This window comes from Canis lupus, chromosome 10 (assembly GCF_048164855.1).
Source record: "Canis lupus baileyi chromosome 10, mCanLup2.hap1, whole genome shotgun sequence".
NCBI classification, from domain to species: domain Eukaryota; kingdom Metazoa; phylum Chordata; class Mammalia; order Carnivora; family Canidae; genus Canis; species Canis lupus.
The window spans coordinates 28,642,787-28,778,249 of NC_132847.1; the positions used below are offsets into that span (position 1 = coordinate 28,642,787).

A 135,463-nucleotide genomic window follows, 5' to 3' on the forward strand; every position below is an offset into this window, starting at 1 on the left:
TGCACAGCAAAGGATACAGTCAACAAAACTAAAAGACAACCTACAGAATGGGAGAAGATATTTGCAAATGACCTATCAGATAAAGGGCTAGTTTCCAAGATCTATAAAGAACTTCTTAAACTCAACACCAAAGAAACAAACAATCCAATCATGAAATGGGCAAAAGACATGAAGAGAAATCTCACAGAGGAAGACATAGACATGGCCAACATGCACATGAGAAAATGCTCTGCATCACTTGCCATCAGGGAAATACAAATCAAAACAACCATGAGATACCACCTCACACCAGTGAGAATGGGGAAAATTAACAACAGAGGAAACAACAAATGTTGGAGAGGATGCGGAGAAAAGGGAACCCTCTTACACTGTTGGTGGGAATGTGAACTGGTGCAGCCACTCTGGAAAACTGTGTGGAGGTTCCTCAAAGAGTTAAAAATAGATCTGCCCTACAACCCAGCAATTGCACTACTGGGGATTTACCCCAAAGATACAAATGCAATGAATCGCCGGGACACCTGCACCCCGATGTTTATAGCAGCAATGGCCACGATAGCCAAATTGTGGAAGGAGCCTCGGTGTCCATTGAAAGATGAATGGATAAAGAAGATGTGGTTTATGTATACAATGGAATATTACTCAGCTATTAGAAATGACAAATACCCACCATTTGCTTCAACGTGGATGGAACTGGAGGGTATTATGCTGAGTGAAGTAAGTCAGTCGGAGAAGGACAAACATTATATGTTCTCATTCATTTGGGGAATATAAATAATAGTGAAAGGGAATATAAGGGAAGGGAGAAGAAATGTGTGGGAAATATCAGAAAGGGAGACAGAACGTAAAGACTGCTAACTCTGGGAAACGAACTAGGGGTGGTAGAAGGGGAGGAGGGCGGGGGGTGGGAGTGAATGGGTGACGGGCACTGGGGGTTATTCTTTATGTTGGTAAATTGAACACCAATAAAAAATAAATTAACAAAAAACTATCTTTCAGGAACAAGGGTAAAATAAAGGCATTCTCAGACAAATAAAAAAAAATTGAGCATCTCAAGAAGAGAAGTGGATTCTTCTGGAAATTGAAGGTTTTGATCACCTCTACCTCAGTCCTGGCTACCAGCCTCAGACCCATGGCATCAAAAGCAATGCATCCAACATAGTGCCAGCTCTCCAAGAAGACTCTCCTCTTCCCTCTCTCCTACTCCCAGTAACTTGAAGCCAATGGACAAGAAATGGTTACCTACCTCAGAGGAACAATTCATAGACTTGGCTGAGCTCAACTTTCTTTTTAGAACATTAGAACTAAGAGATAAAAAGATTCAATCAGATAGGAACTGGTCTGTTCAGTCATATAAATGTAAACTCTGTTCCTGCTTTTGTTTTTGGAACATATCCAAGCACAGAAGGTAATCTACTGAAAAATGAGAGCAGATGTGCTGAGAACTGCCACATGACTACCTAGATTCACCCCTTAGCTAAGGCTGATGGCAATCCACAATCTCAAAGAAGTGAGTATGAGCTGGGCTGTGAGGCCAAAACAACCAACACAGAAATCTTCTCTAATACTCCTCAAGTGTGTATCCGTGCCAGAAAAGAGTCACCTGGGTTTTTAAGGTAACAGAAATCAGTTATTATTACCACTTGGAGAGTTATGGGTCAGATGGGCAGTCTTTGGAACCACTGGGAAAACTAGGAAGATACTGGTACCTGGTCACCTTCCTGGAAGAGGAGGAATCTTTGCTCCTAACATGTTTCTTTAATTATGAGTTTATTGGCTTATTCAATAAATATTGAGCACCTACTGTGTGCCAGACACAGTTTAAGTGCTAAGGATTCAGCAGTGAACAAAACAGACAAAAAAATGCCTTCATGGAGCTTACATTCATATGGGAGAAAATTAAATTATAACATGACAAACACCCATGCATTCACCACACAACGTAAGATCAAGCATAGCTATTTACCAGAGACTATGACTACTTTATGAAAAGCGCTGGTGAAACTGATTCCTTCCTAATTAGCCTGGTTTCACATCATTCTTAGCCTCTCTTTCTCATTTTGTTATGTTTTAACTTGAAAAAATGGCTTCAAATATTCTAATATTGACCTAGAAACTTGTATTATAACCCAGGGCACACATACTTCTGACCAACTGGCTACAACCCTTCAGGGGTTCTTGCTACCCTTTCAAATTCTATAATTCACTGAAATGAGTCACAGAACTCAAGAAAGCGCCATACTTAAAATTATAGTTTTATTATAAAGGGCACGAATTAGGACTGGCCAAATGAAAAGACACATAGAATTAGATCTGGCAGGAAACCTGAAGCTTCCTCATACTCAGAACGTATCACCATCCCGGCACATTAAGTATGATTACTGACCTAGGAAATTCACTTGAGCTTCAGGTATCCGGAGTTTTTACTGACGTTTCATTACATAGGTGTATGATTGATTGAATCACTGGCCACATGACTGAATTCAATCTCTTGCCTCCTTTCCATCTCCAGAGGGTCAGGGATTAGGCTGATATTGTGTGGCTCAAGTCCACAAACCTCGAGACACAGAAGTAGATCTTTCCAACATGGCCAGTCCCCACTCTAAAATTATCCAGGGACCAACAAGACAGGGATGTCCACTCTCACCACTGCTATTCAACATAGTATTGGAAGTCCTGGCCTCAGCAATCAGACAACAAAAAGACATTAAAGGCATTCAAATTGGCAAAGAAGAAGTCAAACTCTCCCTCTTCGCCGATGACATGATACTCTACATAGAAAACCCAAAAGCCTCCACCCCAAGATTGCTAGAACTCATACAGCAATTTGGTAGCATTGCAGGATACAAAATCAATGCCCAGAAATCAATGGCATTTCTATACACTAACAATGAGACTGAAGAAAGAGAAATGAAGGAGTCAATCCCATTTACAATTGCACCCAAAAGCATAAGATACCTAGGAATAAACCTAACCAAAGAGGTAAAGGATCTATACCCTAAAAACTATAGAACACTTCTGAAAGAAATTGAGGAACACACAAAGAGATGGAAAAATATTCCATGCTCATGGATTGGCAGAATTAATATTGTGAAAATGTCAATGTTACCCAGGGCAATTTACACGTTTAATGCAATCCCTATCAAAATACCATGGACTTTCTTCAGAGAGTTAGAACAAATTATTTTAAGATTTGTGTGGAATCAGAAAAGACCCCGAATAGCCAGGGGAATTTTAAAAGAGAAAACCATATCTGGGGGCATCACAATGCCAGATTTCAGGTTGTACTACAAAGCTGTGGTCATCAAGACAGTGTGGTACTGGCACAAAAACAGACACATAGATCAATGGAACAGAATAGAGAACCCAGAAGTGGACCCTGAACTTTATGGTCAACTAATATTCAATAAAGGAGGAAAGACTATCCATTGGAAGAAAGACAGTCTCTTCAATAAATGGTGCTGGGAAAATTGGACATCCACATGCAGAAGAATGAAACTAGACCACTCTCTTGCACCATACACAAAGATAAACTCAAAATGGATGAAAGATCTAAATGTGAGACAAGATTCCATCAAAATCCTAGAGGAGAACACAGGCAACACCCTTTTTGAACTCGGCCACAGTAACTTCTTGCAAGATACATCCACGAAGGCAAAAGAAACAAAAGCAAAAATGAACTATTGGGACTTCATCAAGATAAGAAGCTTTTGCACAGCAAAGGATACAGTCAACAAAACTAAAAGACAACCTACAGAATGGGAAAAGATTTTTGCAAATGACCTATCAGATAAAGGGCTAGTTTCCAAGATCTATAAAGAACTTCTTAAACTCAACACCAAAGAAACAAACAATCCAATCATGAAATGGGCAAAAGACATGAAGAGAAATCTCACAGAGGAAGACATAGACATGGCCAACATGCACATGAGAAAATGCTCTGCATCACTTGCCATCAGGGAAATACAAATAAAAACCACCATGAGATACCACCTCACACCAGTGAGAATGGGGAAAATTAACAACAGAGGAAACAACAAATGTTGGAGAGGATGCGGAGAAAAGGGAACACTCTCTTACACTGTTGGTGGGAATGTGAACTGGTGCAGCCACTCTGGAAAACTATGTGGAGGTTCCTCAAAGAGTTAAAAATAGACCTGCCCTACGACCCAGCAATTGCACTGTTGGGGATTTACCCCAAAGATACAGATGCAATGAAACACCCAATGTTTCTAGCAGCAATGTCCACAATAGCCAAACTGTGGAAGGAGCCTCGGTGTCCATTGAAAGATGAATGGATAAAGAAGATGTGGTTTATGTATACAATGGAATATTACTCAACCATTAGAAACGACAAATACCCACCATTTGCTTCAACGTGGATGGAACTGGAGGGTATTATGCTGAGTGAAGTAAGTCAGTCGGAGAAGGACAAACAGTGTATGTTCTCATTCATTTGGGGAATATAAATAATAGTGAAAGGGAATATAAGGGAAGGGAGAAGAAATGTGTGGGAAATATCAGAAAGGGAGACAGAACATAAAGACTCCTAACTCTGGGAAATGAACTAGGGGTGGTGGAAGGGGAGGAAGGCCGGCGGTGGGAGTGAGTGGGTGACGGGCACTGAGGGGGACACTTGACGGGATGAGCACTGGGTGTTATTCTGTATGTTGGTAAATTGAACACCAATAAAAAATTAATTTATTAAAAATAAATAAATAAATAAATAAATAAATAAATAATAAATAAATAAAATTATCTAGGGACCTACCATAAACAACAAAGATACTTCTATCACTCAGGAAACTCCAAGGGTATAGAGACCTTCTCAAAGGAGTCTGGGATAAGGACCAACCAAATTCTTTATTATACAACAAAACCAGGCAATACAAAGCTGCCCTACAAAATGGTCCCCCAAAGCTCCACAAACACAAGCAAAGGGCACTGTGCCTCCATGCCAGCCTGTAAATATTTCTTACAAAAAACTTGGCTGGTCAACATCCCTTACTACCACAAAAATCTCATATAATAATTTATTGCATTGCTCCACCATCCAACATATACCATTCCATAGTTGTTCGAGTTTCCAGACCATTATTTACCCCATATTTCCAAATTACTGATCATTGGTAACATAGTAGTGGTTGGCACCTAGAAAAGCCACAGACTACCAATGGAGAAGTATAAAATACCTTTAAATACACCATTAGGTTAAGGCAGCACTGGAGATAGAACATCTGTTCCACTCAACCCTGAACAAAACTGGAAGGTACCTTTCTTAGCATATTCAAAATTGTTATATCCTATGAAATCTCATATCTCATTATTCCCCTTTCTGCATGTTTATCTTGTCTTCCATTGATCCTTGCTGGACCTGGTGGTGCATCTGGACCTTTATCCATCTTCATATTTAATCTCCCAGCCCCAAAAACCTGGCTGGGAAGCCGGAGCACATAGAAGTATTAGCCACATGCTGGTTGTTACTTTGGCTCCCTCTATACTTAAAACCATAGAAAAGATATAGAGCCAGAAAAAATGGTAGTGGAAATCAACCATCCATTGCGAGCATACCCTAGACCCTGGTCAAGGTCTTTCATGGAGCTCTCCTGATGCGATTGGGTGGAGAGTTAAGGGGAGTGGAGCAAACATTTGCATCAAACATTCTGGACATCCTTTCCCTTATTGCTGGCTTGCTGACACTCTGAACTCTCTTCCTCTGAACTCTGCCCCACCATGTCTGACCCCAAACCTTTGGCATTCCAAACTTTGAGCTATCTCTAACCCAGTGGATTTGGTATTCAAACCAAGTGTTTCCATCAAATGGCTCTTGTCTTTTCCCAATGGACTCTTTTTTATTTAGTTTTTCCTTTGATCTCTGATTCTGTGTTGTCTCTGAAAGCCTAATAAGCCTATCTGAATGTTACGGGACAGGTGATGGGCAACTCATACACTTGAAGTCACTAAAGACTGTCTAGTTTGCAGTGTGTATAGTTGCCAAGAAGACAAACATTATTTTTTTAATTTAAATTTTAGTCAGTGAACATACAGTTCAATATTGGTTTCAGGAGTAGAATTCAGTGATTCCTCACTTACATACAACATTCAGTGCTCCTCACAGCAAGTGCCCTCTTTAATATTCATCACCCATCTAACTCACCTCCCACCTCCCTCCCTCCATAAACCCTCAGTTTGTTCTCTATTTTTAAGAGTCTCTTATGTTTTGTTTCCCTCTCTCCTTTTTTCTCTTTTTCCTCTTCCTATCTGATCATCTGTTCTTTTCCTTAAATTCCACATATGAGTGAGATCATATGGTATTTGTCATTCTCTGACTGGCATAATACAGTCTAGCACCATCCATGCCATTGAAATGGTAATATTTCATTTTTTGATTGTGTGTGTATATATATAATCTGTTCATCTTCTTCATCTACTCCTCAGTTGATGGACATTTAGGCTAGCTCCATCGTTTGGCTATTTTTGGTAATGCTGCTGTAAACATCAGAGTGCATGTATCCTTTCAAATCTGTATTTTTGTATCCTTTGGGTAAATACCTAGTAGTGCAAATGCTGGATTGTAGGGTAGTTCTATATTTAACTTTTTAAGGAACCCCCATACTCTTCTCCAAAGTAGCTGCAACAGGTTGCATTCCCACCAACAGCGCAAGAGGGTTCGCCTTTCTCCACATCCTCATCAACATCTGTTGTTTCTTGTGTTGTTAATTTTAGCCATTCTGACAGTTGTGAAGTGGTATCTCATTGTGGTTTTGATTTGCATTTCCCTGATGATGAGTGATGTGGAGCATCTTTTCATGTGTCTGTTAGCCACGTCTTCTTTGGAAAAGTGTCTATTCATGTCTTCTGCCCATTTCTTAACTGGATTATTTGTTTTTAGGGTGTTGAGTTTGATAAGTTCTTTATAGATTTTGGATACTAGCCCTTTATCATATATGTCATTTACAAATATCAAAAAGTCAAACATTTATAATAATAAGAGCTAACATCTCTATGCAACTTATTATGCACCAGAAACTATTCTAATGTATTTCATGCTTTAATTGATTTAATCCTCACTGTAGTCCCTTGATGTAGGATTTTTATTGTCCCAATTTTACAGATAAGGAAACCACAACTTAAAGAGGTAAAGTAATTTTCTCTAAAATCTACAGTTAGTAAGAGGCAAAGCCATCTGCAAGCCAGGTAAAGAGGTCTCACCAGAAACCAACTCAACCAGCATCTTGCTCTTGGATTTCCAACCTCCAGAACTGTGAGAAAATAAGTATCTGCTATTTGAGCAGCCCAGTCTGTGGTATATTTTTATGATAGGCCGACCAGATTAGTACAGTCTCCTTCATTTTTATTCAAAAGTCATCCCTTTTGGCCACCCTATGCACGGTTTTAACCACCATATCTCCATCTCTGGCTTTAGAATATATAAATCATATATTTTTGCTATTTATGTTGTTTATTGTCTACATTTTCTACTAGAATATAAATTCCATAAGGAAAGAGATTCTTGTTCATTCTGTTCGTTATTATACCCCCAGCATCAAATGTAGTGTCTGGGACACAGTAAGTGCTCAATAAATAAATGATAGCAGGGAAGAAAGTCCAGGAGCTGACTGGGTCCTCCTCATATCTCATCAAATTCCATAGGACAGGAAGGAGACAGGGCTTGAGCAGTAAGTGAAACCTGGTCTATACATAGAACAGAGTCAGATGATGACAAGTATCAACCTCAACAAAAGATCAAAGTAGCCAGATTCAGAAAAACAAACTAAGTCCAAACCAAGGAGTCATCTGAAGCCACTAAAAGCTTAAGGGCATGTAGACAGTCAGTAACAAACTCTGCCATATACCTGGCTGTTAAGCCTTGTGTCTTTTACTTCTGCTTGCTTCACTTGCTCAGATGTTGGCCTCCAGAATTCTTTAAAGGCTTCTCCTTTCTATGTCATCATTCTTGCCCTTAGCCCAAGCAAGATTGGTGGTGATCTGTAGAATGATATACAAGTTCACTTTGTGCCTTCAGAAGTTTCCTTCCCTCCTAGAGCTTGAGAGGCCTAGAAAGGCAAGTGCTTATATCACTCCCCACTGGGAGTCTCCCCAGGTCCCATCAGGAATCTCTTGCTTTGGCCTAATTTCTCCCACTGTCCTATCTCATTGCCTGCCACTTGGGTTTCACCTCACTCTCTGGTCCCTTTTGATGGTGTCTTAGCTGTGACTTAATTTCTGGATGTTGTCTCTTGAAATGCCTTTAAGAAGTCTCTCAGCAGCCAAATCAAGCATAGAGGGCTCCTGCAGAAGTGGATTTGGACCAACAGAATAGAAACTGTAATATGCCTGTTCTTCCAGCCATCTCCCTACTTCACAGCTTCTCTTTGACGCTAGGGGGCACTACTACTACTACTGCTATTTTATTCTATTTTGCACCATACAAATCCCACTGTCATGCTCTTCATCTTAAACCTCCATCAGCCACGTGTTGATGAAATGTTTATCATTAAAGCCTATCTATGATTCCCCCTGATATATGGCTAAACCTCACTTCAACAGTTCCTTAAGTGGAAAAAGACTTATAATTAACTAGGGTTTTACTCTTAACTTGTAGAACCTATCTGCAATACTGAAAAGGGTCCAGGGGGAATTTGTTGTTGTTGTTGTTAACTCTATAGAGTATTTGAAAAGTTTATGTATTTGGTTCAGGACCAGGGAAGTAGAGGGAGCTCCTTATTCTGATCCAAAATAAGCAGGAAGAAATCTTTCTCTGAAGGAAGAGATTATTTGTGCAATGGAGGGAAAATAGGAGGATCAATTATTAGGGTCAGTGGTTGAAAAGAAAGGGAAAAAAAAGAAACTGCTCTGAAGCTGAGCAAGGGAAAATTCTCAGCTTCTTACAGCACATTGTTCCCCTGTCCCCAAACTTTGAAAGCCTCCAGCTCTATACCTCATTACTCACCTTCTACTCATCTCCTAGGAAGATTCCCTGCCCTACGTGACAGAGACTCAGAAGTGGGGAATAATGAGAGAGGGAAGAGTCTCCCATTCCTGGCATCCTTTGTTGGACCACTGAACACATTTCCCTATAAAAATATCATTCATCATATGGCCAAGTCCTATTATTTCCATTGGCTCTCTACTTCAGAGCATTATGGGTTAAACATAGCTAACCATACCATGGTTTCTATAGAAAATGCATCCTGAATTCCACGTAACTTACTTCAAATGGGCCACTGGAATTCTGTCATTCTGACATGACGATTGCCTGTTCAACATTCAAATGAGGGAGGAAGATAGATTCAGAGGACAAGGAAAGATTGTAGGTTCTTTTTGCTTGAAAACTTTCTTGTATTGCCTTTGATCATTATAAAGATCAAGAAATATATTTCAAAAAAAGAAAGAAAGAAATATGTTTCCTTTTTTCTAGCTAGGTCTTGAAGGACTCTGAGGCTACTGACCAACACATCCATTGATTCCTGTAGAGTCAAAAGCAAAGGTGTTAGCATCTCACTTGCTTAGAAATGTAAGGGAACAAGCAAAAATTTGAAGGTAATTTAATTTTAGTTTCCGGGCATTTGGGTTTTTTTTTTTTAGTTAGATAGGTTTATTAATTTGTTTTCAGATGCTTTCACTGTGATTTAATATTAAGTCGGCCAACAAGAAGTATAATTAACATATGTGAGAGAGAAACAAGTAAAGGAATGGTTTCAGACTTCTGGTGCCTCCCAGTTCTTCCTGAGGACATACCTATTAAAGAAAGGGATCTTCCATGTTAGAGGAACCTAGAGCTATGGGCTCACTGATTTTTAGACTATTAGACTGATGGAAGGGACTTAACATTTAAGGCCTACTATCTACTACTCTAAAAGGTAATTCTTGCTAGACCATAGTAATGTACTTTCTTGTACTATTTTCTACATGGCAACCAGACCTCTAGACCATTTATTCCTTATACCTTGTACATACATGTGAGCTATATGAGATAATTTTTTCTGGCTTTTTGTCTAAGCTACTTGTCAGAAGTAATGGTTATAGGGAATGATGTCAGTGACATATTGCCCTTTTGTTTCTCAAAGTCTGGATTTCTCAACCTCAGCACAGTTGGTAGTTTGGAGCAGACAATTCTTTCTTGCAGGAGACTGTCCTGTGCATTGCAGGATGTCATCATTGTCCTCTACCCACAAGAAGCCAGTAGAATTTCCTGTCCCCCAATTTGTGACAAACAAAAGTGTCTCCGGATATTTTTAAATGTATTTTGGGGGCAAAATTAATCCCAGTTAAGAAACACTGCTATAGAGTCTCTAAATTTTACTTTTGGATTAAGCTAGAATTATCAGAAAGCTACATAATGAAGCCATATGAGAGTCTTTAAAAAAAAAAAAGAGTTATATTAAGATATAATTCACCTACAATATAATTTTGTGTTTTTTTGTTTTTTTAGATTTCATTTATTTATTCATGAGCAAGGCAGAGACATAGGCAGAGGAGAAGCAGGCTCCCTGCGGGGATCTCAATGTGGGACTCCATCTTGGGACTCTGAGATCACAACCTGAGCCAAAGGCAGATGCTCAACCACTGAGCCACAAGCATCCCTTCTTGGGCCGTTTGATGCTGAAAACTACTAAAGTATATCTGATTAAAGTGCATTGCTTTACTGAAGCTCAGAAAATTAAGTTATCTAAATTCAGGTTATTAAAGTGTATTTTATTTTAGCTGCTTTAGTTTAACTGAGTGTGTATACATACATACATGTGTGGATGTGTGTGTGTGTGTGTGTGTATAAGGGAAGGAGGGCAGGGAGAAAACAACTCAAGCAATCTTCTTAGTGAAATTAAAAGTTTAATCAGCTCTGTAAAGATCCCATTACTATGTGAGCTATATATAGCTCATTGTTTATATGCAAGCTAGCCACCAAATCATATTTATCCTTTGGGGGGGTGCTTAGCAAAACAATGCAATCAACTTCTAGTACATGGAAATATTCCTGTTTGCAAATTGTTTTTCTAAGGGAAAAGAAACACCATAATTTGAAATAGCAACAGATGAAACAGGCTTTTTCATATGATAATTTTGTAATTAACATTTTTACATATAAGAAATGTCCTGCAGTGTCATGCTTGTGGATCCAGGAGACTCAGCTGAGCTAACCCAAGAAAAGCTGTGACAGGACCTTCAGCATCATGCAGGAGCTGGTGACACATGTCACCATGGAGCATGTGGGGGGCCTGGAGCAGAACAACCATGTCTGCTACTGGGAAGAGTGCCCTCACAAGGACAAGGCAAAGTACAAACTGGGCAACCACATTCAACTGTATAGGGGCCAGAAGCACTTCCCATGCCCCTTCTCCAGGCTGGAGGAAGATCTTTGCCCACTCTAAGAACCTCAAGATCCACAAGAGCACTCACACAAGTAAGAAATCTTTCAAATGTGAATGTGAAGGCTGTGACAGACACTTTGCCAACCGCAGTGACGGCAAGAAGTACATGCATTTGCACGCCTCAGACAAGCCTTATATCCGCAAACTGTGCCACAAGTCCTATATACAGACTGAGCCTTTTGTACAAGCACACGAAGGTTCATGAATTTCAAGGGTCAGATTCCTCCCCAGCTGCCAATTTGAGCTATGAATTCTCCACTCCACAAGCTATAGCTTCTGCAAACAGCAAAGATATTACTATAACTTCTTCTGCAATTCAGATTAACACCAGCCACAAACCTGGACTTCCTCCCAATTTTAATGGCATCTATGAGGACAAAACACAAATACAAATCCTGTTAACCATGGAATGGATCAAATGCATTTTTTTTCAAATGCATTTTAAAAAGAAAACTAACACCAATCAGATGGAAATGCAGTTTTAAGGCAAGAGGTCATACATATGATTACATTTTGTGAATTGCAATTGTCCAGGAAGATTTGGAGGCAAGATCCAAAAGTAGCCACACCCTTTTCCCAGGATTAGAAAATATGTTTTGGGATTAGAAGGATTTTTTTTTCAGAAAAATTTTTTCACTGCTTTTCCTCCCATTTTTTCTTACTCTCTGTACACCCCATTCCTAAATTCCTTCAGTTCATTTTCAAATCTGTCCTGTTTCTTGAGAGGAAGTTTTAGAAGGCTTGGCAGTGGTGGTGATGTTAAACTGATGGAAATTCTTCACCTTAGTGGTGATTGTTTAAACTTTCACAGTCTTAAACCATGCCAAAGTCCTGTTATGTTTTCTTGAACTTTTCCTGAAAGCATTTTGCTTGTGAATTTATTTCTGTCAAATGAGATTGAAACTGTCATTCAGTATTTTTTTCAGGCTGAGGATGTGGTGTTATCTCTACACAGATTGTGACATTTAGTATATAGTTGCCTTTTGTAACAATTTTTTTTGTAAATACATATCCACTGATGCCATTTTTATCATTTGTAATTTAATTATTGCTATAAGTGCCAGAACTAAACGATATTAGTGGAAAAATGTTTTCCAACAAATGCTATACAGCTTTTGATTATAACTACTTTAGCATTAAATTTTGTTGTTTTGAAAGAGAACACAATTTACTGTTTGAACCACTGATTCCTTTCTCTTGCTTTGTAACAGCCTCCTTCTATAAAGAGATATAAGCAAATGAAATATTCCTTGTTGTCATTTTTAACTCAGATCCCTTTTTAATTGCTAAATTAAATTATTTTTTATTGCAATATAGATTCCTTACAGTGTCAGTTTACATCTGGGGAGACCCTCCTTTCTTTATCTCTAGCTCAGATGGTTGTTAACTTGGGAGTTTGAAGGTGTTTGTCCTGGATTTTCGGCATGCAAATCAAATATTACTGATCAAGTTAGTTAGTGGCCATGACATCTCAATCTTGTATTTCAAAGCCTGAGGAGCTGGATTTAATCATCTCTTCCCTACATATGTAGGTAGGCATAAGGCAACCTAACAAGTTTTATGTCCCTTAGTTCTTTATTACTTTACATAAAAATGAACATTTCAGCAGGATGCATGTCTGTATATTCTACCAAGAGATCACCCATATGCATATATATGTTTGCATCTGTGACCTATCTAATCTGCCTGTCAAATCTAGCTATATATTTTTTTTTCAAAAGTAACTATGTGTCTGAAACAGTGGTGATGAGTAAGGCTAGTTGACCTGTGCTTGGGGTTAAAGTGCTTCCTAAAAGAACCACAGCCTACTTACAGTTTTAGAAGGCAAAGGCTGACTTGTTTTGCATATATAGCTCAATTCATAATTATCAGAATTATTCAAAAGATTTTTATAGCAGTGTAATAACTGTAGCGGTTCTAAAATGATATTATGGAAAGAAAAAAACATTTGCAAAATATGTATTTTTAAAGTTTGTGGTTTGTAGGCACAGATGTTAAGAGTATTGTTTTCATTATAATCAATAACAATGAAAACTGGTTGTTTGCTTTGTGATAAAATAGTAACAATCCATTTAGTCTTCAGTAAAGCAAATCATTTGGACAAACAGTTCTTTTACAGTTGTTACATGAAAAAAAAAAAACACCTGATTTCTATATCGAGGTGTTGGAGTGGGTAGAGTATCAAGAAACTTTTTAAAACTAATTCAGGATATTGTCTAATATTGATAGCCCAGACTCTACATAAATAACCAGCTTGCAAATCAGCAAATAGAATGGTGGAGACAAGGAACTGTAAAGAATGTAGAAATATAATGAATAGACTTAAGTACCTCCTTCTCCTGAAGGGGCATTGCTCTAGGTTTTTCCTAGCAGTCATTTTGGTATTATACATAATCATTTTGAATTATAGAATTTTACGTATTGTTCTTTTTAAAGAAATAATATCTTGGCACATCTCTTTTTAAAAAGGAAGAAAAAAGAAGAAATGCCCTGCAAATATTTAAAGAGCATTCATAAGCATGAGCACAGTGATAAAGTCCTGTAAACTTTCATGTCATGCATTTATCTGAATGCTGTGCTAAGGACTTTACATCTATTATCTTCTTTAATCTTCATCAAAGTCCCTTACAGGAAGAAATTTCATAAGTGAAAAAAATTAAGGCAGATAAGAAACTTGCCCAAGTCTCTGCAGCTTGTAAAAGGCAGAGTGAACATTTGAATCCAGGTGCATCTGACTCAGATTCAGACTCTCAGCTATCTGCTGCCTCCCAAAGGGCAGAAGTCCTGCCACCACTGTTAAACATTAGTCATTGTTACCAAGGATTGTCCAGGAACATCTTCATAGTGCAAGTATCATATACAAAACATTCCCCAAAATTTCCTCTTTTGATTTTGATTTTCCTCTGTATGAGGGGGAGCACTTGCTGGAGGAGGTGTTCCTGAATATTAATTGCCAATAACATTTTAATTGCCTTAAAATTAATCTATACTTTTTGTGCAATAGATGATCTTTAAGCAAGTATCTTTTAGAAGTAGAATAGGAATAATGCAATCTGCATAAAAATAGGCATGATGTATGACAGGGATATAGGTGCCCTGCTTGGGGGAGCTGGCAAACAGATGGGGACAAGTACGCACATGTACACACATGTGCATACACACAGGCACACATCTTGGGAAAGTAGCCCTGCTACTACTCAGAGAGGAGAGAGAGAAAGAGAAAGAGAGGCATAGTGTGTGCTAGTCCCATTTCCAGCCTTGTCCAGAGGCTTGTTAATATTGAAAGGCTCAAAAAAATAAAAAATTAAAATTAAAATTAAATATATATATATAAAGGCTCAAGCCTGGTGTCCTGAGCGAGCTTATTACATAATCCTTTCTTGAGGCTGTGGCTAAATTATGGTGGAAGTTTGGATCACCCCACCTCATTTCCTCCAGGATGGCCCGTAAAACTCTAGAGGTGTCAATTCTTCCTCCTAGCAGATAAGCAATATCTATCAGTTCTTATGCGTGGACCTTCCTTATTCCCCTTCTGGACATGTTCTGGACATGGTTTTTGGGCTTCAGGAGCAGAACTATCACCGTCCACATCTTTTTAGGATATTAGAAATGAAATCAGTTTGCACCCACCAGCACCACCCCCTTCCTCTAATTCCCAACCAAAGCTCTGGATATTCAATGAATCATTATGACTACTTAATTTCTGAGATTTCTGCTAAACTGTCTCTACATTTCCTCTGGATGGGTAAACAGAGACAGGCCTAGCTGCCTACAGCAACTGCTAGCCCCAGTCTGTGAAAGCAGTCTGTATCTGCATCCCTACCTCTACCTGGGTAGACCCAACAGGAACCTGTCCTTGGGGCTCTGAATTTTCCTTCTGTAGTGTCATATCCTCCAAGCCCGGGGACTAAAGAAAAGCGGAGCCACTGCCTTGTTGCCAGGGCAACTGAGCAGGTGCTCTGAATTCAGTGGTTCATAACAAAATGCTTAATTTCTCCTTGCTGGAGGCAGAGGTTATTCTAGCTAGGGCAGAAGTTAGATTGCAAGTGGTCAGAACTGGAACAGTGGTTGCCATGTGGCACCAGGAGGTCAGACAGGCCAGCTAAGTCAGGCTCTGTTAGGGAAAGCTTACTTTGGAAAGCTGGCAAGACAAAGAGCTAATACTTAATCTAAGGCCAAAGGCTGGAATTGCAGAACCAGGATTTGAGATTCAGGCAAACAGGGGTTCAGTTTACAGGAAGACAGAAAGAAAAGAAAGGTCCAAGGGCACTGCTGTAAAGAACCTCAGGATGTTTGTAAAGTGAAACCAAGACAACATGAAACAAACATTTGTCAGCTTCATAGCAAATTTTAACTTTCTATCTCCTACCCAGCTCTTAGGTGAGTTAAAATTGGCCTTGCTTCTAGTTATAGGCCCTGAGATATACATAGTGAATAATATTATGAATAAGTTCTTTTCTCAGAGCTATGATATTATCTTAGCTGCATCTGAATACTCTGGTCTACTTTGACTTCTGCTTCACCACAGACTATCTGAAATCTCAAGCTTTCGTTCAGAAGGTCTCCCGTCCCAAAGTTTTGCAGATAAGCCTCAGACAATGTCCTAATCAGTTCTTACTGAAGGCTCTGCAGACCTAATGCAGTCTGACTGGCAAAGAAGCATATAAAATTCTAAATGCCTTATGATCTTCAAGGTTTATCTCATCAATCTCATCCTGTTACCACAGCCTCTCATTTTTACCTCCTTCCAGCTTCACCAGTCCTTTTGTTCCTTAAACATGCCAACTTCCCATATTACCCATAGACCCAGGCTCTGCCCCAAATCCTGTCATTTATAGTGGCCCGTTTAGCCTTCCTTCATCCATGCTCCACCCTATGGAATGAGGTCCACAGGTCAAGGGATGTACCTATGAAGACCCAGTATCTCCCACCCTTCTAAATTACATATGGAATTGCTGGGACCACAGAAAGCTTTGTCCAAACAGCATCAAGCCTGCAAGAGTCTGCAAGGACCTCTTCCCCAGGTGTACCCTCCTGAGGCAGCCACTCCCACTGGTGTGTACATCTGTAGAACCTGTGGTACACAGCATATCGTAGAGTACAATGACATCGAAAAAAAATTATTAAATAACATGTTTGGTTAGATCTTCCCACAAAAAAAAAAAGGATTAAATTAAAAGCAGTGCCTTTGAAATTATTCCCTGAAGATCAACTCATTAAGGCTTTATTAAACCAGAAAGGCAGGGAAACTCAGAACTCAAGTTCCCCTCAAGACACCTTTATTCTTATCTCTTTTGATAAAACTTCAGGAATTTGCTCCTAGTCTTCCAATAAACTCAATGCCTAAGTCTGAGGATTAAGTTCAGCACTTCATAAGTTCACTGGAAACTAATGCTACAACACAACTTTTATTATCGATGGTCAAAACTGTCTCCTTAAAATATTTTCCAAATCAGAATGTCAATCATACTTGGATTCTGGTGCAGAGATTAGAACATTCAGTACTTACAATCTAAAACAGTTGTTTATAGATACTGGCTTGCTGACATGAACTAAATGATAAATGTGAGTAAAAATGATCAGATGCTATACAGCTATTCAGAAGGTTTATAGCTCCAAGCAATATTAATGAATAGTAAGTTAATTTATAGTCTAGTCTGGCCAGTTATTACAGAGGTAAATAGAATTTATATTTCCATTGTGCAAATATTTTTTTAAGATTTATTTATTTATTTTAGAGAGAGAGCAGGGCTGGGGCAGAAGGAGAGGGAGAGAGAGAATCCCAAGCTGTCTTCCCTTTGAATTCAGAGCCTGACACAGGGCTCCATCTCAGGACTTTGAGATCATGACCTGAGCCAAAATCAAGAGTCAGTCGCTTAGCCCACTGAGCCACCCAGGCGCCCCCTTATTGTGTAAATATCTTTAAATACGATCTGTAGTTAATTTTTAAGCAATCTATTGGAATTTTATTTCATCTTCTCCACTGATTTTCATAGAAATAATGGAGAGCAGCTGTCTTTCAAAACTAACATGTGCTTACCTACACATTTATATTTCCTTTTCTACGTTCATCTAGTTGGTGTTGGGTAAGTAGAGTGTGGAGAGCCATTTTCTTAGCTCAGATTCTTAGAAAAAAACATGAAGCAAAATTCTGCTATTTCTTCCTTGGAGATTCAGTCCCAGAGAGGCAAGTAACAAAGGGAAAATGTAAATGAGGCAAGGAAGGACAAAAAGATAATATAATCTTTTGTGTATTTACTGAGCTGGTCATACTTATAAAAGAGACTTAAATTCTTTGGTAATGTGGGATATCTTTGAAAAGGCATTTTGGAATTGCTGCATCTTGGAATCTTTGGAAGACAGGCAATTTATCTTTCAGGGTTTGTTTGTTTGTTTTTTAGATTTTATTTATTTATTCTTGAGAGACACACACACAGAGAGAGAGAGAGAGAGGCAGAGACATAGGCAGAGGAAGAAGCAGGCTCCACATGCAGGGAGCCTGATGTGGGATTTGATCCCAGGGAGCATGATGTGGGACTTGATCCCGGGACTCCAGGATCACGCCTTGAGCCAAAGGCAGACACTCAAACGCCGAGCCACCCAGGCATCCCTCTTTCAGTTTTTTTTCATCTCCCCTTTCCCATAAGTAAAAGTTTGCCCCAGGGACAATTAACTCCATGCTGTTCCTACACTATAAAGGCAAACAGATTTTTTTTTTTTTTTTTTTAGGCAAACAGATTTTGATACTCCCTATGGATGAGGATTGGAAGACACACATTCATTAAACCAATACCCACATGGCAAACACCAGAGAATAAATTAATGTGCTTCTGTTAAGATAACCATATCCTGCCTATGAGCTATGACTGCAGTCACTACACTGGATGTATGGTGGTCCACCATCATCCACCAATATCCCACAGTTTTAAGAGAGTGAAGAGGTGAATTGAAAGGAAATACAATGGGGACCACAGTCCCACATACTTCAAGTCTGGTAGTGGTGCTAATCATTGCAATCCCTTCTGTAATAAGGCATTATTTATAATTTACATTTTTTACTGAGTGAGCAGTCAGTTTCTGGCACTCTCACTTGGTCTTTCTGAAAATAATGGCCCCTAACCCACACAGTTACAAGAAACCCATGTAAGAGTCCTGATACCTATTCCAGCTGATAGCTATTCCATTTATATATTCAAGGAATAACTAGAATATATGTAGAGAATAACTCAGAGCAGGTCTGCGGACTCATTGATACTATTGTGCATTGGACTTGTGCTAATACTCCATTTATCATCTGGCTACCATAACTCCCATTCTAACTGGAAAAGTGGATGGTATTTTGGGACTCTTAATGTTAATGCCAGTGCCAGTTCAGATCTCATATATAACAGATTTGAAAAGCCTGGTTATTTCCCTTTCCCCTGGCATACTCACAAATGACCAAAGATCTCCTTCAGGAAGGATCAGAAGAATATTTGTCAAATGTACTCTAGAGGCATTGCTAGGTTCTTCCTCAAGGAAACCTGATCTCCCCTTGAGTCAATGGACTCTGCGTCTATTTAGTTCTAGAAACTGGGTGATTTTTACTTGTACCGCTGATGTCAGCTTTCCAGCTCTCAATTTTCTATTATCCAAATCAGACAATGCCTGATTAGTTCTCCATGCATCTTGCCCCTAAAATCACTATATTCATGTAGATCAAGGCACTCAAACTGCTACTCTAATTTTGATGCCCATTGCATTAATTATGTCCATCTTGCCTCTGAGAATTAAGTCCTGACAAAGGTCTCTGTCATTCTGGAATCTCATTGTCCTCATTTATATTAGACAGCCTAATTTCCACGCCACATTTTCAGTCATCGTCTGAGAGAGCAGGATCACTAAGCTTCCTAAAGAAACTGGTATACCCAGTACTAGCATATTTCCTATCGCCTTCAAGATAGGAGGGAGCTCTGAGTCCTTCCTGGGAACTTAGAATCAGTGAGAGGTCCTCAGGTTGTACGTAGTAAATCCATTCTAACATTCCTGCTTCCCTAATCCCTATGGTCTTCATTGCTCAAAATAACTCCAAGACAACTAGTAAATTCATCTCACATACTCTAGTCCATTATCATGGCCAAGTTTCAAGGAGCCAACCTGACAGTGTGTTTAGAGCAACTCTAGGTCCTGGAACACTGAATCCTGAGTCATACAAGATACTCCCATACCTGTGAATTCTCCCCTATCCAGGATTATGGCCCCCCAATCAGATATCCTCAAAAATCTACTTCTATACATACTCCCTTATTCCCTTATTCATGGGAATTCCATTATTCCCGTGATACATAATAGCCAGATTATGTCATTTGTTTAATAGGTAGTCTATTTCTTCCCTAAGCAGGGACTGTAGCTTTCTTCTCAGGCTGTGCTGAAACATGATCCTGGCTGTTGGCCTGGAGGCAATGAGTTGTGGCAGATGCAGCTTTTATTTTTATATTTTTTAAGATTTTATTTATTTATTCATGAGATACACAGAGAGAGAGGCAGCGACATAGGCAGAGAGAGAAGTAGACTCCCTGCAAGTATCCCCATGCAGGACTCGATCCCGGAACTCCAGGATCATGCCCTGAGCCGAAGGCAGATGCTCAACCCCTGAGCCACCTAGGTGTCCCAAGATCAGCTTTTAAAGAGAACAAGCATCATCTTGTTAGGTGCCTGCTTTGGGTGAGGCCACTGTATGGACTCTAGGAAAGGGGAAGGTATTCTCCTTTGGCAAGGGAAACAAGTAGATTCCACTGGCCCAGGAATATTTCAGGGAATTTTTTTAGTTCAGTGTTCTTAGATTTATCCATTGAAATATCCTTATCACAGATCTTTTGTGCCCTCTTCCCCATCTGGGTCCTGGTTTTAATATAGTATGTATACATGGAAGCTACAAATTTAATTTCCTTTACCTCTCTACTGTCCTTATAATTAGAATCTGGATCTGATTTTCAACCCAGTCTACCCTGAGGCCAGACTGCCATTGAAACTTCTGGTTTTCAGAGGATCCCTTCTTTTCTTTTCTTTCTAGAGAGGGAAGTGGAGGGAAGGACCAGAGAGGGAGAGGGAAAGAGAAAGAAAATCTTAAGCAGGCTTCATGCCCAGCATGGAGCCCAACTTGGAGCTCAAACCCGTGACCTGAGCCAAAATCAAGAGTTAGTCACTCAACTGACTGAGCCCCGAGGTGCCCCCATTTTTTTAAGAGTTCTGTTCTTTTTTTTTTTAAGATTTTATTTATTTATTTAAGAGATAGAGAACGAGAGAGTGCGTGCACAAGCGTGGGGGAGGGGCACAAAGAGAAGAGGATTCCCTGCTGAGCAGGGACCCAGATGCAGGGCTTGATCCCAGGCTTACCGGACTAAGCCACCTAGAGTTCAGCTATTTATTCAACAGTTTACCTAAGAGGTTTAGTAAAAAACGAACAAAACAAAACAAAACAAAACAAAACAACAAATCCCATGTCATCATCAGTCTCCTCTGATTCTTCTTTTTTGGCTTCTACTTTCTTCTCCTCACCTAGGGCAGCAGTGGGGGAGGGAGCAGGACCAACCTCCTGCTGGTACAGAACCGGTTGCTGGGTCAAGTCCACCAGCCCCTTCATTGTAGATAAGGCTCTTGATGTTGACATTGGCCAGGGCCTTTGCAAACAAGCCTGGCCAGAAAGATTCAACATTTACACCTGCTGCTTTAATGAGGGCATTGATCTTATCTTCCATGACTGACACCTCATCCTCATGCACAATGAGGGCTGAAAAGTTGCAGGCAAGCTCCTAGACAGAGGCCATGTACAAGTGAATGCTGAAGGGCACTGCCAGGCTCAGTGCTAGCTGCCAGATAAAGTAAGGACCTCAATGCAGACTTAGCTGCTTCAGAAGGACTGAGCACCTTAGTGGCAGCTGAGGGAAGTATCATTTTCTTTTTAAAATACTTCCACTGCGGTCAAAAACAGTCACACCATGTAACAATTCTTACAATTATTATTTTCCACATAATGATCTCCGAATGTCTTGCCCTCTACCTTGCATCTCTTCCCAACTAACCACAGGCAAAAATTCATAAATTGTGATTTCACTGCCAGGAGTCATTATCGTCCCACTTACCATCAGCAGTGAGGTCTCTATTGCCTTTATTCAAGTAGGTAACCCAATTCCAAAATTCCATCCTGAGAGTTTTCTTTTTAGGGATAATCCCGGAATCCATTTTCTTAGCCTTGATTTCCTAAGAAAATAATAAATAAAATAAAATAAAATAAAATAAAGAGCCTGTGCTAACGTCTTAACTAAGAGTATAAATCTCAGGAAAGCAAGAGTGGAAAAAAAAAAAAAAGAATTCATTCAGGTAAGGAGAGAAAGCAAACACAATAGTGCATTACTAAACTGGCCATAGCTTCATAAGCCCACAATGGACTGCTCAGTTTCACAGGACCTCTCTAAAAGAAGCCATATGAAGCCTCTCCATCTTGAAATCTTCTGTTAGAAAGGGAGGGCAATTCATCTGCTGATTTCTTCCTGTTTCCTATCTCCCTTTAGTCATGATCACCTATATAACACTAATGCCCCTACACTTCCACGTTCCCTCTGGACATCCACTGGTTCCAGCTGGATCAGACAAGGCCCTAGAGTTACTGTGATAAGCAGCCAAGAACCATGGAAATTGTGGGGTTGAATGGATCAGTGGAGCCCTGGACTTTCAGCCTGATGCTCACCTATGTTTACGCCCCAACTTCTCTAAGAAAGCTGAGGCCTTTAACACTTCCTGCCTGACTCATAGATGAAAGCCTCAAGCACCTTAAAATAAGACTCTTGCTTCAGCTTCCTAGAGCCACTATTCAACTATTCCCTGACCTCTGGGCATTCTCCTCCTGATATCCATTGACTCCATCACACTAGCCCTGGCTCTCCAGGCTAACTCAGTGTTCTAGGGCCCTAGGTTGGCAAGAAAAATTCAGAAATATTCATTCCAGTATGAAAATCATCTTCTTGTGCAGCTGAATATCACTTCAACCCTGAAAAAATAGCAAAAAAAAAAAAAGATAAAAATCCCCTCACTCCCTCTTCTCTGCAAGACACTAAGTAGCTACACTGTAATTTAGTCAAGATTAATGAAGTCCTTAAACCTTTAAAAGTGTTAATAAAAGGGTGCCTGGGTGGCTCAATCAGTTAAGCATCTGCCTTCCGCTCAGACCATGATCCTGGGGTACTGAGAGCAAGCCCAGCTTCAGGCTCCTTGCTCAGCTGGGAGTCTGTTTCTCCCTCTCTCTCTCTGCCCTTCCCCTTGCCATCCCCCTTCTGCCCTCATGCTCTCTTTTCCACTCGCTCTCTTTCTCAAATAAATAACATCTTTTTTAAAAAATGTTAATAAATTAACTGTGGTTTTCTATTCCCCCCAAAATGAATATTTTGTTGTTGTTGTTTTAGAAGATGATGGGCATTACTTACTTATTATAAATTCAGGTTTTAACATCATTGGCTTACGAGAGACATGGTTTTTAGAGAACAAATTATTTCACTACCTGGCTGGAAGCTTATTTAAATTCCATTTAATGTCAAAGTGACCTGGGTAAAAACTAAGGTAGAGGTTGCCCCTATGAAATTGTTTAATGTATATATTAAATATATATAGGCAAGAATCTGAGTTACCACATCTGTCATAATGGCTAAAATCAAAAAGAAATATTAAGTGTTGGTGAGGATGTGGAGAAAAAAAATGCTCATGCACTATTGGTGGGAATGTATATTGGTACAGCCACTGTGGAAAATAGTACAGAGGTTCCTCAAAAAATTAAAATAGAAATACCATATGATCCAATAATTCCATTACTGGGTATTTGCCTTAAAAAAAACCAAAAACAACAAAAAAAAAAAGCAGAAACAGAGGACACCTGGGTGGTTCAGTCGGTTAAGTATCTGCCTTCAGCTCAGGTCATGATCCCAGGGTCACATGGGGCTCCCTACTCAGAGAGGAGCCTGCTTCTCCTTCTCCCTCTGCCCTTTCCCCTGCTTGTACTCTCTTTCTCTCTGTCAAATAAATAAATAAAATCTTTAGAAAAAAAAGAAAACAAAAATATTAATTTGAAAAGATATATGCACCTTTATGTTTATTGAGCATTATTTACAATAGACAAGATGTGGAAACAACCTAAGTATCCATCAATCGACGAATAGATAAAGAAGATGTGAGATAGATATAAATATAGATATATAGATATAGATATAAAACACAGTAATACACAGTCCTGAAAAAGGATGAGATCATGCTATTTGTTATAATATGGATGGCTCTAGAGGGTATTATGCTAAGTGAGGTAAGTCAGACTGAGAAAGACAAATGCCATATGAATTCATTCATATGTGGAATCTAAAAAACAAAACAGGGACACCTGGGTAGTTCAGTGGTTGAGTGTCTGCCTTTGGGTCAGGTCTTGATTCCGGGATCCTGGGATTGAGTCCCACATTGGGCTTCCTACGGGGAGCCTGCTTCTCCCTCTGCCTCTGTCTCTGTCTCTTCCTCTCTCTGTGTCTCTCATGAATAAATACATAAGATTTTAAAATAATAAATAAATAAATAAATAAATAAATAAATAAATAAATAACAAAACAAATGAATAAACAAACAAAAAGCAGAATCAGACCTATAAATATAGAGAACAAACTGACGCTTGCTAGAGAGAGTGGGGATAGGGGTGATGAGCAAATTGGGGAAGGGGTGGAAGATACAGGCTTCCAGTTATGGAATGAATAAATCACAGCATAAGGAATATAGTCAATGATATTGTAATAGCATTGTATGGTGACAGGTACACTTGTGATAAGCATAGCATAACATATAGAGAAGTTGAATCACTATGTTGTACACTTGAAACTAATATAATATTGTACGTCAACTATACTCAAATTTAAAAATTAAAAAAAAAAAGAATCTGAGTCATCTCTGAATCCTAATCCAACTTTGAAAAATCTTATCTGGTGTGTGTTAGAGGATCTATTCCCTACTGCTAAGAGGCATTTAGATTTTTCAAATATCTAGTTTAAATTTTTCAGAAATAACTCTGAATGTTTAGATTGTCAAAATCTCTATAATAGAAAAGCTGAACCAAAAGAATTCTTTTCCTACATGTTGTCTTTCTAGACCAAGAGAATTCTTTTCCTAAAAGTTATCTCTCTAAAAGTTTCAAAGACTTCGTAAAAGTTACAGAAAAGCTGGACCAAGAGAATTATTTCCCTAAAAGTTATCTCTCCAAAATTACCTAAGTGGGTAATTTTGTTACTTTAATCAAATTTTGTTAGAAGACTGTGGGTTAATGAAAATCATAGAATCTCATATTTGGGTTAAATATTTTGACCTGATCACCTAGGTTGATATTTTGCAGATTTCTTCAACTTGCCCCAAGTCAGAATCTATTAGAATGGTGTGTCATGAATCTGCATTTTTATTTATTTATTTTTATATTTTTAGGAATCTGCATTTTTAACAAACTGAATGATTCCTATGGGCACTGAATTTTGAGAACTAGAGTGGAAGCAGATAAGCACTTTCATATCTTGCTGAAGTCAGTGGTACTTTACTGGAAAGCAGTTTAGTAGTAACTCTCTCAACCAACTCTGAGTTAACTTAATTATCAGATAAACTGACACTTTATTGTTTCTATAAAACACACTGCTGGCCAGGACCCATTGAGTCCTTTATATAAGTAGACTACTCTTTGATCTGCTCTTCACATTTTGAATTTTCTGCTTATCAAGAGTCAGTAGTTTGGTTTTTAAAAAATACTTTTATGTTGATTGTACTTGGTTTGTAATTATATTATTTAATCAGGATTATGTAAAAGAAAAGAAAAAGAAATGTTTCAGGAAAAACTAATTTGAATGCTTTGGATAGATTCTAAATGCACATCACACACATACAAATGTCAAATTGAGCAAAAGATTGGAGAAGGAGCATACATTTTTTCAGGTCTTACTCTACCTTAAAAAAAAGGAAACTAAAAAGCCTAAGCAATTCATTGCAGATGTCATTCATTCAAGAAAGATTACATACAACTTTAATCATGGGTCCCATTGTCAACAACAATAAATTCCTTAATCCTAAAAAGAAGTTCTAAGTTCATCTAAATTAGTGGATGCATATGCATGTATATTTTTTAAGTAAAAATAAAATGCTTACGATATGTGTATGTGTATATACATTTTATATGTATATGTGTGTATGTCTCTGTGTGTGTATATATATATATATAATATTTTTATGATTCTTCTCTTTAGCCACTTATTTTGATTAATAGGGCATTTACCAGTTTTTATTTCTTTGATTAAGAGGGCTTCTATCTATCAAAATATGCAGGCTCTTTAATCCTGAAAAATATATCTAGGAACTTATTCTAAAGAAATATCATTTATCACTTATCATAAAAATGGATAGGAATAGATAAATATATAGATATAGCTATAGACATGTTTGCGTGTGTCTGTGTGTATGTTCATGTAGGCTTTGATTACACTAGCAAAACTTAGAGGCTTCTCAAATATCCATCAATGGGAGTTTGTTAAACATGTTATCCATTCAGTGGAATATTATGCAGAACCATCAAAAATACCAAAATCTACTTGTAGTAACAAGGAAACATCGTTCAGGTTATTCTGTTAAGTGTTAAGCAAAAGTTACATACACATGGAAAAATGTCTAGAGTGTTTATATTAAAAAATTCACAATGCTTTGCTCTAAAAGATGGTAGAAATTCAAGTAAGTTTCCCTAATTTCTACAATGTATATATATTGCCTAGGTATTAAAGATAACAAAAGACAAATGAAAAGGTTTGGGGCTCAGAAAGATAATAATTGATGTTTTAAAATTGACCAATTCTGATTCTTTGACTACTTAACACCACATTTATCTTTCTGGACCTCAACAGAAATTACAAAAATGTTCTCTAAATTTTCTCCTAAAAAGCAAGTTACTACAATGTTTAGAAAGCAACTTACCATAATGGAGTTTCTGTGGGTATTGCAATAGATTTTTATCACTACTTTATATCATTGAAGGGTATTTATTTACCAATGCCAGAGGGGAAGAAAGTCTTTTTCCATTTTTATTTTCATAAGCCATTCTAGAAACTACTAAAATTAGGCATACAGGTATATAAACATTTCTTTCAGAAAACATCATTAAGCAGGAAATACAAAAAAATCTTACCTGGAATTTCAAGGAAAAATTAAAATATTTGCAGTGGATAAAACCTGTGGCTATAGGTGCTTGGGAAAGAAACAGATTATAAATTTTTCTAACTTTAATTTTAAAAGTAAATTAAAAATGTCTTTCATATCTATAACTTTATGTGACCATAATATCATGTTTTAAACTCTAATTAAGGGTTTGGACTTTGAAAATAGGAAGAATTTCTCTGAGAACGAGCCATCAAAACTTGCCAACACACAAGAGCTTCTCCAGATTTGCAGAAAAACCACAGGCTTCTTTTCTTGTATCCACACCATGTTTATTTTAAAAGTAAGAAAGCCAAATCAGAACAACAATCATTTTTCAAAATGATTTATCTCAGTACTCTTTCCTCTTTTTCTAGAAGGAGTAGCTATTCTTAACACAAAACATACATATCACTTCTATCTCTTTAAGTTATAGATACAAAGCGCGCTCTTTTCTCACTACGTATCTTTAGAACATATTAATTTACATTTTGGGGTTCTTTGCTTTTTTAAGGATAATGTTGCATCTTAACTATTTAGTTTTAGGAAGCAAAACTCTTTACTTTGGCTATTTTAGGATGTAATATGATTCGTTAAAAGGAAAAAGCTTTGGGGGTGCCTGGTTGGCTCAGTTGGTAAAATGGCCAACTCTTGATTTTGGATGAGGTTGTGACCATCAAGTACTGGGACAGGCTGCGCACTTAGGCACTTAGCGGAGAGTATGCTTGAGGATTTTCTTTCTCCCTCTGCCCCTTGCCCCCACCCCTGCTCGCTCACTCTGTCTCTGTCTCTCTCAAATAAATAAATTTTTTTCTTTAGTTTCACTGATTTTTTTTATTTAAATTCAATTAATTAATAAGGTATTGTCAGTTTCAGAAGTAGAGGTCAGTGATTCATTAGTCTTATATGATACCCAGAGTTCATTACAACACGTCTCCTTATACCCATCACCCACTATTCTGTCTCCCCACCTTCCTCCCCTCCAGCGAGCCTAGTTTGTTTCCTATGATTAAGAGTCTCCTATGGTTTCTCTCCCTTTCTGAGTTTGTCTTATTTTATTTTTTCCTCTCTTCCCCTATGATCCTCTGTTCCTTTAATTTCACATATAATGAGATCATATGATAATTGTCTTTCTCTGATTGATAATATCCTCTAGTTCCATCCACATTGTTGCAAATGGTAAAATTTCACTTTTTGATGGCTGAGTAGTATTCCATTGTTTAAATAAATATTTTTTTAAAAAGGAAAAAACTCTGAAAAAAATCTAGATTCTCTTAAATTTGCAAAGTAAAAAAGATCAGATCCATGTATTCTTTCTCACAGTTGCTATTTATTTGTCAGTGATTTTATTAACAGATAACTGAATTTTCTAAGAATATCCAACATGTGGTTATAATTCATTCAGCTCTTAGCAATCTGAGGTTCTACCTGGCTGAAATAAATTTTAAAATCCCTAAATTAGTTCCAAGGGTTTCTCCACTAATAATTAATGATTAATTAAATAATTAATCCTTTACTTAAGGTATTTTGTTGCTTATAATGAGCAGTAAGTTGTCATCTTAAAAGGAAAATGGATAATGATAGAATTTCAAGATCGCGAGTGTGGCAATATCCCACAAACCGAATAGTGTCCCCTTCCCCCCAAATTCAAATGTTAAAGTCTTAACCCCCAATATAATTGTATTTGGAGATGGAGCCTTTAAATAAATAATTAAGGTAAAATAGGTGATATGAGTGGGACCCTAATTCAATATGACTGACATTCTTATAAGAGGGAAAGACACCAGGAATGCACATGCACAGAGAAAAGACCACGTGAAGACAGAACAACTAGGTGACCATCTACAAGCCACAAACAGAGGCCTCAGGATATATCACACCTGCTGATACCTTGAACTTGGACTTCCATCCTACAAACTCTAAGAAAACAAATTTCTGTTGTTTAAGCCACCCATTTTGTGGTATCTTATTATGGCAGCCCTAGCAAACTAATCCAACATCTGAAGCATTCACCAAGTATTTGTAAGCCACAAACAAATGTCTACCAATGAGAATAGAAAAAAAATATTTCAGGAATCTTGCAGATAATTTAACAGAAAAAAAATAAACTGGTTCTATATACAATAGCAAATAGCAAATACAATGACTATGTGGGTCTAGATGCTTTAATGACTGACTACACACCATGGTAGAATTGACTGCTCCAAAACTGAGCAACATTCAGAGTTACCATCTTAATCACTATGTATAGATTGGGACTGAGCCCAGAAACGACACAGGAAAATCATACTAGTCCTAGTATTGGTCTGATTGGACTTTCACATTCAAAGAAGATATTCAGGGGCATATATTCTGTTTCTACTTACATTCCAAGACTATGGAAAATATAATATTTTCTGGGGATGCCTGGGTGGCTCAGTGGTTGAGCATCAGCCTTTGGTCCAGGTCATGATCCCAGGGCCCTGGGATGGAGTCCTGCATCGGGCTCCCTGCATGGAGCCTGCTTCTCCCTCTGCCTATGTCTCTGCCTCTCTCTCTGTGTCTCTCATGAATAAATACATAAAATCTTAAAACAAATTTTTTTCAAGTAATATTTAAAGAGTTGCTTTGAAGTTACTGAATACAAAAAATGACAAGGGCATGCCTCTGCCTCAATTGCACTTACTTTCCTTGAGTTTCTTTTGACATTTTTGACAATTAAAAGTAGGTAGCCTTTTTGCTGACTTTAGATAAAGTTGCTGAAAGTATCCACAATGTCACCACATTCATTTCTAATCCATGACTTTCCCCCCATTGATCTATGAATAATTCAGAAAAATTTAAATCCTCAAGTAATATATTTTAAGTCTACTTCAAAAATTTGTTCTTAGTTTCTATCTGTTCCCATAATTTCATGAATCAGAAAGCTAAATGCAAAAGCATTTTTGCTTATTATTTTTGCTTTTTTTCTTAAAGATTATACTTATTTATGCATTTATTTATTAGTGAGAAAGAGAGAGCAAGAGTGGGGGAAGGGCAGAAGAAACAAAAGGACTAAGAAGGGACAGGGAGAGGGAGAGGGGCTGAGGGAGAGGGGCTGAGGCAGAGGGAGAGGGGCTAGGAGGGTGCTGAGGGAGGAGAGGAGCTAAGGGAGAGAAGAGGTGCTGAGGGAGAAGGAGAGGGGTTGAGGGAGAGGGAGAGGGGCTGAGGGAGAGGAGAGGGGCTGAGGGAGAGGAGAGGGGCTGAGGGAGAGGAGAGTGGCTGAAGGAGAGGGAGAGGGGCTGAGGGAGGGGGGAGGGGCTGAGGGAGAGGGACTGAGAGAGAGGGAGAAGGGCTGAGAGAGGGAGAGGGGCTGAGGGAGGGGGTGAGGGCCTGAGGGAGAGGCAGAGGGGCTGAGGGAGAGGATGTGAGAGAGGGAGATAGAGAAAGGTGCTGAGGGAGAGGGAGAGGTGCTGAGGGAGAGCAGAGTGGCTGAAGGAGAGGGAGAGAGGCTGAGGGAGAGGGAGAAGGACTGAAGGAGGAGAGGCACTGAGGGAGAGGAGAGGGACTGAGAGAGAGGCAGAAGGGCTGAGAGAGGGGGAGTAGGGCTGAGGGAGGAGAGGGGCTGAGGGAGAGGGAAGAGGGCTAAGATTGGTTCATGTTGTGGCATATATTAGTAGCCCATTTTTTATTGCTGTGTAGTATTTCATGATGTAAATATAGTACAATTTGTTCTTTCTCGTATTTATAGATATTTAGGTGGTTTCCAACTTGGAGCTATTATAACTAAAAGCAGGGGCGCCTGGGTGGCTCAGCTGTTGAGCATCTGCCTTTGGTTCAGGTCGAGATCCCGGGGGCCCTAGGATTGAGTTCCACATCAGGCTCCCCATGGGGAGCTCGTCTCTCCCTCTGCCTATGTCTCTGCCTCTCTGCCTCTCTGTGTCTCTCATGAATAAATAAATAAAATCTTTTAAAATATATATAACTGGGGGATCCCTGGGTGGCTCAGCGGTTCAGCGCCTGCCTTTGGCCCACGGCGTGGTCCTGGAGTCCCGGGATCGAATCCCACGTCGGACTCCCTGCATGGAGCCTGCTTCTCCCTCTGCCTGTGTCTCTGCCTCTCTCTCTCTCTCTATCATGAATAAATAAATAAAATCTTAAAAAAAATAAAATATATATAACTAAAAGCACTAAAAGTAAAAGTATATTGTTTTACATATATTACTGGACATATGCATTAATTTCTATAGCATATATGCTTATGAGTAGAATTGTTCCTAGGGTAGGTATGTAGAAACTGCCCAGGTTTCAAATTTGGTTCACTTCCCATTCCCATTTTGTAAGGTATGAAAGTCCCAATTGCTCTTTATTCTTGCTAAAGCTCAGCTTTGTCAGCCTTTATTTTTAGTCCATTTTCCTGGTATTTGTAGTAAGTTTTAAGAAACTAAACATTGTTGTGGTATTCACAAAAACATTTTTTATTGCTATGGCTATAAAACAAAACAATGATTCCTCAGGTCTTTCAGATTGCATCATAATATGTTCTGAGGGGTCACTCAAGAAAGAATATAATTTTGCCCTCGCTGTGACTAGATAAAATAATACTGGGTCACAAATTTGAGGTAGATCAAAGTTTACCAGCATCAACTGGCCATATGACAAAAAATTCGGTTGAACCAGCAAATACATGAAGCACATTTATACTAGCAATGTAGGGTTAGACTGAGAGATTGAGGATTATGAGAAATAGAGTAACAAGTTTACTAATGCCATATAAGATTACCAATGGATAATCTATTACCTCTAGGATTAGTAGGAGATGGTGCTTTATTTTTTTTTTTAAGATTTATTTATTTATTCACAAGAGACAGAGAGAGGCAGAGACATAGGCAGAGGCAGAAGCAGGCTCCATGCAGGGAGCCCGATGTGGGACTCGATTCTGGACCCCGAGATCATGACCTGAGCGGAAGGCAGACGCTCAACCGCTGAGCCACCCAGGTTTCCTGGAGATGGTGTTTTAGATTAATTACAAAAATGCCCATGATTATTCTCCTCCCTACCCTTTTGCAATTAGTCTTTGCAGTTCCTCCTCTTAAGAAGGGGAGTCAATTTTCCCTCTCCTTGAATTTGTGCTGGCCTTGTTACTTGCTTTGGTCAATAAAATCTGAGATAAATTGACACTGTGCCAATTCTAGGCCTAGGCCTCAAGAGGTCTTATAGGCTTCCATTGATTTTCTTAGAACCCTGCACATCCACCATGTGAACAAGCCCATGCTAGACTCATATGGTGCAGCAACAGATCACTTCAGGTGAGGACATTCTAGACCAGCTTTAGCTATCATGAACCTAGGCCAAATTGTTAAAACATAGAATAATTAAATAAATGGCTATTTCTTTAAGCCTCTGAGTTTTGAGGTGGCTTGCTATGCAGCAAAATCTAACAAATACAGGAAGTATAGTACAAGCACTTGATTAAAAAAAATTCTTAATTATCTTTATGAAAAACTCAAACATAAATTGCTTCTGAGTCCTGCCAATTGGTGTTGCTGCTGATAATGGTACTCAGCATTTACTGAATTGTAGGTTAAGTACTTACATATGATATCTCATTTATTCTTACCATAAGTTTCTAAGTTGAGAAAACTGAGGATTGCCTCACAGAGTTGACTCTGGAGCTATCAGCCACCTCACTACCAGCTAATTACTAGTAGTTTATTCTAACCCAATACTACTTTTCTTGCTCATTACAATTTAGAGATAGGAAATTGGTAGCCAAGAAAAACTGATTTGCTCAAACTAGTCCCTGCTACCTCCTAGTCTAATGTAGTCTTTCCTAAAATTCTTTGTAGTTTATAAGTTATATCAATGTTCATAATAAAAAAATCTCCATGGTAGTTTGTAAAAGAAAATGTGTAGGCTAAATATCCTTTAAAAATTATCTTTTGGGATGCCTGGGTGGCTTAACAGTCCTGCCTTTGACCCAGGGTGTGATCTTGGAATCCCAGGATCTAGTCCCACATCGGGCTCCCTGTGTGGAGCCTGCTTCTCTCTCTGCCTATGTCTCTGCCTCTCTCTCTGTGTCTCTCATGAATATATAAACAAAATTTTTTAAAAATTCTCTTTCAAAGACTATACTTTTAGGGATCATTTCTATAGTTTGTTAAAAATTCTCTTTCAACAACCTAAAGGGATAACAAAATTTCCTCACTGTATGGAAACTTTATAAAATGAAATGTTAACAGTACAATTTTATAGAGAGTACATAGATGTATTTGGCTTATTTGCACAGTGTAAATATCATTTTAGGTACCAGAAAGAAAATGAAACTATTATATCACTGTAAATATTTTTGCAATTGTATTGTGATTTTTTTCTTTTGGCTTTACAAAGTTATGTTTTATTTTATTTTTTAAATATTGTATTTATTTATTCATGAGAAGCAAAGAGAGAAAGAGGTAGAGACACAGGCAGAGGAAGAAGCAGGCTCCATGCAGGGAGCCTGACGTGGGACTCAATCCCGGGTCTCCAGGATCACACCCTGGGCTGAAGGCAGCACTAAACCGCTGAGCCACCCAGGCTGCCCCAAAGTTATGGTTTAGATTTTAAACTTGGAATCTGAGAGTGAGCAGAGAGAAGGCAAACAGTGGATCTTTCTGAGTTTTGGAAATCCTCTGGGACTTCATAAGAGGATAGAAAGTGAGGGGGGCACTTGACAGGATGAGCCCTGGGTGTTATGCTATATGTTGGCAAATTGAACTCCAATAAAAAAAAAGGATAGAAAGCTTCTTAAAGTGCCTCATAAATATTATCATTTGCTTGATGAACTAATGAAACACAAAAATAATTTAGATATACATAAATCTGCTAAGCAGAAGTTAGCACTTCATAATTCATCTCCATCTTATGCTGACTTGAACCCTATTAGAGTTTCTTCAAACTCATAAAACCAAATCCATAAAATGGACTATAAATGACAACGCTGCTTCCCAATCCAAATTCTTTATTGTCTCAAATCACCAACAGAATCATTTGAATAACAGAATAAATTCTATTGACAAAATGCATTTAAATAATGTGACAAAACAGAGGAAAGTAACCATTATCAAGTGCGTATACAGGGACACCTGAGTGGCTCAGCGGTTGAGCATCTGTCTTCAGCTCAGAGCATGATCCTGGAGTCCTGGGATCAAGTCCCATGTCAGGCTCCCTGCGAGGAGCCTGCTTCTCCCTCTGCCTGTGTGTCTGCCTCTGTGTCTCTCATGAACAAATAAGATCTTAAAAAAAAAAAAAAGTGCCTATACAAAGAGATTTTGTCTCATTTCGTTCTTGTGGCACTCTATTTCCAGATACAGAAATCAAGGCTTGGAGAAATTAAGTAGATTGCCCAATGCTATGACTCTGGCAATTAGCAGATTGCAGAGTCAAATTCAGGTCTCTGATTCTAGAGCCCATATTCTTTCCATCATGCTACACACTTTCATTAAACCTGCATTAAACAAACTAATTGCTAAATAGATATGGATCAGTTATAAAGGATTTCTTGCTCATGCAAATCAGCAAAATAATGTCAACATGTGTTTTCAACTGGAAAATGGAGGAAAGCACCTTTCTTTGGAAAGTATTTACATTAATAACTTTTCCCCTTCATAGGCAGTAATCCTAATAGCAAACCAAATACTATATTAGCGAAATTGAAACACTTTATTTTTTCCTCTGTAGTAGTCTAGACAAAAACCTATTTTTTATTACCCCAATTTTCTTATCCTTCTTCATAAATGATAGTTTTAAAGGTGTTCAACCTCTTAGAATTTGGGATTTTAGAATATAAGAAAAGGTACAGCAAAGTTTTTTCTACACAAAAATTATAATTATCTATATAAAAGAATACATGATTTATCTATCTGCCTGAAAAGATGAGGCAGGAGGGCATGAAGAAATGCTGTAAGGTGAGGTGGGATAGAATGATGAAGAAAGATGTATTGCCACCTTTAGAGGCTTGCAGATTATGCAAATTTGTTTCTTGTTCCAATTAGACACCTAAATAGACTCCAGTTCTTCCCTCCCACCCATCCATCCTTCAACAACTCCTTATTGAGTATACAGGTACTAAGCTCTGACTTTTGTATTGGAAACAAAGGTAGACTAAGTCCCTGCCCTCTAGGAAATAAAAAATTTAATGGGGAAAGATAGCCATGCAAACAAATAATTACAGCTTTGAGTTAAGTGTTAGTAGAGACATGAACTAAGTATGAAAATACAGGAGAAGCATCTCCTTCAGCTGGGGAATATCAAGAAAGGCAGCCTGGAGGAAGTGGCATTTGAGGGAAACCATGACATATGAGTTGAAATTTTTTTTGTTTTGTTTTGTTTTGTTTTACAATCCTGAGGTCTTTTATTTTCTTTACAGTTATGCCATGAATTCATAGGGAATGGGTTCCAGCAGTTCAGGCTCCTTTCCATTGGTTCTCACAAAGTGTGCTTCTCTGGGTGGGGCAGGCTGGCGCTTCAGTAGGACCCAAGTACCTTTCTCTTTGGCTTCCTTCTTTTTCTGATCATTTTCCTTCACACGCTTCAGGAAGCTACCTCGGCTCTTTGAGTGTTTAATATGCTCAATGCGGACATTAATTCTCTTGGCAAGAATCTTGCCCTTAACTTGTTTGTTTACAACAATGCCAACAGCATGCTGAGTAACATTGTAGACTCTTCCAGTTTTGCCATGGTAACATTTGTGGGGCATTCCTTTTTGAACAGTGCCCATTCCCTTGATGTCCACAATATCACCTTTCTTATAGATTCGCATGTATGTGGCCAAAGGAACAACTCCATGTTTTCTAAAAGGCCTAGAGAACATATAGCGGGTACCTCTCCTCTTTCCCTTTGTGTTGGTCATTTTGGCAAATTACTGGAAGATGGCGGTTCCCAAGTTGAAATTTTCTAGGCAGAAAAGACATGGTAAGAAAGAGCCTGGCCACATTTAAAAGTAGGTGGCTAGAGGGGCTTAAAGACAGTAGTTTACTGACCTTTACCCTTAAGAATAAAAGGTGAAAACTATCATCCAATAGGCTTTCCACAAATCAAAATTTAGCAGATCTGCCAATTTCATTGCTAAGCTGGTGTTGCTCAAAATTTCTTAAGGAAAGGATTACGATAAGGATGGAATTGGAGATGGGTTATAACCTAAAGTAACTTTTAGGGAACTCAAGATATCTGTAGTGTTATAATTTTTATATTAACTATGGGGTCAGCAATTCTGCACTCTGCCACCTATTTTCATAAATAAAGTCTTATCAGAACACAGGCACACTATTACATATGCTTTGGTATTACAACTGCAGGATGAAAAGTTGCAAAGCATCATCTATCCACAAAACTTAACATATTCCCCATCTGAACCTTTAATAGAGTTTGCACTAGAGCTATAGATTAATAAATCTCAGAAAAATAATGAGTTAAAACATGTTTCAATATTATAAAGAATCATGTCATATAAACCTTAAAAGGGCCTCAAATTTACCATTTTTTAGAGATACATGCATTAAAAGTATAAAGATGGGCATGACAATAATAAATATCCAGTTCAAGACGATGTTTCTTTGGAAAAGGGAGAAAATGTAAGCAGAGTTTTAACTACTTGAAATGCTTTATTTCTAAAGCAAGGTGGTAAATACAAAAGTGTTTATTATATTATTCTCTATACCTTTTTTGTATGACTGATGTATGTCATAATTTAAAAACTCTTTGGTTACACACAAAAAAATAGATGAAAAAAATTAAATGAAGAAGTTATAGAAGTTTCTATTTCCCCAAAATGGCTGCAACAATATCTTCCATCCCATATGCTTTTCTTATAATATGATTTTTGACACCTCTCCCATCAAGAGGTGGGGTATCCATCCCCTCCCCCAGACACTGGATGAACTTTTATAATGTTTTGGTCAAAAGAGTGTGGTAGAGGTGCTACTATATGACTTTCAAACAAAGCCATAAAAAGTGATGCAGCTTATACTTTGCTCACTTGAAGTCTTCAGCTACCATGTAAGAACCCTGACTATTCTAGGGCAGCCACACTGTAAGAAAGCCCAAACTACCCACAGAGAGAAGTCCACAGAGAAGTCCTAAGACTTCCCAGGGAGAGATGCCTGGTTAGTTCCCAATTGCTCTAATCTCCATTCTTCCAGTTTTAGCTGTATCTGATTACAATAGCATAATAAATTCTGAGCCAGAACTCCAGCTTTCCAACTGAGCCAATTCAGAACTCCTGTGCTACAGAAACTGCAGGAGACAGTAAAGTCGCTGTTGTGATTTTAAACCTCTAAAATTTGTTTCATAGAGCAAGTTGTAACTAGAACTGACCCCATCGTCAGAAAGTAGAGCCTTACCTACCTTCAGTGGGGAAATCTAAGCTGAACTGATCCAAAGAAAGAGATGAGGACCAATTCTAGAAGGCAGGAGGGGTGCCTGGCTGTCTGTCTCAGTTGGTAGAGCATGCAATTCTTAATCTCAGCATTTTGAGTTTGAGTCCTATGTTGGGTGTAGAGATAACTTAAAAATCTTTTTAAAACATTTTTTTAGAAGGCAAGAGAAAGCATGTGACTGAAAGCATGGATAAATTGTAAATCTTGGGATGCCTGGGTGGCTCAGGGGTTGAGTGTCTGCCTTGAGCTCAGAGCACGATCCTGGAGTTCCAGAATCGAATCCCACATCCGTCTCCCTGCATGGAGCCTGCTTCACCCTCTGCCTGTGTCTCTGCCTCTCTCTGTGTGTGTGTCTCTCATGAATTAATAAATAAAATATTTTTTAAAAATGTAAATCTTTAGTGAGAATCTCAGACCCCTGCTTCTATCTGAAGGACAATGATTATTCTCTGGACAAAGTGAACGGAGAAGCCTTGAGATAAACAAAAGAGGGAAAGCTGAAGGGTAAAGAACATTGGCTAAAGAGGAAGGACACGAGGTGGGGGGGGGCGTTCTAAGCTCGAACACTGTCATTCATTGATTACATATCCTTGTTCACATCATTTTCCTATTTGTTAAAAAGGAGGTGAACCAGAATGATCTCTAAAACAGATGTCCACAGTAAAAATCTGTGATTCTATTAAAAAGGAGAATACCCTTTAAAATATAGCTAATTTAAGTAATGAGCCACAATATGAAGTGTTTTTTAGTCAATGGAAATTTTCATTACATATAGTTTTTTTAGAAATAGCACTAGAGATTGGAACAAAACCTTCAGTTAAGGTACTTTAATGGCACGCGCACATGCGCACACACACACACACACACACACACACATAGACACACACAGCAAGGGACCAACTGGCAGGGTGTGGGCCATACTACAGGGAATGGAAGGAATATGCATGAATCTAGGACTGTAAAACTATTATGATCTGTAGACCCAAAGCAACAAGAGAAAGATTATCAAAACAGGGAAGAGCGAGTCACGTAGACTAGGCTACTTTAAGAGTAGTAGTGACTTCTCAGGAAGGCAACAGACAGCTAAAGATGAACTTTCAGGGAGAAAACCAGTGGAATAAATATACTGACCTAACTCTTTTAGTTTCCTATTTGTGCTTCCTCCCCACTGGCCAGATTCAACTGGAAACCTGAGAGCACTGATTCCATTGATATATTCCTTAACCCAGGACAGCAAACAGGTAGAGTGGCTCTGATGGAACAAAAGGAAGACCACCAACATAGAGGTGCTGGTGAAAAGGTGAGACTCAGCTTCAGGGAGCAAATTAAAAATCCCCTCTTTATAATACACAAAAGTTCTGGATTTTAGGACATTAGGTGAGAAAACTGGAGATATTCTGTGGTGTGAGGAGTCTAACTAGAATAATCAGTTCAAAAATCAAACTTTCTGTTTTGCCTGTTTTGACTTGAACAAATATTGAGTCATGACTGATGTCATAAATTTTAGTATTTGCTTTGTATCCATGTAAAAAGTTCCTCTTTGTTCACATCCAAGTTGTTTCAGTTACTTGTGTGATAATAAGGCATGGTATGTCAGAACTGTCTGATATTTTGTTTTTTGTCATAGAACTTTTGTCTTGCTTTTTCAACTGCGCCACTTCCTAAGCAGATAAGAGCTTGTAGGCAAAGAGGGGAAACCTTAGTTACAATATGTACTGTGCAGAGAAACTCAGAAGAGTGTGTTTTGCTACATATAGAATCACATTTGCAATTACTTATTTATATCCTAAGTAACTTACTACACACATAAGCTTATGTTTCAAGAAGTAATTAATTGGGTCTCCACAGAACAATATATCTTTCCTGAATCTCACACCTCTAAGTCCTGTCCTGTGGATCCTTTGGGATCTATATTGACTAGATTAACACAAATCCTGTACAGTCCAAGTAGATACCAATTTTGAGTGTTTCCCCCCTAGTTTACCACCTTAACGAGGATAAATCCCCTCATGAGAATGAATACAAAAGGTTTTAACTAGTTCCTCTTTCAGAACTTTTCTACTTCCCTTCAAAACTTTGGACTTATATTTCCAATGGTCCGTTATACATCCCCATCTAGTTTAAGAGAATCACCATCTATCCAAGACATCCATTTTTCTCCCAAACTAGAAACTCAGAAATTAATCTCAGCATTTCACATTTCCACATCTCTCATATTCACACATCTTACAAGTCTGGTAGGCTTGATTTTCTGGAATATTCTGGAATCTGCTCTTTCTTCTCTTATCCACTGCCACAAAATTTCACTGAAACTGACACAGTTGCCTCTTCACTAAACTTTCTTACCAGTCCTTTAGTTTTTCCCTAAAGTATCCTTCAACATTCCGTCATCTTTCCAAATGCATATTTAATCACATCAGTGGACTCCTTACAAATTTTAGTTTCTCCCTGGGGCCTGCAAAATCTACTGCTTTGAATACTAATCTTTACACTATCTAGTCAACCTTTCTCTGACATGCAATCTCTTCTGACCTGTAAAAATGCATACCTTCCGTCTGTGTGTAAGCACGCTCTTCTCTTTGAGCATTCTCTGCTTAAGTAAATCCCCTCCATAACAATAGCATGAAAATAATTTTTTGTATCCTACCAACACATGAGCACTATGCTATGCTAAGCACTATACACTCACTAAATGTTATAGACACCATTTACACCAAGGAAATTAAAACAGATAACGAGTCCAAGATCATATTTTAAATAAACATCAAAACTGAGATTATAACTCAGATCTATCTCAGTCTATGAGCTGAACATTTAAACGCTGCCCCCATTACAATATACCATGGAACTCAGGTCAAGTTGTCCCCCTATCCTTACACTTCCAGATCATTCTAGTCTCCCTTCTTTCATTACTAATTACTGTTTAAACTGACAACAACTACTTAGTGCTAAAGGATTCTTTAGTATTTCATCTTTTCTACATCTTAACTAAAGTAGGTTGTAAATTCTCTATATGCAGGGAATTAAACTCTTAACATGTCTGCACAAGGGTATAGCACATTCTTATAATAGCAAATAGCTCTTCCTTATTGGGGCAGGTTAGAAGTGTGCTTTACATATCTCCATCACCTCATTTACACATGTAATGAATATTCAATATTTGCTGTACTTAAATGAGGAGCAGGCAAGATGAATTATATTTAGAGGATATAAGTGAATGTAAAATTTTCATCAAGGGCAGAGACCCAAAATATGTGTATGTATTCCATTTTTTGTCTCTTGCATGTTGGGCCATTCTTTTTTTATGTTACCTCTGGACGTTGCCAGACTTCTTTGAATCGGTTATTACAAAAAATTGCTGCGCTACCTTTAGGGTAATAATTAGCACCAGCCAATATTTAAGTTATGGATTTTGACAAGTATAAAATCCAAATTTTATTATATACATTACTTTGTATCTATATCTTCCTCTATATCTCTACTTTCATATGTTCTCTTCCTTCTTAGGAAGGCATTTTCATTTTTCTTTAAAGATTTTATTTGGGACAGAGTGTGTGAGAGCACAAGCGGTGGAGAGGGAAGAGCAGGCTGCCCACATCCAGCAGGGAGCCCGGTGGAGGCTCCCTCCCAGGACTCTGGAGTCATGACCTCAGCAGAGCAGCCCCAAACCCACAGAGTCAGCCTGGCGCCCCGGGACATTTTCATTTTAAATAAATCTACTGTTAGGTAATGCTACTTTGGGCTTATTTCTGAGGATCTATTCCTGGGAAGATCTCTGGAGCCTTTTCTTCTGAGGTGTGGAGCTGCATCCTTTACGAGTGTTTTCCACGACCCTTGGATCCCTCGGGTCCAAGGCGCACTAGCCAGGAAGGCCCGCAAACAGAGACGCCCGGTTCTGGCGAGCGGCCCTGCGGCGGCAACCCCGACACCCCTGCGGCCTAAGGTCCCGGTGCGAGCGCGCCGGGTCGGAGAGGGCGCTGCCGGCGGCCCGAAGCCCCCACCCGGGCCCAGCCGGCCCAGCGGGCCCCGCCGCGGGAGACCCAGGAAGCAGGTTTCGGCGCGAACGCGGCGCTCGGGCCGGCGGGAAGGTCCTGGGTCCCCCCCCCACCGCGGGCGGCCGTCTCCGGCCGAGCGCCTGGAGCAGCTCCCTAACCCCGGTGCTCTCTCGGAAACGCAGGCCGCGCCGCCGCACCCCACTGTAAGGACCGCACAGGCGCACGCCAGACCGGCTTATTTGGGGCGTGTTTGGGACCAAAGAAACCGTCCCCGCTAGGGCTCGGGCGCCGCTCGCCCCCTGGGTCCCCAAGCCAGGACTCCGACGGGAACTCGCGGGTGGGCTTTGTAACTGCGCGGCAGCGGGAGAGAGAAGGCGTATCCGGGCCCGGGCGCCGGCCGAGCGGCGAGGAACAGCTCTGCGCAGCCCCGCTCCCCCCGTGCCCGCCCCCCAACTCCCGCCGCTCGGGTCCCGAGCCTTCCCTCCCCCGCACACCCCGCCCCCGCCCCCCGCCGCTTCCTCTTTAAGGCGGAGCCTGGCGCCCATCTCGCGAGATCCGGGTTGGCGCCGTGACCTCCATGTGGGTGCTGGAGCTCTATAAGTAAACAGTCGGCGCTGCACAGACAAGGCTTCTTCCTGTGAGGCGGGGGCTGCGGTAGTAGCGGTCCCTGCGACTGGTTCCGGTTTCCTTTCCTTCTCAGCCCCGCCGGGCGGGCGCGCGGTTGAGGGTCGCCGCTGCCTGTAGGGCCCGGCGTCCGGTCGGTTTCCCTCACGGGTGCGCGCTCGCGCCCGCCGCCCGCCGCCCGCCGCCCGCGGAGAGCCGGAGCCGCCGGGGAAGCGGGCCGGGCGGGGCGCGGCGTCCGGAGCGCCGGGGGAGACAAAGCCGGGCCAGCCCCGCTCCCGGCGCCAAGATGTGGATTCAGGTGCGCACCATCGACGGTTCCCAGACGCGCACCATTGAGGACGTGTCTCGCAAAGCCACGATTGAAGAGCTGCGCGAGCGGGTGTGGGCGCTGTTCGACGTGAGGCCCGAGTGCCAGCGCCTCTTCTACCGGGGCAAGCAGGTGAGGCGCCCCCCGCGCCCCCGGGAAGCGCGGGGCGAGGGCTGGGCGGGCCCGAGGGCTTGGTGCGCCGCGCGCCTCGAGAGCACCCGGCTCGGCTCGGCTCGGCTCGGGGTGGGTAGCCCACGAGGTTCAGAGCGCAGGCCCGGGGCCCGCCGAGGGGGCGCAGCGGGGTCCCAGCAGCCCCACGGTGCAGGTGCGACCCGTGGGGTCAGGCGGGGGCGCCAGGGCAGGAGACCTTCCCGTCGTCGGCACAGCCCGCCGGACGCCTGGGTTCCTTCGCTTCCCGCGCTTCGCGGGGTCGGGGCTCCCGGAGGCGGCGGGCTCTGGCGGCCATGCCTCGGTGCCGGCGGGGAGGGCCGACGGCTGCAGCGCCCGGCGGGGCTGACCCCGCCAACGGCTCGCACTGCTGCCGTGGCTCCGCCGCGCTCCCGGCTCCCAAGTAGGGCGGAAGCGTGCAGATCGCTTCCTCTTAGGCACGAGAACCCTAGTTCTGCTTCTTCACGTGAAGGTATTTGAACGCACTGAAGATTCGAAGGGTGCCTAAAACTTTTGGCTCCCCTCCCTCCCTCACCTCCTCTCCTAGAATTGGAATCCGTCTTGAAGATTAGAGACTTGGGCTGGAGGAGGGAGCTACTGATGTGACTCCGGATAGGGTTTAAACTCCCAGGTACAGGCGCGGGGGGGGGGGGGGGGGGCTATTCCGAGTGGAGAGGAGTATGAAAGACTGTTTTGCTCTTTTTGCTTCTCACCTTCTGACGTCCCCTTCAGACCAGCTTTTAAAACAGCAACTGGAGCATAGCCAGCAGTACATACTTGAAGGCTGAAAGTGGTTTTGGCACTGAGGGTGTCTGTGGCTGTCTCTGGTACTTGTATGGTATGGCCATACTCTGGCCCATTGAAGATTTTTCTTATCCCACAAGTCTATACCTAGAGACCCAAGCCCACCCGATTTTTATCTCTCCACCCCACCCCCGCCCCCCAAAAGGTGGCATTCTCCAGTTGGATAGTTTGGCTTCAGTTCTGTGGTTTGGAATAGACGTAGCTCTTTGATTTGGTGGAAGTAGTGTTTTCCTATAGCTACAAAGGATTTGAAAGGAATATTTTTCTTCCCTTCATGGGCTTGGCTTCAAAAACTGCCCAGAAATGTCAGAGTAACAAGATTACACTGAGAGAGAAAGAGCCAGAGTTTAATTTTTTAAATAAGTGATAGCATCTCTGATAGGTGTTTGGAGCTGTTTTATATTGAACCTTTACTGTTTGACTTGTAAAAACAGGTGTTCAGTTTAGTTGTAGACTTTGCTTTTGAAATGATCACGTGTTAAACACTACCTAGCTTTGTTACTACACCTCCAGTGACTGATACCTTTTTTTCTTTTGGTCAAAGATAAAGATTATGTAATTGGATCTTCTGAATTTTATTTTCTAGCCAAAGATAATACTACATAAATTGCTAGGATACTTTGGTGACTTCAGCACCAGAGAATGAAATGAAGCATGAGTCTAATTATTAAGTATATTGGGGGGAAAAACAAACAAAAAAGACCTGCACCTGGCTGTCTTGAGGAAAAAGTACAAATTGAGTTAAATTCAGATCAACAAAGTAGACTTCCAGTAAACCAGGAAACTCATTCCGGGAGAAACTGTTGAGGATAATTACCCTTTTGTACTTCTTCCCCCAGAACAGTTGATAATTCACTACTTTGATTTCTTCAGCTCGGTAAACCAGTAGGGGGAGGAGGAGTGGGCCTTTGGTGCCCCCATTGAGGTGAAGACGAAAGGAGGACACTGCTTCAGCTGTGTCTACTTTGTGAGCTGAGGAGTAGCCATGGCAATGATTATTACCTCCATTCTCTTATTCTTTGGAGTTCACAGTCCATGAACAGAGTAGTAGATAACTACTGGGGATTGGTATCACAGGGCTGCCCCTAGCCTCTAAAATGCCTTTGTGCTTATTTGAATAAGGTACTCCTTTACTGCCACATAGTGAAAAATATCATAAAAACGAATTTACAGTGTGATGTAAATGGTACCCTTTCCCCCTTATTCCGCACCCGTTTTATGTTAGGTCTACTGCTTTTAGTCTTTGGTATATATCGGAATCACTTGAGGATATTCTAGGTGCACAGCCCATCTCAGAATTGCAAGTGGTTGCATCTAACAAGGCCCCCATGGGAGATTCTGATGACCACCAGAGTTTGAAAATGGATGTTGAAGAATAGTTGATCACTTAATTTCTTAATATGCAAGGTATGGTCCCTGAATCAACAGGACCTGAAGCATTAGCTTCACCTAGGAGCCTCACACCTTTTGAAGTAGAATCCATATTTTTTAACAAGGTCCCTAGGTGATCTCTATGCAAATTAAATTTGAGAAGCAGAGGAATTCTGTAATTGACTCCTTTTGAAGGTAGGAATAGAGGGCAGCAATTCAGGGCTCTAAGTTCTGGTTAGAGTAGGGTAACCTCACTTGCTATATTACTCTGGGAGGTTGAGAATGCTTCCTGGGATCAGGTCTTTAAGGAAGAGTTACATTGATAGATCTTTAAGTATTTTGAGAATCCAGAGCTTTTCCTACTTTGAAAGGATTTTATCACCTCCTCTCATTCTTTTGTTTATACCACTGTAGGTGGGACATGAACTAGAGCTGAAGGAAAACTGAATAGTACTCTTGCCCCTGGACTCTTTGTTTTTACATGGAATACAAAGTAAAAGTGTTGGCCTATTTAAAGGGGAGAGAGTGTGTCATATCAATGTTTTATATATGTATATACATACCTATATATGTGTATATATATATGTATGATGTGAAAGATAAATGAAAGTTGTTAAGGGATACAGGTAGAGGGCATCATTAGTAACCCCTTGGGAAATGACTTCTCCCACTGCCTTCTCAGCTATTGCCAGTACTAGTATTTGTTCCTAGTTTTACTTTGCATAACTGTTGCAGTTCTTCCTGTTACCTGGAATTTCTTACTTAAAACCAGTACAGATTCAGGACAGCAGTCTGGCAAAACAAAAACAAAAACTCTAGGGCCTTTCTTGCCTCTCTAGTATTTTAAATACTGCGCTCCCATCTTCTGGGATGGCAGTTCCTAAACATTTTCAGCTGTGAGACATTGATGGACTATAGTTACGTGCCTGAAACTCACTGGTGTTTGTAATTCCTAAATGACTCCACCCTTCTCCGCTTGGTGTATAAGTGATAATAACTTCCAGTCTACATTTTCATTAAGTTTGGGAGAACTTTACTACTTTTCATGTAACAACTGATTCCAAAGTTCTTCACAAAAGCCTAGCTGTATGGAAATTGCTATGCAATGGATAGTAGTCACTGTTTTAGGAAAACAAAAGAATACCTATGAATTAGGGAAGGAGTAGATAATCTGGGTAAAAGTGGCTCTCCTAGCAAGCAGGAATAATGGAAGGAAAAGTTACACATTAATGTGGGCCTAACTTCTGTGATAGGGCCTCATGCCTTGATATGCTTAGTGTTTTACTGACTTAAGACATTGCTGCTCTTCCTTTCAAACCAAATACCATTTAAGCAGTTTGTTATTTTGACCAGTCACTTAATAGAAACTTGTCAGAGGGCTTGATTATAAAAATGTCCCTTCCCATTGTCCTTTTGACTCTTGTGCCTTAGATTTCAATGGAAAATTGTTTGTGGAAGCACTTTGAATTTCCAATTATTTTACCACCTTAACCGCTTTTCGTCATTTTGGGGAATGTCCTTCCAGTTAATTTGCATGTTGTATACTGGGTTTTTTGTTTTACATGCTCTGTACTGCAAATTTTTTTTCTACTTTGAACACTCATAATATACAACAGTTGTATGTTTAATTAAGCTGTACTTTTTCAACTGTTTCAGCATGAGTTCTTATCTTTTTGGGGGAAAGGGGTATTGGAGAATGTCAAAATGGAAATGTGAATGTATAGTTGTTTTTTTTGCTTCTTGAGTTTTTCTCCAGGAGTTCAGGATTGCAAGGGGGTGGGGGGTTGTTGTGTTTTGTTTTTTGTTACTATTGCTTACCTTATTAAAAGACAATCTCTAACCCCCACTGGGAAATTTTTGAAGTCTTCGCTCCCTTATGTAGTTAAAATTGTGAATATCTACATGCAGGATTGTGCTAGATGTGTTTTGGGACCACTTGAATTAAAATAATTTATGTGTATATTAGTAAATTTATCATTTAAGGACAAATGCATTCTTCCCTTTGGTGGATTTTGGAAATATAGCCTTATTATGTTAGGGAATTGAGGATGGTGACAGGTATTATAAAGAAGGAAAATGAACCATGATTAAATTGGTAATGTTTCTGGGGAAATGATAGTTTTGATCTTCATAGAGTTTGGTTTTCTTCATTCTTTTTTTGGGGGTGGAGGGAGTTTGGTTTTTCTTACTGTATTGTAACATAGCCAAACTGAATTTTACAAAGAAGCGAAATGGAGACTATTAGTTATTAGTTTTTGGGGTTTCTGTAACAAAGGACCAAAATCTAAGTGGCTTAAAACAGTAGAAATTTATTGTCTCCCTGTTTCCAGGGACTGAGTCTGAAGTCAAAAGTATCAGTAGGGTTATGTTCTCTCTGAAGGTTCTAGTAGAGAATCCTTCCTTGTTTATTTCAGCTTCTAGTGTTGCTCACAATCCTTTGTAAATTCCTTGGTTTGTAAATGCATTGCTCTAGTCATGTGGCTACCATTACATCTTCTGTGATCCAAATTTAAACTTTTCATAAGGATGTCCATTACAGTGGATTATGGCCCACCCAATATGACCTAATTTTAACTTGATTACTGCTATAAAGACCATATTTCCAGATACTCACATACTAAGATATTTGGGATTTGCATTTTAGTATGATTGAGGGAGGGGTTGTCACAATTTAATCCATTGCAGAGACTTTGCCAAAATATGGGTAAGTTGCAAGATAATTTTATTCATTTTTCATCCTGGAAGACTTTTCATGATACAAGTTGACAGCCTTTACAAATGGATAGAATTAGAGAACTTAAGGCAAGTGGAATAGCATGAACAAGAATTGTAATTACTGCTGCTTTAATTTCTTTTCTGCTTTATTAAAAAAAAAAACTACAGTGCTTCAGAATCTAAAATTGTTAATGTCTTTATGAACACAAGGTCATAAAACCACTCACCTTCAAAATTCACCCTTCTTAACAGTGGACTCAGGTACTGTTAATTTAAATAAAACTTGGTGAGAAATCTAGAGTTTTTCTGCCTCCATGTTGAAGTCACATAAGCAGTGATATATTTTTGGTTTCAGTGGCTATCCATGTTCCTGATAGATAATAAGGAATGATTCTTAAAAATATACTTAAGTCCTCAGAAGGTACTACTGTTAGAGGCCATAAAGTAATAGGAATGGTTTCAAGGTCACTAAATTGCATTACTATGAATTTTATAATTTGGCTAGGACATTTGGGTAACTAAAGATGTAGAAAGATCAAGTTTTAACAGAAGCATTTTAATCTTTTTTTTATCCTTTTTTTCCAGTTGGAAAATGGATATACTTTATTTGACTATGATGTTGGACTGAATGACATAATTCAGCTACTAGTTCGCCCAGACCCTGATCTTCCTAGCACATCTAAACAGACTGATGTACAGGCCAAACCCTGTTCTAGTAGTCCACCTAAAGTAAAGAAAACCCCAAGGGTGGGACCTTCTAGTCAGCCGTCTACATCAACTTGTGATTTTCTTATTGATCCTGGCATTGGGCTGTATAAGGTATGTTGTCTTTAGACTTGATAGTTGTGAGAATACAGATGTCTGTTCTTTAGGATGTTGCAAATAAGTGAAGATTGATTGCCATTTCAAAGTAAAGACTGAGCTGTTGATACGCTAACTTTTAAAACTAGTCTTTAAAAATTGTGCAGTATGTAGATAAGTATATAAAATGTGTAAGTATAGCCTAAAGAATATAAAGCAAAAACCTGTGTAATTCCACTGAGATTAAGTTGAATAATATCAGTTCCTTTTTAAAGCCTGTGTGTGCCACTACCACAACATGTCTCCCTCTCTCTTTAAGGGGTAAACTACTTATTCTGACTATTCTGATCTTTTTTGTTTTAGTGTTACTACTTCTGTTATCTCTTAAATTTTTTTTTTTGCTTTTCCTGTATTTGAAGTTTATATAACAGAACTCTTTTTATCAGCTTTGATTCTCATGCATATAGTTGTATTTTATTTTTTCACTATTCTATTAACATGCCACATTTAATCCATGATTAATAGGTAAATTTAGGCTTTTCCCAGTTTCAGCTGTTTTGAACCTTCTTTGTATAACCTGGTACACTGTTGTAGAATTTCTTTAGGAATTTTTACCTAGAAATCCAAAGTGCTGGTTCACTCACAGGATACTGGCAAATTGTTCTGTACTCTGTTCTGTGGGTCTGCGTGTGTGTCTCTGCTTTTGCTGTTCTGAATACTGTAGCCCCAGTAAACTGTTATCTCCCTATCCCACATCTCCCAAATCTATTCCTATTTAAGTGTGTCTTGGTGTTTGGTTTTTAACACTTGTATGTAAAGAATTTTAGAATTAGTTTGTCAAACTCTAAAGATAAGTAATACAGGATTTGGTGGAGATTACATCTATAAAATAGCTTGGAGAATTGACAACTTTACAGCATTGAGTCCATTCATGGACAGAATAGATGTCTCCACTATCTTAGATCTTTGATCTCTTTATCAGTTTTCTCTACATATCTTATTTCTAGTGGATGCATTTTTAATACTCCTATAAGTAGTTATCTTTTAAAATTGTGATTTGTTTGCCTACATAGAGAAATGTACTTGATACATTTATTGACCCTTATATCTGCCAACTTTTTCAAATTCTAATAAATTTTGTAGAAATAATGAAAGTTTTGCTTCATCCTCTCCTATTCTTAAAACTTTTTTCTTAATTCTTACCATTTAGGACAAATTGGGACTCAATTTTTCAGGCTAAAAATAAAAAAATTAGCTGAAGTAAATTGTTTAAGAAAATGCAAATAGAGATAATTTTTTTTAAATTTTTTTTTATTTTTTATTTATTTGTGATAGTCACACACACAGAGAGAGAGAGAGAGAGAGAGGCAGAGACATAGGCAGAGGGAGAAGCAGGCTCCATGCCGGGAGCCTGACGTGGGATTCGATCCCGGGTCTCCAGGATCGCGCCCTGGTCCAAAGGCAGGCGCTAAACCGCTGCGCCACCCAGGGATCCCGATAATTTTTGATCTAAGGAAAGATAGAAATCCATATATATAGAATCAAGAAAACTGGTCATGAGCTGTATCTCAGAAGTCTCTGGACTAGATGACTATACTGATGGATTATCTTAAAGCTCTGAAGAATAATTATATTATTTAAATTGATTCACAGCTTTAAAAAGTTTCCCATTGCTTTTTAACACTGATACTCAAATATAACAAAAGCACACCGATATCACTATATATTGATGTAAAACCAAAGTTCTATTTAGCAAATAAAATTATGACTGTATGTTAAAAGAACATAATACCTTGATCAAGGATGGTATGTCAAGAAGTGAGATAGTTCATTATTTGGATTTTTTTCAATAGAAGTTTCAGGTATATAGCTTTATCATTTGCCTTCTAAAATTCAGGATTATAACTTTATAATTTGACACACTACAAGATGATCACCACCACAAGTCTAGTTATCATGCATTATCACATAGTCAACCCCCTTCATGCATTTCACCCAACCCCAAATATAGTAATATTAATGTAATCATTGTGGTAACCAAAGAAAACAAATGATCTAATCTAAAAATCCATTTCTAATTTAAAAAAAAAATCCTTTGTAAGTGGAACAGATGGAATAGATGAATATTTTAAATTCTACCCGGCATCATGCTTAATGGTGGGGAAAAGCCAGAAGCATTCCCATTAAAGATAGGAGCCAGACAGGGAAGCCAGTTAATGCTGTTACTTAATATCTTTCTGCATGATAGGAGAACAACAAAGTGTAAATATTGGAGTAGGCAAAGTTATTATTTATGAATATCTGGAAAGACTAAGATAAACATATTAGAGTATTATGAGCAATCAGTAAGGTGGCTTTTTAAATACTAATAGTGTTCCTTGCTACAATCATTTAGTAAAAGAAATTTACAATTCCAAAATGTAAAGTCTAGGGGTAAATTTACATAATATGGGCAAGACTTATATCAATTAAAACAATGCTTTTTATGTAGCCAAAATTTAGAATTCTTAATATTGAATGCCTACTTTCCATATTGTCTACATCACCTGTTGATTTCATCCTTCTGAGTAAGCAGTATTTTCTACGTTTTCTAAAAAAAAAAATTGTTTTAGAACAGTTTTAGATTTATAGCATAATTGAGAAGATACTACAGTGTCCATATATCCCATGCCTGGTTTGTCCTGTTAACTAACACTTTACATTAATGAGTTATAAAAAATTAACCATAACTGTTTAGCTTTTATCTAACCTCCTTTTTCTATTCCAGAATCCCATCTAGGATACCACATTATATTTACATTAGTGCTATACTAAATAGTTGTTGAATCTCCTTAGGTTCCTCTTGGCTGTGACAGTTTTTCAGACTGACTTTGTTTTTGAAGACCTTGACAGTTTCTAGGAATACTGGTCAGATATTTTGTAGAATACCCTTCTATTAGTATTCATCTTGTTTACATATTTTTTGGAGGAAGACCACAGAAGTAAAGTGCTGTTTTTATCACATTCTATCTAGGGCACAAACTACCAACATTCTATTTGCTAATTATACCTTAGGTTTTTATATTAGTAGGAACTTACACTGTTGAGAGCCTTAATCACTTGGCTGATGAGGTGGCATTTGTCGAGTTTCTTTACTGTGAAGTTAGTCTTCCCCTACCCCTTTTCCATATTGTATTTTTAGATGAAGTCTGTATATATAGCCCACACTTAAGGAGGTAGGATAGTTACAAACTCTACTTCCTTGAGGGTAGATTATTTAAAAATGTATTTAGGAATTCTACATGGGAGACTTATCTCTTTTCCCCCATTTATTCAGTTAGTCATTCACATCAGTAGGGATATGTGTTCTCTGTGAGGGTTTTTTGTTTGTTTGCTTATGTTAAAGTACTTTCTTTCTTTCTGGCAATAGAAGATGCACCTGGCTCATCTTAGTTATTTTTTGCCCCAGACCTGGAATCAACGTTTCTTCAAAGAGCCTTGATTCTTCTAGGGTCTAAGTATGCTCCTTGCTACTGGAATATTGTTGGTTTTAGGGCTCTCAGCTGACAAACTGAGGAGGCATATGTATGTATATATGAGAACTCCTGTATCTTGATGGACTATAAGTATGTAGCCATCTGTATATTAAGCTTACATTATTTTATCTTTTTGGTTAATGGCAATAGTTCAGAAGCTGCTACTTCTGACTTAATGTTTTGGGCAGTGAAGGCCTGAATTTGTTTTCAAAGAGGGCCAGCTTATATATGTATCAGTTAGGTCTGAGCTTAAGGTTAAGCAGTTCTAATTAACTTAAAATTCTTTCTGTTGAGCAGGGGTGCCTGGGTGGCTCAGTCAGTTAGGCAGTCTGACTCTTTTGGCTCAGGGTCATGATCTCAGGCCCTGCATCATGCTCTGTACTCAGCGCAGAATCCGTATGAGATTTTTCTGCCTCTCCCCCTCTCTCCCCTACCTCCTGCTCCTGGGCACCTGCACATGCGCATGCTCTCTCTCTCTCACATAGCTATTAAAAAAAAATTCTGTTGAGCATATTCATCAGTACCCTGCCATGTCTCCAACCTAATTCAAAAGAGTATTATGCGAAACTACTTCTCTCAGCATATCTGTGCTTTTCTTGTGTTAGTACTTTGTCAATACTTCTAGTAACTAACTTTTTAAATATATATATTTTGTTGTTGTTTGTTTTAAGACACAGAGAGACTGTGAGCCCCAGGCAGGTGGGGAGGGGGCAGCAAGAGAAGCAGACTTCCTGCTGAACAGGGAGCCCAATGCAATGCTTGATCCCAGGACCCACAAATCAGGACCTAAGGCAGATGCTTAACTGACTGTGCCAACCAGGTGCCCCGTTTTTGTTTCTTTTTAAAGAGAATTATATTCATAGGACACAGGAGTGGGTTTTTTGGTTTTGTTGGTGGTTTTGGTTTTGTTTTGTTTTGTTTTAAGTAGGCTCCATGCCCATCGTGGAGCTCAATACAGGCCTGAAGTAATGATCCTGAGACGAAGATTCAAGCTGAGATCAAGAGTTAGGCACTTAGCTGACTGAGCTGTCCAAGTGCTCCTATGTTATTTTGTTTTTAAAGTAAGCTCTGCATCCAATGTGGGGCTTGAACTCACAACTCTGAGATCAAGTCACATGCTCTACTGACTTACCAGTTACTAATATCTCACTTTTTAAACAACTCATATTAATATATAGCACAGAGATTAAGAAATCCACTTTTGTCATCAGACTTGCTTTCAGATTCCAATTCAACTTCTTCCCAGTTGTATAAGTGTAGTTTGTATTGTCTTCCTTTCCTCATTTAGAAATACACATGAAAGCTAGAACTTAAACTCTCAAAAGGGTATACTATTGCTTATAATGTTTAGTCAGAGCTGCATTTAACTTACTAGTTGAAGAGGCTAGCAGATTTATTTGCTTTTATGATGAAGCTCAGTAATTGTCATAGTTATTTGAAATTTTCACTTTTTTTAAACCCAGAAGTGCTTATTTCTGGATAATTCATTCATTGGATGAATATTTGGTTGTATAGTATATATTCTAGATATTAGAGATGGAAGGATAAATATTACTCCCTGCTTTCACAGACTCTTACTAGCTATTAAAACTTAAATTTGGCTAACTTGAAAACACTTAGAAGCTGCTACTTTTAAATTGATTTGTTTTGAATATTATCCTTTGAGCAAGTCTATGAATAGTATATCAAAATTGTTCTAGATCACTAAAATTGGGAGAAGTTTTTTGCCTTTATCTTGAATTCCCACTTATGTCGCTTGTACTTTATAAAGAGTTTCCTTTTATAGACATAGGGCTTTCTATAATTAAAATTGCTTTATGGATGAGCAAACAGATTTGGGGCTTTTCCTTTTTGCCTAAAATTTTCCTTGGACCTCAAGTAAGTGGATACAAAGAGTGAATTTTCAAGTCAGTATTTCTCAAAACTGGCATAGATAAACATTTAAATGTAATACATGAAGATAGAATTTTAATCTGAAGTTTTTGTCCACCATCATTCTTGCTTTGCCATATTTGATAACTACATGACATTTGGTCAGTATTAGACATCTTTTTATATGTTGTAAGAAGTCCGATAAATCATTATTCACACTTGGAGAACCTGTGGAAGATTGTACAGAGACTAGGTCCATCTGTTTCCATGATCTCTGGGAAATAATTTTCTCAAACAAGGTGGACTTTTGATACCTAAATAGAGCTAATTCTGGTTTTTGGACCTGGAAGTTTTGGATAACTCACAGTAGATCCTCCTGTTGAAATGACTGTCCTCTTGGCCTAAACTCTAGAATGAGGATAATAAAGCTATATTAGGATAATAAAGCTTTAGAGTTCAGATAAGTGTGTGGCACTGTTAAAGTTTTACATATGTTCTAATATTCATTATAGGAAATAATGGAAAGGGGAAACTTCTCAATAATTAAGTAAAAATCATGGATATTTTAGTATCTCCTAGCTTTTATATACAGTACAACTTTGCTTCTTGATTTTGAACCTTTTTGATTAGGAAACAAACAATACAAAAAAGTAGAGCTTAGTGAAATAGGAAGTCAATGTCTGCAAATACCACCAGATTGGGAAATACAAAGCACTACCCCAGGAACTTCTCATGGGCTCTCCTCTCTTAGTATTCCTTCCTCCCTAGTTGTAACTAATATCCAAACTTCTATAGCAGTCATTTCTTCACTTTTTATTAACTTGATCCTATCATTACCCTTTAACAGCCTTTTAATAACCTTTAACCTATGTGTGCATCCCCTATTTTCTTTCTGAAATTTATGTAAATGGAACCACATTGTAGTTTGATTTGTAAATTTTAGAAAAAAAACATGTTAAAATGAGAGATCCTGTTCAGAGTCAGAAAAATCTTTATTGGCTTGGTTCCCACTTCTAGCTGTGTATCTCCTGAGGACTAGTGTATTTCCTTCTGTGCCTCATTGGAAAGTAAGAATGACTTTGTATTATAGGTATTAAAAGAGGTAATAGGGGCCCGTGGTTGGCCCCAGCAGTTAATCATCTGCCTTCAGCTCAGGTCATGATCCCAGAGGCCTTGGATTGAACCCCCCCATAGGGGCTCCCTGCTCAGTGAGGAGTCTGTTTCTCACTTTCCCTCTGCCCTTCCCCCCCCCCAAATAAAATCTTTAAAAATAAAGTAGATAATATACATCAAGTAAATTGCTAATATCTTTACTAAGAAGACCACGGTATTAAGACTATACTGAGATTTAATGAGTCTTAAAATTGGACATGTTGATACTTAGTGGAAGGAGACAGTTGTTTCATTGGCGCATCATGTGGATTTAGTCACCTAATCTCTTAATACACAGGAAAGTATGTTATTTTATAAAGAAACCGAGGCTGAGACAGGTTAATTTATTCAGGGTTATATCTGGTAGATGATAAACACAAACCTAAACCTAGGTTTATCTGCAAAGCTGTGTGGGGTTTTTTTGTAGGTGTGTGTGTGTGTGTGTTTTATTTGTTTTTTAACTAAGTTAGGGGCTGGTTCTTAAATGAGAGAGCTGGTGTGTTTTAAATGGAACATATAAAGTGCTTAGAAGTATGCCTGATATAGTAAGTTCTCCAGTATTGGCATTTCATTTTTCTAATGATTTTTTTCTTGCCTCCCATACCCTTTATTTCATATCACCTACTTGAATATGGAAGATTCTTCTCTAAAATTCTTTATATGAATAAGTCTAGCTTTTCACCTAACATTTATGTGATTGGGTTTGTTTTTAACTTTATCTCATGACTTTAGCTCAAACACTCCTCCCCCGTTAATTTGTTTTCCTTTATCTCTTATGATTTGACATCTTCGAGGGAGGTACTTGCTGGCGAAGGTTAGGCTACCTCTTTCTAGAAAGAGACAGGAAACAGCTTGTCAGTGAGCCAACCCTCCAACCCATGCCCTATGGTGGTAGGATGATTTTTATTTTAAAATTAATTTATTTATTAAATGTAGAGAGATTTAGATTTTTTTTAAGTTTTTATTTTATTTCCAGTGTAATTAACAGTTATATTAGCTCCAGTTGTGCAATAGTCTATTTTGTGATTTTCCCCCCTTTATTTTCTTAAATTCCACATGAGTGGAATCATACAGTATTGCTCTAACTTACTTATTTCATTTAGCATAATACAGTCTAGCTCTATCCATGCTGTTGCAAATGGCAAGATTTCAGTCTTTTTATGGCTGAATAGTATTCCATCATGTGTGTGTGTATGTGCATGTGTACACACCTGTACCTCTTTATCCATTTGCTTATCAATGAACACTTGGGTTGCTTCTATAATTTGGCTATTGTAAAGCTGCTATAAACAGGGGTGCATAAAGTCTTTCAAATTAGTGTTTTTGTATTCTTCAGGTAAATTCCCAGCAGTGTGAATACTTGATCATAGGGCAGTTCTATTTTAACTTTTTGAGGAAACTCTGTACTGTTTTCCATGGTGGCTGCACCAGTTTGCATTTGCACCAACAGTGCAAGAGGGTTCTTTTTTTCTCCGTGTCCTCACCAATATTTGGTGCTTCTTGTGGTTTTGATTTTAGCCATTCTGACAAGTGTGAAGTGGTATCTTCTTGTAGTTTTGATTTGCATTCCCCTGATGATGAGTGATGTTGAGCATCTTTTCATGGGTCTGTTGGCCATCTGTATTTCTCTTTGCAGACATTCTATTCATGTCCTCTGCCTTTTTTTTTTAAACTAGATTATTAGGATTTGGGATATTGCATTGTATCAGATCTTTATGGATTTTGGATACTAAACCTTTATTGTATGTTACTTGCAAGTATCTTCTCCCATACAGGTTGCCTTTGAGTTTTGTTGTTTTCCTTTGCTGTGCAGAAGCTTCTTAACTTGATGTAGTCCCAATAGTTTATTTTTGCTTTTGTTTCTCTTAGGCATATTTAGAAAGAGGTTGCAACAGCTAACATCAAAGACATTACTGCCTGTGCTCTTGTTCTAGGTTTTTCATGGCTTCAGGTCTCACAATTAGGTCTTTCATCCATTTTGAGTTTATTGTTGTGTATGGTGACAGAAAGTGGTCCAGTTTTATTCCTTTCCATGTGGCTGTCCAGTTCTTCAAACATCATTTGTTGAAGACAGACTTTTTCCACTGGACATTTATCCCTCCTTTGTTGAAGATTAATTGACCATGTAATTGTGGGTTTATTTCTGAGTTTTCTATTCCATTGATCTCGGTGTCTTTTTGTATCAGTACGATACTGTTTTAATTACTACCACTTTGTAGTAGAACTTGAAATCTGGAATTGTGATACCTCCAGCTTCGTTTTTCCTTTTCAAGATTGCTTTGCCTACTTGAAGTCTTTTGTGGTTCCATACAAATTTTAGGATTGTTTGTTCTAGCTCTGTGAAAAATGATGTTGATTTTGAGATTACATTGAATGTGTAGATTGCTTTGGGTAGTATAGACATTCTAACAATATTTTTCCAATCCATTAGCATGTCTTCCCATTTCTTTGTGTCATCCTTAATATCTTTCATCAGAGTTTTCAGAGTATAGGTCTTTCACCTCTTCGGTTAAGTTTATTCCTAGGTAATCTTACTGTTTTTGGTGCAATTGTAAATGGGATTGCTTTCTAATTTCCCTTTCTGCTGCTTCATTATTAGTGTATTAGAAATGCAACAGATTTCTGTACATTGATTTTTGTGTCTTGTGACTTTACTGTGAATTTACTTATTGCTTCTAACAGTTATTTGGTAGAGTCAGGTTTTCTTTATATAGAATGTCATCTGCAAAAAAGAATTTTACTTCTTTCTTATCAATTTGGATGCCTTTTATTTCTTTTTGTTGTCTAATTGTTGTGGCTAGGATCTTTAATCTCTTGCATGCATTTCAGCCCATTCAAATCTGACCTAATTCACTATGTCTATGTAATGCGCAAAATCCTTACTTTTCAATTTAGAAACTTTTTTTTCCCACCTGGTTTTTATGCATTGACATGAGTGGTTAACTAAATGGAGAATTTATAGTTCTTGTTTATGGTTATAAATCTAAGATTCTACTTAAAGAATGCCTGTGTTTATGAGATAGTAATTTCTTTTTTGTGGGATAAATAAGAAATGGGAGATTGTTCAGATTGCCTTATGTTTCTATTAGCTATATCAGTATCAACTCTATGCCCCATTCTCTGCTATAATAATTGTGTAGTGCTACATAAACCCTTAAATTTTGATTTGCTATGAGAGAGAAGTCTGTTTATTCTCCCAAGTATGATTGACCTTAACATTGATTATTTTTTTGTTTTAGCTAATGTTGCCTGTAAGAAAGTATGTCTTTAAATTTATCAGTGACTATTAAGAAAGGAAAGCACTTGTGTCCATTTAATGCATAGAGTAGTTTATGTGATGTATATTGTGTTTCATCTCTGATTCTTTGTCTAGCCTGGTTGATCTTTACATCTTTTTCTCTCCTACTAAACTCTTCTCATGTCAAACGTTGTTATGGCTTCAGGCTTTTTATTTGCTGTCATGTTCATTTATTTATAGTGCTTTTGGTCAGATATTGTACCTCATCTGCAGTGATCATTAATAATTTTTTATTTTGTCTGTAGTCTACCTTCTGTGTTAGCTTGGTGGTTTGAAACCTTTTTTACCTTTTAAAACCTTATTTCATCACTTAACCTAACTTAACCTTTGGAGTCCTGCTTACCTATCTTGTCATCTTTTCAGCAAGCTTCCTAATACAGTAGGAAAAACAAGCTTCAAGGTCTATGTCTGCAGATTCTAGCTTTACATTTCATTAGCTTTCATTTGGAGCAAGTTAACTTGTCAGAGCTTTTTGTTTTCTTATCCTGTAAAAGAGGAATTATTAAGCTTGTAAGAGTTAGACAAGCCTAAAGAACGCCTTGCATAATATATGGGTATTTAACTTTTAATATAAGCCCCCACCCCAGCCCCAAGCTATACCATCTGTCAGAATTCTGTTGGATACCTTAAGTGGTCTCTAATACCCTCAGGAAGAACGAGCTCATTAATTAGATGATCATCCTGTGACAATAATGACACAAAAAAGACAATAATGTCTTTTTTTTTTTTTTTTTTTTTTTTTTTTAAGGGGCTTAAAAAAAAAAATGGAAAAAACTGAAGGGATGTCTCTTGGTTATTGCTCTTGAAAGAGCCCTGACCTAAAGGCTTGACCAATTTCCTCAGATTTTTTTAGGAGAGATTTTGTGTGTGTGTGTGTGTGTGTGTGTGTGTGTGTGTGTGTGTTTTATTTAACCAGCTTCCATATTGTAACTCTTCTGATATACATGTTTTCTAATGTACTGTTTTCCTTTTATCAGATTGCGTTTTTTAGTTCTGGATCATCCACTAGACTTGCATTCATCTGTTCTGTGTCTTACAGCTCTGTCTTCTGTTTTCTTCTTTGAGGTACTAAGTAGTGCATTTCCTAGTGTGTTATTAACTGGTGATAGAACTTACTCCATTTTGAATAGATGGGTTCGCTAGATTCTTTTCCTTTATACATGTATAATTCCCCCATCAAGTTTTTTCTAATACTTAACTGTTTTCTGTTAGACTGACTATAAGTTATCTCTAGGATTCGGAAGAAATTGATGAAGCAAATCAGCAACAGTCACAATACTATGAAGTCTTGACTTTTCACTAAGTGACATTCTTATTTAATAACTTGCTAGAATAACACTTGGGTACATAAGAATGATATTTTTTAAAGTGTGATGTAGACCCAGGCAAGGAATAAAGAAAATATCTATTTTATTGAAAATTGGAAGGAAAGTTAATTTTCGTAATAGTAAATAACAGATTTGACAGTATAATTCAAAAAGAATAGTTTTGATCTAATATTTCTAATTACTTTAAACGGGAATAGCTGCAAATGTTGTTAACCATGATAACGCTCAAAATAACTTGAGTTGTAGTATGGTTTTTGAAGCAATAAATGAAATTAAGCTTCATTAACTAATTTTAAACTTTTTTTAGGTAAATGAATTGGTGGATGCCAGAGATGTCGGCCTTGGTGCTTGGTTTGAAGCCCGTATACGTAGTGTTACTAGAGCTTCTGATGGACATTCACGTGGCAAAACTCCACTGAAGAATGGCAGTTCTTGTAAAAGGACTAATGGAAATGTAAATCATAATTCCAAAGAGAACACAAATAAATTGGACAGTGTACCCTCTACGTCTAATTCAGACTCTGTTGCTGCTGATGAAGACGTTATTTATCATATCGAGTATGATGAGTAAGTGCTCATGTTATTGAGGACTTCATTCATATTATTGTTTATAGAGGCAGGGACTTCCATGTCAAGACTGTTTTCAAATAAGTCTGAAGAAATCTTTTAGAGGTCATTTTCGGTCTGTTACCCTTTGTTTAGTGGTTGTAATAAGAGCTTCTTAACGTTCAGTCATCCCTGGCTCCTAAGTGGTTTGTTGTTGGTATCCTAATGCCTGGTTTAATTTAGTATGTAAAGAGTTTCTTGGTCTCTTTCTTTATGATGTAGTTTTCTGGGTTTTGTTTTGTTCTGGGGTTTTATTTTGTTTTGTTTTTTTCGGTATGTTATAACATGTAGAGCTATTGGGATGAGATTGAAATGTTTTTCAAATAGCTTGTTGAGAAAACTCACAGTTTACTCTTTTAAAGGGTATGGTTCGCTGTTCTTAGTGTATTCACAGGATTGTGCTTTACCACAAACCAGTTGTAGAACATTTTTATCCCCTCCCCACAAAAAGCCCCATACCCGGCAGTCACTCCCTTTTCTTCCCTCATCCAATGAAATGTTTTTAAATGTTCTTATGAAAACGGTATTAAGAACTTGCCTTGAGGGCCAAGATTCTAAATTTGATTTTTTTTTTTTAACCTCTTTTCAATATCTTAGTATAAAAGTTACCATTGGGGCAGGTTTAGTATTTTTTCAACATACTAAATGAACTTGAGTAATCACTCAAGTGATAACCTTAATATGTATAGAAAATATTAGGCTACCAAATCTTTTATTGAGTATAAGGTTCAAGATCCTAAAATGACTTTTGCTTACCATATGTGTTATCAACAAGTAAAGTTCTTGATTTGCCTTGAGTTTTATTTCTTAAAATATAGAAGAAGAGTTATTTGGCAAATATTATACAGAATGGCACAGTATGGAAATAGTGTAATAAGCTTTAAACACTAAGTGAACTAAGGCTTACTAAATTTTTTAATTTGGGGGCTCTTGGTTTGGACTAAGACTTCCCAAGGGATAGGCCTGAGTTTGGTGTAACGTTAGGGCACAAATCCCTATACCTTAGAATTTATTTGACTGGTTTTGGGGGGTTTGTTTGTTTGTTTTTTGGAAGGAGAACTTAGTCTTAATTAGAATAAATGTTAGTAAAAGTCTAAATCCAACATGCATGAGAAAACTAAAATTGTCCTAAATACTTTTTATGTGATATATAATTACATGTAATTTTACATGTTTCACTGCTGGCAACTTAGGATAGCTGAACTATCTTTGAGAACATATGACAAAAACTTAAGTGGTAGATAATGTCATTCACATCTTTAAGAAGAGAAAAATATATATAAAACAAAGTATAACATAGATGAGCTTTTGGTTAAGAGTCTCAAGTAACAGAAGGCTGTTGTATCCACCCAGAAAGAATCATGACCCAATATGGATATGATAACAAATTCTGTCAGTTTGTTCCTCATGGTTATTGGAAAACTAAGTTAAAAACTCCAGTAAAGTACTTCTTGATCTCAATAAGTTAATAAACTTCTCAAGTTCTTGAGAAGAAGATCAAGTTCTTGATTTCTTGATGGATGATGCATTGAGGAGTGCTGTTGGGATGTGATAGTTTTTGTTTTGTTTTTGTTTTTTTGTGGGGTTTCTTTGTTTGGGGGATGTTTTTTGTTTTTTTGTTTGTTTTTTTGTTTTGTTTTGGTTTTTTTTTTTTTTTTGGAGTAGTAAGCTCCAAGTGAGTCAGTAGAATGTGGCTATCAAACAATCACACTGTGAGGATATTTTATCGAAAGATAGCTAGAATAAGCAGGGTGATGTTACTGTGTTGTACGGAGCTGGTTATTCCCTACTTGGAATATTGTTTTCCATCTCTCATGCTTTAAGAATACCAACAGGACCTAGCGCATCTTCAGAATAGAACCCAAAATGTAAAATTAAGAAAAATGACCGAAGGACCCAAGTATTTAGCTTGAAAAGACACGGATCATTATAGCTTTCATATTTTAAAAGTTCTGTATAGGAGAAAGTTCTATACAACATAAATGGTAAATTTAGGATAATCTAAACTTCAAACCAATCAAATCTTGAAAGATAGAGAATGGTCTGCCCTGAATGGTACAAGCATTGGCGATTTTCAGCCATATAAACAGAGAATTAGTAGAGATGCTACATTGCAAAGAGAACTTATAAAGTTTGAGTGACCCCTAACTTAGTATAACTTCTGCGACAGAAGTCCTCAGGTTTTTTGTACTTAAGCTTACTTAAATAGGTGCTAAGTACTTATTAGGCTACCATCCCATTCCATTTTTGATACTAATTGAGTGTTGTCATATCCCTCAGTGAACTAACCTCATTTCTCTCCTGTAGAGTAAATTGAAAGTAATCTGCTTAATTAATCATATCTACAAACCTCTGTGTATAATAGTGTGATTGAGAAAGCTGTCATTTCACCACGGCAAGGAGGTACATTGGATCAGAAAACCCCAAAAAGCCAAATAAAATATAGTGGTGGACATGGTTCTACAACATAAATGAATTTTTTTTCCTAATCTTCATTTTTCCTTTCAAAAATTAAAGATTAAAACATTATAAATCCATAAACATGTTAAGAGATTTATTTGAAAAATGTTAAGATTTTTTAAAAAATATTTATTCATGATAGAGACAGAGGGAGAGAGAGAGAGGGGCAGAGACACAGGCAGAGGAAGAAGCAGGCTCCATGCAGGGAGCCCAACGTGGGACTCGATCTGGGGCCTCCAAGATCAGGCCCCCGGCTGAAGGTGGCGCTAAACCGCTGAGCCACCTGGGCTGTCCAATATTTTAAGATTTAAGAGTTTTACTATTTGTAATGTTCCCTTTTCCATAGATTCTTTAAAACACAGACTGAATTATTGAGGGCATTCTAGTGGAAGATTTTGTAGTTGAATCATAAGGCCTAGATTAGTCTTGTTAGCTTTATGATTCACTTCTTACTGCAAATAATATAAAGCAGACATGTGGGTTAACATCAGAGTGCATGGTACGAAGTAGATATTTGTGGGGAGGTAAAAGGGGAGTTCCTAATTGCTGTTCTATACCACTTATCTGTTGTCACCCTTGTCTTACCAAGGGCTTTGTATTTGTAGAACTCAACCATCCTCGTAAGTACTTGAGAGGAAAGAAGTTGGCATTAAATTTATACTTAAAAGATTTAGATTCCAAGGGATTCTGAAATCCTCAAAGTTTTTTAAAAGTACCCAGTTAACAGGAATGTACAGAATGACTGTGAGGAAAACTACCATTTTTCCTCCCAAAGCCGTGATTACTGGGGAGACTATGTCTGAGGAAAATGTATTTTTTTGTGGTATTTTGGACAAAAAGGGGGAAGAAGATTCAGAAATAAGCATTTTTCAGAGTAATACAGACAATTATAAATCATGAAACGGTTAAGCAGTCAAGAGAGGGAACATGAAATTTTCCCTTATTTCCTAGTAAGCTTGTACTGTATACTTCTATAGCTTTCTAAAAGCTGTATTTCCATTAACTGTACTCTCTGTAGGTAAGGTATTCAAAGTTTAACACTATTAACAGTCCTGAACATCTAAATTCACAAGGGTGTGGGGATCCCTGAATGGCTCAGCAGTTCGGCACCTTCCTTTGGCCCCGGGGCATGATCTTGGAGTCCCGGGATCGAGTCCCATGTTAGGCTCCCTGCATGGAGCCTGCTTCTCCCTCTGCCAGTGTCTGTCTGTCTGTCTGTCTCTCTCTCTCTCTCTCTCTCTGTCTCTCTCTCTCTCTCTCTCTCTGTCTCTCCTGAACAAATAAATAAAATCTTTAAAAATAAATTAACAAGGGTGTGAATATAATCTTATAAGCACCTTGATGTTGACTGAAGGGGAAGAAGTAGACTTGGGAAGGACAATCATTTTTTTAGTATTTCTGGTAGGTTAATGTTTCTAGGTAGCATGTGTATGGCATAGCTTACAGCCATTTCGATTATGTTATATCTTAGGTACCAGACTCTGAGCTAACTTCTTACGTGGATGCTCATGTGATCTTTAGCATTAACTACAGTGTTCATTTCATTAACTCCCAAATAAAGGTACCAAGGCTTAATTATGTAACTTGCCAAAGGTAACATCTATGAACGCTCTGACTCCAGAGCCAAGAGTTAACCAATATGCAGTAAGCCTAAACATGGTACATGGGATTGAGAGTAACCTACATTTCTGTTGCCTTCAAAAGTCAACCATTTTGTACGACTTATTACTTAGACTTTGCCTAGGATTTAAAGCAGACAGCATACATGAAACTTCTGTTGAGTTTAACCCTCAGTATGTAAGCAACTGAGGCCACCATAAGGAATTTAATCTTGACTCCTTATTTGGCTGCCTTATCAGCAGATGAGGGCTAAAAAAATCTTACTCTGTTTTTGTATTAAGCAATATCTATTCTCAATGGGTTTGGTTTAGATTTATTTTAATTAACTAGACAAGTGGTTCTCAGCCCTGGGTATACATTAGTTGTCTAGAACTTAGCTCTAGAACTTCTGGTATGATTGTTCTGAGGGACTCCCAGGCATTGGAATTTACAGAAGTTCCCCTGTGATTCTAACATGCAGCCACGGTTGAGAACCACTGCCCTTCGACTAGTGGTTCTCTGTAAAGTGTATTCCTTAGCCAGCAGCATCGGCATCATTTGTTTAGAAATGTAGGTTTTGGGGCTCACTCCATATACAATGAATCAATCTTGGAGTAGCCCAGCAGTCTGTTTTTAATAAGTCCTCTGGGTGAATCTGCTGCACATTCATGTTTGCAAACCACTCATTGATAATAGCTGTTAAGGCTGGGCCAAAGACAATTGACAGACACCTGCTACTAAAGAGCAATATGGAGAAAGGGGATTGATATGACAGTTTGAGTAAATATAGTTTATTAAAGGTCAAAGGTGATACGTAATAGCTAAGAAATCTGAGTGTTCATCCTATTTTGCACATGTCTGGGTGGTTTGTAGCTTGTTTTCCATTTTGTCTTCATATAGACAAAATTATTAGGATTAAGTTTCTTAATGAGATATTTCAGTCAAAAAAAAAAAGATATTTCAGTCAAGCTAAATCATCTATATGTAACTTTGAAAGGAGAACTCTGTTCCACTATGCAGTAAATTATCTGTACTAACTTTGCATAGAAAGCAATGTCCATAATGTATTTATAGGAAACTGATCTATTATGATGTGTTGGTAAATTCTTGAGTGGAGGGAAAATATAATGCTTTGTTCTGAGACTAATCCTGGTTTTCCTGTTAAGTTGGGCTCTTAATTATACAGTAGAACCCTCTAAGAACTTTCTGAATTTGACCTACGGTTAAACTAGATCTCAAAAATCTACCCTGATATGTTCTTGCTTTTAAGGTTCACAGTGCACCTTTAGTTAGTCTTATTGCCTGTTACACAAGTGAATTTGGGAATATTCTTGTTGATGATTTGATCTTTTTTTTTTTAAGATTTTATTTTTTAGAGAAGAGAGTGTGAGAGCATCTGAGAATATGAGTGGGGAAGGACAGAAGGGCTGGGAAAGGGAAAAAGAATCTGAGGCAGACTCCATACTAAGTGTGGAGCCTGACTTGGGGCTTGATTCCACGACCATGAGATCATGACCTGAGCCAAAACCAAGAGTCCGACTATTAGCTCACTGAGCCACCCAGGTGCCCCAAGTGATTTGCTTTCTTTTTTTTTTTTTTTTTTTTTTTTTAATTTTATTTATTTATGATAGTCACAGAGAGAGAGAGAGGCAGAGACACAGGCAGAGGGAGAAGCAGGCTCCATGCACCGGGAGCCTGACGTGGGATTCGATCCTGGGTCTCCAGGATCGCGCCCTGGGCCAAAGGCAGGCGCCAAACCGCTGCGCCACCCAGGGATCCCGTGATTTGCTTTCTTAATTGCTTTATTAAACTTAGTAGTTTAATGTAGAGATCTTGATTTCCAAATTGTAGCTGATTTCTATAAAGAGAAAAGTAAGCCAGAGAATACCTACTAGTTTGAATAAGGAAATATGTATATGTTAAGAAGGAAAATGTTTATGGAGGTTATTTTTAAGGAAGCTCTGCACCCAACATGGGGCTCAAACCTTGAGATCCAAGTCATGTGTTCCACCAACTGAGCCAGCTAGGCACCCCTTATTTCTATATCGTATGTTGAGAATGAGTAATTATTGTCTGTAGGCAGGCAAAGTTGAAATCTTTAAACATGAGTAAATGGTTGCTCAGAGTTTTCATGCTCTATGGTGTTCCCATTTAAAATAGAAATGTCAGTTTACCTCAGAAACAAATGTTCTTTTTGTTTTGACTTTTAATAATTCCAAAGTGTTTTTAAAGTATAGTAGCTTAATAATCCTCTTGTACAGTGCCTGAGAGTGTTATTTTAGCAAGTACTTTACCTAGATTGTTTTATGTAATCCTCATAAAAACTCAGTGAAGTGTAGGTACTTTTTTTATGTGTTAAGTGAAAAGAACTGAGATTTAGAGGTTCTAACTTGCCTGATGGTGGTCAGCTAGTAAGTGGTAGACCCCAGTTCATGAAAGCACATACTTACAACCATTCTACCATACTATAATTTTGAGAGAAGCATGCTTATAAAATATAGTAAAATATCTTTATGTAGCATATAAGGTTGTTTACATAATTTTTTTTGTCTCTGCTGTTAATAATGGCTTTAGCAGAACAGATACCTTGAACCAAAGGTTCTTGTCCATACATGCCTGTGTGCCCCTTTTCTGTGGGGAGAATCTGTAGTTCGTTAGTGTTATGACTTTTTTTTTAAAGATTTTATTTATTTATTCATGAGAGACACACAGAGAGGCAGAGACACAGGCAGAGGGAGAAGCAGGCTCCTGATGTGGGACTCTATCCCAGGACCTGGGGATCATCCCCTGAGCCAAAGGGAGGCGCTCAACCACTGAGTCACCCAGGCATCCCAGTGTTAAGACTTTAAATCAAATAGGATAAGCTGCTTTTAACAGTGTCAGGGCTCTACCAGGGCATTGAGATCAAATGGAAATGTCATAGCATCATTTAGGACTTGGAAGGTAACTTCTGCTAGGCTATAATTAAAAGCTCATCTGGCAAGTATCTTAGTATAATGTTGTCATTGCTTTCAGCATCCTTTAAGATTTTTCAAACTATTCTCAGCCTGTGTTGCATGTCTTTGAGTAGCCTTAATTATTGCATATAGAAGTCAGCCAGTTCTGAATCAAGTGGTATTTTTAGATTAAAGTAGTTTTTTCTGTAAACTAACAAAACTGATTTACTTGACTGTATTGATGTGTAGTGATCTATTTCTGAATGACTCCCAGAAATACTTTAAAGGCAGTGTCAAAATAGAATTTCTGGGTTTTGATGGGAGGGAAAGTAGGAGATTTTTCTTTAATCAAGTCAGTGTACTCTTGATTATTTTTAAGTATAGAGAGCAAGAATGAGAGGTTTGTTTCAGAACTCATGTGCAGCAACTGGTCTGCCCCATTGGTACTTGACTATTACTAATATATTTACCAAAGACTTCAAATATTTCCTCCAACGTTCTCTGACATGCCACATTCTGAATAGATTATAATCAAAAGGAGGGCGCAAGAAGTTAGGTCTCTGACTTTATCATTGCTCTTGTATTTTATTCTAAGATCACTTAGTGCTTAGAAGAATGACTTTACAGATTGATTTCACCTTTTCAAATTTGTATATCATCCCTTTACGTTAGTGTTTCTCAGAAGGTTGGTTAGCAGATGCTCTGGGGAAAGGTATTTAAAATGTAGATTCCAGAGGGATACCAAACCTCTACTTCAGCTTAGAGTGGGCCTGCAGTAGGGCCCAGGAATCTGCTTTTCAAATAGGTACCCTCCAGAGATCTGTTAAGTATTTAGAATGTTAATTCTTTTACAGTACAGGCATTAGAATCAGAATTTGGTTTGATTCTAGGTTTATTGGTAAGTTTTTTGTTTTGTTTGAACTCTTACAGCTTTGACTTCCTCATCTGTAAATATCTACGTGACCTATTTTTTTTCCTAATAACCTTAAAGTACCCAGTAATAGAATCAAATTTTCTGCATTTCATTTATTAATAAAACCAAGTTGGTAAGTATTCTTAAATAGAGTTTTATCTTTGGCATAGGTATTTCTTCGCATAATTATGTTGTTTACATTACTAAAATGGTTGTCTACCATTGTAAATGGGTTATACAAATGAGATTTCCATGTAATATGTAAAGCCCTACTTCAAGCAGTTATATATTGTCTGTGAGTATGCTTTACATTTAAGATGTGAAACTTAGCAGTGTTATCTGTTAGAATAAGAAATGCTTTTTGAACGCACTATAACATTAAAAATTTGCTAAATTAGAACATGCCTCCAGGTGAATGGTGTTCTTATTTAAGCATATTAGCTCCAGGAAGCCATGTTTTGCAGGAAGGTTTCAGTGATATTACTATACTTAATACAGTTTGAGTCTAAAATTAGTGTTAGCCTGCAAGACATCCAAGGAAATGTAGCTTACTATTTATGTTAAACCTATTTTTGAGGAACGATGCTTAATTTCCCTGAAATTTAACTACCCAGGCTGTACTTGATGATTGATAGTTTTGTCGATTGAAAACAGTTGGCTTTTGCTAAGATGTCACATAGATGAGAATAATCAAAAGCATGTACTCCAAAGGATAGCTCTGAAAGATATCCAAATATTTTTAGTGATGAAAATGTTACTGAGAAAACTTAAACTTAGGGGTTTTTAAAATTTTTAATTCCAATATAGTTAACATACAATCTTATTAGTTGCAAGTGTACTATAGAGTGAATCAACAATAAGCTTGGAGATTAAGGCTTATCTGAGTGGTCCAAACTCAAAAGGATGCAAAGTAAAGTAGCTCACTAGAATAATTTATATTAAGATAACCTTGACTTTCAGTTCTGAGAATAGGAAGTCATGTAGTACAAGAGAAAGAAGGACCCCTAGCTTCATACTTCATGGGTTATAGAATTGGCCCTTAGCACCATATAGGTAAAGTAGGCCTTGATAGATTCCTTCCTCTGTGTTTCAGTTTGAGGTTATCTTGAGGTCTGTTTTAGAAGTTGGTCAAGGTTCTAGCACTTCGCGAGATATTTCAAATAGTCTACACAGTTTTGCTTAGTACAAATGCTGTGAAAGAAGTTAGTTGCTTGGACCCATTTGCAGAGGTTGTCTTCAGCCATACATTGGACCTCAGAGGAAGCGGGGAGAATACTATGGGGACTGCCTATACTTAAACTGAGTACTGACATAATTAACAGTTGAACTGACTACAGGGTTTTTTGTTTTTAAAAAGATTAAGAACAATCTAAAAAGCCCTTATTTAGCTCTTCATTGAATTCTGTGATCCTATTTAACTATCTAGCTCAAGGATGAAGAGGAGATACAACAAAATCAAGAGAATCTCTTTGAAATCTAGTAGTCATAGTTTTGGGTTTTTGTTGTTTTTTTTTTAAAGATTTTATTTATTCATGAGAGAGGAGAGAGAGACAGAGGCATAAGGAGAAGCAGGCTCTATGCAGGGAGTCTAATGTGGGACTCGATCACGACCCGAGCCAAAGGCAGATGCTCAGCCCTGAGCCACCCAGACATCCCAAGTGGTCATAGTTTATTATAGTTGATTAAAAGCCTTAGCTATTTAAAAGCAGACTTTTCTATTTAATGAGTTATATGCTTCCAAAACATTTGTAGGCCTTGGTATATCCTAGCCACATCAAAGTGTGAACATAGTACCTATTCCTCAATGAAAACTTGCTGCTTTATAGTTTAACTACTGTGATAGAAACATGCACCCCTTGCTTTGAGAGTACCCAGGGCTCTAAGCAGAAGAGATAACTTCTATATTCTTGAAAGAGAATAGCAGAAGTAGTACTCTAAAATTTTTAATTCCAATTTAATTTTAAGATTTTAATTCCAAAAAAAAAAGATTTTAATTCCAATTCTAAAAAATTTAATTCCAGTTATTCCAAGGATAAAAAGTAGGAAATAACAGGGTTACCTGAGGGTAGATAGATTACTATGGCTGGAACGTAGAAGGTACATAGTAAGTAAGAAGTGAAACTAAAAGTGAATATAAAGACTTTCACTTAAACATGGCAGATTAAGATGCCTGTTTGTCTCCACTCATTCTTAAACCCTTCTAGAAGACAGTAAAAGAATCAATGCATAAACCCCCCAAGGATAAAAAATGGGGTAGGAGTAAAAGACACAAAAAAGAAAGCAACAAACTTGGAAGGTAAGAAGCTAATGGGTAAATGATACCTAACTTAGCAGGCCAGAGAAAACTGGAACCTAAGGATGAGAAGCCAACAACAAGCAACTGAACTGGCATTGAAGAACCTTTGGAAGGCTCAGGCCTTTATGGAATAAAACTGAGAACAAAAGGATTGGTTAATTTATATGTAAGATCATTTTAACCACTCCTACCCTACTCAGGTTTTAAACCAAGAAAGAGGGAGACAGTGGCATTCAGGAAAACAGGAAATAATGGAAGGAGATCCCAGCATGAAGCTGTGGAACAGGTCTAGGTCTACAGAGCAAGCTGTCCAGATTAGAATGTGGTCTCTAAAAGATGTTTTGAAGCCCAAAAGATTGGTTGAATGCCTGAAATGTCTGGATGCCTTGGAGTTTAACAACCATGGCAGAATGGAGATAAAATAATGATGCAGAACAGTTAAGCATTCAATGGAAACCAAAGCTGTGGAAGAAAGGACAGGTATTAATTAAAGCATACTTTTTCATTTACCTGTGATTTCTACTTAATCACCATTTTTTTAACTGTAACCCCCCCCCCCAAAAAAAAAAGTTTATGAAGTTTGTATAATGTGCGTAAGAGCAGGAAAAAGTTTGTCCTTGCAGGAATATGGGTTTAGAGCCAGATAATCAGTTTGAATCATGTCTCTGGTCCTCCTTTCCAATAAAAACCTGTGCTTCATCTGCAAAATGGGAGGTAGAATAGCACTTCTATCCTAAGAGTTGTTGTTAATATGTGAACACTTAAAGCAGGGCCATGTGTTACCAATTAAAAGGAAGAGGAGAATGGAGACAAATGAACTGTACATGAGGGATGGGTAGAATAATAAAGTAAAATACAAAGTGTTAGAAAGCGTGTTACTTTAAAATACAGATGTAAATAAAAGCAATAGCTAACAATTGAAAATGGTTGTATTCTGGAATAGGAGCCAAGAATATGGTGGGCTGGGGCAGGAGACTGCTTGTCCTCATTGTAAGGCTTGAGTGTTAACTTTCTGAATTTTGTACATATATGGGAAAACTGAAAAAGGATGAGCCTTTTGTTTGGATTTTAACTTGAACTACAAAACACTGTTATTTATTATAGAAATCTTTAAATTTATTCAGAGGTTGAGAGAACAGTATAATGAATCCATCCCCTAGCTTCAACCATTATGAATTCCTGGCCAGTCTTGTTTAAACCAGCATCCCCAAGCACCGCTGGATTATTTTGAAGCAAGTCCCAAACCTTAGCTCATTTCAACCAGTAAATGGCCTAAGTAGCTATGGTGGGTGCACTCTTCCTCCCTTCAAGGAAAGAAAAAAAAAAATAAAAAAAAAACTTGACCAGCTGCAAGGAATGAATGCAATTAGCTGAAAACTTTTAGCAACAGCACTTTGGAGACTTGCCACAGTGTTTGAGCCAAGACCACACTTTCCTGGCATCCTCCAACCAGTGAGCAAGTGTGGCCTGGCCATTTCTGCCCACTGTGGGATCCCTATGGTCAGTTTCTGTACTGGAGCTCACCATTGGACTGGTCAAGACTTCGTCAGAGTTGTACACAGTCTGATGCTTTTCTTGCCCAGCTCTCCTTTCTTCTTTCAAAGTGGCAGACGAACATAGTCTAAGGGCTTTTGCTACCTAGTCCTACTCTTTCTCCCTATCTTTTATAGGTTCACCTTCATCATAACCTTTCAGAGCATTCAGCTGACAAAATAGCCAAAGGATTCTTTTTCTAAAGTATGTAAGAAAAGAACATTTCAGGGATCCCTGGGTGGCGCAGCGGTTTAGCGCCTGCCTTTGGCCCAGGGCACGATCCTGGAGACCCGGGATCAAGTCCCACGTCGGGCTCCTGGTGCATGGAGCCTGCTTCTCCCTCTGCCTGTGTCTCTGCCTCTCTCTCTCTCTCTCTCTCTCTCTCTCTCTCTCTCTCTCTGTGACTATCATAAATAAATAAAAATTAAAAAAAAAATTTCAGATCTCAGGCTGATTTTCTTTGAAAAGTCTGCACAGTGGACCTTTGGCTCATGTTTGCGAACTTACCTTTCAGGAAGATTCTCATCATTTCTTGACTTAAAAAACAAACTCACTGTACCTGACTTGCAAACAGTATGGTTTATGCTGAACACCTGCTTTGAGGAGTGCATATGTGGTCACCCCCTAATAAAAACCATGTATTCTTTACTGAACATCCCTGGTAGATAATATTTCACATATGTTGTCAAAATTTGTTGCTGGAGGATTTAAACATATTTTGTGTGATTCCTGGGAGAGGATTCTGAGCTTATACTTGGTTTCCTCTGATTTTACCCTATGCACCTTTTTCCTTTGCTGTTTTTTGTTTTGTATCCTTTCAGTGTAGTAAGTCATAGCTGTGAAAATAACCACATGCTGTCCTATGAAAAAGAGCCCTTTGAGTTTCCCAAGTAAATCACTGAGCCTGGAGATGGTTTTAGAGATCCTAACAAACAAATCTCGCATAAAATTCTTAATGATTCATAAATATCAAGTAACCTGTCCATAGGCTTGTCTTTTCAAAAAATATATTCAAGTTGTCCAAATAAGGATCAAAACCAAGATCTACCCATTGCTTTTAATAGATGAGTAAAACCTGTAAGTTGAGACTTAAATCAGCAAAGAGGGAAAAAGGTTATCTATACAAGGCAAGTGACAGTTTATTCAGTTTTCCCAGAGTCTGGGCTTTACTGATTACATCCCCATAGTAGTATTTAACTTTTCCTCTGTTAATGTTAGTTTCCTGAAAGCTTATACTTCTATCTAGAGGTTTGATTGCATTCAAATTCTTTATTTGATAAGACTAGTTGAGAGACGGTGTTTACTTACATATTGTGTAATATGGGAAGGCACATAATACCTGCTTCTTGTGAAATATGCTATTAGCTTTTAATGGTTTGACAGCCATTAATCTTTACCTAGATCCATTATTTTGAACTAATAGATTTTTAACACATGTTTTAAAGTTCTTGGTGCCCAAGTTGTCCCATCTCTGGCCTGTGGAGGCTCCTTCAAGTTGAACTTGACATTACCATTCTTGAGGGCTTCTTTGCATTCAGGTATAGCAGGATGTCCAAAGCCCTTCTATTTCCTGCACAGACATGGATTCAGCCATTTCTTCACGGAACTCTAGTTCTTCTTAGAGATGGTATTTAGAGCACATAGTTTGGGCTGCCCATAGATACTTGTTTAATCATGTTTCTAGGTCTTCTCATTGGACCCAGCCAGGAAATACTTAAGTATACCATAGGTTTATATTGATATTTCCAATGAAATTGAGAGTGATAATTTAATCTCTTTAATCTTCCATTTATTTTTTTTCTCAAAAATCATAGTTCCTAATAACATTGATTTGCCTTATCCTACTCATTGTAGTTTCAGACTAGGCAGTAGTTACATTGCAAACAATATGATTACTGAAAAGTTGGTTTTTTTACTTTGTGTCCTTAGAAAATAACCCTATTTGGGATGTATTGTTAACCTAGTGTTTTTAAGTCACTTGTAATGGTTTGTCCCTATGTAGTTAAGCCACTATGCTTCTGATTTTTAGGGGTTTCTTATATTTTTTAAGTTTTGCTTTGTAATTACAAAAAACATTGCATGGTTCTGTAGGTAAATCTCCATACAAGATACATGAAGAGAAATAGAATGTCGTCATGGTTTTTTCTCTTACCTCTTTTTATGGTAACTATATTAGTTTTGGTTTATCCTTCTGTTTTTAAAAACATATAATTGTGTATATTCACATCTGTATGTGTATGTATACAAATATATATTTGTATTTACACACACACTAGGAAGTAGCACACTATGAACACAACATCTTGCTTTTTATCACCATAGCTCTCCATATAACTCCATTGTAGGTATTCTGTGCCTTTTTAATGAGCATAATATTCCATTATATAATTCTACCATATGCTATTTCAAATGGTTTTCTACTATAGACATTTGATTGTTTGTAGTCCTGTTACAGATAATATAGCTATAAATAGATTTCTGTATGTGTCCCTCCAAGGGGATTTTTGTTTAATGTTTGGGATGGATTCCTAGAAATGGAATTCCCGGATCAAAAGGTAAACATAGGAATTTTTGCTGGCTATTGCTAAATTCCTCTCTACAGGGGGTTGTTACTACTTTGTATTCCCATCAACGGTATGAGAATACTTGTTTTCCCACAATTTATGAACAGACAATTATCAAACTTCACAAAATACTTTTAAGTAGGTCTGTGTCTTAGACTTCAGCAAAAGTGTGATGTGGATTTAAGATGTGATCCTAAAGATGGAGCTATGTTATGCTTTTATGTCAGATAGGCTTAGAGAAATGCAGGCCTTCATTAAGGGGTTATAGTTTAGTGTTAAGTGTTAAAAGGCACAGCATAAGGAGGAATATCTGTTAGGAATGTAGTTGGATATATGAATCTGAAGGAAAGGGGTTATAGTGGAGCTTATGTATTCCCATTCTATGTGTGTTAAGATGTCTGTAGATAAAGATGCCCAGGAAAAGAGTAATGATATTTGAGCACTTGGCATGTTCTTGACTTTGGTAAGAGTTTTATGTACTCCTTCCATGTTTGTTTTTATACAATGCATTGACTTAGCATATTTTTGGCTGGAATTAGGAAACATATGCTTCATTTTCATGAGTTACCTCTTATAGACTAGTTTATACATAACAGAGTATATGTAAATATAATTATGTTATGAAATTTTACAAATTTATTTCCAGGGCATATATAGCTTAAATTCTCTTGCTCTGATGTAAAGGTTGATTTATTTTGCCTTATCTCTGATGAACATGATTTTTATATACAATTTTGAGACTTGGGTCAAGATTTCTACTTTGTTTAAAATATTTCCTTGGTATCGTATCTAGTTTTGACAAACTTAGGCAAATAGAGTTTTGTGGGGGTTTTTTGCCATTGAACTATGCTTTCTTTCTCTATTAAAAATACAGAAATACATAATGTCATAATGTCAAAATATAATTTTCACATTATGGCTGAGAAAAGAATCTCCCTTTAAAAAGTTTTCTATCCTATTTAAGAATATTGAAGCAGGAAACAAATTCACAAACTTCAAAATTAGAGAAGTCCTTAAAAAAAAAAAAGAAGTAATCTAACTTCATTTTACAGATTAGGAGAAATGTTGGTTATTTTTGTGACCAAACCAGAATGAAACAACATAAGTGTATAAACCCCAGGTGTTAGGCTAGAGACTTTAGGTTTGACCATAGAAAATGAGATTGAAATGGGAGAAGAACAGAACCATAGACATGATTTTTGTACTTGTCAGTTTCTTTAGGATTATTTCTGTGGGATAATGACAAAATTTTAACTGATGTTTAACCCATTATGTACTGTTTTAAGCACTTAGACGTGATTTTTGTACCTGTCAGTTTCTTTAGGATTATTTCTGTGGGATAATGACAAAATTTTAACTGATGTTTAACCCATTATGTACTGTTTTAAGCACTTTCATTTTCTTGAAACAACCACGTGTGATACAGTTGTTATTAAGGTACATTTTACACATGATGGAGGTTTTATAAAGATAGTTTTCCCAAGGATACTCATTAGTAAGAAGCCAAAATGGGAATTTAAACCCAGCCAGTGAAGATACCAGGATGATAAAGGACTCAAAACCTTTTTATATAAGTTGAAGGAAATCTGTTTTAAGTATTTTTACTTAAAAGAGAATATCGAGGGCAGCCCTGATGGCTCAGAGGTTTAGCACCGCCTTCAGCCCGGGGTGTGATCCTGGAGACCCGGGATCGAGTCCCACATCAGGCCTCCTTCATGGAGCCTGCTTCTCCCTCTGCCTGTGTCTCTGCCTGCCCCTCTCTCTCTCTCTCTCTCTCTCTCTGTCATGAATAAATAAATCTTTAAAAATATTGAGGGTGGCAGGGGCATTTAGACTGTCCAGTATTAGGTCTTTTGTGGACAGAGTGTAGATTTCTTCATGGAACTTAGGCATAAAATGAGTTCCAAAGCTTATGTTCCAAGCTTCCAAAGCTTGATCCAGTGTCAAGTATCTTCTCTTTGCTATGTCAGAGTATTTATGAAGATAGAATGGCGTTTCTTAGGATTAAAACTGCTCTCTTATCACTGTCCAAGCAGAGGTTACATGCTTATTTGGAAAGCTTGTAAAAGGGAATTATGGCACTAAGAAGGCAAATGGACAAGATCCACTCTGACATCCTTTGCTAATCCTGAGATTTTTTTCAATAAGCTAAAATATGAAGAGACTTCGGTAAATTGGGTGATTAACTAAAGATCCCACCCAGAATTTATACCCATTTACTCTAAATGAGTTGGGTATACTGTGAGAGTCCTAGACTTGCTGCATAGTACTTGGTTTCTTCAGAAGGGCCAAGGCTTTCCTGTTAGAGCTGCTTCCGACTTCGGGCCCACTTACATTTTGAGCAGGCCTCTCAGTTAAGGGTTAATGGTCTTTTCTCTTAGTTTCTACCTTAATACTGTCACACTAGGATATGATACTTATTCACACTAGGTTTATCAAACTTGAATGTGCTTTTCAATTACTGACAGGATTTATGAAAATCAGTTGTTGGGTCTTATTCCCAGATTATCTGACTCATTAGATCCAAAGTGGAGCCCAAGAGTTTGCATTTGTAACATCTTCCTAGGTGATGTTAATTGCTGGTCTGGGGCCCATACCTTAAGAAACACCATTATAGTAGTTTGGCCTACCCCAACAGATTGAGCTTTCCAAGAGTAGGAACCAGACACTACTCCTACTCCTCTCTTTGTTCCCCTACTACCAAGCAATACATAAAGGTGACCGGTCTTAATTTTTTAGGATCCAATGTGGACTGTTATATTGCTGTCTTTGGCTTGTTGATACCAGAAGTTAGGCCTAAAATTCAGGAAACTTCTAAAGGTTTGGGTTCAGATGAGGTTTCAGTTTAAGTTAAGCTTAAAGAAGCACAGAGTCAAGATCCTGCTAGAATTATTTCACATGGTTCCATTTTTTTTGGGGGGGGGAGGGCATTACTAGGCTACATGTAAGAACTAGAATTTTGCTGCCTCCTGGAAAAATGGAGGCTCTTGAAACATACTGAAATGTACTAAGTTCATGTTTTTATTATATGTAAAACAAACAGCTGATCACTGTGAACTGACTCCCAAGTTCAAGAACAGTTCAGTGTCTAGTCCTGTTAAAGTAATTTTTAAGCTTAGGTTAAGAAGATGGAGCAGAAGAGCTTGTGTTTTTTTACCTACCCCAGCCTGTACCCCTCAAGCTGGCAAAGAATGTCTTACTAAAATGTTAGCAAGAACTGTTTATTTTGGCAGTTAAAATCATGAAAAAATATATGTTGTGTATACTTCTAGTCTTTGGTAGTAATCATAAACAGCATTCTCTGATTCTTCTCTTTTTCTTTCCTCAGATATCCAGAAAGTGGTACTGTAGAAATAAATGTCAAAGATCTTCGACCACGAGCTAGAACCAATTTGAAATGGAATGAACTAAATGTCGGTGATGTGGTAATGGTTAATTACTCTGTAGAAAATCCTGGTAATAGAGGATTTTGGTTTGATGCAGAAATTACTGCATTGAAGACAATCTCAAGGACCAAAAAAGAACTTCGTGTGAATATTATCTTAGGGTAAGATTACTTACACTATGCCCTTTAGCTACTGAAGTAATCAGTGAATATAATTTTTAGGTATTACACAAATGTTCTTTAGGAAAAAAATATGAAAGTTAGAAATTTATATACTAAAAGAGAACCTTTTAATATAAATTGAGATTTTTTTTCTTTTTTATTGGGAATGTCCCTTAAATGTCCATCACTACTTTAAGGCTGGAGATATTATTTGAAAGCATCATGGAAATAATTGAATATTTGAGAAATCCTTGTTTACCTCACAGGATTCTTAAAGGTAATATACAAAAGCATTCAATAGCTGTGGTTGTATGAAAATCTATGTTGGTGAAATAGTGAATATCAACCTTACCAGCTCTCTGCTGTACTTGTAAGACTAGCTGAAATTTTCCTTCATAGTAATTTTCTTCAGTTTACAGAATTTAACAAGCTTAATAAAGAGAATTCAAAATGTAAAATGTTACCCAAATGCCAAACTGCTTCACTATTTCCATCATTAATTCTTTAAGAAATATTTTGGTGTTTCCCTCAAGTGACGGAGTGTACTGTGCATTGTTTCACAGGTACTTTTTTACTCATAGGAAAAAATTACCACTATCTATGTCTAGTTCTTTTTTTTTTTTTTATGTCTAGTTCTTTTGAATAGAGTTTATTGGATGAGTAATCACTAATTTTTTTAAAGTCTGTTAAACTGTTTCTAGTTCTTATAATATTCAAACAATGTCGTATATGTATTTTGTGCTTTGCTTTTTTTTTTTTTTGGAATGAATTCTTAGTACATTTTTGTGGAGCATTAGCGATTCTAGAATTACTCTGGCAGGTGTGTGGGTGTGTGTGTATATATATATATATATATATATATATATATATGAAGCAGCCACACTCACATTCTTGTCACATTCTGATTAACAGGATTATTATGTTATATATAGTATATATTGGATAGATATATAATTGGATCAGATAATATGGAATATATGTTAAACATAAGGGATATAGTATAACAAATCTGAGATGAAGCAAATGTTAGGAACATAAGAGCTAAAAAGGAGCAAGTGTGGCATGTGGCTATGGATAGGATTTTTTTTTCATGATTAGAAATATTTTGTCTTTACTGGAAAGAGTGGGTAAATAATCAGAATGAAGGTCTAAATGTATTCTGCTGTTGATAGTTTGGGGTTGTTACAAACTGTGCTGTTGTAACATCCTACTGTGTTCTGGTGCTTATGTGCATTAGTTTTTGTAGAGTGTATCTTGCCTAGAAGTAGAATTGCTGGGTTGTAGAACCTGTCCATCTTTGACTTGAATAGACGTGACCCAAATATTTAAGTGGCTGTATCAGATTACACATCTACAGCAATATTAGAGGTCCCATTGCTCTGCATTCTCCTCACACTTAATTTTGTCAGACTTAAATTTTTGCTAGGCAGGGGGGCTGTATAATAAAATAGTATATCATTATGGTTTTGATTTGCATTTCCTTGACAACTAATGAGATTGATAGCCTTGTGTTTATTGGCAATTTAGATATCTTTTGTAAAGGACCCTGTTCCAGACATTAATGTTTTGTTAGTCTGTATTACTGACTTTTTTTTTTTTTTTTAGGAGTTCTGATTGTGGAGACTTGACCATTTCAGTAATGTGTAGAGAAAAAATTCACTTTTAAGCTTTTTCTCATGTTTTGAATAATAGTCTTAATTTTAAGTAGTTTATCAGACTATTCCACCTGATGCTTCTGCATTCTGTGACTTAAACCTTTTGGAGTTTGGGTAGGAGGTGGGGGAAATGGATGAAGGCGGTCAAAAGGCACAAACTTACAGTTCCAGGGACATAATGTACAGCATGGTGACTATAGTTAGCTGTATTACGTATTTGCTAAGAGTAGGTCTTAAAAGTTCTCATTACAAAAAGAAATAACTATCTCAGGTGATGGAAGTTAACTTTTTGTGGTAATCATTTGTCAGTGTATACATCTATCCTATCATTATGTTGTACACCTTAAACTTGCACAGCATATGCCAGTTATATCTCAGTAAAACATGGAGTGGGCTGGGAACAAACTTTCCTACCCAAAATGCATTAAGTATACTCCATTAGTATTTTAAAAAGCTTTTGGTTTTGCCTTTCTTTGGTAGGTCTTTAATCCATTTGAAGTAGGTTTTGAGGTAAGGAGTTGACTTACCTTGATATGTATGGATAATTATTTTTCCTAGCATCACTTACTAAAAAGCCCATTTTTCCTTCACTGGTCTTTAATATCACTTCATATCAAGTATATATGATGCATCTATCTGATTTCTCTTCTGTACCACTGGTCTATTTTGTGTATCCTAATAGCGGTTCCACGTTTTAATGATGATGACAGAACAGGGCTTCGTTCCTTGGTCTTCAGTAGTTCTGTTTTCTTAGGTCTGTGTGCTTTTATTTGAACTTTCCAAGTCATCATGGTAATTTAAATATAAAAACCATTGGGAATTTAATACGTATTGTGATGACTCTAATCCAGGAATGTGCTTTTTTTCTCCATTTATTTAGGTCTTTAATGTATTTTTATCATATTTTTATTAGCTTGAACCGTATAAAATGTTTTTGTAGGTTCAAAATAGAGTGATGGCAATTATATGGTAGAATTTTATTTAATACTCACCAGAGATCTGATCTTATGACTCTGTTATCTTTACTTTAGATACTATTTGTTCCTATAAATACTATTTTTCTTCTTGTTGTTTCTGTTACTCATATATAAGTAACCTTTGTGTTTATTGATTTGTTTTTAAATATTTTATTTATTTGCTCTCTGCATGAGAAGGGTGGGGCAGAGTGAGAAAGAGGAGGAGACTCCCTGCTAATCAGGGAACCTGACTGTGGGCTCAATCCCAGTACCCCATCATCACAACCTGAGCCCAAGGCAGTTGCCCAACCAACTGAGCCACCCAGGTGCCCATATAAGTAACCTTTGATCTTGGATCTAGTAGTCTTACTAGATTTACTAGTTTTAATTTACATGTAGTTCTTTTTTGGAATTTTTATAATCATCTTTTAACTGCAACATTTTTGTCTTTTCTTTTGATTTTTATTTACCAGCTGCCCTTTAGTACATTGTTGAAAGATGTTTCTCCTTTATCTCTAAGAAATAAACTTCAAAATTTCACCAATAACTATAGTATTTGACATGGGCATTTTGGGGATATACTGTCCTGATTTGCTTTGACAGAATTTCCTGTGGGGTTTTTGCATTTGTGTTAATGAGTTAAATTTGCATGTTAGTTTTCCTATCTAGCTGTCCTTCACAAATTACTCGGATTTTTAAAAATAATTAAAATAGATAGAATGAATATTCTGTCTCTGTCTTATGGTGAGGTTTTGTGTCCTCTTAACTGGTAGAGCTACACAGTAAAAGCGCTCTTGGGCTGTTTTCTTGTGGGAAGGATTCTTTTTTTTTTTTTTTTTTAAGATTTTATTTATTTATTCATGAGAGAGAGAGAGAGAGGCAGAGACCCAGGCAGAGGGAGAAGCAGGCTCCACACAGGGAGGCGGACGTGGGACTCCATCCCCCGTCTCCAGGATCACGCCCTGGGCTGAAGGTGGCGTTAAACCGATGAGCCACCCGGGCTGCCCTGTGGGAAGGATTTTTATGATTGATTTAATTTCTGTAATGATGACAGGGCGATTCAAAGGATCTGTTTCTTAAAATAAAGCTTTATTTTTTAGGAACTTGATTTTACCTAAATTTTATTTATTGTCATAAGTTTATTTAACTTCATCTTTTAATGTGCAGTCTTTATTGTGATGTTCTCTTTTTTATTCCTGAGTTTAGTTTGTGCCTTTTTAATCTGCCCCATCAGAGGCTAACAAGTTTTATTAGGCTTTTACAGATAACTAACCTTCAGCTTTGATACATTCTCTACTATATTGAAAGTGCAAAGTAAGAAGTAAATACAGGACATGGTTTTTAATCTGCCTCGGATATTTGATAAGGGAACTTGGAGTTAAAGTTCATGCTCATTTCTATTTTTAATTTGTGAGTACCAAAAACTGAATATGCTTAAGCTGTCTAGTGATCAAATTCTATTTAGTATTATTTTCTGTTTCTATTTTAGCTTTGAGGAAAATTCAGAACAAAAATTTGGAGTTTAAATCCATTTTTCAGAATGCTTTGTTCAGTTACTATTGTGATGCATATTGCATTTAATACCATATGAAGTTAGACTAGTTTAGATATTTATAAGAATTTGAATTCCTTAACAAGAAAATAATTCACATGTACACCTTAACAAGAAAATAATTTAAAGCTTAAACTAAAACTATAGATGTACTTTATTTTCAGTGTCCTTTTTTTATAAGGTTTTATTTACTAAATTTTATCTATACTCGTTTATCATCAAATCTCTTTAGTGATATTTTTAACATTCTTATACAGCACAATTCTGATGTCCATTATCAAGTTATAAATCAAAGCTCACTGTATTTTAACCAGACTGTCTGCCGTGTGATACCTAATCACGTATATAAGCTTGTGTCTGCTTCAGAGCCTTTGCATCTCTCTGCTTGTTCTCTGCATAGATACTCATTTGGTTTGCTCTCTCTTGTCTCAGTTCTTTGTTCAGACATCACTTTAAAAAACATCTTTCTTGATGTATAAAATTATATATGCACATACCAAGCATAGATTCCTTGAATTGTCTCCTTAACTCTTTTTTTTTTTTCTTCTTTATGGCATTGATTATCACCTAACATTGGTCTCTCTTAGCCTACTTGTAGTGTTTCCTATTCTTGCTGCAATAAATTACCACAAACTTAGTGGTTTAAACAGTAGTACTTATCATTTTATAGTTTTGTAAGTCAGAGGTCTTGTGCGAATTTCGCTAGGCTAAAAGTGTCAGAAGAGATGTTACTTTTTGGGGACTCAAAAGGAGAATCTGTTTCCCGGACTTTTTCAGATTTTAGAGGCCATACCCCAATTCCTTGGCCCATGGCCCACTTCCTCCCTTTTTAACATTACATATCTGACTCTCCTACTTTTTAAGTTCCCTTATAATTATCTTGGGTCTACATGCATAATCCTATTTCAAGGTCATTAACTTTTTTTTTTTTAAGATGTATTTATTCATGAGAGAGAAGCAGACTCTGCAGGGAGCCCAGTGTGGGACTCGATCCTGGGACCTGGGATCATGCCCTGAGCTAAAGGCAGATGCTCAACCTCTGAGCCACCCAGGCGTCCCTCAAGGTCATTAACTTAATCATGTCTACAAAGTCCCTTCTGCTGTGTAACATAATATTCGCATGTTTCTGTACTTAGGACATAGACATTTCTGGCACCCATAATTCTGCCTGTTATACCACTGAAATGTTAATGCCCTGATTTTTGTTAGCTGTTGTGTGCCAGGCCCTGTTCTAGGCACTAGTTATAATGAGTATTCAGTAAATAGAGTGTTTCACAGAATCTGAGATAGATTTTGTGTTTTGGTTTTTGTTTTTTAACATGTCAAAATGTATCTTAAAATTACTATTGAACTGAGGTTAGGTTTTTAGTTTTGTTTTTTAAGATTTTAATTATTTATGAGAGGCACAGAGGGAGAAGCAGGCTCTCTATGGGGAGCCCAATGCAGGACTCCATCCTAGGATCATGCCCTGAGCCACCTGAGGTTGGGTTCTTTCAGAGATTTGAGTTTGCTTCTGCTAGGCACCTCAAGTACCATCTAACTTAAAATTCTCTGCTTGAGCTTCTTTAGACCACACAGGTAGTATGAATTCATGTCTGCAAAACTTGTAGTTCAATTTTTGGGATACTTTTTCTCCTTGTACCCAGTGATAACATTGAAATAGACATTTGGGGGGGGGGGGTATTTGTTTTGACCTGTTTATTTTCTATCTCTACCAGGAAGGTAGTTTATTTACTTATCTTAAACTGTGAGAAGAGCAAGAGCCATATAGTATTCTAGCTTTATTTGGAGGTCCTTCTTAGACCCCTCATTCCAAACTTCTTTCTTTCTTATAATTTCATAAAATTATCGTTGGCTTCCATTTAGAGTACCAACTTTGGGAGTTCTTCTTAGACTACCCCATTGCAGGCCAGTTTCTTTTTTGGTAGTACATAAAATAATGCATTTTACAATTGTCAGTTTATTAGATTCATAGTATTTCTTGAAGGAAATTTTTTTTGTGTTTGACTTAGGGCTTCATCAGCTTTGTGCAAAGGAAATGGATGTGGTAATCATTCAACTAAAATGATAGGTGAATAAGTGAACAAGTGATTCTAGTTTTGAAACTTTTTTTGATATTTATTGAAGCACCTAATGAAGTACATGGAAGGTTTGTGTTTCCCGGTAGAATGGAATAGCTGGCAGTGATTAGCATTTTTACAGAAGATCCAGATTGAATATCATTATCATCTGTTTGAAGGCAACAGAGAGGCAAGGAGAACTACAGGGCCTAAGACTCTGGAATGGAAAGAACTTTAGAAGGCAGTTAGTTGGTTTTTATAGTTGCTTTTTGCCCTGGGAACTTTGCTAGTAATGGATGCAGAGCAGATGTAGTTTAAAGCAACTAGGGGCATGGTAGAGACAGAAATCAGAGCTTTGGGCAGTTAATTGGGATGACCTGTTTTCTTCACATGACTTTTGCTGAATACTGGCATTTTGCTGAGCAGGGAGGCTAAAAATTTAGGTAAACAGGATAGTGGAATTTTCGGCAGTCTTAGAAAGCAAACATGGATTTTGGGATCACTGGTGGTTGGAATGGTCCCACAGAGTATACAAAAAAGGCTCTTAGTTGAAAACTGTGGATGTGTAGACTAAGCCTTACCAAGACTGTAAACAAGCCTTGCCTCAGCGTGGTTGCTGATTAAGATGTTGAAACACCATATTATCTCCCCAGCAGAAGGAAGATTGCTCCCTCCTATGGCATAGAAACATCTGAATGTTTTATATTTATAATATTGAATTTTAAGTTTGGTTTGGTAACATCTTTATCTTGGCTGCTGCTGCTGCTGCTTCTTTTTTTTTTTTTTTTTTTTTTTTTTTTGCAAACTGTTTTCATTAGAAATGTATTTCTAAAGAATTTTTTGTGTTTTCAGATGCTGTTCCATTGTATTCTAGTTTACATTGTTTCTGGTGAAAACTTAGTTCATATTCTCTTTGTTTTTATTGTTTTTCAGCAGCATTATTCGCAATATGCCATTGTGTTTTCTTTATATTCATCCTGCCATGAAGCCAAAAACATGCTTCCAAAAGACGACAGGTCTACATAATCAAAAACTAGAAGAAAAACCAACAATAAAAATGAAGCTTATCTTGGGGCACCTGGGTGGCTCAGTCATCAAGCATCTGCCTTCTGCTCAGGTCATGATCCCAGGGTCCTGGGATTGAGGCTCAGAGTCAGGTTCCCTGCTCAGCAAGGAGTCTGTTTCTCCCTCTCCCTCTGCCCACTTGTGCTTTCTCTCTCTCTCAAATAAAATCCTTTAAAAAAAAAAAAAATCTTGATAACCCAAGTTACCAGACAGAGGTTTTAGAATAATTATGATTAATATGCTCCAGAAAATAGATGAGAAGATGAATTTCAACTGAGAATTGGAATCTGTAATCACATGGAATCTGTGAAATCACTCTAGAACTAAAAAATACGATATCTGAAAGTAAGACTTCATTAAATTGGCTTAACAGTAGAAGATAGTAGTGAACTCAAAGGCAAGTCAGTGAAAAATATCCAAATTGTGAAACCTGGAAAAAACTAGGAGAAACAACAGAAAAAACTGTTGAACGTATGGGACCTGGTGAAAGATACACATTACATCTATTTGTAGTTCCTGAAGAAGAGAAGGGTGAAACGATATTTGAAAATCATCCTACTTTTGAAATTTCTAGCTTTTAGCCCAGATTGAAGTCCTGTGAAACCCTAAGCAGGATAAATACAAAGAAAACACAGCGGCATATTGCAGTAATGCTGCTGAAAACTCAGCTCATGTTCCTTTTGTTTTTATTAGAAATAATATAAGCTATAGAACACAATGGAACAGCATCTGGAACACTGCTAAAAAAAACTCAGAGATGTTACCTGTTTTCATTAGAAATTTCTATCTTGGCTTCATTTTTTGGTAATCAAACCATACCTAAGAATTCAGTACCAACAGACTTGCCCTAAAATACTCAAGAGTTCTGTAGACAGAAGGAAGGTGATCTCAGATAGAAACATGGAAATACAGGAAGGAATGAAAGAACAGAGGAAGGATAACTATATGAGTAAGTACAGACAAGACTATTCACAACAGTAGTAAAGTTTGTGTAGAATAAAATGCATGACAACCATGCAAAAGATGGGGGTTGAAAAATGAAGCTATGAAATTCTGACATCAAGGAAGTAGTGAAATTAAACTTAGATTGATTTCTAGGGTTTATTTACATGGTATATTCTCTAAGAACCACTAAATTAAAATATATTAATAAAATTATTAAAATAAAATTTTAGTCATTAAAATTATGTAAATATTAAGCTATTAACAAATTAATAGGGTGAAATGGACTAATCAAAAAGCAGGCAGTTAAGAGTAAAAGAAACAAAAGGGTAGGTAAAATAGAAAACGTAGCAAAAGAGTAGAAATAAACCCAAATGTCAGCCATTTATATTAACTAAATGTGAGCTAGATATTACTGGTAAACACAAAAATCAACAGGATTAAAACAAAAACAAAACTCATATGCTGTTTATACAAAAGACTCCTTAAAATATGAAGTCACACAAGTTAATATTACAAGGATAGATGGAATTCCAGGTAGATGACAACAGCATAGGTTTTTAATCTCCCTGAATGTCCCTGTGCAAACATATAGGGCAACTAAAATATCTAATCCAAACCTCATGGGCAACATCTTTAACCATTCAGGATATTTATAGTATCCCCTACGAACATCAAAATAGCTGGTGGGATAATTAGCTGAAAACTACAAGACCAATGTGGTATCAGTACCTGTGCAAGAGGTAGGAAAGGGTAACTATAGGATATATGCTGGACCCAAGAACTCTGAAATAATAAAACTAGTTGAGCAAACGGTTTTGAGAAGAGCAACTATGGTAGCCATCTCTCAAGATGACCCCCAGTGATTCCTACTTCAAATATTCACACCGTACCCTCCCACATCTTTCTTTAGGGTTATTCTTGTGACCAGTAGAATATGGCAGAAGTGTTGGTTTACCACTTCCAAGATTCAGTTATAAAAACATTGAAGCTTCCATTTTGGGCTCTCCCAGATCATTTCTTTTGGGGAAGCCAGCTGCCGTGTTGTGAGGATTCATACATCCTGGTGGTCTTGCCCTATTTAAGCCATTAGATCTAGATATCGCAACTCTTGTCAACAGCATGACTGAAACTTTGCAAGATCTTGAGTGAGAACTACCCAGCTGTGCTACTCCCAAATACCCAATTCACAGAAACTATGAGGTAATTTTTGTCTTAAGCTGCTAGTTTTAGGATGACTCGTTATGTGACAGCAAAGACTAAAGCTAAAAGGGGTATGCAGACCAGTTTAGATGAGTACAAGCAGTGTGCAGTAAGATTTTGAAAGGATTAGAGTCCAGCGAGCTCTCAAAATAATCTAGCTAAAACTATTCAGGACAAAGCTCCATACAGAAAAACTACTGGAAATGCAATCCAAATTGACTAGAATAGGGACAATGAAGACAAAAGAAAAAAGATTTAGTTAAAAATAGGGAAGGGGAATAGAGCTAGGAGATTTCAAAAAGTAAGCTTCCATAGTACCTTTTTTAAAAAAAATAATTTGAGGCATAATTTACATGAAGCAATATGTAATATTTTAAGTGAATATTGGCAAGTGTATATAGCCATATCACCACTACAATCAAGATAACATTTTCATCATCTCGGGAAGTTCCTTCGGGTTTCGTTGGATTTCACCACTACCATCAGCATTGGCCCCAGACAACTACTTACTTGCTTTTTTGTCAGATTAGATTTTAGCTACTATGGTTTTGAATACTTCTCAAAAAAATAACAATTAAAAAAAGTGAGTTCTATGGAACTTGGTAGCTGTGAACTAGTAGAGCTAAGTGAAATTATACCCTCTAGGGGGTTCAAGAGATATGTAATTTGACATCAGTGCCTTTTTAAAATTATATTAAGTTAGAAGAAAAGGGAAAAAAAAAAAGTAAGGATGTTAATCCTCATTCCTTCTAAGGAGAGTCTCCCAGAAAGACATGCATGAGTCGAGAAAAGATGAACCAAGGATTTTAAGTGTAGCTAAACTGGCCTTCAGATTAAAGGCTGGAGACCCCATCATTAACTTGGGAGAACTAGGGGAGCTGTTCTCATGGACACTTCCTGGGGAATGTTCTAGAGAATTAGCTTCAGGCCATCAAGATAATTGAAGAAAATTTGACCTAAAGAGTAGTGACAAAAAAAAAAAAGAGTAGTGACAAACATTAAAAAATATTTTTACATTTAGAAGTTAGGACTAAAGGAGGTATATAAAGGAGAAAGTATAGTATGTAAGGATTATATGATCTGACATCATAGATACAACTGTAAGATGGCAGAAATACACAAGAGAATTTAAAACTGTTTTAAGTAATCATGACAACTGGTAAGAATGTCCTGTGTGTAATGTAGGATAAGGCAAAGAAGTATTTGTAGCATTCTAATTTAGACATTCCTAGTGTCTTTGATAACTACTTTTTTCTAATTGGGGGAGAAAGGAGAAACAGAGACATTAATTGTTTTTTAAAAAGTATATTTGCCCTTTGGTCCTGAATTTGAACAAAATATTTGTGTGAACTCATGAAGTATTTTGTACATATGTTCCTGTATATGTTTAAATTTTGTAGCTCTGTCCACCTCAAAGTGATCAGCCCAGTTGCACTAAGTTTTTCTAGTGCCTGAAGTATTTTGAAATATTATTTCCACCCAAAAGAAACTGGGCTTCCTTATAGATAGGACTCCAGGGTAGAGACAGAAAATGTGCAAGATGAACTTGGCACATCTTGTCTTAGGGATAACATGGAAACCCACAGGCTGCTAAGTTGTTAGAAAGATTGGGAGTCCACTGGAAGTTCCTATTGGTCAAAGATGGTTGGAACATCAACAAAGAAGATAACTATGTTGGATTGAAGCACCTCAAGTATGTATGTGAATTCTTAGTAATATAGAAGAAACTCATTGGTCACCTATATAGGAGGCTGTTTATTAAAGTTGCCAAAGAAAGCACTTAATCCATATTTTTTATTTAGAGGCTGTTTATTAAAGTTGCCAAAGAAAGCACTTAATCCATATTTTTTATATGATGTATCACTGAGTCACCAAATAATTGATGGGGTCAAGTTTCCTTTATGGAATTTTAGCAAATAAATGAGAAAGGAATGCTAGAACTAGAACATCAACACTTTAAACCCCGGTGAATTAATCTTAGCATTGAGTATAGATAGCTGCTGTCATCATAGGAAAAGACAACTAAATAAACTGGGTGCTTCCTAATAGAATAGACGTATAAATCACCAAAACATGAACCTGGATTTGATGAAACATTTCTAAATGCAAGGATTGGCAAAAAGGGCCAGATAGTAGTTTTAACCTTTGACAGCCAAATGGTCTCCACTGTCACAACTACTCAACTCTGCCATTGTAGCACAAAACCAACCATAGAGAATACATAAGTGAGTTAGGTGTAGCTATATTGCAGTAAAACTTTATTTAAAAAACAGGCAGTGGAACAGGGTTTTCAACCTCTACTCTGGATACAGCTATCAATTTACTGAAAATACAAATACCAAAAAAATCTACTTAAATTATGCTTTGGGAATGCAAATACCAAAATCAAGATAAGACTTGACTGTCAGATAAAATATTGAGGCAACTCTATAGGACAAATGGTGATGGTTCTTCAGGTTGTAAAGAAAAAGCTAATGTGGGTAACACAGGCAAAGCTATATGATATGCTTAGGAAGACAGGTGGTAAGACTGAGGAAAATTAAGGTAAATATAACTCCTGGAATAAAAGAGATTGATGTTGGGAGGGAGCTTGTCAAGGGCTTCTGAGGTAAACTGTTCTGTCTCCTCATGGTTGGTGACTACAGGATGTATACCTTATAACTGATTAAGCTATATACATTTATGCAGTTGTCTGCATTTGTGAATATCTGACATTAAGTTTTAAAAGTGTTGCATGTGAAAATATGCAAAAGTTCACCAAGCACATTCTAACCCCCCAAAAAGTACACTTGTGATGCAGAATGCATTTCTAGAGGTAGAGACATTTCATAAGATGATTTAAGAATCCTAAATCTAGGGCAGCCCCGGGTGGCTCAGCAGTTTGGCACCGCCTTGGGCCCAGGGGCCTGTCCTGGAGACCCGAGATTGAGTCCCATGTTGGGTTCCCTGCGTGGAGCCTGCATCTCCTTCTGCCTGTGTCTCTGCCTCCCTCTCTCTCTCTCTCTCTCTCTCTATCTCTCTCTCTCTTTCTCTCTCTCTCTCATGAATAAATAAATAAAATCTTAAAAAAAACAAATCCTAAATCTATAACCAAAGTTGACAGAGTAAAAGGAGAAATCTATATATAATATCCATAATAATAGCAGGAAACTTTGAAGAAGCATATGCAAGCAGGTGTAAATTCAACACAAAATATTGAATATGACTTAGTATCTGAAGGACTTTTCATTTTAATGTCCTCTTTTTACCCAGAGACTATATTTACTAGAAATATGTTGTAAGGAAATCTTTTATTTTGGTTGATAATCATTTCATCTAGTGTTTAAATTTACTAGATAACCAATTCAAGCCAGATAATCTTGGTGAAGTCTGTAGCTTTTTTCCTAATATTACACTAAAATTACACTTAACTTTGAATAGTAACTAATCACTGTTGGACTTTTCCTGCCATTGGAAACAATAGCTCAAAGTGATTAGAATAGCTACAATCCCAATTTTAAATCAACAAAGTTCAGTGGGTTTCCCAAATGACTCTTAATTGTTTGTATATGGCTTAGATTTTGCTGGCAAAATTTAACTTTTCTTCTTTTTTTAAACAGGGGTTCTGAAGGAAAACTAAATGACTGCCAGATAAGATTCGTAAATGAAATATTTAAGATCGAGAAACCTGGAGCTCATCCCCTGTCGTTGGCAGATGGAAAGTTTTTAAGTATGGATTTTTCTTGTGGATTTAGAGTACATATGTTGTATTTGGTTGGTATTTTAACCACCCAGGAAATAACTTTTGAGAAAATATAAAACTTGTAGATCATACAAACATTTTCAAGACAATAATTTTGATGTAAGATCCATTTTGGTTTAATGGATTTAATGGAGTTTTTTCAATGGCAAAATTTGTTTTCAAAAAAATATTTTCTCGGCATTTTATTGACATTTTCTTGGTTCCTTGATTGTAGATTCTATCCAAATAACCCATTTGGTAATTTTGTGACTACCTAAGATTGATTTTTCATAATGAGACCTATTTTATATGAGTAGATAGAGTCTGACTGACAGTAATGGATCGTTGAGCCTTGAATTTCTAGGAGGTAATAAATGAAGTTTAAACAATTGTAAGAATATTAGAATGTAGCCCTACCTTTTCATTGTACATATTGTATTTGCTTAATATTCTGTAGCTAGTTGATAACAGACTAGATTCTGGATCTTAAGTCATGGTTCAATCACTATCTTTCCAAATAGATTACTGTCTCATACTCTATTAATTCTGGATTTTTTGTGGGAAGCAATTTATTGGCTTTGTGCCATATGTCAATATCTAGTATATTTAATTTTTTTAAGATTTTTTTTAAGTAATCTCTACAGACAACATGGGGCTCAAACTTACAACCCCAAGATCAAAAGTCGCATGCTCTACCAACTGAGCCAGCCACAAGCCTCAATATCTTAGTATTACTTTAGAAAAATACTCCCAGCTAAAGCCTTTTGTTTAACCTTGCAAGATTACAGCAAGACAATATTTTTTTTGAGACTGCAGCGCTGATATATCTAGATTTGAATTAAGAACCTTCAGGCATACTCTGTATGAGGACTTGTATGATTACATACTATAAGTAAAGGTAACTTAAGTACACCTATTTCTTTTTTCTTTCTTTCTTTTTTAAAACTTATTTTATTTTTTAGAGTGCAGGGGTGTGGTAAGGGCAGAGAAAGAGAATTTCTCAAGCAGACTCCCCCCCACCCCCCGAGCCTGGAGCCTGAAGCAGGGCTCCATCTCACAACCCAGAGATCATGACCTGAGCTGAAATCAAGAGTCAGGTGCTTAACCAACTGAGCCACCCCGGTGTCCCTGAGTAAACCAATGTAATGTGACTTAGTCATTCTCAGTAAAACACAATAGAAAACCAAGATAGATGAGGGTTTTTTGTCTTTGTTCTCTCTCAGTTATATTTGCATGTATTCTGCTCTCTCTCATTGTCCGTATGTATTCTGCTCTTTCTCATTGTCCGTATCTCTCCTCTGCCTAATACTAATTACAGAATAGCCACAACTTTAAACTTGTATGTAAAGAAATCATTTCAAAGCCACAGCCAGACTGTCTTTGATCACATCACTCTCCATACCAGAAATCTACGCGCCAAAGGCATGTTTGTAGATCTCTTATGCATCCATTACTTATATGTTATCATGGCTCCCTTAGTGGAAATGAAACAGAGTTATCATCTGACATTCATTAGCAAGAATAGCAGTGACCATTCAAAGAGAGTACTGAAATCCATGCCTTTCCCCTCCTCCTCTTTTTCCCCCATATGATTCCCCATTTCTCACATATTTGCCAGATCAGCTCAAATACGGTAAATTTCCTTACAAATGTATTGTGTACATTTGTCAGAAATTCAAAATCTAGAACAATAGTAATTTAAATATAAGACTCCTAGGATGTAATCACCCTAGCAATGTATATCATTGTAGACATCTTCCATTATCTACATAATTCATCTTTGTGTATTAAAAATAAAATTTCTGCAGTTTCCTTTTTGAATTTTAGATATCTGATTACCTCTGTGTTATAGTTCTTGTAAACTTACCTTATTTTTAATAAAATCTTTCCAGCCATTTCTCTTTAGATATTTAAATTTGATTTTTGGTATTACAAACATGAAGATTTTTTCACGTGCATATGTATATTTTAGAATTTCAAGGGAACACTTTGACAAAGGTGTTTGTATTTAGATAGTTTGGGGGGGGGGCAATAAATGCTACACCTCTCACTTGCCAGAGTTCTGAATCAGTTGACAAATAAGATAAAAATCAACTGAGTTTAGAAATGCTATTTCTGTTATTGCTAAAAAGTGTGTTGGGGGCATAGCTTGAATGGGATTCAAAATGGGCTTGCTTACTCTTAACAAAATCAGTCCTCCTCCTCCTAGGTTAAGCCCACTCAAGGAAAGGTTTAGGTCTGAGGAGAATACATGGTATTTAATAGTTCCATTTATTAAATAGTTTGATCCAAACAACTTTGCTCCACAGAATGTTGTATTCCCGTGAAATTTAAAGATACCTTTTGGTGCCCTGGTGAGTTCACTGCATTGCCCCTGGAACTTTCAGTCGAGTCAACACAAATTTTAAAGGCAAGAGTATACAAGTATAGAATGAAGCTCAGGCATTTATTCTTAAAGTCTCACTCTTGATTATTCTTTGTAGTTTTTCCCTATTCATTAAAAAAGCTGTCTGCTATTTTATGTGTTTTTCTTTATAAGATTCATAGATGTAAAAATTATCTTAAGACTGGGCTTGTTACAATTTTATTAATAGGGAAAAATGATCCTGAGTGTGACATTTGTGGTGGAGATCCAAATAAGAACTGCCGTTCTTGCTCCTGTCATATATGTGGTGGAAAACAGGAACCCAACATGCAGCTTCTATGTGATGAATGTAACATGGCCTATCATATTTACTGCCTGAATCCACCTTTGGATAAGGTCCCTGAAGAGGAGTACTGGTATGATCATCAGGGTTTTTTGTTGTTGTTACTGTGTTAAGAATTGAATGTGAAATATGTATTTGAACCACCAAAAGGAAATTTCTGAAGATATATAATGTGTATTAAAGATCTTAAAACTTTTATAGCCAGTGGTTACTTGGCATTGACAACTTTATTTGGTTATTACAACAGCTTGTGAACTGGTCTGTAGCTCCATTTTTCAATCCTTGCAGTCCTTCTTCTAATAATGAGTCTGTATTCTTTCAAAAATGCAAATCTGATTGTGTTAACTCCTTTACTTTAGAGGCTTTATGTCGCCCTACAGGGACTTGGAAAATACTTTTTTAGTTGATTTCTCCAGATGTATTTCTAGTCATTTTCCTCTTTCATTTTCCCAAATGTTCTATACTCTGGCCAGATTAAATATCTTTCAGCTCCTTAAGTAAGTTGTATTCTTTCTCTCCTCTGGGCTTTTACACTTGACACATTTTCTCTTGGAAGCATTTTCATCTTTGCTTAACCTTCAGGATGATATTTATCCTTCAGGTTCTCACTTAATTATGACTTCAACTGGGAAAGCCTTTGTGGGTGGTCCCCTCTACCCCCCCCCCCCGTTATTTTATTATTTTCATTTCTTACACTTTTTAATTTTTAATTTTTTTAATTTAAATTCAGTTAACATATGATGTATTATTAGTTTCAGAGGTAGAATTCAGTGATTGATTCATCAGTCATGTAGTACCCAGTGCTCACTACATTGTGTGCACTTCAATTTATATATATATGAAAACAAACACAGTATCTGTGAAGTGCCATAAAATGAGGTGTGCCTGTAATAACCTCACAATTGGGTAGCTGGTATGACTGTGAAGAATAGATTGTTTTCATTCCTTTGGCCTCTCCCCACCTGCTGGGAAGGTGGTTACTGTATTACCACAGAGGCTGTAAGGGTGGGAGAAGGGAAGGCATATAACTCAGTCCTTTCATTCCCTACCTCTACCTTGCATGGTCATCAATTGAATTTTACCATCTATAAACTGTAATTATATTTCCTCTAAAGTCTCATATATTTTACTTTTTATTTCTGTTTAGGATAGTTGTTTTTCTCTACTGTGTAAACTCCTCTACCTGCCCTCACAGTTCCATAACTTTACATTTTCAGGAACTTCACTACTGTAGTTCTCAAATTGCCATTAGTGGGTCATTCTCATTAGTATCCTGGAATCTATTGTATTCCAAACACACAGACCCTCTTCTCTTCATCCCATTTCTTTGCTTCCTTTTATGGCAAAGCTTCTGAAGAGCTCTCTGCATTGACTTCTACTTCCTCTCTTCCCATTCATACCTTGGCTCTCCAGTTGGACTTTCCTTCCACAGCTACACTGTACTTATGTTAGCCTCCAAGACACTTTCTGTGTTGCCAGATCCAGTGGTCACTTCTAGGTCCTTTTGTTACTTGTACTTCTCAACTCCCTGTCTTTATAGGTTGTATGATACTATATGACCTAATTTTCATCATACTCACTTGGCCTGTCCTTCTTCATCTGTTTTCTCCTATCAGATTTGAGTTTTCCATAGCACTACTCACTTGGCTTTTTGTCTCCGTGCTTGTTCCCTGGATGACCTCCTCCAGTCATGAGACTTTAAATATCAAGCTAACAAGGTTTTAAATTTTTCAAGATCCTTGTATCTAATCTTCCCTGAGCTCTCTATTCCTGTATTCATTCAACTGTTTACTTCATGGGCATCAAAAGATTAGTCCAAGTGGAGATCTTGATTTCCATAAATACATCCCCTAAAATCCTGCTTCTTCCTCAGTCTTCAGTAAATGCTGTAATTATCTACTTACTCAGGCTGAAAAGCTAAACTTCATGTTTGATTCTCTCTTCATCCTCCTCATGTATTCTACATATAATACATGAGTAGGTCTTGTCAGTTCTCTGTCCTCTTTCTCCACTCTCCCCCTTCAGTCCAAACCAGCACTTCCCTGAAACTGCATAATAAATGCCTGACTATGCATTGCTTTACCAGCTATACTTTCTCCCATAACAGCAGCACGATCTTATTTAGTCCTGAATCAGGTTACTCCTCTCTCTAAAACCCCCTCATGTCTTCCTCTTGCACTGAGATGGCATGTGCTTAGGTTTTCTTCAGACTTGGCCCTGCCTGATGTATAACCTCATTGCTTATTTCTGTGCAGTTTATTTTGCTAAACTTCAGACCCACCCACCTTCATGTTTTTCAAGCATACCATTCTCAGGACTTTTCTACTTGATGATGTCTTTTTGCCCATAATGCACTCCCTGGCTTCTTCATAGGACTGATTTCCTTTGGTCTTAACTGTAATAGCACCTCAAACTACTCTATCTAAAGACACATACCGGACGAGCACTGGGTGTTATACTGCGTGTTGGCAAATCGAACTCCAATTAAAAAAATATACAAAAAAATAATAAGAACACATACCATTTCTAATCACTTAGCACCCACATAACCCTGATGTATCTCCTTTATAGAACTTTCTGAAATTGTTTCACTATATGTACTAGTTTTCTTTACTCTGTACAAACATTCTGATCAGTTATCCCCAGCACCAAAATGGTGCCTGATTATCTTTTTTATTTCTCCAAATCCAGTTGTTCACATGTTCAACCTCTGAACTAATTTTCTCACCAGAAATGGTATCTGCTTTGCCCCTACATGCACTGATGAAATTATAGTTTTAGAGGTTAGCACATTGGGTAAAATCTAGTCTTAAGAACAAATTAATTTTTTGAATCCTCCTGATTTCCCAATTAGAAGGGGTTTTACTTAATAATATTTATTACCTTCTCCTGTATTTTAATTTTTTGCCTTGATTTTGCATCTATATATTACAACCTAATTAATTTTCTTAGAATCAGGGACAGAATTAGGTTTTCTTTCCTCTAGTACTAAACAAAATATTTTGTAATTAAGCAGTCAGAATTACTGGTGGGCATAGATGTCTTTTTTGCTCTAGAGACTATATGGAAAAATAATTAAAACGGAAAGCATAGGCACATTAACGATTAATGAGGGGGCAGTGGCCAGTTGATCTTTGTTCAAGTTTGCATTCCTTGGTGATATAGGCAGCTTCATCTGATTCTACAGACTTATTTATACTTTGCTTTTTAGGAATGATTTAAGGTAGCTCATAATGATAAACAAATTATAGTAGTGTGACCAACTGCAAATAGGCTAAAAGACAAAAAGTATAGGAATTAAAATAGAACCTAGAGATAAGGCTTATATAAACAAGCATCCTTGGATCCTGTATATTATATCTGATAGATTATACATTTTTGACTTTGAGAGTTTTAATAACCATTTTAGATGGAGATGTAACCAATTCATTTGCATCATTAAATATTCAGTCTAGGATCATCTATTCTTGCTACTTCTGTATTAATAATTAGGAACTTCAAATGAATAAATTCTATTCTCCAGGTTAATGATAAGATCAGAGTTTATAGTACTATTTGAGTTGGACAGCTTTGTCTGGCTTTTGAATAATCTTTTACATTCTTTAAAGGAATGATAAGGTTTTGGTTTGGGATTTTTTTCCTGCTAGCTTAACCATGTAAATATTTTGAAAAGTTTAATATTTAAATGCCACCTGAAGATCTGTGATATGCACCAAGTATTACATCTTAAAATTTGTTCTGACCTAGAAAGGCCATTCTGTCACTGCTTTAATAATATGGTATTATCAAAATTCCTTTTTATTTTAAAGGTATTGTCCTTCTTGTAAAACTGATTCCAGTGAGGTTGTAAAGGCTGGTGAAGGACTCAAGATGAGTAAAAAGAAAGCAAAGATGCCATCAGCTAGTACCGAAAGCCGGAGAGACTGGGGCAGGGTAAAGAAGAAATTCTCCTTTTCCTCCTAGTTGTAACGTTTATAACTGTAATGCAAGTTATAACGTTTCAATACCAACAGTAGTAGTGATGTAAATTACATTTTCTATCTCAAAAAGATTAATAAATTACTGTATTGTTTACTTTTGCTATAACTGTTACGTTAATTATATAAGTAGGTTTCTATTTTATTCTCATGGGAACTAAGGGCTTTAATATTTGACATAACTAGTTTCTCAAACAGCTTATTTGTTAACTTGTAGGGAATGGCCTGTGTTGGTCGCACTAGAGAATGTACTATTGTTCCTTCTAATCATTATGGACCTATTCCTGGGATTCCTGTTGGATCGACATGGAGATTTAGAGTTCAGGTATGTTTTATATTGGCTTTTTGAAAGGGTGAAGTTGGAGATAGTTAAAACTGTAGCATTGTCAGTATCTATTGATTACAAGTGGACTAAATAGTGTTAGAATGAAAGATTCTCTATAGGATGTGTAAGCTCTTCCTTATACTTTAAGACAGAGGGCCATACATTATGGAATTAGGCATCACCTATGCCTTTTCATCACTTAGTTTTAATGTTCTGAAAGTTAACATTATTGTTAAGCTTTCTAGAGGATTTTTTTTTTTTTTGCTAAGAATTTAATATTTGAAAATATTAAATTTTTTTTTCTTTCTGTAAGTTCTCATTTAATGTCATTGAAGTTCAAGAAAGCTTGCTTCAGGTGTTTTGCCTGGGGCTTATCCTTTTGAATGAATGCTAAGTTGTTGATCAGAGGAAGTGACCAGATAACCCAAGGATAAAATTACTTCTCTCTTCATCTTGAAGGCTCTATTGTATTCATTTCTAACTTCTTGTTTAGAATGGTTTTATCATTATAGAGAACTTAAAAGTTTTTCATCTTTTTGTCTCAAAGATAACCACTTAAAATCGTTGTTTCTACTGCTTTTGTCTTCATATTTTAGTTTATGAACTTTTTTCTATGGAAGATGAGCATTTAGTTGAACACATTCTTTGTTTTCCCATCCTTGCAATGGTTATATTATAATTTTGGCTAAATCCATATGCATGTTTTATAGTATGACTTTAGCTCTTTAAATACAGTAAAAAAAAAAAAACTACAAAGAAATATAAATAGAATAAAAAGTACACTTAGTATATTCTTAATTGCCTTGTTTGTTTGCTTCATTTTTTTGTATCCTTGTTACTAATTTATTCCCAAACTCTAAAAGCTCTATTGATACAGTCTCAGATGAGTTTAAGGTTGTTGGCCTGAGCACAACTACAAGGATGGATTTGCCATTTAGGAAATGGGGAAGAGTTAGATTTATTTTCATCAGAGTTGGTGAGGTTGGGAATCCAGTGGTCCTGTCTTCTGGAGTACCTGGTGTTTTCAAGGTCTAAACTTGGGTTCTAATGCTTTTATTAGCTCTCATTGGCTTCTAATGTATGTCTTTCCCTACCCTACTATGCAGGCTTGGATTTCAGTTTCTTTTTCTCTAAGAACAATAATATGATAAATAATTCTAATACTTAGCTCAGGGATTTTGAAGTACACAAAGTGACACTGTTTTAGTGAACCAAAATTGAAGATATGTGGGAAGAAGCAGTAGGCCAGTGGAGTAATAGAATAGCATGAATAAATTTAACATATTAGGAAGCATGTGTGGATAACATGGCATAGTTTTGGCTCAAACATATATGTTCTATGAAGGAGAAGCTGGGATAAGAGTTAAGGCTGAGAAAGTAGGTAGGAGCCAGACTGAGAGAAGGTAAATATGTAATACTTGGGGCTTACTATACAATATGACCATTTAATTATGATTTAAGCAGTTGAATATTAAAAAGCAGATTTGTTCTTCAAAGTATCCTTCTGTTTGTAATGGGTAGAATGGGGTTTGAAGGGAAAAACTGGAGGCAGTGAAAAAGGATGTTTATAGCATTCATGACTCAAACTAAGATTACAGCAGTTGAGTAGAAAAAGATGTATTTGAGAGATTTAGGAGATTGAATCAGCAGTATTTGTGACCAAAATAGGTTTGAAGAATAGTGGAGAAGAATGAGTCTAAAATGACTGTTTCCTGGGATGGCTGGGCTGCTCAGGATGCTCAGTTAAGCATCCTATTACTTGATTTTGACTCAGTTCATGATCTCAGGGTCATGAGATTGAGCCCCTGCTTAAGATTCTGTCTCTCCCTCTCCCCTTCCCCCACTTATATGAACTCTCTCTCACAAAAAAAAGAAAATGATTCTTGGCCTTCTGATGTGGCTAGCGAGCAGTGCCATAATTAGGAGAAGAAATAAGATAGGAAGGCATCTGGACCACTGATAACAAATTCTATTTTACCCATGTTTTGTTGTAATGACCAGTAGACCTTAAATGATAATTATTTAATAATTATTTTGAAACTCGATATTGGGTCTGAGCAGTTTTAAGGTCATCAGCCTTAGTACCTAAGGGATATATGGTTGGGGAAAAAATAAGATTGGTGAGCAGAAAAGAACTGTAAATGACATTCAGTTCTTAGTTGGAAGCCCTTAGGCTCCAAGAATACATGTGAAAACATTTTGTAAATATAACGACTATTCAAAAGTATTTTGAGACTCTCTTTATTTCATAGGTGAGCGAAGCAGGTGTCCATCGGCCACATGTTGGTGGAATTCATGGTCGAAGTAACGATGGGGCTTATTCTCTTGTCCTTGCTGGTGGATTTGCAGATGAAGTAGTAAGTCATGATACAGTTTTGTTCTTTAGAACTTGTCCTGATCCTTCAGTAAAATGCAGAAGCTTTTTCTCGTATATATCAAATCCCATCTTTATTTTTAGCATAGTTTTTTTTTTTTTTTTTTTTAATTTTTATTTATTTATGATAGTGAGAGAGAGAGAGAGAGGCAGAGACACAGGCAGAGGGAGAAGCAGGCTCCATGCAGGGAGCCCGACGTGGGATTCGATCCCGGGTCTCCAGGATCGCGCCCTGGGCCAAAGGCAGGCGCCAAACCACTGCGCCACCCAGGGATCCCTTTAGCATAGTTTTTATGGTGAAGTGGTCACTTCTATAGAAATTACAGGATAATGGGATCCCTGGTGGCTCATCAGTTTGGTGCCTGCCTTTGGCCCAGGGCGTGATCCTGGAATCCTGGGATCGAGTTCCACATCAGGCTCCTTGCATGGAGCCTGCTCTCCCTCTGCCTGTGTCCCTGCCCCTCTCTCTTTCTCTCCCCCCCCCCCCCCCGTCTCTCTGTGTCTCATGAATAAATGAATAAAATCTTTAAAAATAAATAAAAATAATTTTTTTTAAAAAATTACAAGATAAATCAATTGGCAGTCTTTAATCTTTATATGTTCTGATTTATTTATATTTGTGGTAACTGTGGCAATAAAAATACATTCTCTGTAGAGTTCATCATCTTAAACTTATTTTGGGATATTGTAGATTGGCATGTAGCATTATAAATATTACAGAGGTGCCCTTTACCCATTTCACCCCCAGTGGTGACATCTTGCTAAACTGTAGTACAATATCACAACAGGATATTGACATTACATTTCAGGTCACTGAAAATTTCCCTTACTACACGTGTCCCTCATGTTGCCCTTTGATAGCCACATGTACTGTATCTGCCCTCCCTTAAACTCTCCTTAACCCCTGACAACCACTAATCTGTTCTCCATTTCTATAATTTTGTTACTTCAAAAATTTTTATAAGTAGAGGAGCACATGGGTGACTCAGTTAAGTATCTAACTCTTGATTTCCACTTGGGTCATGATCCTCAGGGCCATGGGGAGGGGGAGCCCTGAGTGGGCCTCTGCACTGAGTGGAGAGTCTGGTTGAGATTCTCAGTCTCCCTCACCCTCGGCCCCCTCCCCCCCTCACTCGGGTGCACATATTCTTTCTCTCAAAATCTTTTTAAAAAGTTTTATAAGTGGAATCATATAGTGTATGACCTTTGGGAATGGCACTTTTCACTCAGCACAATTCTCAAATTGTGGCATATATTAATAGTTTATTCTTTTTTATTGCTGAGTAGTATTTCATGCTATAGGTCTGCCACAATTTGTTTAACCACTCTTTGAAGAGCATTCAGATTGTTCCAGTTTCTGAGTTTTACAAATAACTGCAATAAACATTTGGGTACAGGTTTTTTAATAAATATAAGTCTTCATTTCTCTGATAAATGCCTAGAAGTGCATTATGGGGTTATAAGGTAGTTGAATGTTTAGTTTTTTAAGAAACTGCCAAATTGTTTTCCAGAGCACTGTACCACTTTACATTCCTATTAGCTGTGTGTAAGTGATCCAGTTTCTCTGCATTCTTGCCCTCATTCAGTGTTGTTGCTTTATTTTACTTTAGCCATTCTGATAGATATGTAGTGAGATCTCATTGTGGTTTTAGTTGATAATTCCCTAATGGCTGGTGATGATGGACGTGATTTGCTTTTTTGCTATGTGTATAGCCTCTTTGGTGATATATTTTTATCTTGCCCATTTTCTGATTGAGACATATTTAGTTTTTTTTCTGGTATTATTTGAATATGTAGTTTGCAGGTATTTTCTCCCAGTCTGTTTCGTTGGTTTGTTTCAATGGTATATTATAATGATGAATTAAAGCAACTATGTAGAGGCTAAGATGTATGTTTTCAGACAAAGGTAGAAAAGTTTGCCATTTTTCTGACAGGCAGATTTGGCAGTATATTTACATTAGCATGGCAAAGGAAACTGAAGATGGAAATATGCAAGGTAATTATTTGAGTACTTATTTAACATGCATATTTTTAAGCTGTATTTTTCAGAAATACAAGGATGTTGTATGTTTTTTTACAGTTGGCACTTAATTTTTTTTTTAAGGCTTTTTAAGGAGACAGGCCAACTAAAAGTGGGATCTTTTCAACATGTTTTTAGCATCGAGCCAGTTGTGTTTGATCTGGTCTCTGACATTTGTGTGTGAGACCTTGGCCTAATTGTTTTACTCCAGTAAACCTCAGTTTCCCCGTGTGTAAAATAGAAAAAATAGTATCACCATTTTATATCAAAATTCTTGATATTAAATGAGGTAATTTATGTAGAATTAGTATATAACAAGGATTCAAACAATTGTATTGTCTGTAGCAGAAGCTTATCTTAATATACAAAATATAAACATGTGGAAGTGAAAACAAGTACCAAGTTGAATTGGGATGGTTATTATTCCCGTTTTCCTCATCTTTTGAATATAGTTACTAGTCAAACATTAAACATTTGTAGAGAAAAGTACTGTTGAGCTTTTAATTATGGGTCTTAAGCAATTAACTCAGTCAATTAAATAATGTAACGGTAATTCATTTTGGAACTAAAACACATGGGCTTAGATTGCCAGCTAACATGTATCTGGAGATGTTAATATATTTTATAAGCAATTTCAATCTTTTGATCTCTTAGTGCAGGCAGGTCATATCTACAGAAATAGGAGAAGGAAATGTGAATAAATTTTTCTCATTTGAGAAAAAAATTTGTTTTGAAACCATTAGTATAACATTCATGGAGCCCATGATCCTTGTTCTGTTCAGATAAATGGAAGTGAAACTACTGAATACCTGTTGATAAACTAGTTAATATTTTAGTCTAGTAATTTGACAATCAAATGCTAGTTTTAGTGCCCTTTGTTAGGGTGACCTTACATGAGGAATGAGGACCCAGAAAGATGATCTGCCTTTTATAATTGTCCTGAGAAGTAGTTTGCTCAGTGATCAGGAACAGATTCTGAAACCAAACTCTCTGGGTTTGTGTCCTGGTGCCATCTCTTACTAGTTTTAAATGACCTTATGCAAGTTAATGAACCTCTGCCTCATCTATAAAATAAGGCAGAGGGAAATTAAAAATTACTTATTTCATAGGGTTAATGTGAATATTAAAAGAATCATGTGTATAGGGATCCCTGGGTGGCGCAGCGGTTTGGCGCCTGCCTTTGGCCCAGGGCGCGATCCTGGAGACCCGGGATCGAATCCCACATCGGGCTCCCGGTGCATGGAGCCTGCTTCTCCCTCGGCCTGTGTCTCTGCCTCTCTCTCTCTCTCTCTGTGACTATCATAAATAAATAAAAATTGAAAAAAAAAAAAAAAAAGAATCATGTGTATAATGCTTAGCCTAACTTCACACAGACACAGAGTAAATGCTAGGTAGGTATTGTTATCAGCAGTAGTGGTAGTATCCGGTTTTGCAAACAGGCATATTTTTTAAAAATTTATTCATGAGAGAGAGAGAGGCAGAGATGCAGGCAGAGGGAAAAGCATACTCCCTGGAGGGAGCCAGATCTGGGACTCAATCCCAAGACCCCGGAATGATGCCCTGAGTTGAAGGCAAACACTCAACCACTGAGCCACCCAGGTGTCCCAAACATAAGGGATATTATGAGAGAAACTGGCAGAGATTAAAACTGTATTCTAGATAGCTTTGAATTAAGGAATCATTAAAGGTGTCTGGGAAAAGTTTAATGATCTTAACTATGCTTTAGGATATTTACCTTATAGTCTTTGGTCACAGGTACTGAGAAGATTGAGATAAAGGTCTTTTGCTTGATAAAAGTGATGACAGGAATGGCAGCATCCACCTTACTGTGTTAGGCAGCTACTTTACAACTTGAGAGAAGAGTTGAGATTGGGAAATTGAGTCACTCTGGGGCAGTATAGTATATCTCCTATAGCTGATGTCTTCTTATGTGATGAGGTATTTCCAGATAAGCAGTCTTCTTTAGGCTATTGACCCATAGGGATACAACTTTGTGGAGTATGGACTAGAATAAGTAACAAATTTGGGCTGATCATTTTTCCTTAGGGAAATTAATCTGAACTAATATATTGGCTGAGCTCTGACAGTCTAACAATTCTTTTTTCCCCCTAATAATTAAGGGTTTCTGTCAGTATGATGATTGAAGTATAGATGAGTTAATGACATAGAATTTTAAGTACCCTTACTTGATTATTTGCGTTTTGAAAACAATAATCAGAAACTTTCATTTTTGTTCTTTCATTTTAAACACTACTGAGCTTAGGTTGCTCTCCTAGTCACAGTACCTTTTCCTTTATAGCACTGCGACAAGTGTAAGTTGACAGGGTTATGAATATGAACTTTGTGAAGTCCATCCAGATACCATTTGGAAGACTGTTTCTGATTAAGAAGTGTTCTGGGCTTGTAGTTTATCAGATTTCCTTCAAATGGAATACACACTAAATATGAAATTCATTAATGCCTTAGTCTTTAAAATGTAGTCTTCAATATTAGATGAATAAAAAGTGAAGTCAAGACTTTGGATAGATAAAAACATTTTTTAAACCATGAGATTTGGGCAGCCCAGGTGGCTCAGCGGTTTAGTGCCGCCTTTGGCCCAGGGTGTGATCCCGGAGTCCCGGGATCGAGTCCCACGTTGGGCTCCCTGCATGGAGCCTGCTTCTCCCTCTGCCTGTGTGTGTGTGTCTCTCTCTCTCTCTCTCTCTCTCTCTCTGCGTGTGTGTCTCTCATGAATAAATAAAATCTTTAAAAAAAAAAAAAACACATGAGATTTTAGTTATGACTTAATCCAAAGGAAAAAAAGATGCAAAATAATTGACCTTTATTATAGACAAGGACTTAGTAGGGAAAATTCTGTTATCTTAAGTTCAGCCTAATAAAATCTTGAAATGAAGAAGAAGCACTATTGGGTGGGGGAAATGGGTGAAGAGGAGTAGTAGGAGGTACTCTTTCTATAACCGGAATACAAGGCACAGCATAACGAGTACAGTCAGTGGTATTGCAATAGCACAGTATGGTGACAGTAGCTATATTTGTGGTGAGCATAGCATATTGAATATATGCACTTGTTGTATCACTATGTTATACACCTAGACTTAACAATGTGCATCAACTGTAATCAGAAAAAAAAAAAAAACACCACTATTTTGATGTTAGTAGAGTTAATTTGTATACTCTTACTCTTCTCAATTCATTTTGAATACTGAATCAAATAGAGACTTAGTAATATTAATATAAATTTGTAGCTATCACAGAGGTATTTGTGGTCCTAGTTTATGTAAGATCTACTTCCTTTGGCATGTTTTTTTTTTCTCATATTTAGTAGACACTTTATACAAATTTTACTTTTTAAATTCTTTTCCAATGTTCTTTATAATGATAGGCAGTTATTTCACCTGAAGGTAGTTTGAGTGAACCTATACAGTATGAAATGTGGGGAATTTACTATGCTGTTAGGATTTTAATTTTGAAGTTGTTTTTTGTTTTTTGGTTTTTTTTTTAATTTTGAAGTTTAACAGCAAACTTGAGTATGGCATAGATTGCTGACAGGAAATCAGATATGAAGTATTTACTAAAATGGTAGTCTATAAAAACCTATAAGATAGTATTGATGTTTAATACATTGAATTAAATGAAACAATATTCCTAATCCATAAGATCTTATTTTGTAACATTCTAGAGATTATTCAATTATATATATAAGAATGGCCACATTTGGAGGTACTGGAAGTTCTAACTTTAAAATGATCAAGTGATATATAACTTGAAGATATACTACATACACAGCTGCATTTGAGATACTTTGGCAAATATCTCTCAACATACCTTGAGAGAATGTGTAAATTCATAACATCCTAACCAGATGTTCTCACTGTAAAATAAGAATCGGCAAGAATATACTTGGGTTTAGGTATCTTAATGCTGAAAATCTTTTCCTGTAGGACCGAGGTGATGAATTCACATATACTGGGAGTGGTGGTAAAAATCTTGCTGGTAATAAAAGAATTGGTGCACCGTCGGCTGATCAAACATTAACAAACATGAACAGGTACTCTTTATTAGAGTTTGTAAAGACTATTTGGGCTTTGTATAAAAGTTTGATTATAGTAATATAATTTGTAAGTTAGACTGTAGGGAAGAATCTTAAATTAAGAGTTAAAAGATCTAAATTTAAAATCCCATTACCTTATTATATAATTGTATGTAAGCATTCTAACTTATGTCTTCATACTGTTTTTTAAATGACATAATTCCCAGTCTTAATATATGTGCTTTGTATTTGAAAACATGTTAAAACATTTGAAGGAAGGGAACCTTAATAACTGAAATTGAGGACAAGGTGGCATTATCTACTACCCCATAGGTCAAAGTAATGTTTTACTCAACACAGATTTATCTTTTAAAGTAATAAACTTCTTTTTAAAGGAAACTCACTAGTGAAATACGTTTATTTTTGGGAGCCACATCAGATAACTTAATCAGAACCACACTCAGGGTGCTTTTAGAATTTATAATACTGTCTTTTAAGTGTTATAAAAGAGAATGCTTAGTTATAAAAGTGACCTTTTCTAAGTAAATACTCATAAAGCATTACGAAAAGAGCCACCTTGTGCAACTTTGTTCTATAGGAGTATTAATGATATTCCAACTTCATGGAAACAAAAAAAATGACTTCAAAATGTTTTTATATGCATGCTAGTAGCAGTAATAAAGTGAACCAAATCATATAGCAATGACCATACTATAACTTGTCATATTGATAATTTTTTGATCAATTTCATAAAGTTGAAATTTCTATATCCTATTGTTAAAGGTGTTTTATGGATTATTGAGTAAAAATGAGTATTTTTCTTTCTTGAGTCTAAATCACTCGGTTTTAAGTAGTGTGCCCTTAATTTCTGATTACCGTGTGAAGTAAAGAATATGCCAGTATGATTTCAAGAATTTGTTGCATACCAAATTATATACAGTCTGTTTTTTATGTCTTCCTTCTATATTATTTCTGACAGTAGGATTATTTAACTGAACCAGCAGAGGAGACAGGTCAGATTTGCTGGTGAAAACATTCCTGAGGCAGGAATCCAGTCCCCAGCTAGTCTTTTTCTAGCAAAATAGCAGCTCTTCAGTAGGAATGATCTTGAAAGTAATTAGAGATATTTTGATGTATTTTTGTCAGTGAAAGTGCAAAAGGGCTTGAATTTGCAAAGGGGCTTTTTCAAGTTGTCAAATCTGAAAATTATATTTACCTTTTAATAATTATTTTGCTTGAATGAAGTTTGTTTACTAACTACCTGTACTTGTAATATACATGGTAAATATTTTCCAAGCTTTTAAAGAATCAAGTATAACCCTGTGTACCATATGTTATATAATCTTATTAGGAAATAATTGACAAGTAGTAAAAATATTTATATTGAAAGGAAGGTAGTAAATATAAAATACTAACTCCAAACCATTTAGGATTGACTTAACATAGGGACTCTGACATCCATTCAGTAAGTTAATACATGAAAAGCTTTGAGTACGCATTGTGATTATAAAGACCTCTGGGCAAGGATACCTGTATTTTTTATAAACATGAAAACTGAGATGAAAGACCCTTAGTTCTGACACATATTATACTCTTTCCTAATATATGGTCAAGTTCATTTTTGCTTCTCCACTAAAAGGTAGTTTGGCGCCTGCTTCTTGCTTTGAGAAGTTTGTTCCTATTTCTTCTCAGCTCTTTCATTTATGAAACTGAAGAGGGCAGCAAGGTAACCTGTCCTTCCTTTATCAGGGCAGTTACAAGCAATTGATTGAACTGTAGAGTTATGAAAAAGCCTTGTTTCACCTAGTTTGATCTTCCTGGATTCTTCACATACTTATGTGAAGCTAGAAGTGAGTTATTTATGCCAGTTAGCGGTGACAGTCATTCTGAATGAAGGTGCCTGTAAGCACCAAAGTATTCCCCTCATTAATATCAAAAGAGTATTTGTCCTTTTCCTAGCTCTTTGAGATGAAGCATGTATATCTTAATAGGTATTACATTAATAAGATGGAATACTAGCCCTAGAAGGTTGGCTACATTTTCTTCTACCTCTGAGAGGTTTTAATGGATCTCCCTTTGAGATGAAAAAGATAACTTGGTCAACTTTAACTATTTGACCACATTTATAAGACTTCTTTTTTTTTTTTTTTTAACAAAACACTTCATTTACTTTAACAATATAACTGATCAAGAGATTTGAGTAGATTAGACATTTGGTCATGAGGCCTTTTTTTGTGGTTTTTTTTTGGGTTTTTTTGGTTTTGGGTTTTTTTGTTTTGTTTTGTTTTTGTTTTGTTTTGTTTTTAGCCTTCATAAAAAGAATTATACCTTGAAAAAGTACTTTGTATCATATCTGAATTTACCAAATTCGGGGGGGGTGTGTGTGTGTGTGTGTGTGTATTTTAATCTTATGTTCTCAGTAGTTTCTTTTCACTGAAGTTAGGAAGTAGATATCTGAAAAGAAGAAAATAATTTTAAATAGATTCTAGTTTGGTGGGTTTTTTGTTTTGTTTTGTTTTTTGGGGTTTTTTTTTTTGTTGTTGTTGTTGTTGCTGTTTTTGTTTTTTGGCAGGACTAAGTTCTCCCAAGAAAGGTCTTCTAACATAACCTTACTGATTAATTACTAAGTGAGTACACATACTAAGGAAGCTTCAAATAAATCAGGCGCTTCGCCCTCAGTGTTCCTCCTTGTTCATGTGTCATTGTAAAAATAGTGATCTGGAGGAGCCAAAAATCTGTATCGTCATGACTTAATACAGGCATTTGAATGCTTCAGTTTTATTTAAACTTTTTACTGGAAGTCTTTTTAAACGATACTCTCATATTAAATTTGTTCTTTAATAGCTTCTAAACATTAAGGAATCTCTCTCGTCTGGAATGTGGAAAGTAGACTTAGAAAGGTCATTTGTACCTTGCTGACAAATTTATTTTCCTGAATTTCTTTCTACATTATTCCAGCAATTTACCTCACTCCCTTATCAAAAATAAATACTACAACAATCACTTGCTTTAGTTTTCCAACTTTCTCCCTTCCCTCAACAAACGTTATTTTTAAAAAATTCCATGTATTTCTAGTTGTTTTCTATTATACGTGGCACAGATGTTATTACTTTCAGAAGAACCCTACAGGCTATCTGAGAACCAATCCCCTGGCTTGGGGGTGACATCAGAAAACTGATTTGTCTTCTCTGCTGGTGGGGGAAAGCATAATCCTATTATCTGGAATAATATGGAAAGAATCATAGAATCTTAACCATCAGGTAAGGCATAATTCACCTTTTAATTGAGCTAATAATGCGATTATATACTTAAAGATTACTTGGTATAAAGACTTTGTTTTATTTTTTAGGGCATTGGCCCTAAACTGTGATGCTCCATTGGATGATAAAATTGGAGCAGAGTCTCGGAATTGGAGAGCTGGTAAGCCAGTCAGAGTGATACGCAGTTTTAAAGGGAGGAAGATCAGCAAATATGCTCCTGAAGAAGGCAACAGATATGATGGCATTTATAAGGTGCTCTATCTGGCATGACATCTTGTTCGTCATTCTTCCTGGGCTTTCAAGACAGGGTTGCCATGGGGAACTACTCTACTGGGGTGGGCTAAAGGAAACGGTAGATCACCTTAGTTGGTATTTCTACTTTTTCTAGAAATGTAACAGATGCACAAAGTGAGCCTTCTAGCTTTGATGCTTTTCCCTTAATGCTTATTTGAAATCTATAAGGGCAAAGTTAAATTTGGGGTTACAAGTATATATTCTCTATGATAAAACTGTTTGCATAATGTGGCCATTGTAGATACTGATTCTTTACATCTTTATAATTATTTTAATTGTAATAGATTTCAAAGCCAAGCATGTTACAGTTTGTAAAATAGGTTGTTTTCTTTGTTTAAAAAACAGAAGCATTTACTGCCACCATTTTTATCTACTGTTATGCAAGATTCTATTAGTAAGCATAATCCTGTTAATATTTCAAATTTATAGCAATGTGTACTTAAATGGAAACTATCTTAATTAGGAAATAAAGTCAAAGCAATGTTTTAGTGCTTTGAAAAGAAATATCTTTTATTTACTATTCCTATAGCAAAGCAAGTATCTTTTGAAGTTGCATTTAGTTCAGTCAAGTGTAAACTAATAATACATTATGAATAAGCTTAAATATTAAATCTCAAACTACAAAATACTATGATTTAGGTGGTGAAATACTGGCCAGAGATTTCATCAAGCCATGGATTCTTGGTTTGGCGCTACCTTTTAAGAAGAGATGATGTTGAACCTGCTCCTTGGACCTCAGAAGGAATAGAACGGTCAAGGAGACTTTGTCTACGTTTACAGGTTAGATTACATTTGTCTAGGCCACTTGTATGTTCACAAAAACGCATACCTCTGTAGTATCTTTGTGCCTTAACACTGGATACAACTCACAGCAATCAATCAGTAGACTGTAAGGGGTGAGGAATGAAATCATGCAAGTATGCAGGAGGAAAACAAGTAAAAAGGTAGCATTCTCGGGTGTCAAAACTCCCCTAAGACCAACCATTGTGCTTGGGAAAACCTGGGCCTTTAATGAAAAGTAAAATATTTCCAATTCAATTTGGAAATGACTTGAAGAATGAGGGAGAGGGGTACATAAAATTTACATAAAGGAGGCCTTAAGAAGGGACATGTATTCTAGAGGGCACGGGGTATGTTTCTGGTAGGGGAACGGGGAGGTGGCTTGAAAGAGTGGTCTGCTTCCTACCCTTCTCACTTTTCCTCACCCCTTTTTTCTCTTCCCCCTCAAAGCTGCTTCCCTGTCCTGTCACCACCTTTAGTGCTTTGCCTTTTTTTTCCCCTTTGCCCATGTTCAGCTGTTAACCCATATAAGACTTTGTTGGTTTTGTGTGCATAATGGATGGTATGGCTACATTCCCCATCCACTGCCTATGCACCCTAGACTGTCCCTGACACTGACTTCAGAGCATGGTTTGAGTTCATCCTCCATCATTCCCCATTGTTGTGCTTCCTGTAAAGACTACCAGCTTTTCATTTCCCCTGGCTCTGCCCACACTGCATGTGTAGGGGCTGAACTATGGGCAAGTGTCTGACCACCCAGGCAGGTGAGTGTGTGTTTTCTAGTGCAAGTCTGTCTGTTTTTGTTCTCTTTTTAAACTTGTAGAATTAATTGTTTCATTAAGTAAATGAGACCCATCAGCTGCTAAAATAACTGCCAAAATAATTCTTTTTATAACTTATTAAATCCATTTTCAAAAGATTTTTTTAGATTCATTGTTCAGCAGAGCAATGTTCTAGAAAGGTTAGATGTGAAACTGTAAGCAGAAGCATGTAAGCCCATCTACTGTGATAAGTTAATAATGTTGATGGGGCCTGAAACATGTTAAGCTTTAAATATCAGGGTTATCTACAAAGCATGCCCCCCCCCAAAAAAATGGGTATCCAATAAAACACAAATAGGTAGAATTTATTCCTTAAAATCTGACCTTTAGCTGATAAAGAATTCAGTCTTTTAAAAGCCCCATTTCCCCTCTTATTTTGGGAGATAAGAAATTTGGCCCTTAATGTTGGGAGGATGGGAGTTGTTTTCTTTTTTAAAGATTGGATCCACAACTGAGTGTAATACCATCTGTATGAGGACTATCCTGTGCTCTCTGGTTGATCTCTTCACTTTATATCTAGATTCTTCTCTTAAACTTTTTAAGCCACTTAGGCAAATCTGCTGAAAACTTGTGTTTCTTTTAGAGCTGAAACTAAGATCATTATTTTATGAAATGGAATATCTTAACAGTCAAAACTACATGGTCTTACACTGAATTGGGGATATTGATGGTCTTCTGTCCTTTAAATGTCTGTTTCCTATATATAAAGTCAGTTTAGGAAAAATATACTCTTACCCCTCCCCTTTTTAATTTCTCAGCAGCATCTAGAAACCACCCCGTTCTCTGTGAAGCTTAAATCTATATTGTACTTTCCCCCCCCCCTCAGTATCCAGTAGGTTACCCTTCAGATAAGGAAGGGAAGAAGACTAAAGGACAGTCAAAGAAGCAGGCCAGTGAGGCCTCGAAAAGGCCATCTACAGATGGTAGGTAATGATTTTGGACATAAATACTGTAAAACATAGTTACTGATAAAAATATTAAGACAATAAATTGAGAAACTCATAAGAAATTAAACATTACTGGTGCCAGTTAACTCTTTGATCTCATAGTTCTGCTTGGAACCACTCATAAGTCTGCTTATGTATTTTTAAATAAATTTAGGTGATTGTCCAAGTGCCTCCAAAGTGTTAAAAACATCAGATTCAGCAGAAGCAGTTGAGGCTTTCCAACTAACCCCTCAACAACAGCATCTAATTAGAGAAGATCACCAAAACCAGAAGCTATGGGATGAAGTGCTTGCATCTCTTGTGGAAGGTCCAGTATGTAAAGGTTTTTTAAATAATGTAATATTAACAAATAGTGAAAATTAATATCCTTACAAGTCAGTCAAAACTTTGTTTTTATGTAATCATCTCATCCAGGGCCACTACCTTTCAGAAATAATCTAAAGTAAAACTTTTAAATGCTTTTTGATTGATTTTAGGCCTCTTACTTTGTTGGTTTGACCTCTCTGTGCCTGAACCTAATCATTTATGTTGAAGGCACCTTTCATGGGAAGAATTTTAAGTTTGTGTAGCACACTTAATTTAAAAACTCATCAGGAAATTTTTTGCTGTAGTTCAAAGTTATCTGATGGTGTAAGTCTTAAGCAATTCACATGCTTAACCTGGTAGTAACAAAAAACAAAAAAATGTTGATTTCTTTAAATACTTTATATGTTTTGGATTTTTTTCCCACTTTTTGGTAGTCATGAAATTTTAAAGTGAAAGGAAATTAAAATTGATGTGTGGATTTTGTTTTGTTAAGCAGTATTAGGCAAATGTTTATCAAATCCTAGAAGCTGGAATTTTCAAATGTGAATTGTCTATTCCTTCTTGGTTCACTTTTATTATGTCTTTAATTATGCTTGAAGTTGGAATATTCCATTTTATTAGATAGCAACCCGTTGCTAGGTGTAATATAGTTACTTTTCTGGGTTTGTTACCTCTGTACAACTATTGTGAGTGAGCTTTAGCCTCCTCTTGAATTTTTATCCTGTCATCTTCTAGTAATTTCTTCCCAATGTTCCCTTTATTTCTGTCTGTGCAATACAGAACTTCTCATGTGTCTGAAATGGGGTTAGTTCTCCTTCTGTCTAAATTTAGAGAGAACTCTGTTTTTGTGTTGCTTTTTATTTGAAAAATAGTCACCAATATTAAGGAAGAACGTTCCCCGGTACAATTTTTAAACATTTGTATACTCATTTTAAATATATATTTATAAATTCATATAAAATATATGCTTTTTAAGATTTTACTTTTAAGCAATCTCTACACCCAGCATGGGGCTTAAACTCAGAATCCCAAGATTGGGATGCCTGGGTGGCTCAGCAGGTAAGCATCTGCCTTCAGTTCAGGGCGTGATCCCAGAGTCTTGCATCAGGGTCTCCTTGAGGAGCCTGCTTCTCCCTCTGCCTCTCTGTGTCTCTCATGAATGAATAAATAAAATCTTAAAAAAAAAAAAAACAAAACCCCAAGATCAAGAGTCACATGCTCTACCAACTGAGCCAGATTTAGCCAGGTGCCCCTATTTATTCATTTTATTTTATTTATTTTTATTTTATGTATGTATTTATTTCTGAGTAATCTCTACCCCTAACATAGGGCTCAACTCACAACACCAAGATCAAGAGGCTCATGCTCTACAGACCGAGGCAGCCAGCCAGGTGCCCCTAATTTTTAAGCTTTTAGAGCTATATCAAATACTTTTTTTTTTTTTTTTTTAAAGGAGAGCACCATGGGTGTTGTGAGGATAGATAGAATCTTAAGTAGGCTCCACAGCCAGTAGGGGGAGCCTGATGCGGGCTCAAGTCTCACAACCCTGAGATCATGACCTGAGCTGACATCTAGAGTCAGATGCTTGACTGACTGAGCTACCCAGGCACATACCCTTCAAATACTCTTTAGATTTATATTGGAGTCATCATTTCCTTTACTTATAAAAGTGAAATGTTGGGTTATTCTTGGTAAATGAGGCTTACATGCTTGGAGGACAGAAGGAAATTAATTTAGTTCTATGTGAAGTGTTAACTTGCTTTTAGCCAAGAGACCCAGGCATAATGAGAATCTGATTCTGGTAAGTCCTTTTCACTTAGAGAAAGCAAGATACAGCCAACAGTTGTTGATCATAGTCTAATTATTCTGATTGGAGAGGATACAGATGGTTAGAGATAACTCAGGTGAGTTCCAGCTCCTTTGTAGGCAGGAGACAAAGTAGTAGATATAGGTGAAGGAAAAGGCCACATAAGTGTACTGGGAAGTTCTTTGGCACATCTGTTGACTGGATTGGACATGTGTATTTGGGCTTCGGTGTGAGACTTTTAATATGTATATCTTGTTTATCAATTAAAAAAAATATTGAAGTAATTATATCCTGTGAGACTTGGCAAACGTATGCAAATCAACATTTGTCAACTCTTCTTTCAGTGTTTTTTTTTTTTTTTTCAGTGTTATTTTTATATGAAATAGTCACCAGTTGACAGTTTTCAAACCACCAAAAAAAAGACAAAATATTTGGTAGGCTGTTATTGGCAGGATCTTACTGCCTGAGATGATTGTGACCTTGCTAGTATACATACATACATCTGGATGTTTATATACTATTGTCATGGGCAGATTTTATGATTTTATAACCAGGAACACATTCATTAAACCAGGAAACTTCAAGTATTAGCTAATGGTGACTTTTAAATAAATGCATATATTTTATATGCTACCCTCTCAGGCCCAAACTGCTTGAGCTACAATGACCTCTGTGCTATATAAATACCAGTTCCTGCTCCTAAGCCATTATACCTTTTCTGCTTCTCTACACCTTCTTGTGGCTCACTCCTTCATTCCTGTAAGTCTCTGCAAAATACTAGTCCTCAGAGAAGCCTTCCCTGACTACCCTTCAGAAACAGCCACTCTTTACTCATGCTTTAATTTGCTTTGTTTGCTCAGTTACTACAATCTGAAATTGATTTTTTTTGTCTTATAGCTTACTGAAATAGCTTACTGAAAGGTATATAAAGTTCCATGAAAATACAGACTTCGCATTTTTATCACCACTACACAGATGAGTACTTGACACATTGTAGGAACTCATAATATTTGTAATACATGTTAGAGATATCATGGAGATACCATAGAAATTATCAGTCATTAACAAAGTAGTGTGTCATGGAGAAGGGTACCTGGTATTAAAGTTTGAGTTTTTTCCATATCTCCTCTAAATGGTATATTCTTTCAGTGTGTTCGGTAATACTTTGTTGATAATTTATATAGTGTTCATAAATAAGTTCCAAGGTAAAACTTCAAAATGAGATCTTTGATTTAATTTGCCTGAAATTCTTGGACATTCTTTTTTTGTTGACCAAAAAAACAGACATAAAATATATTCTTGTGGGGATCCCTGAGTGGCTCAGCAGTTTAGCACCTGCCTTCGGCCCAGGGTGTGATCCTGGAGTCCCGATATCGAGTCCCACATCAGGCTCCCTGCGTGGAACCTGCTTCTCTCTCTGCCTGTTTCTCTGCCTGTCTCTCTCTCTCTCTCTCTCCCCCCTCCCCCTTCTCATGAATAAATAAATAAAATCTTTAAAAAAAAAAAAAAAATATATATATATATATTCTTGTACTACCCAAAATAACTGAATGGAAGATTAGCATGTGACTATTCAAAAAAACTACTTACCATTCTAGTTTAAAAGAAACAATTGGGTAAAATGGAACAGTAATGGCTTTTGATGAGCATAAAAGTACCTACCCATTTGATCATCTTTGCTTTAGATGGCTCTGACTTTTTTTTTTCTTTTAAGATTTATTTGGGGGGATCCCTGGGTGGCTCAGCGGTTTGGCGCCTGCCTTTGGCCCAGGGCGTGATCCTGGCATCTCAGGATCTAGTCCCACGTCGGGCTCCTTGCATGGAGCCTGCTTCTCCCTCTGCCTTTGTCTCTGCTTCTCTGTGTGTGTGTGTCTCTCATGAATAAATGAATAAAATCTTTAAAAAAAAAAAAAGATTTATTTGAGAGAGAGAGCGTGAGCACATGGGCGAGCCACAGGGTGGGACAGAGGGAGAGAGAAGCTTTAGCAGACTTCTTGATGTGCTCAGAGCCTGATATGGGGCTTAAGCTCAAGACCCTGAGATGATAACCTGAACTGAAACCAACTATGCCACCCAGGGGCCCCAAGATGGCTCTACTAGACTTTATAATTTAGTCTCAGTTTGAATAAAGATTGGCATTAGGAAAATACGGGATTTTTTTAATATTTGAGTTAAAATACCACAGAAGATAATCTTATGAAAATAAATGTTGGGATCCCTGGGTGGCACAGCGGTTTGGCGCCTGCCTTTGGCCCAGGGCGTGATCCTGGAGACCGGGATCGAATCCCACGTCGGGCTCCCGGTGCATGGAGCCTGCTTCTCCCTCTGCCTGTGTCTCTGGCTCTCTCTCTTTCTCTCTGTATGACTATCATAAATAAATAAAAAATTAAAAAAAAAAAAAAAGAAAATAACTGTTGATTCTTCACAAAGCATTAGATACAGAGTATTAGTACTTTTATTTTTTTAACTTAAAAAATATTAAAGTAGGGCAGCCCAGATGGCTCAGTGATTTAGTGCTGCCTTCAGCCCAGAGTGCAATCCTGGAGACCCAGGATCGAGTCCCACGTCGGGTTCCCTGCATGGAGCCTGCTTCTCCCTCTGCTTGTGTCTCTGCCTCTCTCTCTCTCTCTCTGTGTGTCTCTCATGAATAAATAAATAAAATCTTAAAAAAATATATATTGAAGTATGATAACAGCAAAAGACTGAATAAATAATATATGTTCACATACTAGAATACACCAGCGTTTTTTGAAAAAAGATCTGTATGTGCTGACTTTGAGACAAGCTGTCCATGATTGGGTTGTTTTTGTTTGTTTTTTTTTTTTTTTCAGGTTTTTATTTAAATTCCAGTTTGTTAACATATGTCTGTGATTGTTTTAAAGGGGATAATAGTCATCTCTGGAATGTGAGGTTTAAGGGGAACGTTCACTTTTTAATGCTGTATATTTTGACTTTGCACCTTTTCCAATCCAATTCTAAGGTTTAAAACTAAGTGTGTATCTTAATAGAATGAATAGAGTTTCTTCAATTTTATTTTATGTGTTTGCTTATGGTTACCATCATTTTTTTTAATATAAAATGTATTATAGTGACAAAGACATTTTTTCCCTAATTACTTAAAATCTTATTACTATTTTATGAAATGCTAACCTTTTTTTCTTCCCCTTGGGTATCATTCTAGAATTTTCTGAAAAAATTGGAACAATCTTTTATGTGTGTCTGCTGCCAGGAGCTAGTTTACCAGCCAGTGACAACAGACTGCCTCCATAATGTCTGTAAAGTAAGTAGATTTCTTTCTCATTTTCCGTTGTTAGGATGAGAAAGCATACACTAACCCCCAAACATGTTTTTAGCATGTAAAGCATATTTCTGTGCAGCAGAACAGTTGTGGAACCTTGTCAGTTAAGAATTAATTCATTACGTTTTGGTGGCAATATTTGTTTTAGTTCTGCAGTAATAGTCAAATATGTATAGTTGGGGTATGTTATGTTTGTAGTTATTGAGAAGAGGTTGAAATGGAGAAAGTGTGGTGTCATTGCTGTTTTTTACGTTATAGCTTATATAGGTTTCCTATATTATAATGCAAACTGAAATAATTGCATCCACTTAATGGAATCTAAAACAGATGCTGTCTGGCAGCATGCCCAGAGGAGTTGAATATTATATTATTAGTGTGGTGTGAAGGGAAAAACTGAGTTTTATTCAAACCACGGATGGAGTCCTGCTCTACTGCTCAGTGGTTATGTGCCCTGACCTAACTTCTGAACTTTAGTTTCTTTAGTAAAATGGAAGTAAACTCTCCGCATACGTGTTTGTGCCTGACCTATATTCTGGAAGACACGTTCTACGTTGGTGATTTTATGAAATGTATAACTTAGTTCTGAGCAAGGGAATCCTAAATTTTTTTTAGGTGTTCTATCATGAAAGAACAGGATTAAAATCCAACCTGGAAGATCAAGGTAGTGGAAACCATACATGAATTCTAACACTCTCATTTTATTGGATGAGGAAAAATGAAAGCACACAAAAGTTGGTCATTTACCAAAAGTCTCACAATGTGTGCTAGAAGTAGAACTTGAATCTGTGTTTGTAGACAAGTTTTCACAGTGCAGATTCATCCTAAGTTTCTAGTTCCTATTTAAAAGTATAAATCATTGACTTTTCTACATACTATTACTCTGATGAAATTGGGTATGTTCTTGTGTTTTGGGTTTTGCCTTAGGATTGCTTACAGCGCTCCTTTAAGGCTCAAGTTTTCTCCTGCCCTGCTTGCCGACATGATCTGGGCCAGAATTATCTCATGATTCCCAATGAGATTCTGCAGACTCTACTTGACCTTTTCTTCCCTGGCTACAGCAAAGGACGATGATTTGTCTACTTCTACTGTGTTGCTCTTGATGGCTTTTTGGACAATAAGGAATCTAAAATGGTTGGGGGGAGCGGGGAGGGTGGAAGCGCAATGGTGGACCATATCTCTCACGTTCTGAAGCAGCTAATCCTCTTTCCTACATAGCCATTATGTTGTTTGTGTAGTAAGAGGCCCATTTCTCAACTGTCTTTTAAATATCAAAAGGTAGTTCCTGTCAGTAACAACTAGTTTTAAATGAGTAAGAAGTCAAAGCCTCAGCTCTAGTTGATATCCAAGTTATGATTTATTTTGCAACTACCTCAGGACAGAAAAGACTTATGGGAATTTTTTAAATCATTGAGTAATTAGTTAAATGAAATTTTAGCTACGCACTGCCTCCCAAATATTAGTTGTGCCTGGTTCGTGTAATTTGATTTTACAGAAAAGGAAATGACACTCAAGATCTTTGGAACGCAGCTTCTGTATTGTGCATAATACATTTTTAATGTCTTCTTCCATTACAATGTGTTTTGCAAGGACAGGTTCATTTTTTAGCCCATTTTGTGAGCGCCATTGTGCTTTTTTCTGGTGTTTTATGCAAGTTGACTACTAATGACTAATGAGAACAATATGAATGCATTGTTGCTGCATTAGTGTAATGTGGTGTGGTTTTGCACTTACAAGAGGTATTCAGATGCTCTAGTTGTAAATGTTCATGAAAGCCTATTCTGTACTAGTCAAACTGCTTTTAGTGAGTCTCACCAGTGGTTTTACATCTGCAGAGCATTGAGGGCTGGGCTGACTTTTGAGAGGAATGAAATTGCTTCATATTGTGACCCTAAATTTTATATTCACTATATTCCCTAAAGTATACCTTAATAAATATTTTATGACCAGAAAAATAGCTCATCTTACTTCATTTATTTACATTTGTCTGGCTAATAGTGAATATTTTTAAGAATTAATCAGTATTTCATATATATACATATATTTTTTTAAGATTTTATTTACTTATTCATGAGACACAGAGAGAGGCCAGAGAGACATAGGCAGAGGGAGAAGTAGGCTCCTCACAGGAAGCCTGATGTGGGACTCAGCCCTGAACTGAAGGCAGATGCTCAACTACTGAGCCACTCAGGTGTTCCTCATTTTATATTTTAAAACAGACATTTTCTGGGCAGCCTGGGTGGCTCAGCGGTTTAGCACCACCTTCAGTCCAGGGCGTAGTCCTAGAGACCCGGGATCGAGTCCTGTGTCGGGCTCCCTGCATGGAGCCTGCTTCCCCCTCTGCCTGTGTCTCTGCCTCTCTCTCTGTGTGTGTCTCATGAATCAATAAATAAAATCTTAAAAAAAAAAAAAAAAAAGATTGTATTCGAGAGGAAGGGAGAACAAGCAAGCAAGAGCAAAAAACGGGGAGGGAGAAGCAGATTCCCCACTGAGCAGGCAATCTGACATGGGACTCCATCACAGGATACTGGGATCATGATCTGAGCTGAAGGCAGAGGCTTAACCAACTGAGCCAGCCAGATGCCCCAAGGAATTGAACTTTTTAAGTGGCTTTTTAATAATTTAGAACTAGAACTTCCACTGTGTTCAAACTAAATTTTATTAATCTAAATCAGTTGAGTACAAGCTATTGATAAATTGTCTGTGGTGTGGTAGGCAACCTCTAAGATGGTCCCCAATGATCTCCAGCACCTCATCTTCATTCCTGTAGTAATCTCTTCCCATTGAGTGTGAGCTGGGCTTTTTTTTTTTTTTTTTAAGATTTATTTATTTTAGAGGGAGCATGGTGGGAGGAGGGGAAAGAGTCTTAAGCAAACTCCACACTGAGCATAGAGCACCCCTGGAGTTACTCTGGTAAATGAATAGGATGTAGCCAAAGTGATAGGATGTCACTTCCAAAGTTAGGTTAAAATTAATGTGTTTTCCACTTTATTCACTCAGAGAAGCTACCTATGTTTTGAGCTACCTTATGGAGAGGCCCATATGGCAAGAGACTTTGTCTCAAACCAACAGCCAGTAAGATCCTAAAGCTACAGGAGGGAGCTTAGAAGTAGATTCTCCGGGATCCCTGGGTGGCTCAGCAGTTAAGCCCCTGCCTTTGGCCCCATGATCCTGGGGACCGGGGATCGAGTCCCACATTGGGCTTTCTGCATGGAGCCTGCTTCTCTCTCTGCCTCCCCCTCTCCCTCTCTCTGTGTCTCTCATGAATGAATAAATAAAATCTTAAAAAAAAAAAAGATTCTCCCCCAGTTGAGCCACCCAGGTGCCCCTGGATCACTCTTCCACCATACACAAAAATTAATTCAAAATGGATGACCTAAATGTAAGACAGAAATCCATCAAAATACTACAGAATACAGGCAGCAACCTCTTTGACCTTGACCAGAGCAACTTCCGTCTCCAGAGGTAAGGGAAACAAAAGCAAAAATGAACTATTGGGACTTCATCAGGATAAAAAAGCTTTTGCATAGCAAAGGAAAAAGTCAACAAAACTAAAAGGCAACTTACAGAATGAGAAAAGATATTTGCAAATGACTTATCAGATAAAAGGCTAGTATCTAAAATCATAGAGCTTATCAAACTCAACACCCCCCTCCCCAAAAAAAATCCACTCAAGAAATGGGCATAAGACATGAACAGACATTTCTCCAAAGACCTACAAATGGCTAAGAAACGCATGGAAACTCAGCATCACTGTTTATTAGGGAAATGCAAATAAAAACTACAATGAGACATCACCTCACACCTGTCAAAATAGCTAAAATTGACACAAGAAACAATAGGTATTGATGAGGATGTAGGAAAAGGGGAACAACCTTCTTGGCACTATTGGTGGGAATGTAAACTGGTGCAGCCACTCTGGAAAATATTATGGAGGATCCTCAAAGCTAAAAGTAGAAATATCCTATGATCCAGCAATTGCCTTACTAGATATTTATCCAAAGGCTACAAGAATTATGATTTAGAGGGGCACCTGCACCTCAATGTTTATAGCAGCAATGTCCACAATGGCCAAATTATGGAAAGAGCACAGATGTCCACTGATGGATGAACGGATAAAGAAGATGTATGTGGGGATGTGTGTATATACATATATGTGTAAACACATTTAAATCAAATATATATATACACACAGTATATGCATATATATACACATATATCAAAAATGAAATCTTGCCATTTGCAACAATGTGGATTGAACTAGAGGGTATTATGCATAAGCAAAATAAGTTAGTGGAAAAATACAATTTCACTTGTGGAATTTAAGAAACAAAAAAGATGAACATACAGGAAGGGAAAATAAGATGAGAACAGGGAGTCAAACCATAAAGGACTCATAACTATAGGAAACAAACAGGGTGGCTGGAGGAATAGGGTAATTGGGTGATGGGCCTAAGGAGAGCACTTGATGTGATGAGCACTGGGTATTATATGCAACTGATGAATCATAAAATGCTATCTCCCAAACTAATAATACCCTATATGTTAACTAGAATTTAAATAAAATCTAAAAATAATGTGCCCCAGTTGAGGGCTGCCTGGGTGGCTCAGTTAAGTGTCCAACTCTTGATTTCTGCTCGGGTCAAGATCTCAGGGTGGTGGGATCAAGGTGCACCTTAGGCTCCACACTCAGCAGGAAGTCTGCTTGAGATTCTCTACCTCTACCTCTGCCCCTTCCCCATCCACATGCTAGCTCTCAAACACTCTCTAAACAAATCTTTTTAAAAAAATAAAGTGTTTTAAAAAAATAAAGTGTTCCAGTTTGGGTAAGATCATATTGATAGACTCCATTAAGGTCTCTAGTGACCTGTGTGGGATCAGCACCAAGTTGGGCTCCATGCTTGGCAGGGAATCTGCTTGTGTTTCCCTCTGCCTCTCCTCTCCAAACTCTCTCTCTCTCTCTCTCTTATATAAATTTTTAAGTCTTTAATGACTGGAGTGCCTGGGTGGCTCAGTTGGTTAAGCGTTAGCCAGGATCTCAGCTCAGATCTTGATCTCAGTCATGAGTTTGAGCCCCACGTTGGGCTCCGTGCTGGACATGAAGCCTACTTAAAAAAAAAAAAAAAATCTCTAATGACCTAACCCTGAATTCATTCTGTTTCTGAAAGTATTCTTTCATTCATACCCAAGAATTTAACTTAATAGCATTCTCTTCTTGAGAAATTACAGGTATTTTTTAAAATCTCTGGTGAATTTCCATGATGAGAAATGATACTGGTGGAAAGCATAGCAATCCCATGAATATTTTGCCTGGAAATGGTCTCCAAGCAACTTCTAATTAGATCTCTACCAGAGACTAGGAAAAGTTTGAGGTATGCTTTACTTCTCACATACATCCATTGTTCATTCTGTTTGTGTGGAAGATCATGGACTGTGTTGCTGAGATGCTTTACTTAGAATTTGCCTAATTGGTGTCTAATAAGAAATCATAGTAAAATTTGCATGAGTTTTTGAGCTAATTTGCAGCCGCCACTAAAGTTACCTATTTTCCCCTACATAGACTGTTTTAATTTGGGTCCCAGATATTTCTCTACCAAAAGTTCTCACAAACACATATGATCTTAACAAATCTATAAGTCCTTATAAAATACTTCAGTTTTATAGGGTATAATACTCCAAACTCACTTTCACTTTTTATTTTAAATTAATTATACACTGATAAGTTCCAATCGTGGTACAGTTCTGTACTCTTCATTTAGCTTTACCTCAATGATAGCATTTTATATAACCATAATCTTTCAAAGCCAGGAATTTGACACCAATACAATAATATTAACTATATCTTACTCAAATTTCACTAGTTTTGACCTGAACTCATTTAGAAAAATCTACAGAGACTTGTCTATATATGTATACAGATGTAACGGTCACAATAAATATACTTCAATGTTCCATCATTACCAAAAAAATTGCTTCATGCTACCCGCTAAATATTCACACCCTCCCATTAAACCTAACTCTTGACCACCATTAATCTGTTCTCCATAAATATAATCTTGTCATTTCAAGAATGTTAAGTAAATAGAAATATACAGTATGTAAGTTTCTGAGATTGGCATTTTTCCCCATAGTATGAAGTCATTGCATAAATCAATAGCTTCATATTACTGAGTAGTATTTAGTTTTATCTTCTATTAACTGATCAAAGGACTTTTGGGTTGTTCCTAGTTTTTGCCTATAAAAAACAAAAAAAAACATGTAAATGTAAGTTTTCATTTCTCTAGGATACGTTCCTGGCAGCACAGTTCTGGGTTGTATGATACATGTATGTTTCACTTTATAAGAAACTGCTAAACAGTGATGCCTGGGTGGCTCAGCAGTTGAGCGTCTGCTTTCAGCTCAGGGCATGATCCTGGAGTCCCAGGATCTATCCTACATCGGGCTCCCTATGAGGAGACTGATTCTTCCTCTGCCTGTGTCTCTGCCATTCTCTCTCCCTGTGTCTCTCCTGAATAAATAAATAATTCTTAAAGAAAAAAAAAAAAAACCTGCTGAACAGGTTTCCAGCTGTACTGTTTTATTCCTGAGAGAATCCAGTTGCTCTATGTTCTTGTCAGTACTTGTTATTGTCAATTTTTTTTAGCCATTCTAATAGATGTGTCAGAGTATCTCATCATGGCTTTATTTTACATCTCCCTAATGGCTAATGATTTAATCAGTCTTTCATGTGCTTATTTGCCATCCTGTATATTCATGAAGTGTCTAAGCATTTTGCCTGTTTTCTAACTGGATTGTCTCTGCTGTTTGTTTAGAATTCTTAATGTATTCTGAGTACTAGTCTTTTGTCAAATATGTGATTTGTAAAATACTTCTTCCCAGTCTGTGACTTATGTTTTCATTCGTAACAATGTTTCTCAGAGGAAAGCATTGGTGTCTCAGTGGTTGAGAATCTGCCTTTGTCTCAGGTCATGATCCTGGGGTCCTGGGATCAAGTTCTGTATTGGGTTCCCTGCGAGGACCCTGTTTCTCCCTACGCCTAGGTCTCTGCCTCTCTCTGTCTGTCTCATGAATAAATTTTTTTTTTAAATGTTTCTCAGAGAAAACGGTTATAATTTTGATTAAGTCTAATTTATGAATCTTTTATTTCATGGGTAATGTTTCTAGGGTTAAACAACTTTTAAAACTCTAGAGGAACATTGTTTATCACATTTACCCAGATATTTTCCCCTTACATTGTTCTTTCCAAGCTTAATTTTCCACTTTTCTGTTATTTCCCTTATGCATGAAGAACTTACTATAGAATTCTTATAGATCAGATCATCTGATGACACCTTCTCTTTATTTTCCTTCATCCAAGAATGTCTATTTCACTTTTACTCCTGAGAGAGATTTTCACAAGATATGGAATTCTGATTAGCATTTCTAGCACTTGAAAATATCTTGCCGTTTTCTTCTGGCCTTCATGGTTTCTGGTAAAAAAATCTGCTGTTGATTCATATTGCATTACCTTGTGGGTAATGTGTTGTTTTTCAACGGCCTCTTTCAAGATTTGTCTTTAACTTTAGGAAATTTGACTATGATACAGTTGAGCATAAGTTTCTTTGGGTTTATCTTGCTTTGGGTTCACTTTCTGTCAAATTTAGAAAGTTTCTAGCCATTATTTCTTCCAATAGGGTTTCAGCTCTGTACTCTTCTTCTGGAACTACAGTAACATAAATGATACTTCTTTTGCTATTGTCCCACAAGTCTCTGAAACTCTGTTTGTTTTACTCCACTTATATTCTGTGTTCAGATTAGATAATTTTTAATGATCCGTCTTCAGGTTCACTAATTCTTTCCTCTATCATCTACATTCTACTACTAAGCCATTCAGTAAGTTTTGTGTTTTGTTTTACTCTGTCATTATATTTTTTAGTTCTAAAATTTATGTTTGGGTCTTCTGTATTATCTCCTGTTCAAATTGGGATTTTTCTGGTTCTTGATGAGTAATTTTGCATTGTATCCTGGACACTTGAGTATTATGAAACTTTTATCCCTATTTAAATCTTCTATTTTATAAGATAGTCAAACCATTTAGGTTCAGAATGCATATCCTGTCTCACTTATATGAGTTCATTGTCAGTTTAATTTTCTAAGCCTCTGCATTGCTATTCCGGTTTGTATCCACTTGTACCTAGCAGCCAATCTGAAACCTGTAATAGTCTACTCATAGTCCAGTTTGCTGTATTGATTATGGTCAATTTTATGTATGCTCTGCCTGAGGAACTCCCCAAGACTTCATGTACAGATTTAAAAGGAACCCTTTCTCCAGCTCCCTTCTCTCTGTAATCCTCCCTCAATCACCAACTGAGGTGGTTAAGATGCTGCCTCTTTGCAGCTGGTCATTCAGGGTAGGGCAGGGATGGTCTGCAAGGCTCCTTCCCATAGGCCTGGCCACATCAGTGACTGAGGGGCTGGGTGTTCACCAGGAGTGGGACAGGTAAAATCAAATGAGTTTTTCCTATAGGTCATCCTTTTCCCATTCCTTTGGCTTTTTTGAGAGCACATTTTTGGGGGTGTGGGGGCAGCAGGAGGCTGTTGGGGCAGCAGATGTTTTTAGGTTGTAGACTTCCCTTCTACCCAAACTAAAAGAATATAAAAAGGCAAAAGAAAAACCCCAGGAAACTTATTGCCAGATCATTCCTTAAGTTCCATAATGCTTAGGCAAGCTACCTTCATTTTTCCACCTTTCAGTCTTTTGATTGTTGCTTTGCATGTTTCATCCAGGGTTTTTAGTTATATTTAGCAGCAGGGATAGAGTGGGATATACTTATTTCATCTTGTGTGAAACTTGAAGTCCTCCAAGTAGCCTTTCAAAACCGAATTTTTTTCTACTAAGAAACCAAACCACATTTAACATTAAAGGGACTTATTTGAGAGGAACCTAACATTTATTAAGCATTTATGTATCAGACACTATACCAAGAAATATTAAAATTTTCCAAACAGACCAACAAGATAATGTCCTTTTAATTTATAAAACACACTCGAGACAGGGAAAGGAAAGAACTGTGCCATGTTCTATGCTTGTTAGGGTTTTTTTCTTTTTTTTTTTAAGATTTATTTATTAGAGCAAACTCATTGGGGGAAGAGCAGAGGGAAAGAAGCAGAGTCCCTACTGAGTGCAAAGTCCAAAGTCCAACCTAGGACTCAGTCTTATGAACCTGAGATCACACCTGAACCAAAACCAGAAGTGACTGGTTTTGACTGAGCCACCCAGGTGCCCCTTCCTGCTTATTTTTAAAATACAAAGAAAATGACAAACTGTAACAGACACCTTGCATATAGACTATTCAGTATCAATCATTGTTAACATACTTGTTTTAAATAAGTTAAAGAACAAAATATTAAAAATGAAGTTGACAACTTTCATTGGTCATCCTGCCCATATTCCCCTCCTCCACCCCGGGAAATCATCCTGAATTTAGTGATGCTTTCTCAGTTTACTTTTTATTATGTGTTCATGTATACGTATTCATAAAATGGAGTATTTCAAATGTTAAGTTTTATGTAAATGGTATATTGTATGTATTCTGCAATTTGCTTTTTCATCAACTTCATGCTTTGGGATAGTTTTCTCTTTTAAAAAGTAAATTCATCGTGATACTGAAATATTTAAACCTACCCCTCTCGTTGCACTTTGTTTTCTATTTATCTTTATTATGAAAAGGGTAGATCTAATTCCTTTCTTGCCTATCCTTCTTGTCCTTACCTTATCAAAGACAGTTTGAACCTGCCTTCTTTCCCTTGCACTGACGAAAAGTTATTCACTTATTAAATCAGTTTTTTATTTTTTACTTTCTTTTTATTTATTTTTATTTGAAAGAGAGAACAGAGGGAGGGGCAGAGTGAGCAGGAGACAAACAGACTCCTCACATGGAGGAAGCCCAAAGGAGGGCTCCATCCCAGGACCCTGAGATCATGACCTGAGCTGAAGTCAAGAGTCGGATGTTCAACCGACTGAGTCATCCAGCCATCCCAATTTTGTTCTCATTCTTAAGCTTTTAACATACCTGTATACTTTAGAGCATATGAATATTTATAAAATAGCCATTCTCTCTGTTCTTTGCTGAATAAGTATCTTGCCCTATTTTTATTACACTTCAAATACCTCTTCTGATCTGTTTTCCATGGTTTTTTTTTGTTTGTTTTCCATGTTAATGTTTATTATTTTCGTTGGAACTTTTTAAAACCTGAGCTGTTTTTTAAATGTGTAACTTACTGATTTACTGGCAAGTTTTGTCTATTTCTGTGCTCACTATTTCTTGTTGAATACTTAAAAATGTTTTTGTACCATAGACCTTCTAGACAATGTCCATTTTCAGTAAATATTCCCAATCTTTCCATGTCTGAAAATGTCTTTACTTTTCACATTGTTAGAAAGAAAAATTGGTTTGGTTTAGATCTTGGTTGCTAGTTATCTTTCTTCACCATCTTATAGACATTCCATTGTGTTCTGACATCTCTTGTTGCTGAAAACAGTTGGATGTCAATTTGATTGTCATTCCTTTGAAGGATATAGCCTCTCTAATAGCTTCTGAATTTCACTGAAATCCATCTAGGTGTATGGATTAGTTTATATTTGCTTGTATTGGAACTCATTGAATACCTTTAAATTGGGAATGCATGTCTTTATTCTGGCAATTTTTTACTTTCTTCTAAAAACATTGTACTTTTCCTGTTTCCTCTATCACCTTCTTGATCTGCTTTACCTTAACACTTCTTGTATTTTTCATCTCTTTACCCTCTCTGTGCTATGTTCTAGGTGATTTCTCATATCTTTAACTCACTGAATTTTCCTTTTTAGTCTAACTTACTGTTTATCATCTAAATAAGTTATATTTTAAGAACTATTTTCTTCTAATTTTGTTTTCAAGTTTATCTGTTTTCATTTCATGATCTCCTATTCTCGTTTATGGATTTTAGTCTTTCCATTTTCTGAGCATTTGAAATATATTTATTTCAAAGTTGTTTTCTTTCATTTCTGTTTCCTTAAGTAAGAATTCTGACATTTGTTGGTGCTTAACAATGAATTTTATTGTTTTGTAAATTTATGAGCTCATCTTCTGTGGCATTTTCTTCTCAGAGGGTTTTCTTTATGGGTTGTTTCTGTGTGCAGTCACTTCCTTTGGAGAAATTTTTAGATTGTTTCCTCTGGGGCCCTTATAGGCTTCCTGAAACTGAACCATTTGTTACGTATCACTGAATCCTTGTTTCCACCCGTGGTCTGGTATGGAAAGCTTATTTCCTGCTATGACCTTGGGCTAGCAGATACTGATATTTCAGTCCTTATATTGGAATAAGCTTCCCCAGTTCTGAACATGCCCCATTTCTGCTCCGTACTATCTATTATAAATGCTCCTTAATTCCTAACATTCATTCCCTGGCATCAGTGAAATCCCAATCCTATGACACACATCTAGTCCAGCCTTCTCCATGGCCCAGCTGATCTCAAGCCCTATGGGTTCCCTCTTCATTTCTGCCACCTGGAGGTTTCCATTTCTTCCTTGCTAACCAGTTTTTTCCTGTTTTTTGTTTTGTTTTGTTCTGTTTTAATTGGGGGAAGAAGAGTATTGTACCAACATATCCAATGGGAGCAGGGATCCATTTGGCTGTTATTTAAAGCACTGAAATCTTCAGAGTCTCACCAAGTACTTTTTTTCACATCTGTGGAACTTGTGTCCCAAAAGAAGAGTGCTGTCAGCATTTTTCATACATTATTTCACTTCTCATTTTGTGAGGGTAAATAGCATTATGTCCATTTTACAGACAAGGTAGTGATTTCAGCGAGTTACTCACCCTAAGTCACAGGTAGTCCGCAGCAGATAAAATTTAAACACAAGGCTATGTGTTACTTTCTACTACTTTTTTCCTGCTTCACTGTGTTATTTACTGCACTATTTACTTTTAATTTATATATCTTTGCCCTTTGAAAACTAGGTTTGGATACTATCTTAAATAGAACTCATGTAAGGGGCACCTGGGTGGCTCAGTTGGTTAAGAAGTTAAGCATCTGCCTTTGGCTCAAGTCATGATCCCAGGAGTCCCTAGATCAAGCCCTGCATTGAGCTTCAGCTCAGTAGGGAGTCTGCTTCTCCTCCCTCCCACCCTCCCCCTGCTCGCTCTCTTTCTCTCTCTCTAAAATAAAATAAAAGAATTCATGTGCAACCTAACAGAATTTCATCTAAAACTATCCAAGTGGTTATTGCATGGTGCATATTTCTTTTAGAGCCTCTTCTCATTTTCATACTCTAAAAACCATGAATTTCATTAACAGCAACTAATTTCTAGGAAATAATGAAATTGTCCTAAGAACTATGGTGAGCCTGTTTAACTGTGACACCTTTCAGCCTCTCCTCCCAGAACTGCCTTTTAGAAGCATTAGACTTCAGATTAACAGCAATTTTCTGAATGGCAAGTACTGCCCCAGGCTAAATAAAGTCTTTTTGACAAAATACAGAAATAGTGCTAACCCTTCACAATCCACCCTCTCCCTCTCAAAATGGCTGGCACCACATACTATACTCAATCCTTTGCTATTTGCAAGTTTATTTAACAGCCTACCCAGCTGTCTCCTTCCATGGAAAGTATTTTCCTCATTGTCTTTTGGAATGCATTTGAAGCAGCTTCTTTAACCAATAAAAACATCTAGTTCTTCTATTTTGGGGAACTTTAATATTCCTCTGTAGTTCACATTGGATAGAATATCTTGAACATAAGCAAATTATTTTTTTTTGTTTCCATTCTTTATGCCCAGACTTTAAAGAAAGGATCTGTTTGCATCTAATTTCTACTTTGGCTGCTCCTACCGCAGTGAGTAGCAGTTCTGGATCAAGTTCCCAGTGGCAGCACTGTTGGGGGATAGTCTGCATATTTTTAGGATGACTGACATCATCCTAAAAGGTTGGATTACACTCTTTTTTCTGAAAATTTATGACTTTGGCTGTTATTTAGAGCACTTAAATCTTCAGAGTCTCACCAAAGTTTTTTGTTTTGTTTCTTTTCAAATGATCTTCAGAAGTGTATTGTAGATATGCCACACCCTGAATGATAACACTTTTATTGGTAAAGTTACAGCACAGTGCAACAAACAGATCAAAAGCACACTACAATTTCTCTTCCATTGGTTCTGAAAACCCTAGGCCTCTACTTTAAAAGAGATCCAGACTCCCCAAGAGTCCTATAGGTCCACTAAAAAAAAATTTGTAGTTGATTTTTTTCAACCCTCCATCAATTCTAATGAACTTAGAAGAAATTACAGGCAACCTCCAACATGCATTTTAGAACTGAATTTGTATAAGAATGATGGCCATGATCTTTGATATGATGTAGGTTGAAAAGGCAAAAAATCTCATTTGTATGAATTTGTGCAAACGTTTCCTGTGGAAGAAATGATACAGAGAAAAGGAGTAAGTTCCCAGATTCGCATATAAAAGCCTATTAAACCATAATTTAGCAAAACTGCTTTTATGGGAAAAGTATCCCTTGCCAGTCCCAGGCATGAGAGTCCATCCCCTGTCCTAAAATAACTACATCTTTCCAAATTTTGAGACGGGTGATCTGAGATCATGAACTGTAACTTCCTTAATATCAGAGACTTATCTCCATCCCCAGTGAGTTGTATGTATGAGAGGTGGGGAGGAGCTATGGGAAAAGCTCTAAATGAAAGGAACAACGTATACAAAACTGGGTGGTTAGAGTTTGGCAGGGTAAAGTAAGTGGGTCTTCCAGCACTTCGGCCTCCCATTCTTGGTTACTGCAGTGGTCCTGGGAAGCCCTATCCTCAGGGCTTCACTGCAATCTGGGCTCAGTTTTCAATTTTGCAGACATTCTAGGGAATGCAGGGCATTCCTTTCCCTGACTCCCACTTCCCTACCTCTGGCCTCAAGTTTAGACCTCATTGGTTTCCAAAAAAGACTTCCCTTCTTTCTTCTCTCAGGGTCCTCCCCTCTCATGCATCTTTCCCTTCCAATCCTGGGCTTCTCCCTCTACCTCTTTACTAAGAAGCCACCCTGCTGTTGACCTGCACAGACTTTTGCACTCAGCATACTTTTTAACGTTCCCCTTTCCCCATTCTCTTCTTGTTCTCTGTCCTCTTTCTAATTTGATGGAGTCCTCTCTCACTTCCTGACCTGTGCCTTATTTCTCATCCTCTTGACTCCCTTTTCTTACTTCCACTGTGGACAACCTTCTCCCATCTCTCCTATCCCACTTCTGACTCTTTCTTCTGTCTGGCCATTGAGCTGATAATGTTCTTTTTCTTTCCACGTCTTATTCCTTTCCTTCTCTCCATCCATACTAGAGGCCCTTCTCTACCTCCTCTCCAATTTCCTTCCTGCATCTTTCTCCCACTTTCTATCCTACTCTCTGACTGCCTGTCCTCCATTACAGATCCTTCCTCCTCTTCCTGACCCAAGGACCTCCACCCATCCCATTCCTTTTCTCTGTTTCTTTTTCCTCAAAGTCCTTCACCTGAGTCAGGGTCCCTTTCTGCTCTGGACTGTATTTTCAGTCCCTGTGTTTTTGACTCTAGGCTAAAAACACGTCTTCATCATTCCTAACTCCTAGGAGTCCCACACCTCTAACCAAGCTGAGCTTTTATTCTTCATCTCTCTCCCCTCCATATTTCCCAGGTATTCTTAAAACTTTTTACATATGAAAATAACCAAATGCAGCAATGGAGGTACTAATATGCTTCAAACATGCTTCTTGCTGTTCCTGAACACTCCCCTTACCCTTTCCCCACATCTGGCTTCTTTTCTTGTTCAGATTTTAGCCTAAAAATCACATCCTCAGAGAATCCTTCCCCACTTACCCAATGTAAAAGGGCTCCAAATCCCACACACATACCATTTGATTTGTTTTCTGAAGAATATTGAAAAAAAAGTAAAGAATATTTAACATTGATGTCTTGATGTGTTGTCTGTCCATCTAGCATTGAAGCTCCACGATTAGAGGTATCAGTTAGAATGGTGCCTTGCAGGCAGCCCAGGTGGCTCAGTGGTTTAGGGCTGCCTTCAGCCCAGGGCGTGATCCTGGAGATCTGGGATCAAGTCCCATGTCGGGCTCCCTGCATGGAGCCTGCTTCTCCCTCTGCCTGTGTCTCTGCCTCTTTCTCTGTGTATGTCTCTCATGAATATATAAATAAAACCTTAAAAAAAAAGAAGAAAAAAGAATGGTGCCTGGCACAAAATGGCTCAGTCAGAATTTGCAAAATAAGTTCGTGATTGCTGGGTGCCAGACACCATGCTGAGTGCTCATTTTGTATTACCTCATTTAATCCTTACAACAAGCCTGATAAAGTACTTTATTATTGCTATTTTACACCCTAACAAACTGAAGTGCAAAAAAATAAGTGAATTTCCTTATTGTCTCAAAATAATTGGCATACTAGGAATTTAATCCAAATCTGTACATAGTCATAGCCTGTGTTCCTTCTACTTTCTCCGGCTGTCCAGAGGTGCTTAGGAATGGAAAGGAAAGGAAATGGATCTGAATGCAAGATAGGCCAAATGGGGATCAGAGCTCCATTTCTGTAGCAGGGAGTGCAGGGATTTACAGTAAAGACACAAGATCCTAAGTGAAGAGGAGAATAAGAGCTAACTGCTTTGTGTCAGGTACTGTTTGGAGCAATATATTGAAACTTCACCTAGGAGAGGTAGGTAATATCATTTTACAGGTAAGAAGACGGAGCCTGAGAGATGCCATTTATCTTCTCCAAGGTCATATGTCTAAGATATGGGGAAGCTGGGATCTGACTCCAGAACACATACTCTGATTGCTATCCCTCCTCACTACCCTTTTATAAACAGATATAGAATAGTGGTATACTGTGTGTTGGGCACTAACTCCTGCTTCCTGGATTTTGTTTTCTTCATGGAATGACCTCAGGTAATGTGACACTCCTCCCTCCTGGCCTATTTCTCACTGCTCTCCACAGAGGAGAAAATTGATGACATCCGTTCATCCCGGTCACTCCACTGACACTGGGGAGACCCCTCCCCCCGCCTTTGAATCTTTCCTGTTCACCTGGGTTCAGCATAGGGCAGCAGTTCTGCACTGGTGCATCTGCTCTACGGATTAAAATTTTTTCCTTGAGTGAATATCCCAGGTTTAGATTAGCCAAGCATCAGAGGAACAAAAATGGAGAGCAAGCCCTCCTGACCTTAACTAAAACACTATTTGCTAATCAGCTTTATTGCTAAAAAACAATTTTGAACTAAAAAAAAAAAAAAACCTTCCTTGATCCTTGATGCAATGCTGGTAAAACTAAGCCTACCATGGGGATTCCTGGGTGGCTCAGTGGCTTAGCGCCTGCCTCCCGCCCAGGGCCTGATGTTGGAGATCCCGGATCGAGTCCCACATTGTGCTCCCTGCATGGAGCTTCTCTCTCTGCCTGTCTGTCTGTCTCTCTCTCTCTCTCTCTCTCTCTGTTTGTGTCTCTCATGAATAAATAAAATCTTTAAAAAAAAAAAAAGGAGTAAGCCTACAGATCAGAGAGCCCAAGAGCTGGTTGCTTCTCCTCCTGGGCCCTTGCCCTCTATCCTACACAGCGGCAAGGCAACGATGGCTCCAACAGTGGCCCTTCTAGGGCTGGAGAAGGCAGACGAGAATGCCCCATTTATATGAAGTATGCACATGTCCACCATGGATCCTCATCTCCAAAACTTAAAAAAATTCTACGCAACATTGTTTAAGTACTTAATGCTACTGAATGGAGTAATTTAAAATGGTAACTTTTATGTATACTTTACCACAATAAAAATGAGGTGGGAGGCAGGAGAGGATCCTATACAAAGCCTTGCTTTAAGGCCTGGCATTTTGTACTTTACTCTCAGCACACATTGGAAACACTGGTTTCTCTGACAGTCCCTTTTTAAGATAAAAGATCATTCCTTTATTCCCATTTATTGCTGTTGAGCAATACGATGTGGAAGACCCTGGCTCAGCCATGGAAATCCAATGATGAGTGAGATATAGTGCCTGCTCTCAAGCAACTCAGCCTAGTGAGAAAAAAGCCAAGTAAAGGGAGTAATTACTAATTGTGCTAAGGGTAAAGGAAAACAAGCTGAGTGCCAAAATAATAGCATATTTCACAGATGTGTGGAAGACCTCCTTGAGGAAATGCTAAAACGAAGAACAAACAGGAGCCAGTAAAGCAAAGGTAGCAGTGGAGAGTACTCCACATGGAGGACATCACATGGGCAAAGACCCAGAGGTGGGAAACATGGGCACAAACATCAGGTGAACATATGATTGATGTAACAGTGAAGTACAATTTGAATATTTGATGACCTGCATTTGCCTCTGACATACTTTACGGTCTGATAAAAAGAAAAGCCTGATGGCTAGTCTGTGTTGAGACCCTGGTTTCCACCTCAGGAAGGGCAGAGTCACCAGCTATATAGAGACTATGGGAGTGTAATAACCTGTTTTGACCAGCTGTCACTGGAGTTGTGCAACCTGGGTTCAAATTCAAGCTCTCCCTCTAATCAGCTGTGTGACCTTAGGCATCTCCATACCCTCCTGTGTAAAAGTGGACAGTTGTGAGGTTCCAATGAGATAATACACCTTAAACACTTAGAATAGTACCTGACCCCCAAGAAGAACTCAATAAATATTAACTAATTATAATGTAAAAAAGAAACCATGGATCCCATCACTTCTCTAATGCTTAGTTAGGATGAAATTGTTCTACATGCATTTTAAGTGTGAGAATAAGTGGACCACTTGCAGAATATTCAATACAGCACTAAGACCTTTCTCCAGATGACTATCAGTTGATTGATTGAGTGAGCAGCCATGCAAAGAACCAAGTAATCGAATCATACAAGTGCTCACAATCAGGGAACAAATCTGAAGCATTTGCTATTTCTAGGGAAAAGTTATTTTGTGGCAGGCATGCTAGTTGACTACCTGACACCCATTTTCCCCCTTTTTACTTATCTAACTCCTGATTTT

At 37.4% G+C, this 135,463-nt stretch overlaps 2 protein-coding genes, 1 long non-coding RNA gene and 2 pseudogenes across 5 annotated transcripts; 3 read left to right on the top strand and 2 right to left on the bottom strand.

The window, feature by feature from the left end:
• The first annotated feature begins 9,274 nt into the window (after positions 1 to 9,274).
• Positions 9,275 to 12,581, top strand: LOC140640899 (uncharacterized). The gene is made up of 3 exons (XR_012037503.1): positions 9,275 to 9,540; positions 10,433 to 10,617; positions 11,088 to 12,581. It is a non-coding gene; the product is annotated as an uncharacterized lncRNA (long non-coding RNA).
• An 8,203-nt stretch (positions 12,582 to 20,784) lies between these two features.
• Positions 20,785 to 21,175, bottom strand: LOC140642030 (large ribosomal subunit protein P1 pseudogene; annotated as a pseudogene).
• Positions 21,176 to 32,671: 11,496 nt separating this feature from the next.
• Positions 32,672 to 32,764, top strand: LOC140642068 (small nucleolar RNA U3; annotated as a pseudogene).
• A 2,135-nt stretch (positions 32,765 to 34,899) lies between these two features.
• LOC140641432 (large ribosomal subunit protein eL21-like) lies at positions 34,900 to 35,486 on the bottom strand. The gene has a single exon (XM_072841275.1). The coding sequence runs from the start codon at positions 35,434 to 35,436 to the stop codon at positions 34,954 to 34,956; it is 483 nt and encodes a 160-aa protein (XP_072697376.1). The 5' UTR covers positions 35,437 to 35,486; the 3' UTR covers positions 34,900 to 34,953.
• Positions 35,487 to 41,536: 6,050 nt separating this feature from the next.
• On the top strand, positions 41,537 to 119,418 carry UHRF2 (ubiquitin like with PHD and ring finger domains 2). 3 transcript variants are annotated; one of them, XM_072841278.1, is made up of 16 exons: positions 41,537 to 42,019; positions 47,531 to 47,764; positions 59,219 to 59,478; positions 77,147 to 77,365; positions 90,398 to 90,507; positions 93,114 to 93,300; positions 97,037 to 97,160; positions 97,422 to 97,529; positions 99,782 to 99,886; positions 105,865 to 105,971; positions 109,303 to 109,465; positions 110,147 to 110,287; positions 111,935 to 112,031; positions 112,210 to 112,362; positions 117,350 to 117,448; positions 118,391 to 119,418. In XM_072841278.1, exons 1-15 carry the CDS (start codon positions 41,867 to 41,869, stop codon positions 117,436 to 117,438), a joined length of 2,250 nt encoding a protein of 749 aa, XP_072697379.1. In that variant the 5' UTR covers positions 41,537 to 41,866; the 3' UTR covers positions 117,439 to 117,448; positions 118,391 to 119,418. The 3 variants fall into 3 exon arrangements, with proteins under 3 accessions (XP_072697379.1, XP_072697378.1, XP_072697380.1); XM_072841277.1 differs by having other exon boundaries at positions 41,541 to 42,019; positions 112,210 to 112,367; XM_072841279.1 differs by lacking the exon at positions 47,531 to 47,764 and having other exon boundaries at positions 41,541 to 42,019; positions 112,210 to 112,367.
• Positions 119,419 to 135,463: the final 16,045 nt, after the last annotated feature.

Excerpts from the sequence above, each read along its gene's own strand:
- LOC140641432 (XM_072841275.1), bottom strand. The coding sequence starts at position 35,436 with ATGACCAACACAAAGGGAAAGAGGAGAGGTACCCGCTATATGTTCTCT.
- UHRF2 (XM_072841277.1), top strand. The coding sequence starts at position 41,867 with ATGTGGATTCAGGTGCGCACCATCGACGGTTCCCAGACGCGCACCATT. Across the intron at positions 97,530-99,781 it reads CATGGAGATTTAGAGTTCAG|GTGAGCGAAGCAGGTGTCCA; the intron begins GTATGTTTTATA and ends TTTATTTCATAG. Across the intron at positions 112,368-117,349 it reads CATCTCTTGTGGAAGGTCCA|AATTTTCTGAAAAAATTGGA; the intron begins GTATGTAAAGGT and ends GTATCATTCTAG.